General features: G+C 44.8%; 1 protein-coding gene across 1 annotated transcript; it reads left to right on the top strand.

Annotated features, from left to right (window-relative positions):
- Positions 1 to 35,531: 35,531 nt before the first annotated feature.
- Positions 35,532 to 109,556, top strand: LOC311239511 (7SK snRNA methylphosphate capping enzyme-like). The gene is made up of 8 exons (XM_084327821.1): positions 35,532 to 35,665; positions 41,287 to 41,714; positions 63,855 to 64,048; positions 66,297 to 66,624; positions 67,192 to 67,807; positions 89,949 to 90,161; positions 107,486 to 107,594; positions 109,297 to 109,556. The coding sequence occupies exons 2-8, from the start codon at positions 41,335 to 41,337 to the stop codon at positions 109,347 to 109,349; spliced, it is 1,893 nt and encodes a 630-aa protein (XP_084183947.1). The 5' UTR covers positions 35,532 to 35,665; positions 41,287 to 41,334; the 3' UTR covers positions 109,350 to 109,556.
- Positions 109,557 to 144,179: the final 34,623 nt, after the last annotated feature.

The raw sequence follows: 144,179 nt of genomic DNA, 5'->3' as shown, positions 1-144,179 counted from the left end.
AGGAGAACAGACAGGAGAACAGACAGACAGGAGAGCAGACAGGAGAGCAGACAGACAGGAGAGCAGACAGACAGGAGAGCAGACAGGAGAGCAGACAGGAGAGCAGACATGAGAGCAGACAGACAGGAGAACAGACAGGAGAGCAGACAGGAGAGCAGACAGACAGGAGAGCAGACAGGAGAGCAGACATGAGAGCAGACAGACAGGAGAGCAGACAGGAGAGCAGACATGAGAGCAGACAGACAGGAGAGCAGACAGGAGAGCAGACAGGTGAGCAGACAGGAGAGCAGACAGACAGGAGAGCAGACAGGAGAGCAGACAGGAGAGCAGACATGAGAGCAGACAGACAGGAGAGCAGACAGGAGAGCAGACAGGAGAGCAGACAGACAGGAGAGCAGACAGGAGAGCAGACATGAGAGCAGACAGACAGGAGAGCAGACAGGAGAGCAGACATGAGAGCAGACAGACAGGAGAGCAGACAGGAGAGCAGACAGGTGAGCAGACAGGAGAGCAGACAGACAGGAGAGGAGACAGGAGAGCAGACAGGAGAGCAGACATGAGAGCAGACAGACAGGAGAGCAGACAGGAGAGCAGACATGAGAGCAGACAGACAGGAGAACAGACAGGAGAGCAGACAGGAGAGCAGACAGGAGAACAGACAGGAGAGCAGACAGGAGAGCAGACAGGAGAACAGACAGGAGAGCAGACAGGAGAGCAGACAGGTGAGCAGACAGGAGAGCAGACAGACAGGAGAGCAGACAGACAGGAGAGCAGACAGGAGAGCAGACAGGTGAGCAGACATGAGAGCAGACAGGTGAGCAGACAGGAGAGCAGACAGACAGGAGAGCAGACAGGAGAGCAGACATGAGAGCAGACAGACAGGAGAACAGACAGGAGAGCAGACAGGAGAGCAGACAGGAGAGCAGACAGGAGAGCAGACAGACAGGAGAGCAGACAGGAGAGCAGACAGGAGAGCAGACAGGAGAGCAGACAGGAGAACAGACAGGAGAGCAGACAGGAGAGCAGACAGGAGAGCAGACAGGAGAGCAGACAGGAGAGCAGACAGACAGGAGAGCAGACAGACAGGAGAGCAGACAGACAGGAGAGCAGACATGAGAGCAGACAGGAGAGCAGACAGACAGGAGAGCAGACAGGAGAGCAGACAGGAGAACAGACAGGAGAGCAGACATGAGAGCAGACAGGAGAGCAGACAGACAGGTGAGCAGACAGGAGAGCAGACAGGAGAGCAGACAGGAGAGCAGACAGACAGGAGAGCAGACATGAGAGCAGACAGACAGGAGAACAGACAGACAGGAGAGCAGACAGGAGAGCAGACAGACAGGAGAGCAGACAGGAGAGCAGACAGGAGAGCAGACAGGAGAGCAGACAGACAGGAGAGCAGACAGGAGAGCAGACAGGGGAGCAGACAGGAGAGCAGACAGGAGAGCAGACAGGAGAGCAGACAGGAGAGCAGACAGACAGGAGAGCAGACAGGAGAGCAGACAGGAGAGCAGACAGGAGAGCAGACAGGAGAGCAGACAGACAGGAGAACAGACAGGAGAGCAGACATGAGAGCAGACAGGAGAGCAGACAGGAGAGCAGACAGGTGAGCAGACAGACAGGAGAACAGACAGGAGAGCAGACAGGAGAGCAGACAGACAGGAGAGCAGACATGAGAGCAGACAGGAGAGCAGACAGGAGAGCAGACAGGAGAGCAGACAGGAGAGCAGACAGGAGAGCAGACAGGAGAGCAGACAGACAGGTGAACAGACAGGAGAGCAGACAGGAGAGCAGACAGGTGAGCAGACAGACAGGAGAGCAGACAGGTGAGCAGACAGGAGAGCAGACAGGAGAGCAGACAGGAGAGCAGACAGGAGAGCAGACAGGAGAGCAGACAGGAGAGCAGACAGGAGAGCAGACAGGAGAGCAGACAGGTGAGCAGACAGGAGAGCAGACAGGAGAGCAGACAGGAGAGCAGACAGGAGAGCAGACAGGAGAGCAGACAGGAGAGCAGACAGGAGAACAGACAGGAGAACAGACAGGAGAACAGACAGACAGGAGAGCAGACAGGAGAGCAGACAGGAGAGCAGACAGACAGGAGAGCAGACAGGAGAGCAGACAGGAGAGCAGACATGAGAGCAGACAGACAGGAGAACAGACAGGAGAGCAGACAGGAGAGCAACAGACAGGAGAGCAGACAGGAGAGCAGACATGAGAGCAGACAGACAGGAGAGCAGACATGAGAGCAGACAGACAGGATAGCAGACAGGAGAGCAGACAGGTGAGCAGACAGGAGAGCAGACAGACAGGAGAGCAGACAGGAGAGCAGACAGGAGAGCAGACATGAGAGCAGACAGACAGGAGAGCAGACAGGAGAGCAGACATGAGAGCAGACAGACAGGAGAACAGACAGGAGAGCAGACAGGAGAGCAGACAGGAGAGCAGACAGGAGAGCAGACAGGAGAGCAGACAGACAGGAGAGCAGACAGACAGTTGATCAGACAGACAGGAGAGCAGACAGGAGAGCAGACAGGTGAGCAGACAGGAGAGCAGACAGGTGAGCAGACAGGAGAGCAGACAGACAGGAGAGCAGACAGGAGAGCAGACAGGAGAGCAGACATGAGAGCAGACAGACAGGAGAACAGACAGGAGAGCAGACAGGAGAGCAGACAGGAGAGCAGACAGGAGAGCAGACAGGAGAGCAGACAGACAGGAGAGCAGACAGGAGAGCAGACAGGAGAGCAGACAGGAGAGCAGACAGGAGAGCAGACAGGAGAGCAGACAGACAGGAGAGCAGACAGGAGAGCAGACAGGAGAACAGACAGGAGAGCAGACAGGAGAGCAGACAGGAGAGCAGACAGGAGAGCAGACAGGAGAGCAGACAGACAGGAGAGCAGACAGGAGAGCAGACAGACAGGAGAGCAGACAGACAAGAGAGCAGACATGAGAGCAGACAGGAGAGCAGACAGACAGGAAGGCAGACAGGAGAGCAGACAGGAGAACAGACAGGAGAGCAGACAGGAGAGCAGACAGGAGAGCAGACAGGAGAGCAGACAGACAGGTGAGCAGACAGGAGAGCAGACAGGAGAGCAGACAGGAGAGCAGACAGACAGGAGAACAGACAGGAGAACAGACAGGAGAGCAGAAAGGAGAGCAGACAGGAGAGCAGACAGGAGAGCAGACAGACAGGAGAGCAGACAGGAGAGCAGACAGGAGAGCAGACAGACAGGAGAGCAGACAGGTGAGCAGACAGGAGAGCAGACAGGAGAGCAGACAGGAGAACAGACAGGTGAGCAGACAGGAGAGCAGACAGACAGGAGAGCAGACAGGAGAGCAGACAGACAGGTGAACAGACAGGAGAGCAGACAGGAGAGCAGACAGGAGAGCAGACAGGAGAGCAGACAGACAGGTGAACAGACAGGAGAGCAGACAGGAGAGCAGACAGGAGAGCAGACAGGAGAGCAGACAGGTGAGCAGACAGGAGAGCAGACAGGAGAGCAGACAGGAGAGCAGACAGGAGAGCAGACAGACAGGTGAGCAGACAGACAGGAGAACAGACAGGTGAGCAGACAGACAGGTGAGCAGACAGGAGAGCAGACAGGAGAGCAGACAGGAGAGCAGACAGGAGAGCAGACAGGTGAGCAGACAGCCAGGAGAACAGACAGGAGAGCAGACAGGAGAGCAGACAGGAGAGCAGACAGGAGAGCAGACAGACAGGTGAACAGACAGGAGAGCAGACAGGAGAGCAGACAGGAGAGCAGACAGGTGAGCAGACAGACAGGAGAGCAGACAGGAGAGCAGACAGGAGAGCAGACAGACAGGATAACAGACAGGATAGCAGACATACAGGAGAGCAGACAGGAGAGCAGACGGGAGAGCAGACAGGAGAGCAGACAGGAGAGAAGACAGGAGAGCAGACAGGAGAGCAGACAGGAGAGCAGACAGGAGAGCAGACGGGTGAGCAGACAGACAGGAGAACAGACAGGAGAGCAGACAGGAGAGCAGACAGGAGAGCAGACAGGAGAGCAGACAGGAGAGCAGACAGGAGAGCAGACAGGTGAGCAGACAGACAGGAGAACAGACAGGAGAGCAGACAGGAGAGCAGACAGGAGAGAAGACAGGAGAGCAGACAGGAGAGCAGACAGGAGAGCAGACAGGAGAGCAGACAGGTGAGCAGACAGACAGGAGAACAGACAGGAGAGCAGACAGGAGAGCAGACAGGAGAGCAGACAGGAGAGCAGACAGGAGAGCAGACAGGAGAGCAGACAGGAGAGCAGACAGAAGAGCAGACAGACAGGAGAGCAGACAGGAGAGCAGACAGGAGAGCAGACAGGAGAGCAGACAGGTGAGCGCGGGACAGGTGAGGACGCTTATACTAACCTCTTACTTCCCCCTAAACAGCAATAAAACGTCTGCTAAACTTGCTTCTACCTTGTGCCGTGTCGGTGTATTAATTCCAATGTGGGGACAGCTCACACACCCCAGAGTCGGTCACACTACCTACTGCTTTCACTGCCCTACACTGTAATCATAGTCATCATAATAATCATAACTACCTACCTCATAGTCTACCCACATAACTCTGTATGATAGCATGTACAATAGTGCTGTATATACCATATATACTGTATACATTTTACATGATATTTTACTGCATACATATAAATATCCGTATCATTCTGAATATACCTGCATATAATTGTTCTGTATACCTACTTATACACCTGCATATAACTCTGTATGATAGCATGTACAATAATGCTGTATATATCATATATAGATATTTATTCTTATACCATGTATACAACCTTACCGTATAAAACTGGTAAAGTGGTAATTACCAGCTGTAAACTCAGGCAAGCTCCATCATACCACAAGTTGTGAATATCAGTGCCCTTTCACCTTTTGTGGTGCAAACATATATGTATATATATATATATATATATATATTCATATCTATCTATCTATCTATCTATCTATCTATCTATCTATCTATCTATCTATCTATCTATCTATCTATCTATCTATCTATCTATCTATCTATCTATCTATCTATCTATCTATCTATCTATCTATCTATCTATCTATCTATCTATCTATCTATCTATCCCTCCCTCCACCATCCATCATCCATCCATCCTTCCCTCCATCCATCCATTATTTATATTTATGTTATTCCAAATAACACATGGACACACTAAGATTTATGTAATGAACCTCCTCTTTTAGTGTCATCATCAGTGATGCCATAACGCGCTACTCTAATCTCTAATTACTTTTTTCAGTAAATAGTAATCTAACGCGTGCATTTTTACAAGCCAGTAATCTGATTACAGTTACTTTTCCAAGTGCCTGTGCGTTACTATTTTATCTCATAATGCGATAAGAGTACCAGGGGTACAGTCAGCTACCTCTCCAGAACCCACCCGCCCGAACCCAGAGGCCAATCCTACTAGCTAGAGATTAGCGTCACATAGCAGGCCTTTTTCTGAAAACCCAAATAAGCTAGCTAAGTAGCCAAGCACATAGACTGTTCCATAGCATACGCCTTCAGTTGACAAATCCTCTCTTACCTTGACGTTGTGTTGTTTGAGACTCGAGGTCTTCAGTCGTTGTGTTGTTTGAGACTCGAGGTCTTCAGTCGTTGTGTTGTTTGAGACTCGAGGTCTTCAGTCATTGTGTTGTTTGAGACTCGAGGTCTTCAGTCGTTGTGTTGTTTGAGACTCGAGGTCTTCAGTCGTTGTGTTGTTTGAGACTCGAGGTCTTCAGTCGTTGTGTTGTTTGAGACGTGAGGTCTTCAGTGTTGTTTGAGACTCGAGGTCTTCAGTCATTGTGTTGTTTGAGACGTGAGGTCTTCAGTCATTGTGTTGTTTGAGACTCGAGGTCTTCAGTCATTGTGTTGTTTGAGACACAAGGTCTTCAGTCATTGTGTTGTTTGAGACTCGAGGTCTTCAGTCGTTGTGTTGTTTGAGACTCGAGGTCTTCAGTCGTTGTGTTGTTTGAGACTCGAGGTCTTCAGTCGTTGTGTTGTTTGAGACTCGAGGTCTTCAGTCATTGTGTTGTTTGAGACTTGAGGTCTTCAGTCATTGTGTTGTTTGAGTCTTCAGTCGTTGTGTTGTTTGAGACGTGAGGTCTTCAGTCATTGTGTTGTTTGAGTCTTCAGTCATTGTGTTGTTTGAGTCTTCAGTCATTGTGTTGTTTGAGTCTTCAGTCGTTGTGTTGTTTGAGACTCGAGGTCTTCAGTCATTGTGTTGTTTGAGACTCGAGGTCTTCAGTCATTGTGTTGTTTGAGACTCGAGGTCTTCAGTCGTTGTGTTGTTTGAGACTCGAGGTCTTCAGTCGTTGTGTTGTTTGAGACACGAGGTCTTCAGTCGTTGTGTTGTTTGAGACTCGAGGTCTTCAGTCGTTGTGTTGTTTGAGACTCGAGGTCTTCAGTCGTTGTGTTGTTTGAGACTCGAGGTCTTCAGTCGTTGTGTTGTTTGAGACTCGAGGTCTTCAGTCATTGTGTTGTTTGAGACTCGAGGTCTTCAGTCATTGTGTTGTTTGAGTCTTCAGTCGTTGTGTTGTTTGAGACTCGAGGTCTTCAGTCATTGTGTTGTTTGAGACGCGAGGTCTTCAGTCATTGTGTTGTTTGAGACTCGAGGTCTTCAGTCGTTGTGTTGTTTGAGACTCGAGGTCTTCAGTCGTTGTGTTGTTTGAGACTCGAGGTCTTCAGTCGTTGTGTTGTTTGAGACTCGAGGTCTTCAGTCGTTGTGTTGTTTGAGACTCGAGGTCTTCAGTCGTTGTGTTGTTTGAGACTCAAGGTCTTCAGTCATTGTGTTGTTTGAGACTCGAGGTCTTCAGTCGTTGTGTTGTTTGAGACTCAAGGTCTTCAGTCGTTGTGTTGTTTGAGACTCGAGGTCTTCAGTCGTTGTGTTGTTTGAGACTCAAGGTCTTCAGTCGTTGTGTTGTTTGAGACTCGAGGTCTTCAGTCATTGTGTTGTTTGAGACTCGAGGTCTTCAGTCGTTGTGTTGTTTGAGACTCGAGGTCTTCAGTCGTTGTGTTGTTTGAGACGCGAGGTCTTCAGTCATTGTGTTGTTTGAGTCTTCAGTCGTTGTGTTGTTTGAGACTCAAGGTCTTCAGTCATTGTGTTGTTTGAGACTCGAGGTCTTCAGTCGTTGTGTTGTTTGAGACTCGAGGTCTTCAGTCGTTGTGTTGTTTGAGACGTGAGGTCTTCAGTCATTGTGTTGTTTGAGTCTTCAGTCATTGTGTTGTTTGAGTCTTCAGTCGTTGTGTTGTTTGAGACTCGAGGTCTTCAGTCATTGTGTTGTTTGAGACTCGAGGTCTTCAGTCGTTGTGTTGTTTGAGTCTTCAGTCGTTGTGTTGTTTGAGACTCGAGGTCTTCAGTCGTTGTGTTGTTTAAGACGCAAGGTCTTCAGTCATTGTGTTGTTTGAGTCTTCAGTCGTTGTGTTGTTTGAGACTCGAGGTCTTCAGTCGTTGTGTTGTTTGAGACTCGAGGTCTTCAGTCGTTGTGTTGTTTGAGACTCGAGGTCTTCAGTCGTTGTGTTGTTTGAGACTCGAGGTCTTCAGTCATTGTGTTGTTTGAGTCTTCAGTCGTTGTGTTGTTTGAGACTCGAGGTCTTCAGTCATTGTGTTGTTTGAGTCTTCAGTCGTTGTGTTGTTTGAGACTCGAGGTCTTCAGTCGTTGTGTTGTTTGAGACGCGAGGTCTTCAGTCATTGTGTTGTTTGAGTCTTCAGTCGTTGTGTTGTTTGAGACTCGAGGTCTTCAGTCGTTGTGTTGTTTGAGACTCGAGGTCTTCAGTCGTTGTGTTGTTTGAGACTCGAGGTCTTCAGTCGTTGTGTTGTTTGAGACTCAAGGTCTTCAGTCGTTGTGTTGTTTGAGACTCGAGGTCTTCAGTCATTGTGTTGTTTGAGTCTTCAGTCGTTGTGTTGTTTGAGACTCGAGGTCTTCAGTCGTTGTGTTGTTTGAGACTCGAGGTCTTCAGTCGTTGTGTTGTTTGAGACGCGAGGTCTTCAGTCATTGTGTTGTTTGAGTCTTCAGTCATTGTGTTGTTTGAGTCTTCAGTCATTGTGTTGTTTGAGTCTTCAGTCATTGTGTTGTTTGAGTCTTCAGTCGTTGTGTTGTTTGAGACGTGAGGTCTTCAGTCATTGTGTTGTTTGAGTCTTCAGTCGTTGTGTTGTTTGAGACTTGAGGTCTTCAGTCGTTGTGTTGTTTGAGACTCGAGGTCTTCAGTCATTGTGTTGTTTGAGTCTTCAGTCATTGTGTTGTTTGAGACTCGAGGTCTTCAGTCGTTGTGTTGTTTGAGACGCGAGGTCTTCAGTCATTGTGTTGTTTGAGTCTTCAGTCGTTGTGTTGTTTGAGTCTTCAGTCGTTGTGTTGTTTGAGACGTGAGGTCTTCAGTCATTGTGTTGTTTGAGTCTTCAGTCATTGTGTTGTTTGAGACGTGAGGTCTTCAGTCATTGTGTTGTTTGAGACTCGAGGTCTTCAGTCGTTGTGTTGTTTGAGACTCGAGGTCTTCAGTCGTTGTGTTGTTTGAGACGTGAGGTCTTCAGTCGTTGTGTTGTTTGAGACTCGAGGTCTTCAGTCCAGAGGGAATGTTGTGTATCTGCTGCTGGAATGTCTTCCTCTGTCATTTCCTCTACTGTGACTCCTTTTCCTCTTTACTGATAGAGTCCTCTCTCTCTCTCTCTCTCTCTGCTGCCGCCCCTTCATTCCTCTCTCTCCCTTTCTCCCTCCCTCCTCTCTCTTTCTCCCTCTTCTCTCCCTCTCCTCTCTCTCGCTCTCTCTCCTCTCTCTCTCTCTCTCTCTCCCTCCTATATCTCCCTCCCTCTCTCCCTCCTCTCTCTCCCTCCTCTCCCTCCCTCTCTCATCTTCTCTCTCTCCCTCTTTTTTTTGTTTAATTTCAGATTTTTAGTTAGTACTTTACCTTTAATGAGATATTTTATGTATGTGTGTGTGTTTGGTGTGTGTTTTGTGTGTCATTGTTTGTGTGTGTGTCTGTGTGTGTGCGCACACATGTGTGTGTAAGAAGTTAGAACCATTGTTCAGCCTTTCCTGTTTTTAACCAACTGCAAAACCCAGTGTATGTATGTGTGTGTGTGTGTGTGTGTGTGTGTGTGTGTGTGTGTGTGTGTGTGTGTGTGTGTGTGTGTGTGTGTGTGTGTGTGTGTGTGTGTGTGTGTGTGTGTGTGTGTGTGTTAGCAGGTGTGTCAGTGTGTGTTTGCACACATGTGCGTGTGTGTGTGTGTGTATGTGTTAGCATGTGTGTGTGTGTGTATGTGTTAGCATGTGTGTGTGTGCGTGTGTGTGTGTGTGTGTATGTTAGCAGGTGTGTCAGTGTGTGTTCGCACGCATGTGTGTGTGTGTGTGTATGTGTTAGCATGTGTGTGTGTATGTGTTAGCATGTGTGTGTGTGTGTGTGTGTGTCTGTATGTGTTAGCATGTGTGTGTGTCTGTATGTGTTAGCATGTGTGTGTCAAGTCAAGTCAAGTCAAGAGTTTTATTTGTTACGGCATACAACTATACAGTGTGTGTGTGTGTGTGTGTGTGTGTGTGTGTGTGTGTGTGTGTGTGTGTGTGTGTGTGTGTGTGTGTGTGTGTGTGTGTGTGTGTGTGTGTGTGTGTGTGTGTGTGTGTGTGTGTGTGTGTATCATATAGCAGGAAACAAACTAGTCCGATCAACTCCAAAACATTATTTTGCACACGTCCTGCAGACACCAGGGTCCTGAACAGGTTCTCCATGTGGTCTGGGTCAGACGGGCCTCTGGACTCAATCTGATCAGACGGGTCTCTGACTAAATCTGATCAGACGGGTCTCTGGACTCAATCTGATCAGACGGGCCTCTGGACTCAATCTTATCAGACGGGCCTCTGGACTCAATCTGATCAGACGGGCCTCTGGACTCAATCTGATCAGACGGGCCTCTGGACTCAATCTGATCAGACGGGTCTCTGGACTCAATCTGATCAGACGGGCCTCTGGACTCAATCTTATCAGACGGGCCTCTGGACTCAATCTGATCAGACGGGCCTCTGGACTCAATCTTATCAGACGGGTCTCTGGACTCAATCTGATCAGACGGGCCTCTGGACTCAATCTGATCAGACGGGCCTCTGGACTCAATCTGATCAGACGGGTCTCTGGACTCAATCTTATCAGACGGGCCTCTGGACTCAATCTGATCAGACGGGCCTCTGGACTCAATCTGGTCAGACGGGCCTCTGGACTCAATCTTATCAGACGGGCCTCTGGACTCAATCTTATCAGACGGGCCTCTGGACTCAATCTTATCAGACGGGTCTCTGGACTCAATCTTATCAGACGGGTCTCTGGACTCAATCTTATCAGACGGGTCTCTGGACTCAATCTTATCAGACGGGTCTCTGGACTCAATCTGATCAGACGGGCCTCTGGACTCAATCTGATCAGACGGGCCTCTGGACTCAATCTGATCAGACGGGTCTCTGGACTCAATCTTATCAGACGGGTCTCTGGTCTAAATCTTATCAGACGGGTCTCTGGACTCAATCTTATCAGACGGGTCTCTGGACTCAATCTGATCAGACGGGTCTCTGGACTCAATCTTATCAGACGGGTCTCTGGACTAAATCTTATCAGACGGGTGTCTCTATCGTCTGAACTGAAGTCTTGTGCAGCTCATGAAACTGATGTCCTCTCTGTCTGTGAGTCTCCGGCTCCATCTGCTGGGATTAAAGAGCAACTACACTCTGACACAGGAAGAAACGTCGCACATTACTGCTGACTTGGGCCATAGAGATGTAAAGAGTGATGTCATAGAGATGTAAATAATGTATAGATGTCATAGAGATGTAAATAATGTATAGATGTCATAGAGATGTAAAGAATGTATAGATGTCGGGGGCGTTCAGGTGGCGTAGCGGAGATTAGGAGCTGGTGGTGGACTTCCGGAGGGGCAAGAAGAGGCCCCCCCCGATTCCCATCTCCATCCGAGGGGTGGATGTGGAGATGGTGGACTCATACAAGTTCCTTGGGGTACACCTGAACAATAAACTGGACTGGTCGGACAACACAGAGGCCCTCTACAGGAAGGGACAGAGCAGGCTGTTCTTCCTGAGGAGACTCAGGTCCTTCAATGTGTGCAACAAACTGCTGCAGTCCTTTTACCAGTCTGTTGTGGCCAGCATCCTCTTCTATGCTGTGGCATGCTGGGGAGGCTACATCAACTCAAGGGACACCAACAAGCTCAACAAGCTGGTGAGGAAGGCTAGCTCCGTGGTGGGAGTCGAGCTACCTAGACTTGAGGTGATGGTAGAGAGGGGGATGATAAGGAAGCTGGATGCCATCATGGAGAACCCCTACCACCCCCTCTACGACGAGCTAGTCAAGATGAGAAGCTCGTTCAGCCACAGACTCATCCCCCCCCGACACTCAACTAACCGCCTCGGACAGTCCTTCATACCAGCGGCCATCAGGCTCCACAACAGTGGGCAGCGACTAGCAGCCTCCAGGCCCCACAACAGGGGGCAGCGACAGCGACTGCTACCAGACATTGACCTGGGACTTATAGGAACCCAAGGGGGACAAAGTAGACTACCCTGGTACTTTGATTAATGTATACTCAGTAGATAGTAAATTATAACACTACCTCTTGCATACTGCACCTCATGTGACACTGTGAATAATGTGAATATTCCTCAGCTAGTCAGATAGTAAATTATATTGACCATATTGATCAAATTGTTTACACTGCCTGTGTTGTCTTTTACTACCTGTATACTGTGTTGTTTTACTACCTGTACCCCTCCCCCCTCCCCCCCATGCTGCTATGATGCCTGAATTTCCCCAAGGGGATCAATAAAGGAATATCTTATCTTATCTTATCTTATTACGTTCGTCACCAAACGCCGGAGACGCTGGATTCGCGAATCCAGCTCACAGCTCCGGCGTTGTCACCAACTTGGCTGGCCGTTCACACTAATACAATTGGCAGTATTAGAGGGTGGGAAAGCTGGCGGGGTGGGTCCGGGTCGTTGTAAACAGCGACTCCTACAGTTCGGTCGGGGCGCCTGCTCAGCGAGGATAGGATCTAAGGGGGGTAGTGTGATCCTTCCACACGCTACGCCCTCTCGGAGAATATCCGCGCTGCCAGGTGAAAAGAAGCGGTTGATTGGCTAGACGTATGTCGGAGGAAGCACGTGATAGCCTCCACTCTCCCAGACCGACTGTGGGGGGTAAGTGTGCAGCGACCAGGAAGGGGATTGGGAATTGGCATAACGACTAACATTGGGATGGGAGAAAATCTGAGGAAAAAAGGAGGGGGAAAAAGATCAAAAAATAAATAAAAAATATGTATAGATGTCATAGAGATGTAAAGAATGTATAGATGTCATAGAGATGTAAAGAGTGATGTCATAGAGATGTAAAGAGTGATGTCATAGAGATGTAAAGAGTGATGTCATAGAGATGTAAAGAGTGATGTCATAGAGATGTATATCTTTCCACTCGTTATAGTTAACAGGTACGTTAAATTAGACTAATACGTCATTCGTTTGCATTGCCAAGCTGGTTGATAGGCTACTCCATTTGAAATTCCATAGCAAAAATACATCTTTAGGAACTATTTTTCGACGCCAAGTTCACCGAAATCGACATAAAAGACCCTAGAATTGTGTGTATTCATCCTATATTTTTCCCGACGGTGCAACTTGCTGTATAAAAGCAATAATACACTCGAACCAGTGGAATATCAGGAATATCGCCACTCTGTGATCATGATGCCTGCAGCACAGACAGACGTGTGATCATGATGCCTGCAGCACAGACAGACGTGTGATCATGATGCCTGCAGCACAGACAGACATGTGATCATGATGCCTGCAGCACAGACAGACGTGTGATCATGATGCCTGCAGCACAGACAGACAGATGTGTGATCATGATGCCTGCAGCACAGACAGACATGTGATCATGATGCCTGCAGCACAGACAGACGTGTGATCATGATGCCTGCAGCACAGACAGACGTGTGATCATGATGCCTGCGGGCAGACAGACGTGTGATCATGATGCCTGCAGCACAGACAGACGTGTGATCATGATGCCTGCAGCACAGACAGACGTGTGATCATGATGCCTGCAGCACAGACAGACGTGTGATCATGATGCCTGCAGCACAGACAGACGTGTGATCATGATGCCTGCAGCACAGACAGACGTGTGATCATGATGCCTGCAGCACAGACATACGTGTGATCATGATGCCTGCAGCACAGACAGACGTGTGATCATGATGCCTGCAGCACAGACAGACGTGTGATCATGATGCCTGCAGCACAGACAGACATGTGATCATGATGCCTGCGGGCAGACAGACGTGTGATCATGATGCCTGCAGCACAGACAGACGTGTGATCATGATGCCTGCAGCACAGACAGACGTGTGATCATGATGCCTGCAGCACAGACAGATGTGTGATCATGATGCCTGCGGGCAGACAGACGTGTGATCATGATGCCTGCAGCACAGACAGACGTGTGATCATGATGCCTGCAGCACAGACAGACGTGTGATCATGATGCCTGCAGCACAGACAGACGTGTGATCATGATGCCTGCAGCACAGACAGACGTGTGATCATGCCTGTGGGCAGACAGACAGACGTGTGATCATGATGCCTGCAGCACAGACAGACAGACGTGTGATCATGATGCCTGCAGCACAGACAGACGTGTGATCATGATGCCTGGAGCACAGACAGACGTGTGATCATGATGCCTGCAGCACAGACAGACGTGTGATCATGATGCCTGCAGCACAGACAGACGTGTGATCATGATGCCTGCAGCACAGACAGACATGATCATGATGCCTGCAGCACAGACATACGTGTGATCATGATGCCTGCGGGCAGACAGACAGACGTGTGATCATGATGCCTGCAGCACAGACAGACGTGTGATCATGATGCCTGCGGGCAGACAGACAGACGTGTGATCATGATGACTGCGGGCAGACAGACGTGTGATCATGATGCCTGCAGCACAGACAGACGTGTGATCATGATGCCTGCAGCACAGACAGACGTGTGATCATGATGCCTGCAGCACAGACAGACGTGTGATCATGATGCCTGCGGGCAGACAGACAGACGTGTGATCATGATGCCTGCAGCACAGACAGACGTGTGATCATGATGCCTGCGGGCAGACAGACGTGTGATCATGATGCCTGCGGGCAGACAGACGTGTGATCATGATGCCTGCGGGCGCAGCACAGACAGACGTGGTAATATTCCTGATGTTCCACCGGTTCTCGTGTTAGGGATAGGGTTAATGATTAATTATTGTACATGCTAGTTATATGGGTAGCCTACAGTTTGAGGTAGGTAGTTCTGATTATAGTGTGTGGCAGGTGTAGACAGTGAAGGCAGTAGGGCAGTAGGCAGATATAAATTGAGTATAGATTGAGTATAGGCAACAGAGTTCAGAGTTCATACGGTGTGGGTAACAGTATGGGTAACAGAGTTCAGAGTTCATACGGTGTGGGTAACAGTATGGGTAACAGAGTTCAGAGTTCATACGGTGTGGGTAACAGTATAGGTAACAGAGTTCAGAGTTCATACGGTGTGGGTAACAGTATAGGCAACAGAGTTCAGAGTTCATACGGTGTGGGTAACAGTATAGGTAACAGAGTTCAGAGTTCAGAGTTCATACGGCGTGTGGGTAACAGTATGGGTAACAGAGTTCAGAGTTCATACGGTGTGGGTAACAGTATGGGTAACAGAGTTCAGAGTTCATACGGTGTGGGTAACAGTATGGGCAACAGAGTTCAGAGTTCATACGGCGTGTGGGTAACAGTATGGGTAACAGAGTTCATACGGTGTGGGTAACAGTATAGGTAACAGAGTTCAGAGTTCATACGGTGTGGGTAACAGTATAGGTAACAGAGTTCAGAGTTCATACGGTGTGGGTAACTGTATGGGTAACAGAGTTCAGAGTTCATACGGTGTGGGTAACAGTATGGGCAACAGAGTTCAGAGTTCATACGGCGTGTGGGTAACAGTATGGGTAACAGAGTTCAGAGTTCATACGGTGTGGTAACAGTATAGGCAACAGAGTTCAGAGTTCACACGGTGTGGGTAACAGTATGGGTAACAGAGTTCAGAGTTCATACCGTGTGGTAACAGTATAGGCAACAGAGTTCAGAGTTCACACGGTGTGGGTAACAGTATGGGTAACAGAGTTCAGAGTTCATACGGTGTGGTAACAGTATGGGTAACAGAGTTCAGAGTTCATACGGTGTGGTAACAGTATGGGCAACAGCCTAGAGTATAGGCAACAGATACGGTGCGCATTAGCTTGCTGGCAGGCATGAGCCACTCGTAGCACATTGTAGTAAGCTAGAGCAATATTGAAATATCATATCAATAAATGAGGTCTCTACTGGATTACTGTGCTGCAAAATAGCATGTAATTAATGAAAAGATTATGCTGTGTGGCAGAAAGACTGCTGTTTTACTATTAGTGAGTATAATTATGTGACATTGTATGATTTACACCTATCCTAGGCCACTCAATTTCCTCTGTACCCACATTAACAATAACCTAAAATGGGACACCAACATCACCTCCATCACGAAAAAGGCCCAGCAGCGACTGTACTTCCTCAGGCTACTGGGGAAGTACAGGGTCAAACAAACGCCACCTGCTGGTCCAATTATATACTGCCATCATACAAAGCATACTCACCTCATCAATCACAGTCTGGTACGGTTCTGCACAAAAACTCTCTATTCACAAACTTCAGCGCATCATCAATAAGGCCTCTAAAATCATAGGATGTGACCTTCCCTCCCTGGACTCCATCTTCACCTCCTGCACAACCACCCGGGACCCCTCCCACCCAGCACACCCCTGTTTCAGCCCCTCCCACCCAGCACACCCCCTGTTTCAGCCCCTCACACCCAGCACACCCCCTGTTTCAGCCCCTCCCCCTCCCACCCAGCACACCCCCTGTTTCAGCCCCTCACACCCAGCTGAAACAGGGGGTGTGCTGGGTGTGAGGGGCTGAAACAGGGGGTGTGTCATGTCAAGAGTCAAGAGTTTTAATTGTCACGGCATACAGGTATACAATGAAATGCGGGTGGTCTTGCCCGCAACGATGTGCAATACAGTGGTACAACATATAATAGAATCAAAAAATGAAAAAACAACATTGTGCAGTAAACAGGTAACAGGTAACATGGAGTGACATCTCGGTATCTGTACATAGTTATTTACAGAGCATATGGGACATGCTAGTTAGCTTTGTTAGTGCAATACACTGTTCCTGTTATTCTAATTTAAAGTGTCCTTTCCTTTTGGCCATAAGTGTGCGTGTGTGCGACATGAGTGTGTGCCCGTGCTTGTGTTAAGTGGCTGCTAGTGTGTGAGCGTGCACAGCGTGCGTGTCGTGTGTGTGTTCATGTGTGCTTGTGTGTGTATAGTTCAATGTTCTGAGCACTCAATGTTCATTGTTCAGGGCTCTGATGCCCTGGGGGAAGAAGCTGAGCCGAAGCCTCTCTGTCCTAGTAGCTGGGGTTCGCAGGCGTCTGCCTGACCTCAGTAGCTGAAACAGGCTGTTATTGGGGTGGTGAGGGTCTTTCATTATCCTGCAGGCTCTGGATTTGCACCTCTTGTTGTATAGAACCTGCAGGGGGGGTAGTGCAATACCCGTGGTACGCTCGGCTGAGCGCACCACTCTCTGTAGGGCCTTCTTGTCCTGTGCCGTGCTGTTTCCATACCAGGCAGTGATGTTTCCGGTCAGGATGCTCTCTACAGCTCCTGAGTAGAAGGACTGGAGTATCTTCCCCGATACTCTGAACTTCCTTAACTGTCTCAGGTGGTAGAGGCGCTGTTTCGCCTTTTTTTTTTTTTTTTTTAACTTTGGCCATTCCGCTGGCTCTTTTTTGCGTTTATCGCATTTTCTCTGGTCAAGACTCCGCCAGGGATTGATTAAATATGGCGGTGAACACTGGGGCCAGCTGGTTGGCACAGGACTTGAGTATGCGTCCTGTTATGCCATCTGGGCCAGCAGCCTTCCTGGTGTTCACCTGCATAAATGCTCTTCTCACACTGTGTTCCGACAACGAGAGAGCGTCCCCGCCCCCCCGCGGTTGCCCCCCCCCCCTCCACAACAGCCGGCGCGCCAGTGACGTCACTAGCCGGAGAGCCAGCAGCGCCACTGTCTACACCAAACCGAGTGTAGAAGATGTTGAGCTTGTCCGCGAGGGAGGCGTCGTCACTCCCCATTGAGGGGGCGCTGACTTTATAGTCAGTTATTGTCTTCAGTCCCTGCCATAATCCTCTTGTGTCGTTTTGTGCCATTTGTGTCTCCAGTTTGTCAGCATATGTCCTCTTAGCAAGTTTAACAGCCTTGCGTAGAGTATAGACTGAAGCCTTATACTCCTCCATGTTTCCTGACTCTCTACCCAGGTTGTAGGCGGTAGGTACGAGAGTTCAGAGCTGCTCTAATAGTGCTGTCCACCCACGGTTTCTGGTTTGGGAAAACCTGCACCGTTTTTCTGGGGACAATACCATCAGCTATTGTTGTAATGTAGCTCACCACTGTGTCTGCGAGCTCGCTGACGTCACTGGCGCTTCCTTTGAACATATCCCAATCCGTATCTGTAAACACGTCCTGATTCGTCGGTCCACTTCTTTGTCTCACGTGACACGACGGCGTCACGTGATCTCTGTTGATATGCCGGAAATAGCAAGATGGAGTCGTGGTCGCTCGAGCTTGAGGACCCCGTTAATGGCGGAGCGGCTACTGCCTTGTAGCCGGCTCTGAACGGGGAATAACAGTGGTCGAGTGTGTTCTTCCCTCTGGTGGAGCAAGCGATGTGCTGAAAAAAGGACGGCATCACTTTCTTCAGGTTTGCCTGGTTGAAATCGCCGGCCACTACCATCGCTGCGTCTGGATGTTTGATCTGGTGTCTGTTGAGGTAATCGTGTAGTTCTCCCAGCGTTTTGCCCGTATTCGCGCGTGGGGGAATATATACGGCGGTCATGATGACCGCGGTGAACTCCCTCGGGAGGTGAAACGGACGACACAGGATAGAAAGGTGTTCCACGTCCGGGGAACACGAGTTCGAGAGAACATGCACCCCTTCGGCATTAACCCAGGAATTGTTCGTGAGGAGGCAGACCCCGCCGCCGATGCTCTTTCCTGAGGCAGCGGTACGATCTGCACGTAATACTGTGAAGGCATCCGAGGGAGATACGCTTTTGTCCGGAGTCGCCGACGTGAGCCATGTCTCCGTGAGACACATGATGTTGATGTCTCTCATCTCCCGTTGGAACCGGACCCTCGCCCTTAGGTCATCCATCCTACCCTCCAACGAACGGGCATTCGCCAGAAAGATGGATGGAATTGCTGGGCGGTAAGCAGCTCTTTTTAGTCTCAGTCTAATGCCTCCACGTCTCCCTCTGTGTCTCCTCCTGCCGTAGCCTTTGTTCTTTTCCTTGCCGCCATTCTCCCGTCTGATTTCTGCTGGCCATTCTAGGTCAAAAGTGTCTCCAAACTCCTCTTTGAGCCCGGGGTTCAGGTCCATAAGTGTCTGACGATCGTATGACGTACCCGCCAGTGTTGCTTTAAATAAAAAAGTAGAAAAAACAAACGTAATAGCTAAAAGTGTGTACATCGTTGCGGAGCTAAAACCAGAGGCGTCTGACCGGGGTCGCGTCCTCTCCTGTCTTTGTGTGCTGGGTGGGAGGGGCTGAAACAGGGGGTGTGCTGGGTGTGAGGGGCTGAAACAGGGGGTGTGCTGGGTGGGAGGGGCTGAAACAGGGGGTGTGCTGGGTGGGAGGGGCTGAAACAGGGGGTGTGCTGGATGTGAGGGGCTGAAACAGGGGGTGTGCTGGGTGTGAGCGGCTGAAACAGGGGGTGTGCTGGGTGGGAGGGGGAGGGGCTGAAACAGGGCGTGTGCTGGGTGTGAGTGGCTGAAACAGGGGGTGTGCTGGGTGGGAGGGGCTGAAACAGGGGGTGTGCTGGGTGTGAGTGGCTGAAACAGGGGGTGTGCTGGGTGTGAGGGGCTGAAACAGGGGGTGTGCTGGGTGTGAGTGGCTGTACTATTTAAAAGCACAGTGCAGGACACACTCAAAGGTTATCGCACCTCAGAGATGGCAGTGGACATGTACGACAGGACAAAGGCCATATGTAATGGCCTTGGGATTGAGGAACATACTACCAGCCAAAGGAGGAAGCAGAAAAGGATGGACGAGTATGTAGTTGTTGAGTCATCTTGTGGCACAAGCTCAGACCTCAGATCAGCTGAGACAGACTATTCTATCCAGTCCAAGACAGAATGCTGCAAGAGCTTGAGAGCAGGTTCTCATGAGTTGGAGAACAACTTATGAGAGGCATACAGGCATGTTATCCAGCCTCAGACCAGTTTCTCTCAGTGGAATTGCTGCAACCCCTCGCCACACATTACAATATCCAACTACTGCCAGAGGAGATCACAGTTGCAAAGTGTTTCCTGACCGCGTCAATACTTTTACCAACTAACTTGCATTTTTCCGCGATCTGATTGGCCACTGACATTTCTGGTCATGTAACATCTGCGCCAATCGTGTGACGCCTGTTTCTATCACTGGTTAAGCTTAGGCGCTCTTTCGAAGTTGGTTAAAGTTAGAGTTTGTCTTAGAGCAGGGCAATAGAACACCAGCCCTGATTCCAAACTCTAACCTTAACCAACTTCGAAAGAGTCGCCTAAGCTTAACCAGTGATATAACTAGGCGTTAGGTAGTTTGCAGGCTGTTAGAGGCGGAAATAGGCGCAGAAACAGGCGTCACGCGATTGGCGCACATGTCACATTACCAGAAACGTCAGTGGCCAATCAGATCGCAGAACGCGAACGCGGAACTGGAAGTTTGTTGGTAAAAGTATAGACACTTCCTGACCAGGACAGGCAGAGATGCAGTCCCTACTATCCAAAGTGTATTTTCCCTCCTGGATGATGATAATAATAATAATAATAATAATAATAATAATAATAATAATAATAATAATAATAATAATAATAATAATAATAATAATAATAATAATAATAATAATAATAATAATAATAATAATAATAATAATAATAATAATAATAATAATAATAATAATAATGCATTTTATTTATAAGGCGCCTTTCAGGACACAAAAGAAAAATCCACAAATCGGTGAATGAAAAAATGATAGGATCAAATGAAAACTACTACTAAAAATGGATGTTTAAAAGTACTAAAAACCAACAAAAAATATCAAACACTAACAAATATTCAGCACAGACAATGGGGATGCTTCCATCTTAAATATATATTTTTTAAATTATCTTTTTTTTTCTTTTTTGCTCCGGGGCTCTAGGGGGCCGGGCCAAATGTGGAGGCGGGCCGTAGTCGGCCCATGGGCCGTAGTTTGGGGACCACTGGACTAGACTCTTCCCGGTCTTCCGTGTGTTATGTTGTGCTGTTCTGTATTTATTGTGTTATGTTGTGCTGTATTTATTGTGTCGTGTTGTGCTGTATTATGTATATATTGCTGGGGAGGGAGGGGGGGGGGGGTACATGTATCCATGTTCCTGGTGAAGGATTTGGGGTGCTTTTTCAATGTATGTGATGTATAGATTGGGGGGAGATGACCACAGCTAAAACGGTGAGATCGAAATGTGCATGGAAGCAGGAGACGGTGGTTCAGTAGAGCAGGGTGATTGTTGTGAGGCACACTGCCAGCGAGAGAATGTTTTGAATTCCTTGTAAGAACAAATTGATAAGAGCGAGGGGGAGGGGTGACATCTTTGATGAAACAGTAGAGAAACGTTTTGAAATGTGTGAAAGGTTATTAGCAGTTGTCATGAGCGTCGCATGACAACCAGGAGAGGGGCGGGGGGCCGTCGTTGCTACAGCGAGGATCTATAAGTCGAATGGTGTTTCCGGGTGTAAGGCAGACTAGAAATCTGGGAGACCAAAGAAACGAATCCCACAGGAGGGAAGAGACCAAGATACTCTCTCCTCTCATCACAGAGAGGAGGGGGGGGGGAAGAATGCCACATCATCATTAGCTTCGGCTACCACGAGGATGGTCTTGGCTGACGACCGGGCCTGACCACTTTTGGACTGAATAGCAGAGGGACAATCTGAACACACCGAAAGATCATTAGAATAGACTCTTCAAGGACAATACAATCTGTTTAACATCTGAGCTGAGGTTTTTGTTTATCAAATAAAACCACGCTTTTCCTTGTAAGGTATTTCACGTTGTCGGAGTGTCAAATTCTTACGGAGGTGGAGAATTATTATGGTTTGCGGATTGTACTAACGGGAGAGATAAGGATCTTATCAGCCAGTATAGGAGACGTCAGGACCATTAAAATGACACAACGCAGAGGAATTGGATGGAGAGCCAAACAGACGAAGACGTGATACTGGCCAGTTTGATCAGGATCTAACACTGGTGTATGTATATCCAGAGCTTCAATACACTCTGTACTGAACACAAATACCACCAACCTGGTTGTGTGGCAATAAAGGTATTTTGTATCTTGTTGTGTAACGATTTATTTGTTACTTGTCATGTTGTAACTTATGTTTTATATTTTAACTTTTATTTTGTGTGTAAATCACAATTTAGTAAAAAGAATTCCGACTCTTAACTTCCCCTGAAAGGCCACTCACTGAGGAGGAGTCATCTCTCCAACAAGGCCCCATAAGATTTTATCAAGTGGGGGTTGTTGGTCAATTACATATCAATTATGTATCAATTACATATCAATTATGTATCAATTACATATCAATTATGTATCAATTACATATCAATTTGGGGGTTCTTGACATGAGAACCACTGGCCTCATTGGAAGTGAGGAGGTGGAGAGGGTTTCAAATTGTACGTTTCTGGGCGTGACTTTGACTGATGACCTGTCCTGGGGGATCAACATTACCTCTGCTGTGGGGAAAGCACAGCAGCGCCTTTTCTACCCTACCGAAACTTAAATGGGCTGGACTCCCACAGGGACTGATGGCCAACTTCTACCACTGCGCAGTAGAGAGTGTGCTCACCTACGGACTACTGGTGTGGTTCTCCAGCTGCACCAGGGCAGAGAAGGAGGCCCTCCACAGAGTGGTCAAGGCTGCGAGGAGGATCACTGGAGCTAGCCTCCCAGATATCTCCACAGTCTTCACCTCCCGCTGCCTACGTCGTGTGAATACCATCCTACAGGACCAGTACCACCCAGCACACCATCTTTTTCAACTGCTGCCCTCTGGTCGAAGGTACAGATCCATCCAGTCCGGTACTAGCAGACTGACCAACAGCCTCTATCCACGGGCTGCACCCCCCATCCCCAACCCCCGGTGACATAACTCCCACTTCTACATTACAACAATAACTGTGAACCGGACTTGCATTTGCTGCACTATATTCCATCCATTGCAAGCCAACGCCCCCCCCCCCCCCCCCCCCCCCCCCCATCCATTAACTCACTGGACTGTCACAAGTCACAGGTACTATTTATCTACACTAGCACTTGGGACGTTGATATTATTATTATGTATATTATGCTATGTTCAGTATGTTTGTATGCCAGGGGTGATGCTCTAAACTCAATTTCGTTGTACCAACGATGACAATAAAGATTCTATTCTATTCTACACCACCATACATTGTAGTTGATGGTTCCACCACTCTGTCACTGGCTGTTGATTGAGGTTGTGTAGTTGTCCTAATTTACATAACGTTACCTTTTTGTTGTCGTTTGGTGATTGACGTCAGCTACTCTAGCTGTTAACCTCTTCACCAGTGGCGGACTGGGACACAAATTCAGCCCGGGACATTCAGACGCACCAGCCCACACACCAGCCCACACACCGGCCCACGCACCGGCCCCGAAACCGGCCCACACAACGGCCGTTATGAAACACTTGTCCAGTATTTAACAACCCAAGGCTGTGGCTAAGGAGTCAACATCAGGGAGACCAAATCTACACCCCGCCCCTAGATGTGCACTCGTGCACAGTGCACACACACACACACACACACATATACCGTTACTTTGGCTTTTTACTTTTTACTAACATCTTAGTGCCTCATTAGCCTAGGGATTAAGGATACATGAAGTATTAACTACACCATAATAATATTGAGGTTTTGATCCATAGAAAGGTCTGTGCTACACAATTTCAGTTAGATTGGATTTATTGTCCTTTAATTTGGCACTCATGACATTAGTTGCTTGCCGTTTAATCAACATCGAAAGACCCCCCACTTCCTCCCAGACACCCATTCCAAGAGTCTCAGTCTCTCTCAGTCTCTCTCAGTCTCTCTCTCTCTCTCTCTCTCTCTCTCTCTCTCTCTCTCTCTCTCTCTCTCTCTCTCTCTCTCTCTCTCTCTCTCAATAGTGACTCAGTATTAGCAGAGTTGATAGGAAAAGGGAAGTTTTGTCTGGGCTCTGCTGAGAAGTCATGGGTCAAATAGAAGGTGTGGGGGTGACTAGAGAAGATGGGGAAGTTGGTGAGTGGTGACTACTCCCATTTTCAGAATTTGAGGGTTCATTGGAATCTGATTATTCAGAATTCAATGAGGCAGAGAATGCTCTGATTCAGACTGACATCACATCTATATTCTGTATGCTGTTCCAACTCTTTGTTGAGGCTTTATTGAATAAAATGTTTGAATACAATGTTTTTATCACTGCACCATTTCATCCAATAGAGAAAAACATGTTATCTTCACTAGAATTGAAAATAAAGTTGAAATCTGTGCTAGTAGTGATGGACCCAGTAGTGGGGGCAGTAAGGAAGAAGATACAAATATACTAGGGATGTTCGATATTGGCTTTTTTACCGATATCCGATATAGTCCAACACTTAAATTTCCGATACCGATATCAACCGATACCAATATGTGCAGGGTTTCCCCCCCAAAAAACGAATAATTTCAGGTAATTAACATTACATATCTCTTGTTGTGGAATTAACACAACATTATGCATACTTTTGACAATAAATAAAATCAGAATTTGTTCTTACTTGCTTGCCTGGGTAAATAAAGGTTAAATAAATATAAAAAATAAAAATATTGAATTTTTCTTTTTTTGAAAACAGATACAGATAATTTCCGATATCACATTTTAATGCCAATATCGGTAGGCCGATAATATCGGACATCACTAAAATATACACATTATAATACACAATTTGAAAAGTAATGTCATGATCTAGGTGTCTTTTATAAACTTTTTCATTCTACTGGATGAAGCTCAACTTCATCATGGCTGCTTGCCATCTCTCTCTCTCTCTCTCTCTCTCTCTCTCTCTCTCTCTCTCTCTCTCTGCATTCACACTCACACACGCTACTGGTGGTCATGAGCAGCATCAGCAAACACAGCTGCCCTGTGGCAGACTGACGGAATCATGTCTGCTATTCAGCGCCAACCACCATCAACAACCTTCATAAATACATTCAACATTAATGGAATAGGCTAACTACCAACTTAGCTGTAGCAGTTAGCTGTTATATGCAATCACATTTGTTTAACTACGGGGTAGTAGTTGACCGAGTTGTTAGCTTAAGCTAGTTAGCTGTGGTTATTTACAAACATGTAGATGAGACTAATCATATCGAGAACATGGCTAACAGTTGGGAATTCTAAGGTACATCTTATTTAAGCATGTAAAATGGCAACTAATCAATTCAATCAATTAGATTACCAATATTATATCAACATGAAAATTTGGAAGGGAACATAATAGTATTTTATTTTAGTATTTACTATTATAATATTAGTAGCCGATTAATTTGCAGCCCGTCCTAGGTTCTGATTGGCTCTCTAGGTTAGCACTTTAGCTTCTGATGCTGTGGTGGGCACTAGTCCTAACATTGCTAACTAAACTTTTAGTCAGAGAAAAAACTTCACGAGTCACGACTATTTATGTCCACGTGCTGTAAGGAATCAGGAATACGGAAAGCACATTGTCTTGTAATAGAATGACTGAAATCACTGCAAGAGCTAGTATAGGCTAGCTAGCCCTCATGAACCGGCAGACACCAACAGTAGAATATGCACTAGGCAACTGCACGCACCTGTCATGTTACTGTTGGTTCCTTCCACTTGAACTTCATCATTATTAGCAGCAGCAGCTACTCTAACGAGAGCCCTTCCTCTACTAAACATGTCTGTAATTTTAGAACATTGTTCTGCGTCTTTTACTAGCAATTTTTGTTTTTTTATTCTAGCTTTTTCAGCTCCACCCTTTTTTTTTTGCATTCTCCATTTCTGCGCTTCTAGGCCTACTCGCGGTTGGGAGGAAACGTGAATCTCATTCACTGATGTCTCATGTCTCATTCAAGACAAAAACAAAAGCATGTCTTTCACCAAGAAAACAGTGTCTATGATGTTCACAAAGTCGCCAGTAGAGGTCACTCACTCTAATGTGTTTCTGGGAGAGGCGGAGCTGGACATTGTACATTAATTCGGGAGCATGTCTATGTTCCCCGGGTTCTATGTTCCCCGCTTTGATTGATTGACATTTTTAGACCACCAGCCCTGATTCCAAACTCTAACCGTAACCAGTTCGAAAGAGGGCAGACATTCATAATTAATAAAATAATACAAATTTATAAAAATTTCAATCTATTAATCAATCAAGCGGGGAACATAGGACCCGGGGAACATAGGACCCGGGGAACATAAGAATGATCCCATTAATTCAAGTATCTTGGGGTCACATTGGACTCTACATTGACCTTCAAAAAGTCATGTGAAGAAAGTGACAAACAGTCAAGTTTAACATCGAAAACTTCAGGCAGATCAGGCCCTGCCTGCCAGTTAATGCTGCAAGGATGTTTCTGCATTCAATGATTTTATCACACATCGAGTACTGTTTTATCAACTGGTCTCTTTCATATGTCACTACTCTTACACCAATAGAATTACTCTACAAAAAAGCCATAAAAGTATTTGATAGGAAACCAATTTCATTTCATCACTGTAATGTTTTAGAAAAACATAACATGCTAAGTTTCGAGAATTTCCAAGTTTTCAAATATACTTGCTTCATGTACAAGGTTCTGCATGGACTTGCCCCGCCCCCATTGAATGAGTTCATCCAACAGAAAGCAGACACTGGCATTACCACCAGGGCCATCAGTAGAGGGGACTGTAAGGTGCCTTTTCGGTATACTACCTTTGCAAAAACTGTGTTCTCTGTTAAAGGTGGTAACTACTGGAATAGCCTAGTTGTGATTAGAGAGTGCCCTACATACTCCATGTTCAAGACCCATCTTAAACTGCATCTTAAGACAAACCAGAACTGTGATCATTTTTTATCTGATTTAGTTTATGCAACTTGTTTATTGTTTTATTGCCGGCCCACACAATGGCCCACATACTGGCCCACACACCGGCCCACACACCGGCCCACATACTGGCCCACACACCGGCCCACACACTGGCCCACATTAGTGGCCCACACACCGACTCACACACTGGCCCACACACCGGCCCACACACTGGCCCACACACCGGCCCACACACCGGCCCACACACCGGCCCACATACTGGCCCTTCACACTGGCCCACACACTGGCCCACACACTGGCCCACATTAGTGGCCCACACACCGACTCACACACCGGCCCACACACTGGCCCACATTAGTGGCCCACACACTGGCCCACACACTGGCCCACACACCGGCCCACATTAGTGGCCCACACACCGGCCCACATTAGTGGCCCACACACTGCCCCCCCAAAAAAATATATATATATAATTATATATATATATTTTTTTTGGACCAGCCCACTTTGGTTCCGGCCCATCGGGATTCGTCCCGAACGTCCCGATGGCCAGTCCGCCACTGCTCTTCACCATTGAAGAGCAAAGTGTCCAAAGAACAGGTGGGCACGAGAGGCTTGTTTTTGCACCCGTGTGACACGTTTGCATGACAGGTTCTACAAAATAATGTTACATTAAAAACAACAAGAAACACAGCGATTGACAACATACTTTATTTTCTGAGATCACAATGTGGTGGTGATGAAGAGGGCTCATCACAGATCTAACCAAAAAGGCACATAGCTTGGCCTATAATGACATCTTCAGATCATCATTGTCATCACGACTGTTTTCATTTGACAACACAGTACTAAACACTGCTGAATAGTGCTTTTCGTTGATGGCGCGTAAACATCATTTTCTGCAACAATATTTTGCTTAGTGTGGACTTACACCAGACAGAGTAGCTCAATTATTCGTAAATTCTTACTACACTGTGATTACTAAAATAAAAGCAGTTGCACCACTGAGATAAGTTACAACATATCTCTAAGTAACAACAAAATAGTTACACGTGTCCTAGGGTAGGTGTTGATCATAACATTTCAACGAATTACTCACTAATAGTAAAACAGCAGTTTTTCCTGGCACACAGCATCATCTTTTCATTAATTACATGCTATTTTGCAGCACAGTAATCCAGTAGAGACCTAATTTAATGATATATTTCGATATTGCTCTAGCTTCATAACATGCCAGCCAGGATGGTTACCATGGAGATGGAACTCTGTATCTTTGATCGTTGATTGATTGACCACTTGCCAGATTTATTTATTACCTTTGAAAAATGAAAGCAGTCAGTTTGCTGTAGGTTTGAGTGTGTTGTGTATCTTGATGGAGGAAAGATTCTAAACATTCTGTGAGAAATTAATAGTTGATCAAACTACACCTTAGTGAAAAGGAATTCCTATACTCTGCAACATTAGCCCCAAAAACAAGTACCTTTTGACACATACAAATATATTACACAGAATAACATGGCTATATTGTTTGTGTATACTTCAGAAGTGTGATATTTAGACTTGGTCCTCAAAATGAACGGCACCTGGGAGGAATGGTTGACCGCAGTGGTTGCTAACTTACTAGTAGATGACTTTACATACTGTGTAGGTAAGACTGCGAGCTTCCTAGTAGACGACTTTAGATAGAAGTAACTTAAAGTAAGACTGCGAGCTTAGTAGACGACTTTAGATAGAAGTAACTTAAAGTAAGACTGCAAGCTTCCTAGTAGACGACATTAGATAGAAGTAACTTAAAGTAAGACTGCGAGCTTAGTAGACGACTTTAGATAGAAGTAACTTAAAGTAAGACTGCGAGCTTAGTAGACGACTTTAGATAGAAGTAACTTAAAGTAAGACTGCAAGCTTCCTAGTAGACGACATTAGATAGAAGTAACTTAAAGTAAGACTGCGAGCTTAGTAGACGACTTTAGATAGAAGTAACTTAAAGTAAGACTGCGAGCTTAGTAGACGACTTTAGATAGAAGTAACTTAAAGTAAGACTGCTAGCTTCCTAGTAGATGACTTTAGATAGAAGTAACTTAAAGTAAGACTGCGAGCTTAGTAGACGACTTTAGATAGAAGTAACTTAAAGTAAGACTGCGAGCTTCCTAGTAGACGACATTAGATAGAAGTAACTTAAAGTAAGACTGCGAGCTTCCTAGTAGACGACATTAGATAGAAGTAACTTAAAGTAAGACTGCGAGCTTAGTAGACGACTTTAGATAGAAGTAACTTAAAGTAAGACTGCGAGCTTAGTAGACGACTTTAGATAGAAGTAACTTAAAGTAAGACTGCTAGCTTCCTAGTAGACGACTTTAGATAGAAGTAACTTAAAGTAAGACTGCGAGCTTAGTAGACGACTTTAGATAGAAGTAACTTAAAGTAAGACTGCGAGCTTCCTAGTAGACGACTTTAGATAGAAGTAACTTAAAGTAAGACTGCGAGCTTAGTAGACGACTTTAGATAGAAGTAACTTAAAGTAAGACTGCGAGCTTCCTAGTAGACGACTTTAGATAGAAGTAACTTAAAGTAAGACTGCGAGCTTCCTAGTAGACGACTTTAGATAGAAGTAACTTAAAGTAAGACTGCAAGCTTCCTAGTAGACGACTTTAGATAGAAGTAACTTAAAGTAAGACTGCTAGCTTACTAATAGATGACTTTAGATAAGAGGCAAGACTGACGATCTTTGACAAGTTCTATTAAAGTGAAATATACCTTGGATATATTATGGAGTTATTATAGGAGTTATGTTGTAATTTATCTGCGGTGCGACCTCTTTTATTTTAGTCACGCGTAAATCACAATTTAGTGAGAGTTTGAGTTATAACATAGGCTAAGTTTGAATTTACACAGTTAGCTCCTCATAAGCTTTCTGACCCTTAGATGAGATAGTAACACGTAACGTTACAAAACACGATACGGCTACAATTCAGATCAGCAATGGGGTGTCACCATTAACCCTTTCACTGCCACACGACAGAAGGTTAGACCTTTACTATCACACAACCGACGGCGATGCTCCATCATTAGCATCATTAGCTCCGCTAATGCTAATGCAGAGCTAATGATGCTAATGATGGAGCATCGCCGTCGGTTGTGTGATAGTAAAGGGCTAACCTTCTGTATCGTCACAGCGAAAGGGTTAACCGGCTGTCGTGTGGCAGTGAAAGGGTTAATTTACTGGATCGAATAAAGACGACTGCATTTTTTTAGTTACGCATATAGACTGCCCTTCCAACTGAAAATGTCAGGATAGAATCAAAATATTAGGTAAAGAGAGAGAGATGCCCCATATTCCATTGCAGTTTGCACGGCCTCCTCAGCGTGCCTCTCCACGGACCTATATATTTTATTTTATCTGCAGCCTTCGCAGGAATGGGAGTGGCTGGCTCTGCGCTGACATGGCTGTCAAGCTACCAAGTGTCATGGAGAGGGACCCTGTCGGCCACCCGCCCCCTGCGGACGGGTGTCCCCCAGGGCTCGGTTTTAGGACCCCTTCTCTTCTCCCTCTACATTAAATCACTGGGTAACATTATCACGTCTCATGGCTTCTCCTACCATTGTTATGCCGACGATACTCAACTCTTCCTCTCCTTCCCTCCCTCAGATATCCACGTCTCTGAGCGGATCTCGGCCTGTCTGTCCGACATCTCCGCCTGGATGACGACCAACCACCTCAAACTGAACCTAAGCTAAACAGAATTGCTCCACCTGCCGGCCAAATCCTCCGCCCTGACCGACCTTTCCATCACAGTCGAGAATGCAGCTGTGACCGCGTCCCCGACCGCCAAGAACCTTGGTGTTGTCCTCGACGACCAGTTGAACTTCTCTGCTCACATCGCAGCGACAACCAGAACCTGCCGATTCCTCCTGAGCAACGTCAGAAGGATACGCCCCTTCCTGACAAAAGAAGCCACCCAACTCCTCGTCCAATCAACAGTCATCTCCCGCCTCGACTACTGCAACGCACTGCTCGCTGGCCTCCCGGCCACTGCTACTAAGCCTCTTCAACTCATTCAGAACGCAGCGGCCCGCCTGATCTCAAACCTACCGAAGTCGGCCCATGTCACCCCACTTCTTAGGGACCTGCACTGGCTCCCCATTGCTGCACGAATCTGCTTCAAGGCCCTCGACCTAGCATACCGTGCGGCAAAGGGAACCGCTCCCGCCTACCTCCGGTCAATGGTCTCTAACTACACACCCTCAAGACCCCTACGCTCTGCATCTTCTGGCCGCCTCAGACCTACTCCTATCCAAGCTCCGGGAGGGTCATCAAAGAGAAGTTGCCTATTCTCAGTCCTTGCCCCACAATGGTGGAATGAACTATCCACCCCAGTTAGGACAGCCGAAACACGTCCAATCTTTCGCCGTCGACTAAAGACGCACTTCTTCAACCATTATCTGAATTAAAGAAAAAAAGAAAAAAGAAAAAATCTAACCCTAACTAACCGTACTGTCATGCACTTGTCCTAATAAACTAACCTACACTGTAGCACTCAACACTTTGATGAACATTGTTGCTCAGCTGATAGAGTTGTGCCCTTCCTGATGGCTTGTCGTACAGAACATGTAAGTCGCTTTGGATAAAAGCGTTAGCTAAATGACTAAATGTAAATGTAAATGTTATGCATAGCGTGGGTATTGATGATGATGATGATGATGATAGAAACCGTTGTGGCGCATACAGTTGAATGCTGGTATTATACTCACTGAGGGACACGAAGAAGTCAAGTCCGATGGGATCTGGGAATCTCAAATACAAATCGGGATTGGAATAAAAAATGCATTTATATTAAACAATACAGAATATACAGCACTTCTTGGGGTCTGTAGGGTAAGCACTTATTCCCTCCCCCCTGAACATTTATGGAGATGTATGGGCCTTTTAAGTCAGTGATAAAAGTGTCTTTCAAGGATAAGTGAGGTCCTGCACTAATTATTATAGTTCAATATTCAATATTTGATCACAAAAACCCCCCCAAAAAGCATAAAAAGGGGGGCCCCCCGCCCAAAAAGGGCCCTTAAAAATCGGGCTTGTGTGCTACGCTCGCTCGGTTAAAACACACACAGGTATAGTGCCCTTTCCAGCCTTTGAGCACCTGCCCCTCTAAAGTCATGTGCACGTCCCTGGCTGCCAAAGAGGCACAGGCGGGGCGCGTGTGGTTTACTGTTAAAGCAAACCCAGTTGAGCGGAGTCATGTATTTATCTACCAGCGTAATTAAACACCATGAGACTAACCCCGACCAACTGGGCTACTCTGGGATGTAAACCGTTGCTACCGATCGCTAATGAAGACTCTAACAGGAGCACTCATTCAAGGGTACTACGACTATGCTTGCACCTCATGGTACCAAAGCACCTCAAAGGCGCTAAAAACAAGATTACAAACATCTCAAAACAAACTGGTCAGACTTCTACTTGACCTTACCCCTAGAACCCACCTCACCCCTGCCCACTTTGACAACCTAGGATGGCTAGAGTAGACGACATAGTACAGCAACTTGCAATGGGCCTGGTCTACAAGATACACTACACGACCAAGGTACCCATGTACATATCAAAATACTTCCCAAAGGTCAGTGAATACTACGATCACAATACCAGAGGGAGCTCCACAAATCATGTTAAACCCAGATTCGGCTCAAACAAGGGACTAAACACGTTTCGCAATTATGCCACATCAATGTGGAACGCCCTACCCAAATCTGTAAAGGAATGTGAATCACTACCCACTTTCAAAACCACTCTCAAAGAACACCTACGGGAGACTGCAATTCGAAACTGGCCCCTGTAAATGTCCTAAACCAACCCCCTCCAATGTACAGTAAATGACCAAGTATGGTTGTCAATATTCCAATGTACAGTTTTGCTTGTACAGTTGTACAGTGTCCCCCACCCACCCACCCCTCCTACCCCCCCCCCCCCCTCCCCACACCCACCCAACCACCTCCAATGTACAGTCCCCCCCCACCCAACCTCCTCCAATGTACAGTTTCTACGTCAAATGTATATACTCTCTTTTCTGGACTCTTTTTGTATCACAAACAGTACTGTATTTGCAAATCTGGTATGTCATAAATGTATAGATGTAGCAGTACTGTCTAGCTGTATGTTGTGTATGTCATATATGTTATGATGAATTGAAAATGGGGGACCCTGATGTAAACAAGACGAAAGTCTTTCTCTGGTGTTCCACAAGGAAGCATACTAGGACCGCTACTGTTCCTAATTTATGCAAATGACATGTCGTCAGCTTGTGACTGCAACTTGTTCCTGTTTGCGGACGACTCAGCCCTGCTGGTCTCTGACAAGAACAAGTTACAGGTTGAAAAAACCCTCAGCTCGGAACTAGGCAGAATCTGCATATGGCTCGCTGATAACAAACTATCATTACACATGGGCAAAACAGAGTCCATTCTCTTCGGTTCAAATAACAAACTCAGCAAGACCGACGGCTTCTCAGTTACAGTGGGTGACAATATTGTCACAAGGAAAGATGAAATTACCTACCTGGGTTCCATCCTAGAGGCTAATCTCTCCTGTGACAAAATGGCATCCAATGTAATAAAAAAAGTCAACCAACGAACTCGATTCTTGTACCGGATCTCCTCTCTGGTAAACAAGAATACCCTGAAGACTCTGGCAGGAGCACTCATTCAGGGGTACTACGACTATGCTTGCACCTCATGGTACCAAAGCACCTCAAAGGCGCTAAAAACAAAATTACAAACATCTCAAAACAAACTGGTCAGACTACTGCTTGACCTTACTCCTAGAACCCACCTCACCCCTGCCCACTTTGACAACCTAGGATGGCTTAGAGTAGATGACAGAGTACAGCAACTTGCAATGGGCCTGGTCTACAAGATACACTACACGACCAAGGTACCCATGTACATGGCAAAATACTTCCCAAAGGTCAGTGAATACCACGATCACAACACCAGAGGGAGCTCCACAAATCATGTTAAACCCAGATTCGGCTCAAATAAGGGACTAAACACGTTTCGCAATTATGCCACATCAATGTGGAACGCCCTACCCAAAGCTGTAAAGGAATGTGGATCACTACCCACTTTCAAAACCTCTCTCAAGAGACACCTACGGGAGACTGCAATTCAACACTGGCCCCTGTAAATATCCTAACCCAACCCCCTCCAATGTACAGTAATTTACCTAGTATGGTTTTGTCAATAGTCCAATGTACAATTTTGTTTGTTTGTACAGAGTCTCCCCCCCCTCAATGTACAGTTTTGCTTGCTTATACAGTGTGCCCCCCCCCCCCCCCCCCCAACCACCTCCAATGTAAATTACCCAGTATGGTTGTCAATATCCCAGTGTACCCAACCCCCCCCACCCAACCTCCTCCAATGTACAGTTTCTACGTCAAATGTATATACTCCCTTTTCTTGACTCCTTCTGTATCACAAACAGTACTGTATTTGCAAATCTGGTATGTCATAAATGTATAGATGTAGCAGTACTGACTATCTGTATGTCATGTATGTCATATATGTCCTGATGAATTGAAAATGGGGGACCCTGGTGGAAACAAGACGAAAGTCTTTCTCTGGTCTGCATCCCCTTAACAATTGTGTGTATTGAGCTGTACTGTATTGTACCCATTCTGCAATCTGTTAATAAAGTTTTCAATCAATCAATCAATGGTCTGCATCCCCTTAACAATTGTATGTATTGAGCTGTACTGTACTGTACCCATTCTGCAATCTGTTAATAAAGTTTTCCAATCAATCAATCAATGGAAGATCCTAGGATTTGAAGTTTACTTTCTGGACATATCGATTATTGTAGTAAGTCGTCTATGTTTCTACATAAGAATGATTATGAATAAAGTCTCTAGTGAGGTTTAAGTTGTGGTTAACAGGACACTAGACGTCACGCAACTAACTAACTAACTAACTAACTAACTAACTAACTAACTAACTAACCTGTAGTGTTGCCCAGACGTGTTCGCAAAGTTGTTTGAAAAACGTCATTTCCCACAATTCGCCACGGCCCTCTCAGGCGAGGGCGGGTGGGGGAGGGGAGGACTATTTAATAACTCGTACATGTGTTATGTTTGCCATGGCGAAACAAGTAAACTACACCCAGTAAATATACAGGCCACACTATTGCACTGCTGTCACAGCGTTACATCGGCGAGGTTATTATAAATAGACGTCGTCTGGTGAAAATAACCCACATTACTGTTGATGCGGGCGAGGGCGAGGGGGAGGGGGGGGGGGCGGACCACTGCTCTCTGATGGGTTAATAAACTCAAACGCCACGGCTACATCTTTACTGTGTGCAATGTGCGCATTTACATCTGATCGACCTGTCGACGCAAACAGTTTGTAAAGAGAGGATGAAAGCGTATAATCGACGATACGGCATGATTTTCAGTCAGGCGCCGACAAGGACACCACCACCAGCAACCCGCCCGGGAGGCGGGACGTAGTGCGGTGGAGGAGGAGGAGGGCATCCGATTGGCCGGCGCGAGGAGGTATGACTTCAGAGCGGCGTGCTGATTGGCGGGTTCGGACGCCCGTCGCGCGCCGTGTGCGCCTGCAGGAGCATATAAAGCGCGCGGCTGGCGCTCAGCCCCAGTGAGAAGCAGCTCGCGCCGTGGGCACACCTCACTCTCTGCTTTAATAACCCGTTTATTAATAACCTACACACACACACTCACACACAGACAGACAGACAGACACAGCTTAGCAGGACGACATCTCTCATGACCACTCGTTTTCTTTGGAGGGTGTTTGTAGTTTTGGTATGCTATTGTTGGTTCCTTTCCAATGCTCACTTCCCACCACAGAGGAAGTGGTGTGTTGCTGCTAGCCTGAAGCTGCTAACTGTTTACTTTCTACATTTCTGTTTTTCTCTTCTAGAATCTAGAGGGAGAGGAGGAGTGTCCAGAGAGAGAGAGAAAGGAGGCGTGTCCAGAGAGAGAGAGAGAGAGAGAAAGGAGGAGTGTCCAAAGAGAGGGAGGAGAGCAGTTGGCCTGTTGAATTATTCATGAGGGGCGTGGTTACCATTTAAAAGGGGGCGGGGATTATGCAAATATAATCTACTACCATCTGAGGAGGGGGGGGGGGGGGTCTCTCACACACACACACGTCTATTTCTGTATGTTGTTCTGCGTACCCACACACACACACACACACTGTTAGTAAGAGGTGGTGTGTCAGTAGCCTCAAGCACACGCACGCACCCACACACACACACACTGCAACAGCTGCCCCCAGTGGACACTTGGAGGTTGGATCCGGACGAGCTGAGAGAGAAGTGGGATCACCTCCTGTTCTACTACACAGAGTAAGTAATACACAATAGTACTACTTAGTGCTTCATAGTATTCACATAATGATGACTAAACGCGGTACTTCAGGATACTACATTACTATATTACATAGTAATAATATTAAACAGTACTTCATTGTACTAACTATGATAATATATAATAACCACCACAGAGTCTATATATAATGAGGAGACAGAGCACTGTGGCACTTTTGAACGGCAAAACACTAAAGATGGCGGCAACAAGGAAACTACACTTATCAAATAAATATAAATTATTCATATTTAATTCTATTTTTAAATAAAGGTGGTGTCATTTTTGTGTTGAGTAAAACTATAATATGCTTAATCTTGAGGTTAAATGTGACTGGAAACGTGTTTAACCCTTTCACTGCCACGCGACAGAAGGTTAATCCTATCACACAACCGACGGCGATCTGTATTGTCACAGTGAAAGGGTTAACCGGCTGTCGTGTGGCAGTGAAAGGGTTCAAACGTAGCACGGTCTCAGGCTGGGAATGGTGCGGTGAGTGGTTGCCATGGTGACTAAGGGACTCTGACAGGTGGCACTTGCATAGAAGCTGGTCTGAGTGGCAACACTCTTTGTATCACAAAGTGTTCCTTTTTGACCAAATGAACCATTCTGTGTCACCGGCAGTTTACCAGTGACTTCAAATATGAAAGAAAAACAACGATGTGTATGACAGATTTGTAGATATGGTTGACTCCTGTGGAATTTCCTTTCAAGGCCTTTTATTCACACCTCACCCCCCCGTATCCTCCTTCCCTCCCCCCTGTATCCTCCTTTCCTCTCACCTGGTCACCCCCCCCCCCTGTATTCTCCTTTCCTCTCTCCTCACCTGGTCATCCCTCCCCCTGTATTCTCCTTTCCTCGCTCCTCTCCTGGTCACCCCCCCCCCCCTGTATCCTCCTCTCCTCTCTCCTCACCTGGTCATTCCTCCCCCTGTATCCTCCTCTCCTCTCTCCTCACCTGGTCATCCCTCCCCCCTGTATCCTCCTCTCCCCTCACCTGGTCATCCCTCCCCCTGTATCCTCCTCTCCTCTAGCCCTAGCCCGAGTGAAAGCCCAAAAAAAATATTAGACTTATATGAACTTAATAAATAAACAAACGAAAATGTCCAATATGTCTACCTAAATAACAGATAGGCGCATATTGCGCTGAAAACTAATGAAGCATTATATTATATAGCCAAATATTAAATAATTTTTTTGTTTTAAATATTTGAAACACTGTTTATATATTAACTTAATAAATAAACAAAAACGAAAATGTCCAATATGTCTACCTAAATAACAGATAGGCGCATATTGCGCTGAAAACTAATGAAGCATTATATTATATAGCCAAATATTAAATAATTTTTTTGTTTTAAATATTCGAAACACTGTTTATATATTAACTTAATAAATAAACAAACGAAAATGTCCAATAGGTCTACCTAAATAACACATATCACGCTGAAAACTAACAAGCATATATAGCCTGTTTCGCGTCTTTCTTATTAGAATGCCGTCTATTTCCATTTCCCAGCATGCGCGTTAGACTGACTCACACGGTGCCTCGTCACAATCGGTCCAAAAACTGATATCGCGAGTATACAGAGGTACTGGCAGACACAGACTAAAACATTAATGTCATCATGACACAAAAGTATACAGAAAAAACTCGACCAGCAGCCAATTATATATAAAATAAATCAGGACTCACCACGCTGTTGTCGTCAGCAACAAAAACGTCTTGCGTTGAATAACGTTAACAAAACTTCGCCGGCTGCTACATCTAAGAACAAATTAAAACGTTCGCCAACTGGCTATATTCCAACTTCAAACAACAATTGAAGTTATTGAACTTGATCGGATGAACGGTTCTCAAGATGTGCAAAAAGACAGACACGTGCTACAGCTGATCAAATGGCATGATATTCAACACTGTGCTCCTCTGGGTTCTCAGCAAGACGCCCGCCGAGTGGGAAGTCGATCAGATGAACCATTCTTGAGATAGGCGAAGGACAGACACACACTATAGCGCCACCATCTGGCCAAATGACACCACGTTCAACACCAGACCGCCTGGGTCCTCAGCTATACACCTGCAGAGTGTGACAGTTAGATGGAGGCAGAGTGAACAGACTTTTCTCCATTACTATGGAGTATTACATAATACTAAACAGTACTTCATACTACTATTACTATGGAGTATTACATAATACTAAACAGTACTTCATACTACTATTACTATGGAGTATTACATAATACTAAACAGTACTTCATACTACTATTACTATGGAGTATTACATAATACTAAACAGTACTTCATACTACTATTACTATGGAGTATTACATAATACTAAACAGTACTTCATACTACTATTACTATGGAGTATTACATAATACTAAACAGTACTTCATACTATTACTATGGAGTATTACATAATACTAAACAGTACTTCATACTACTATTACTATGGAGTATTACATAATACTAAACAGTACTTCAAGTACTTCATACTACTATTACTATGGAGTATTACATAATACTAAACAGTACTTCATACTATTACTATGGAGTATTACATAATACTAAACAGTACTTCATACTACTATTACTATGGAGTATTACATAATACTAAACAGTACTTCAAGTACTTCATACTAATATTACTATGGAGTATTACATACTACTAAACTTACAGTACTTAAAGTACTTCATACTACTATTACTATGGAGTATTACATAATACTAAACTTACAGTACTTAAAGTACTATACTATACTGTAAAAGGATTTCACTCTATACTGTAAAAGGACTTCACTCTATACTGTAAAAGGACTTCACTCTATACTGTAAAAGGATTTCACTCTATACTGTAAAAGGACTTCACTCTATACTGTAAAATGTGTAAATAATTATTTTTTCACACCTCTATACTGTAAAATGACATAACGGTTCAACTTGAAACTTGAAGGTAGAATCTGTAATCTGTAATGCTATCAGGCAGTGACTTCTAGGCAGGTATTGTACTTTGTTTACATTTTCTGTTTTGGTCTGCTGTGGGTTGGGACTTGGGGGCGTCGCTCGGTATGTTTTAGTCTGCTGTGGGTTGGGACTTGGGGGCGGGGCTTGGTATGTTTTAGTCTGCTGTGGCTTGGGGCTAGGGGGCGTGGCTTGGTATGTCTGGCCACACCTCATGTTCTGTCGAGAGGTGTTTAGAAATAAGTTACTTCATAGTTATTATATAATATGTAAAGATATACAGTAACTTATTATACAGTGAATTTCTCCAGGTAGAGCCTGAGGTGTGGCCAGCAGTAGCAGCCCCCCAGCCCCCATATCATATTATATTATTATCAAACCTTTATTTAAAAACAATCTAAAACATCTACAGACTGATAAACAGTGGTTACTAGTGATCATGGTTTTGAACTGTGCATAGGTAGAATGAGTATTGATCTTTAAAGTGCGTTGAAGGATGTATTGAGTCAGGAGTAATAATGGAAAAAGCTTCCAAGCTGGAGGAACCTTAGATTTGTTCAAATATTAGTGAACATAAACAACTCTCTCCCACAACTCACATTTGTGATGTCATCAAGTATAAAGTCTGAAGCTACTCCACATACACAATACATTGGGAGATATGTTAAAGATGACACAGAGACACCCAGGAGAATGTTCTGAGTACATGATGGTATAGATGACACTGAGGGCGCGTTCACACCTACCCTGTTTGGTCCACTTTAAGTGGACCATGGTCCCTTTAAGTGGACCATGGTCCCTTTAGATCGATAGTCCGTTTGGTTTGTACAGGTATGAACGCAAACCGAACTATAATGAGGACCAAACAACCAAACCATGGTCCTCTTGAAAAGTTGGGACTCGGTTCGTTTCAATCGCACTATAGTACCTAATCCAGGAAGCAAAGTAGCCTACTCCTCTCTAGACTGGCGCCGCACGCGGACAGTCTCTCTCTTCCTCCCTCTCTCTCTCTCCTCTCTAGACGCAGTCTCTCTCTTCCTCTCTCTCTCTACTCTAGACTCGCGCCGCGCGCGGACCCCCCAACTTTCTCCTGCGTGAGGACGACATTCGCGGACATTCTCTCAGATAAAAAAAAAAAAGCTTACATACTTTTTGGGTAATTTCATAATAGCAGCGTGGATCAGCTCTGTAACAACAACGCATCTCGAGCTGCGCCTGCTTCTATGCAGAGCTGTCTAGTAGTTGGCAGCTTACGCAGGAAGGAAAGGTCTCTCTCTCTCTCTCTCTCTCTCTCTCTCTCTCTGCCTCTCTCTCTCTCTGCCTCTCTCTCTCTCTCTGCCTCTCTCTCTCTCTCTCTCTCTCTCTCTCTCTGCCTCTCTCTCTCTCTCTCTCTGCCTCTCTCTCTGCCTCTCTCTCTCTCTCTCTCTCTCTCTTCCTCTCTCTGTCTCTCTAGACTGGCGCCGCGCGCGGACAGTATCTCTCGTCCTCTCTCTCTCTCTCTGCCTCTCTCTCTCTCTTCCTCTCTCTGTCTCTCTAGACTGGCGCCGCGCGCGGACAGTCTCTCTCGTCCTCTCTCTCTCGCTCTCTCTCTATATCTCTACTCTTTAGTCGACTTGCACCACGCTCGTAATGACAGTATCTCTCTGCTTTATCACAAGAGACGCTGTCGGCAACTGTTTACGTTTGTGAGTGCTATAGTCCAATAGATGAACGACTTGGCGACAGCATGTCCTTTGTTTACAAATTAGATCCGCACCAAACAGGGTAGTGTGAACGCAGACCAAATCAAACAATGTATCATTTTCACATTTGGTCCACCAGAAAGTCCGGACTATCCACGGAAAGTCCGGACTTTCAGATGTGAACACACCCTGAGAGACACCCAGGAGAATGTTCTGAGTATATGATGGTATAGAATCGATGACACTGAGAGACACCCAGGAGAATGTTCTGAGTATATGATGTTATAGATGACACTGAGAGACACCCAGGAGAATGTTCTGAGTACATGATGGTATAGATGACACTGAGAGACACCCAGGAGAATGTTCTGAGTATATGATGGTATAGATGACACTGAGAGACACCCAGGAGAATGTTCTGAGTATATGATGGTATAGATGACACTGAGAGACACCCAGGAGAATGTTCTGAGTATATGATGGTATAGATGACACTGAGAGACACACAGGAGAATGTTCTGAGTATATGATGGTATAGATGACACTGAGAGACACTCAGGAGAATGTTCTGAGTTTACAGGTACATCTTCTGTTTCAGACCTGAGATATTACTATTCAATTATATTCAAGTCTCCCATTCATTATCCAAGTAGCAGCTCCATCCTTTATACCTGATGACATCACAAGTTTCACTTTCCTAGACCATGGAGTAACATGTTGTGAATAATCACCCGTTTCTGTCCCAGTATCTTATTGGTTTGGTTCCAGTAACGATCCAGTTACCAACCCACATCTCTGCTGGACGCTACTATTGAACTTCTATATTCGCAAATCTCTCATGTTTGAAACTCACAGTATTGGTTATATTAATATCAGATTAATATAAATTAGCACACTGTTCTTTGTGATTTGTTCCCTTGTTTGACCATCAAACAAACCCCTCCTCCCGGTCTGTGTAGATCGATGCCATTGGCTACTGACCCAGAGCCCCGCCCCCCTGGAAGAAGATGATTAAGATGTCATTGGACAAAGAAACCGTCCGGCCTCGGGATAGGACGTTGCCTGAGGCACACAACAAAGTTAGCCCCGCCTTCCCTGCCAGCGTCTCCCTATCCGAGCAGTCCAAGCTGGCCAAGACGAACCCCCTACGCCCCAAAAATGGCATTCAGTCCACCCACAACAATCAAGCCCCTCCCACTGCTCCCCCTCAGCGAATCGGGAAGCGACGCTTCTCACTTGGCCTTGGCTTTAAGGGGTTGGCCAAGCGGCGTCGCCGTGCCAACAGCGAGAGCCAAGCGGAGCCCGTCCTGCCCAGTCACTTCCTGTTGGGCGGAAACATCTTCGACCCGCTCAATCTCAACTCCCTATTGGACGAGGAGGTTAACAGGTGAGGCGACCACACCCACACACACACACACACACACACACTCACTCACTCACTCACTCACTCACTCACTCACTCACTCACTCACTCACTCACTCACTCACATGGTTCTCAAAAGTAACGGTTCTGGGTTCGGTACGGTTCAGTGGGGAGGAAAAATGATATTGCTAATTAACCCTTTCACTACCACACTACCAAAGGGTTAACCCGTTCACTGCAACAATACAGAAGGTTAACCCTTTCACTACCACACAACAAAGGTTTAACCCTTTCACTGCGACAATACAGAAGGTTAACCCTTTCATTACCACACTACCAAAGGGTTAACCCGTTCACTGCGACAATACAGAAGGTTAACCCTTTCAGGGCTGTACGCTAAGCTTTTTCACTAGGGGCACACTTGCCCCTAAATGAGAAATTTAGGGGCACAGAATATTTTTTAGGGGCACATTTTTAAATAACAATTTTACCATTATAGTGCAAAAAAATATGTTCCTCCTGCCTCATTACTGTGGTCCTTTTATTTAACATTTAAGTGCGTTTGTTTTCAGGTTTGTATCTTTTATAATGAACCAACTGAGAAAGTGTGTAAATCACTAATAGAACAAAAACAACAAACTGTGTGTGTGCGCGCTTGTAGTGCTCCTTGAATGAGATCATCACAACACACACACCATTGCATTAATCAGGAGGACAAGAAACTCTGCATACCTTTGTTTCACAATGAAAAGTGCTTTATAAATAAAATGAATTATTATTATTGTAAATAACCCCATGAAAGGTTTATTATTTGTATGGGTAATTACCTGCTTCATATTTGTGATGTTACTGGTTTCAGGGTGTGCCTAAAGTGATCAATGTGTTGGGCTGTTTATAGAGATCTATGCCAATTAATGTTTATGTATATCCGGGACTTTTTTTTATAAGAATTGAGAGGTATTTGTATATGTGACCTTTATTTTGAAAACCGTGTTGCGACGCAACCTTGTTCAAGTTTGCGCTTTTGACAGTGAAATGTTCAGTTCAACTTAGCTCGAAGGAAAGACTCTAATCAAAAAGGTTTAATTGACCCGTATGAGGCTCTTACGGTAGGACTTTGATTGTTTATAGAACTAACTATAAACAACTAGATGTTCAGACTGTACTAACTATAAACAACTAGATGTTCAGACTGTACACTAACTATAAACAATTAGATGTTCAGACTGTACTAACTATAAACAACTAGATGTTCAGACTGTACTATAAACAACTAGATGTTCAGACTGTACTAACTATAAACAACTAGATGTTCAGACTGTACTAACTATAAACAACTAGATGTTCAGACTGTACTAACTATAAACAACTAGATGTTCAGACTGTACTAACTATAAACAACTAGATGTTCAGAGACTGCACTAACTATAAACAACTAGATGTTCAGACTGTACTAACTATAAACAACTAGATGTTCAGACTGTACTAACTATAAACAACTAGATGTTCAGACTGTACTAACTATAAACAACTAGACGTTCAAGGGCGGCTAGGTGGTGTAGTGGGCAAGGCACTCGCCACCAGTGTGGAGACGCTAGGATTCGCGTGTTCGAATCCAGCTCTCCACATTGTTTTTCAGTTTGGCTGGTCGTCCGCAGTAATACACATTGGCCGTATTACGGGGAGGGAAAACTGAAGGGTGGGGATCGAACGTTGTGAACAAGCGACTCCTACAAGTCGGTTGGTGCGCCTGCGCAGTAGAATCAGGAAGTGTCGGGGGCAGCGTGAGCCTCCCACGCGTTACTCCTCGACACTGAGAGATCGAGCTGCGCAGGTGAAAAGATGCGACTGCTGTTACCTCAAGTACCGGAGGGGACTTGTGCTATGTATGACTTAGTCCACATTGCAGCCGGCTTGTGGGAGGCAAGAAACAGCGTTCGTGACAGGGGAGGGTTGAATTGGATGATACGAAATTGGGATGGGAGAAAATATGGAAAAATGGGAGAAAAAGTGGATAAAAAAAAAAAAAAACTAGACGTTCAGACTGTACACTAACTGTAACTGAGGGGTACAATTCCCTGACTGTATTAATCAAGTACTGATATCATTGAATCACTACCGACTTGTACATTGCTGGCCAACACCGTACAAAGGTATTCTAGATGACGACACTTCACAATAACAGGTTTTCCACTCAAAATACTCGTTTACAATATTTATTACACAAAGGGGATATTAGGTTACATCACTTGGTCACTTTAGATGCGCTTATAAGGCAAATAGAATGTGCAGGTAAACCAACAATGGATATTAAGGCTTATCTAGGGATCTTCTGGGAAAGGGTGTACTACCGGTTGTAAGCCGGCAGAGGGGGCCAAAGCTCTATGCAAGTCCAGGGTTCAAGGGGGTGATGTCACCCTGTGGCAGCGGGGAGAGGCAGCCTGATCCCAGGGTGCGCTCCGCGCAGATGAGAGCCGTCGAGCCTCTGTTACGACAGAGACAGGCTTGAGTGATGGTCTCACGGGCAGTTGTAAATCCCACAGTAGCAGTGAGGTAGGCGGTTCTCTGTTCCAGCAGCTTGGTCAAAGCAATGAAGAAGAATAATCCTTGCTCGGAGAGTGGCACTGCCGGTGGGGTGTAAGTCCTCCGTGGTGCTGCTGCTGCTCCGGTGTAGATATCCTCTCCGGTGCGGTAGTGCACGGCTGAACTTGACGTTAATATACTATTAGCACGCGGCAATAAGTGCTCTATTATAGACACACAATTACCCACTCCACGTGGTCTTTGACTCGTAATGAAGGTTTACTAATATATAGAGAACGATACGACAAACAGACGTATTTAGGATAACACGATTCTATCTTGGGCGATACGAGCCCTGCTATACCTCACGTTACGTAGTGGGTAAGGCTTTACTTGGTAACTGAACCAGACTGAACTGAAGGCGAACTGAAGAGGAACTGCAAGGAAGGGGTTCTACATTTCTTGCGCCATATATATATATACCGTGAACAAATAGTACCTATCTCATTTCTGTCGCCTCCCGGTCTCGTAGCCGTGGGCGAAAGCGGGCATGTTCAGACATATCTCGTCGGTACCTTTCAAGTCAGCTCGAGTGGGCAAGGCTTTACTCGGTACTTGGCGCCATGGGATCGCTTCCAATAGAGGAATGAATATTATGGTCTGTCCTGCTAGATCAAAGGGATACTCCGTGCATATTGTACAAGGAATATACAAGGGATATCAAACGATATACAAATAGCATACACGGGATAAACAACTAGATGTTCAGACTGTACACTAACTATAAACAACTAGATGTTCAGACTGTACTAACTATAAACAGCTAGATGTTCAGACTGTACACTAACTATAAACAACTAGATGTTCAGACTGCACTAACTATAAACAACTAGATGTTCAGACTGTACTAACTATAAACAGCTAGATGTTCAGACTGTACTAACTATAAACAACTAGATGTTCAGACTGTACTAACTATAAACAACTAGATGTTCAGACTGTACTAACTATAAACAACTAGATGTTCAGACTGTGTACTAACTATAAACAACTAGATGTTCAGAGACTGCACTAACTATAAACAACTAGATGTTCAGACTGTACTAACTATAAACAACTAGATGTTCAGACTGTACTAACTATAAACAACTAGATGTTCAGACTGTACTAACTATAAACAACTAGATGTTCAGACTGTACACTAACTATAAACAATTAGATGTTCAGACTGTACTAACTATAAACAACTAGATGTTCAGACTGTACTATAAACAACTAGATGTTCAGACTGTACTAACTATAAACAACTAGATGTTCAGACTGTACTAACTATAAACAACTAGATGTTCAGACTGTACTAACTATAAACAACTAGATGTTCAGACTGTACTAACTATAAACAACTAGATGTTCAGAGACTGCACTAACTATAAACAACTATAAATCATCCCATTTCTGCTTTGCACTAGATAGTACTGTACATTAGTACACTGCATAGTATTGTGTATTGTATATTATATGGTAACTCAGAACATTGTACATATGTCTATACCGAACACTGTGACCTCATTTTTCTTCTTCTAAATTCATGCTATATTATGTTATTATGTTATTTGATACTATCTTGTCTAGCACAGTCTCTGGAGCGTAACAGTAAGAAGCATTTTGTATGAAAGTATTCTGTACTTCTGTATGACAACTATTAAATAACTTGAACTTGAACTTGATGTTCAGACTGTACTAACTATAAACAACTAGATGTTCAGACTGTACTAACTATAAACAACTAGATGTTCAGACTGTACTAACTATAAACAACTAGACGTTCAGACTGTACACTAACTATAAACAACTAGATGTTCAGACTGTACTAACTATAAACAACTAGATGTTCAGACTGTACTAACTATAAACAACTAACGGAACGTAGGCCAAATCCGTCCACATTTTTATAGGATTCTATCACATTTTCATAACAATAGCACCCTGCGCCGTTTTCATTGAAGTTTCTTACAAATTAACGATGCTTTATCTTGTCCTTTATATGCCGATTATCATTAGAATCTCAAATTGTACCATAGTCCCCCTTTAGACAACATATGTAACGCTACCAGCGCACTTTTGTTAAGATAATTAGTTGGCCATTCTCGGTAGGGATGGGTACCGAATGCGGTACTTTTGAGGCACCGAACCAAAACACGTCGGTACTACCGAGTATCGAATCAAGTGAGAAACAAAAAAAAAAGAAAATTATTATTTTTACTTTTTTTTTTTTTTTTTTTAACTTTTTTCTTTTCATGTCAACGTTCACACGCACAATATATGCTTACCTAGGATTTGACTTGATTCAACAACAAAGCAGTCGGAGCAATGACAAGCCGAAAACTGTCAAAATTGTAGTTATTTGAAGTTTGGATTTTTTTTTTACGACTGAGGTAGGTAAATAAAATGTCTTGAGACTAAAGTACAGAAAAAAGGTACCGTTGGGTACCGGTATCGACTCACAGGTACCGGTATCGGTTCAAATGTGAAAGGTACCCATCCCTAATTCTCGGTCGCTATACCGAGGTCGCAGTAATAGTTTAACGCTGTTCAGATCACGTCGGAGAATATAGACACATCCGAGTGACCTGTGACCTGTGCTAACGCTCTTGGGAAATGCAGTGTTGTAGTTCTCAACATTTTCAGCCTTTAATTTTAAACCAATGCTGCCATCTACTGACAACAAAAAAGTGTTGTCTAATCGTCACCTTGAGAGCCACTTCCGTATACAGCGCCGCACCAAACCCATTCTAGAGATTCCCACTTTTTGCTGGGAGTGGGGCGTGGCCGTATTTGGTCCCAGACAATAAGAGTGGCCGCATTTGGGCACCGTGACGTTAGATGTTCAGACTGTGTACTAACTATAAACAACTAGATGTTCAGACTGTACTAACTATAAACAACTAGATGTTCAGACTGTACTAACTATAAACAACTAGATGTTCAGACTGTACTAACTATAAACAACTAGATGTTCAGACTGTACACTAACTATAAACAACTAGATGTTCAGACTGTACACTAACTATAAACAACTAGATGTTCAGACTGTACTAACTATAAACAGCTAGATGTTCAGACTGTACACTAACTATAAATAACTAGATGTTCAGACTGCACTAACTATAAACAACTAGATGTTCAGACTGTACTAACTATAAACAGCTAGATGTTCAGACTGTACTAACTATAAACAACTAGATGTTCAGACTGTACTAACTATAAACAACTAGATGTTCAGACTGTACTAACCATAAACAACTAGATGTTCAGACTGTGTACTAACTATAAACAACTAGATGTTCAGAGACTGCACTAACTATAAACAACTAGATGTTCAGACTGTACTAACTATAAACAACTAGATGTTCAGACTGTACTAACTATAAACAACTAGATGTTCAGACTGTACTAACTATAAACAACTAGATGTTCAGACTGTACACTAACTATAAACAATTAGATGTTCAGACTGTACTAACTATAAACAACTAGATGTTCAGACTGTACTATAAACAACTAGATGTTCAGACTGTACTAACTATAAACAACTAGATGTTCAGACTGTACTAACTATAAACAACTAGATGTTCAGACTGTACTAACTATAAACAACTAGATGTTCAGACTGTACTAACTATAAACAACTAGATGTTCAGAGACTGCACTAACTATAAACAACTAGATGTTCAGACTGTACTAACTATAAACAACTAGATGTTCAGACTGTACTAACTATAAACAACTAGATGTTCAGACTGTACTAACTATAAACAACTAGACGTTCAGACTGTACACTAACTATAAACAACTAGATGTTCAGACTGTACTAACTATAAACAACTAGATGTTCAGACTGTACTAACTATAAACAACTAGATGTTCAGACTGTACTAACTAGGGGTGGACGGTATGGTCTAAAATTTATATCACGGTATAATTTGAAGCATAGACGGTAACGGTATATATCACGGTATCATCGTTTTTGATAATATTTTTTTTTTTTATTTTATATAATTTTCTATTTTTTTTTATAAAATATATATATTATATAATTAGACTTGTACTTGTATTATCTGCGAGACATCGCCACCACACAACAAGCTCCACTGTCTGTGTGTACTCTAGTAGCCTCCAGCTACGGCCAGGATTCTCTGGAGCTGCACCTGGACCTATACTCGAGTAGCCTCGAGCAGCGCTACAGCCAGGATTCTCCGGCGCTGCACCTGGACCCTATTGGCATAACGTTACTTAACTGTGCTCAGCAAACCCTCAGCTCGAATACGCATCGAATCAGTGTTATAAGACATTGATATCAGGAGCTATCTGTAGCTACTGCTAGCCGGATATATAACGTTAATACAACGCCTCAGTGAATTATTTAGTTCAATGGGACATTTCGTTTTGAACGGTGAACTAACTTGCGCTAACGTGAGCTAACAGGTAGCATACACGTCTCTCTACTAGACTTTGTGGAGCGTTTGTTGATGTCAGGAGCTATCGGTAGCTGGCCGACTAGATACCGTTCGGTTAGACAATGCCTCATCATGTATTAAACTAAAAGTGAATAGTTGACTGGGTCATTTTGTAACGGTAGCTAAGCTAACGTTAGCTCAGGGAGACGCGGCCGTCCTCCCGTGTCTATACGTTACTATATGAATTGAAAATGGGGGACCCTGATGGAAACAAGACAAACGTCTTTCTCAGGTCTGCATCCCCTTAACAATTGTATGTATTGAGCCGTACTGTATTGTACCCATTCTGCAATCTGTTAAATAAAGTTTTCATTCATTCATTCATTCATTCATTCCCGTCCCACTAGACTACTAGACCCGTGTTTACATGCGTGCGGTAGGGGCTGGCACGCCCACTGCGCGAAGCCTCCTAAATAACTTTTTCCAGTTCGCACATATCTATTATCTATGACTAATTCTATCTATTTTTAGGGGCAAATGCGAGTGAAATAGTTGCGCTGTGGTTACATGACGTCATTGCTATTTTAGAGCTGCCCTACCGGTTACACGGTATAGTCAAAATCCATACCGTAGAGCAAATTCATACCGTTTATACCGTATACCGTTTATACCGTCCACCCCTAGTACTAACTATAAACAACTAGATGTTCAGACTGTACTAACTATAAACAACTAGATGTTCAGACTGCACTAACTATAAACAACTAGATGTTCAGACTGCACTAACTATAAACAACTAGATGATCAGACTGTACTATAAACAACTAGATGTTCAGACTGTACTAACTATAAACAACTAGATGTTCAGACTGTGTACTAACTATAAACAACTAGATGATCAGACTGTACTATAAACAACTAGATGTTCAGACTGTACACTAACTATAAACAACTAGATGTTCAGACTGTACACTAACTATAAACAACTAGATGTTCAGACTGTACACTAACTATAAACAACTAGATGTTCAGACTGTACTAACTATAAACAACTAGATGTTCAGACTGTACTATAAACAACTAGATGTTCAGACTGTACACTAACTATAAACAACTAGATGTTCAGACTGTACTAACTATAAACAACTAGATGTTCAGACTGTACTAACTATAAACAACTAGATGTTCAGACTGTACTAACTATAAACAACTAGATGTTCAGACTGTACACTAACTATAAACAACTAGATGTTCAGACTGTACTAACTATAAACAAGGTGCATCCAGCTCACTGATAGACTATCAAAACCAATTGCTTTTAGCTTGTCAATCAGAATGGAGTGATTGACCGTGTCAAAGGCCTTTTGTAGGTCCAGCATGACCATGCCGCAGTATTTGCCTGCGTCCACCTCTTGTTTGATGTGGTCATTCAAATAGAGAAGGCATGTGTCAGTGGAGTGGGATGTTCTGAAGCCAGATTGGAATTCGTAGATTAGATTTTTTTCCGCTAGGTACTTTTCGACCTGTTCGTAGACTATTTTTTCCATGACTTTCGAGATGGAGGTGAGAATAGAAACAGGGCGGTAGTTGCCTGGGTCTAATTTGCTGCCCTTTTTGTGCAGAGGGGTCACCCTCGCAATTTTGAAGTCCTTGGGGACGTGTCCCTGTTTTATGGAGAGGTTTATTATGTGTGTGATGATTGGGGTGATGGCGGCTGCTGAGTCTCTGAGGAATTTGGAAGGGATGTTGTCGTGGCCAGTGGCCTTGTTAGGTTGGAGGGCGCTCAGTTTATTGAGTACCTCATCTGTTGTTACCATTTCCAGCTTGAAGTCGTCCTTGCGGACCCCTAGGTTTTTGTAGTAAGCTACTATGTGTTCTACCCCATAAAGCCCTGAGTGGGAGGGTAGTTTGTTTACCAGTGTTGTGGCTATGTTTGTGAAGAAAATGTTTAAGTAATTGGCTACATCCAGCTTGTCTGTGATGAGCGTGTTGTCCGTTTTTATGTTTATGTTTGAGAATCTGGTTTTAAGTTTTTTACTGCATCCTAGTTGATTATTGAGTAATTTCCAAAGTTCACGTGGTTTGTTTTTGTTTTCCTCAGTTTTGTCATTGATGAAATTCTTTTTTGCAGTTTTTATCATGGAGTTTACGTCGTTTCTTAGTCTGTTTCTTTCTAGTTTGAGTTCAGTCACGTGGGCTTGGAGTTCACTGCTCGTGCTTTTAGTAAGCTTTGACTGACTTTTACGAAACTCAGAGCATTTTTTGTCTCTGGTTTTCATAGCGGCCAGTATTTCGGAGTGCATCCACGGCTCAGCGCGATTTTTTTACCCTGGTGGTTCTTAGGGGGGCCATGTCGTTTAGTATTGTTGAGAATTTGGTTTTGAAACCAAGCCATGTTTCTTCAACCAGTGTACCATTGAGTTCATCTGACCAGTCCAGACTCTCCAGTTCAAGGTTGAAGGCCTTGCTAGAGTAGGTTTTGAGGTCTCTAGATGTGACTGTTTTGTGGCAGCCAGCCTTTTGTTTTAGTTTTTTGCGGGTACAGAATATCATATAATGATCACTTAACCCGCATGCTATAACCCCTTTATTGGAGATCTTGGACTTGTCGGAGGTCAGAATGAGGTCAATGGTCAATTCTGATTGACAAGCTAAAAGCAATTGGTTTTGATAGTCTATCAGTGAGCTGGATGCAATCCTACCTTGAGGGGAGGGAACAGATGGTGGAGGTAAACGGTACCCTATCCCCCCCCTCACAGTGAGCTGTGGTGTTCCACAAGGAAGCATACTAGGACCGCTACTGTTCCTAATTTATGCAAATGACATGTCGTCAGCTTGTGACTGCAACTTGTTCCTGTTTGCGGACGACTCAGCCCTGCTGGTCTCTGACAAGAACAAGTTACAGGTTGAAAAAACCCTCAGCTCGGAACTAGGCAGAATCTGCATATGGCTCGCTGATAACAAACTATCATTACACATGGGCAAAACAGAGTCCATTCTCTTCGGTTCAAATAACAAACTCAGCAAGACCGACGGCTTCTCAGTTACAGTGGGTGACAATATTGTCACAAGGAAAGATGAAATTACCTACCTGGGTTCCATCCTAGAGGCTAATCTCTCCTGTGACAAAATGGCATCCAATGTAATAAAAAAAGTCAACCAACGAACTCGATTCTTGTACCGGATCTCCTCTCTGGTAAACAAGAATACCCTGAAGACTCTGGCAGGAGCACTCATTCAGGGGTACTACGACTATGCTTGCACCTCATGGTACCAAAGCACCTCAAAGGCGCTAAAAACAAAATTACAAACATCTCAAAACAAACTGGTCAGACTACTGCTTGACCTTACTCCTAGAACCCACCTCACCCCTGCCCACTTTGACAACCTAGGATGGCTTAGAGTAGACGACAGAGTACAGCAACTTGCAATGGGCCTGGTCTACAAGATACACTACACGACCAAGGTACCCATGTACATGTCAAAATACTTCCCAAAGGTCAGTGAATACCACGATCACAACACCAGAGGGAGCTCCACAAATCATGTTAAACCCAGATTCGGCTCAAATAAGGGACTAAACACGTTTCGCAATTATGCCACATCAATGTGGAACGCCCTACCCAAAGCTGTAAAGGAATGTGGATCACTACCCACTTTCAAAACCTCTCTCAAGGGACACCTACGGGAGACTGCAATTCAACACTGGCCCCTGTAAATATCCTAACCCAACCCCCTCCAATGTACAGTCATTTACCTAGTATGGTTTTGTCAATAGTCCAATGTACAATTTTGTTTGTTTGTACAGTGTCCCCCCCCCCCTCAATGTACAGTTTTGCTTGTATATACAGTGTGCCCCCCCAACCACCTCCAATGTAGATTACCCAGTATGGTTGTCAATATCCCAGTGTACCCAACCCCCCCCCACCCAACCTCCTCCAATGTACAGTTTCTACGTCAAATGTATATACTCCCTTTTCCTGACTCCTTCTGTATCACAAACAGTACTGTATTTGCAAATCTGGTATGTCATAAATGTATAGATGTAGCAGTACTGACTATCTGTATGTCATGTATGTCATATATGTCCTGATGAATTGAAAATGGGGGACCCTGATGTAAACAAGACGAAAGTCTTTCTCTGGTCTGCATCCCCTTAACAATTGTGTGTATTGAGCTGTACTGTATTGTACCCATTCTGCAATCTGTTAATAAAGTTTTCAATCAATCAATCAATCAATCAATCAATCACAACTAGATGTTCAGACTGTACTAACTATAAACAACTAGATGATCAGACTGTACTAACTATAAACAACTAGATGTTCAGACTGCACTAACTATAAACAACTAGATGTTCAGACTGTACACTAACTATAAACAACTAGATGTTCAGACTGTACTAACTATAAACAACTAGATGTTCAGACTGTACTAACTATAAACAACTAGATGATCAGACTGTACTATAAACAACTAGATGTTCAGACTGTACACTAACTATAAACAACTAGATGTTCAGACTGTACTAACTATAAACAACTAGATGTTCAGACTGTACACTAACTATAAACAACTAGATGTTCAGACTGTACTAACTATAAACAACTAGATGTTCAGACTGTACTAACTATAAACAACTAGATGATCAGACTGTACTATAAACAACTAGATGTTCAGACTGTACACTAACTATAAACAACTAGATGTTCAGACTGTACTAACTATAAACAACTAGATGTTCAGACTGTACTAACTATAAACAACTAGATGTTCAGACTGTACTAACTATAAACAACTAGATGTTCAGATTGTACTAACTATAAACAACTAGATGTTCAGACTGTACTAACTATAAACAACTAGATGTTCAGACTGTACACTAACTATAAACAACTAGATGTTCAGACTGTACTAACTATAAACAACTAGATGTTCAGACTGTACTAACTATAAACAACTAGATGTTCAGACTGTACTAACTATAAACAACTAGATGTTCAGACTGTACTAACTATAAACAACTAGATGTTCAGACTGTACTAACTATAAACAACTAGATGTTCAGATTATAAACAACTAGATGTTCAGACTGTACTAACTATAAACAACTAGATGTTCAGACTGTACACTAACTATAAACAACTAGATGTTCAGACTGTACTCACTATAAACAACTAGATGTTCAGACTGTACACTAACTATAAATAATTAGATGTTCAGACTGTACTAACTATAAACAACTAGATGTTCAGACTAGGGCTGGGCGATATAGAAAAGAATCATATCGCGATAACGATATGATAATTTTATTTTATTTCTCGATATCGATAATTATCGAATTGTTATAAGTATAAAAAAAAAATCTTTTTTTTAACAACAGATGTATGTTTATTTTGCAGCAATTCTTTGTCATTGCCGCCATCTTTAGTGTTACATCCCCTCACACTCCAGTTCTCAGGCTGCAGCTGGTTTAAAAGCTAAAGTAAACCGGCTTCTCTGCTGGCTGTGGCTCCAGAGGAGTTGAACAGTTCTGGCTCTGCTAGTTTATTTTCGATCTTTTGGCGCTTTTTTGGTGGACAAACCACCGCACATGTGCACCGTGACTCGTGACTGGAGTCTAGCTCTGCTAGCACACATAGCCTACTGTGTACAGACTGTTTCAAACTGTATTTTAAATTAGAAAGCAAACAAAATAAATGGACAAGAGAAAAAGAAATCTGAATTTGGTCAGTATTGTCATTTGGACAAGCAAAGCCATTACTTTAAGTCGCAGGCAAGAAAGACAAGTCTGTCCACTGTCTCTGGTTTTAAAACTGCCCTGTTGCAGGTAAAAAAAAAAACGATTTTTTCGATTTTTTTTTAAATTTCGATATTCGATATCGATTATTAAAATATATCGCGATATTTATCGTTATCGTTATATCGCCCAGCCCTAGTTCAGACTGTACTATAAACAACTAGATGTTCAGACTGTACTAACTATAAACAACTAGATGTTCAGACTGTACTAACTATACACAACTAGATGTTCAGACTGTACTAACTATAAACAACTAGATGTTCAGACTGTACTAACTATAAACAACTAGATGTTCAGATTGTACTAACTATAAACAACTAGATGTTCAGACTGTACACTAACTATAAACAACTAGATGTTCAGACTGTACTAACTATAAACAACTAGATGTTCAGACTGTACTAACTATAAACAACTAGATGTTCAGACTGTACTAACTATAAACAACTAGATGTTCAGACTGTACACTAACTATAAACAACTAGATGTTCAGACTGTACTCACTATAAACAACTAGATGTTCAGACTGTACACTAACTATATAGAGCTGCCGCGATTACCGCATTACCGCGGTATCGCTGTTACATCACGGCCACCGCAGAGTAGGCTGAATACCGCGTCACCGCTGTTTTTTATAATAATAATAATAAATTACCCTCCTCTCGTTGGGCTTGCGGCTCTGCAGATATACCCTACTCATCTATCGCGGTTCCAAGCGACCCTATTGGGTACCAGAAAAGTCACGTGAAACATTGCAGACCACTGATTGGTCAGAAGAGAGACGCGTCACACGTTGTAGCGTCATGCAGTGTGTTACCACCAATCGGCAAGCGCGTATTAGGTTTTTACTTCCTGAATGTCAGATCATCACAACACGGCTAATAACGTTAGCTTTAACTCTCCGCCGGAGTGGACTACATCGCTCCTAAGGAGTACTAAACGAGACATAATGATTTTACTGTCTGCAACGAATGTTATAATAAAAGCCCTTCGTTCTATACACTTGTCTGATTGAAAACTTTATTAACAGACCGCAGAATGGGACAACTCAGCACGCTCTGAGCAAAGAAAGGAACTGAGATATGAATAGAGTATTGCTTGCCTTGCTATTGTCCGGTAAATACGCTGATGTTATTGAACGTATAACTATATAATGTTAATGCCACAAAACGAATGCCTTTATTATAAAGTAGTAACTTTATAGTAATAATAATAAGAAAGGGTCGGGGGGGTTAGGGGTAACCACCCCTGCCCGCGACACCGAGTGAACGGCGCACGACCAGAGTGGAAACTTCGAATCGGTGTTTCACTTTCAATAACTAATGCGTGCTTGCCGAATCCCAAACAATATTCATGCTGCAAAGTCATCCTCTAAAAATAGACATTTAGACTAGAGGCAGGCTATATGCTATAAAGAGTAGACTACTACTAAAAAAAAAATGCATTCAAACTTTTTTTTTAAATTTTTTGTGTGCATGCGGTAATAACCGCGGCGGTAGGAAATATTTTGCAAATTTGTGCGGTAAGGAAATAATCAATACCGCGGCAGCTCTATAACTATAAACAATTAGATGTTCAGACTGTACTAACTATAAACAACTAGATGTTCAGACTGTACTATAAACAACTAGATGTTCAGACTGTACTAACTATAAACAACTAGATGTTCAGACTGTACTAACTATAAACAACTAGATGTTCAGACTGTACTAACTATAAACAACTAGATGTTCAGAGACTGCACTAACTATAAACAACTAGATGTTCAGACTGTACTAACTATAAACAACTAGATGTTCAGACTGTACTAACTATAAACAACTAGATGTTCAGACTGTACTAACTATAAACAACTAGACGTTCAGACTGTACACTAACTATAAACAACTAGATGTTCAGACTGTACTAACTATAAACAACTAGATGTTCAGACTGTGTACTAACTTGGGGTGGACGGTATGGTCTAAAATTTATATCACGGTATAATTTGAAGCATAGACGGTAACGGTATATATCACGGTATCATCGTTTTTGATAATTTTTTTTTTTATTTTATATAATTTTCAACTTTTTTTTTAATAAAATATATATATTATATAATTAGACTTGTACTTGTATTATCTGCGAGACATCGCCACCACACAACAAGCTCCACTGTCTGTGTGTACTCTAGTAGCCTCCAGCTACGGCCAGGATTATCTGGAGCTGCACCTGTACCTATACTCGAGTAGCCTCGAGCAGCGCTACGGCCAGGATTCTCCGGCGCTGCACCTGGACCCTATTGGCATAACGTTACTTAACTGTGCTCAGCAAGCCCTCAGCTCGAATACGCATCGAATCAGTGTTATAAGACATTGATATCAGGAGCTATCTGTAGCTACTGCTAGCCGGATATATAACGTTAATACAACGCCTCAGTGAATTATTTAGTTCAATGGGACATTTCGTTTTGAACGGTGAACTAACTTGCGCTAACGTGAGCTAACAGGTAGCATACACGTCTCTCTACTAGACTTTGTGGAGCGTTTGTTGATGTCAGGAGCTATCGGTAGCTGGCCGACTAGATACCGTTCGGTTAGACAATGCCTCATCATGTATTAAACTAAAAGTGAATAGTTGACTGGGTCATTTTGTAACGGTAGCTAAGCTAACGTTAGCTCAGGGAGACGCCGCCGTCCTCCCGTGTCTATACGTTACTATATGAATTGAAAATGGGGGACCCTGATGGAAACAAGACAAACGTCTTTCTCATGTCTGCATCCCCTTAACAATTGTATGTATTGAGCCGTACTGTATTGTACCCATTCTGCAATCTGTTAAATAAAGTTTTCATTCATTCATTCATTCATTCCCGTCCCACTAGACTACTAGACCCGTGTTTACATGCATGCGGTAGGGGCTGGCACGCCCACTGCGCGAAGCCTCCTAAATAACTTTTTCCAGTTCGCACATATCTATTATCTATGACTAATTCTATCTATTTTTAGGGGCAAATGCGAGTGAAATAGTCGCGCTGTGGTTACATGACGTCATTGCTATTTTAGAGCTGCCCTACCGGTTACACGGTATAGTCAAAATCCATACCGTAGAGCAAATTCATACCGTTTATACCGTATACCGTTTATACCGTCCACCCCTAGTACTAACTATAAACAACTAGATGTTCAGACTGTACTAACTATAAACAACTAGATGTTCAGACTGCACTAACTATAAACAACTAGATGTTCAGACTGCACTAACTATAAACAACTAGATGATCAGACTGTACTATAAACAACTAGATGTTCAGACTGTACTAACTATAAACAACTAGATGTTCAGACTGTGTACTAACTATAAACAACTAGATGATCAGACTGTACTATAAACAACTAGATGTTCAGACTGTACACTAACTATAAACAACTAGATGTTCAGACTGTACACTAACTATAAACAACTAGATGTTCAGACTGTACACTAACTATAAACAACTAGATGTTCAGACTGTACTAACTATAAACAACTAGATGTTCAGACTGTACTATAAACAACTAGATGTTCAGACTGTACACTAACTATAAACAACTAGATGTTCAGACTGTACTAACTATAAACAACTAGATGTTCAGACTGTACTAACTATAAACAACTAGATATTCAGACTGTACTAACTATAAACAACTAGATGTTCAGACTGTACACTAACTATAAACAACTAGATGTTCAGACTGTACTAACTATAAACAACTAGATGTTCAGACTGTACTAACTATAAACAACTAGATGATCAGACTGTACTATAAACAACTAGATGTTCAGACTGTACACTAACTATAAACAACTAGATGTTCAGACTGTACTAACTATAAACAACTAGATGTTCAGACTGTACACTAACTATAAACAACTAGATGTTCAGACTGTACTAACTATAAACAACTAGATGTTCAGACTACTAACTATAAACAACTAGATGATCAGACTGTACTATAAACAACTAGATGTTCAGACTGTACACTAACTATAAACAACTAGATGTTCAGACTGTACTAACTATAAACAACTAGATGTTCAGACTGTACTAACTATAAACAACTAGATGTTCAGACTGTACTAACTATAAACAACTAGATGTTCAGATTGTACTAACTATAAACAACTAGATGTTCAGACTGTACTAACTATAAACAACTAGATGTTCAGACTGTACACTAACTATAAACAACTAGATGTTCAGACTGTACTAACTATAAACAACTAGATGTTCAGACTGTACTAACTATAAACAACTAGATGTTCAGACTGTACTAACTATAAACAACTAGATGTTCAGACTGTACTAACTATAAACAACTAGATGTTCAGATTGTACTAACTATAAACAACTAGATGTTCAGACTGTACACTAACTATAAACAACTAGATGTTCAGACTGTACTAACTATAAACAACTAGATGTTCAGACTGTACTAACTATAAACAACTAGATGTTCAGACTGTACTAACTATAAACAACTAGATGTTCAGACTGTACTAACTATAAACAACTAGATGTTCAGACTGTACACTAACTATAAACAACTAGATGTTCAGACTGTACTCACTATAAATAACTAGATGTTCAGACTGTACACTAACTATAAACAACTAGATGTTCAGACTGTACTAACTATAAACAACTAGATGTTCAGACTGTACTATAAACAACTAGATGTTCAGACTGCACTAACTATAAACAACTAGATGTTGACTGTACACTAACTATAAACAACTAGATGTTCAGACTGTACACTAACTATAAACAACTAGATGTTCAGATTGTACTAACTATAAACAACTAGATGTTCAGACTGTACACTAACTATAAACAACTAGATGTTCAGACTGTACTAACTATAAACAACTAGATGTTCAGACTGTACTAACTATAAACAACTAGATGTTCAGACTGTACTAACTATAAACAACTAGATGTTCAGACTGTACTAACTATAAACAACTAGATGTTCAGACTGTACACTAACTATAAACAACTAGATGTTCAGACTGTACTAACTATAAACAACTAGATGTTCAGACTGTACACTAACTATAAACAACTAGATGTTCAGACTGTACTAACTATAAACAACTAGATGTTCAGACTGTACTATAAACAACTAGATGTTCAGACTGTACTAACTATAAACAACTAGATGTTCAGACTGCACTAACTATAAACAACTAGATGTTCAGACTGCACTAACTATAAACAACTAGATGTTCAGACTGTACTAACTATAAACAACTAGATGTTCAGACTGTACTAACTATAAACAACTAGATGTTCAGACTGTGTACTAACTATAAACAACTAGATGTTCAGACTGTACTAACTATAAACAACTAGATGTTCAGACTGTACACTAACTATAAACAACTAGATGTTCAGACTGTACACTAACTATAAACAACTAGATGTTCAGATTGTACTAACTATAAACAACTAGATGTTCAGACTGTACACTAACTATAAACAACTAGATGTTCAGACTGTACACTAACTATAAACAATTAGATGTTCAGATTGTACTAACTATAAACAACTAGATGTTCAGACTGTACACTAACTATAAACAACTAGATGTTCAGACTGTACTAACTATAAACAACTAGATGTTCAGACTGTACACTAACTATAAACAACTAGATGTTCAGACTGTACTAACTATAAACAACTAGATGTTCAGACTGTACTAACTATAAACAACTAGATGTTCAGACTGTACTAACTATAAACTAGATGTTCAGACTGTACTAACTGTAAACAACTAGATGTTCAGACTGTACTAACTATAAACAACTAGATGTTCAGACTGCACTAACTATAAACAACTAGATGTTCAGACTGTACTAACTATAAACAACTAGATGTTCAGACTGTACACTAACTATAAACAACTAGATGTTCAGATTGTACTAACTATAAACAACTAGATGTTCAGACTGTACTAACTATAAACAACTAGATGTTCAGACTGTACTAACTATAAACAACTAGATGTTCACACTGTACTAACTATAAACAACTAGATGTTCAGACTGTACTAACTATAAACAACTAGATTATCAGACTGTACACTAACTATAAACAACTAGATGTTCACACTGTACTAACTATAAACAACTAGATGTTCAGACTGTACTAACTATAAACAACTAGATGTTCAGACTGTACACTAACTATAAACAACTAGATGTTCACACTGTACTAACTATAAACAACTAGATGTTCAGACTGTACTAACTATAAACAACTAGATGTTCAGACTGTACACTAACTATAAACAACTAGATGTTCAGACTGTACTAACTATAAACAACTAGATGTTCAGACTGTGCTAACTAAACAACTAGATGTTCAGACTGTACTAACTATAAACAACTAGATGTTCAGACTGTACTAACTATAAACAACTAGATGTTCAGACTGTACTAACTATAAACAACTAGATGTCCAGACTGTACTAACTATAAACAACTAGATGTTCAGACTGTACTAACTATAAACAACTAGATGTTCAGACTGTACTAACCATAAACAACTAGATGTTCAGACTGTACTAACTATAAACAACTAGATGTTCAGACTGTGCTAACTATAAACAACTAGATGTTCAGACTGTACTAACTATAAACAACTAGATGTTCAGACTGTACTAACTATAAACAACTAGATGTTCAGACTGCACTAACTATAAACAACTAGATGTTCAGACTGTACTAACTATAAACAACTAGATGTTCAGACTGTACTAACTATAAACAACTAGATGTTCAGATTGTACTAACTAAACAACTAGATGTTCAGACTGTACTAACTATAAACAACTAGATGTTCAGATTGTACTAACTATAAACAACTAGATGTTCAGACTGTACTAACTATAAACAACTAGATGTTCAGACTGTACTAACTATAAACAACTAGATGTTCAGACTGTACACTAACTATAAACAACTAGATGTTCAGACTGTACTAACTATAAACAACTAGATGTTCAGACTGTACTATAAACAACTAGATGTTCAGACTGTACTAACTATAAACAACTAGATGTTCAGACTGTACTAACTATAAACAACTAGATGTTCAGACTGTACACTAACTATAAACAACTAGATGTTCAGACTGTACTAACTATAAACAACTAGATGTTCAGACTGCACTAACTATAAACAACTAGATGTTGACTGTACACTAACTATAAACAACTAGATGTTCAGACTGTACTAACTATAAACAACTAGATGTTCAGACTGCACTAACTATTAACAACTAGATGTTCAGACTGCACTAACTATAAACAACTAGATGTTCAGACTGTACTAACTATAAACAACTAGATGTTCAGACTGTACTAACTATAAACAACTAGATGTTCAGACTGTACTAACTATAAACAACTAGATGTTCAGACTGCACTAGCTATAAACAACTAGATGTTCAGACTGTACTAACTATAAACAACTAGATGTTCGGACTGCACTAACTATAAACAACTAGATGTTCAGACTGCACTAACTATAAACAACTAGATGTTCAGACTGTACACTAACTATAAACAACTAGATGTTCAGACTGTACTAACTATAAACAACTAGATGTTCAGACTGTACTAACTATAAACAACTAGATGTTCAGACTGTACACTAACTATAAACAACTAGATGTTCAGACTGTACACTAACTATAAACAACTAGATGTTCAGACTGTGCACTAACTATAAACAACTAGATGTTCAGACTGTACTAACTATAAACAACTAGATGTTCAGACTGTGCACTAACTATAAACAACTAGATGTTCAGACTGTACTAACTATAAACAACTAGATGTTCAGACTGTACTAACTATAAACAACTAGATGTTCAGACTGTACTAACTATAAACAACTAGATGTTCAGACTGCACTAACTATAAACAACTAGATGTTCAGACTGCACTAACTATAAACAACTAGATGTTCAGACTGTACTAACTATAAACAACTAGATGTTCAGACTGTACTAACTATAAACAACTAAATGTTCAGACTGTACACTAACTATAAACAACTAGATATTCAGACTGTACACTAACTATAAACAACTAGATGTTCAGACTGTACACTAACTATAAACAACTAGATGTTTAGACTGTACTAACTATAAACAACTAGATGTTCAGACTGTACTAACTATAAACAACTAGATGTTCAGACTGTACTATAAACAACTAGATGTTCAGACTGTACAAACTATAAACAACTAGATGTTCAGACTGCACTAACTATAAACAACTAGATGTTGACTGTACACTAACTATAAACAACTAGATGTTCAGACTGCACTAACTATAAACAACTAGATGTTCAGACTGCACTAACTATAAACAACTAGATGTTCAGACTGTACTAACTATAAACAACTAGATGTTCAGACTGTACTAACTATAAACAACTAGATGTTCAGACTGTACACTAACTATAAACAACTAGATGTTCAGACTGTACACTTAACTATAAACAACTAGATGTTCAGACTGTACTAACTATAAACAACTAGATGTTCAGACTGTACTAACTATAAACAACTAGATGCCCAGACTGTACTAACTATAAACAACTAGATGTTCAGACTGTACTAACTATAAACAACTAGATGTTCAGACTGTACTAACTATAAACAACTAGATGTTCAGACTGTACTAACTATAAACAACTAGATGTTCAGACTGTACTAACTATAAACAACTAGATGTTCAGACTGTACTAACTATAAACAACTCCCCTCTCCTCCTCTCTCCTCCTCACCTCTCCCCCTTACCTCTCTCCTACTCTCCTCTCCTCACCTCTCTCCTACTCTCCTCTCCTCACCTCTCCTCTCCTCATCACCTCTCCTCTCCTCACCTCTCCTCTCCTCTCCTCACCTCTCCTCTCCTCCTCACCTCTCTCCTACTCTCCTCTCCCCACCTCTCCTCTCCTCCTCACCTCTCTCCTACTCTCCTCACCTCTCCTCTCCTCTCCTCATCACCTCCTCTCCTCACCTCTCCTTTCCTCTCCTCATCACCTCTCTCCTCCTCTCCTCTCCTCTCCTCATCACCTCTCCTCTCCTCCTCACCTCTCCTCTCCTCTCCTCTCCTCTCCTCTCCTCTCCTCTCCTCTCCTCTCTCCTCTCCTCTCCTCTCCTCTCCTCTCCTCTCCTCACCTCTCCTCTCCTCTCCTCATCACCTCTCACCTCCTCTCCTCTCCTCCTCACCTCTCCGCTCTGCTCCTCTCCTCCTCACCTCTCCTCTCTGCTCCTCTCCTACTCTCCTCTCCTCACCCCTCCTCTCCTCTCCTCATCACCTCTCTCCTCACCTCTCCTCTCCTCAGGAAGACCAATCAGGAGACTCCTAAGTGTTCGCCCCTGCCGGTGCGGGGGGGAGACCCCGTGGAGATCCTGGTTCCACGTGACATCACGGACCCTCTGAACCTGAAGGGAGGAGGGGCGGGAGGGGGAGGCGTGCTCCTCTCTCCTCTGAAGAACAGGAGGAGGCACAGGAACCGGCACCATGGGGGAGGAGGAGGTGCGGGGGAGCCTGGAGAGAGGGCGAAGGTGGGGGGAGGAGCAGCAGGAGCCGAGGGGGGAGGAGTGAGAGAGCAGACCCCCCCCAGAGCCAGAGTCACAGGTACTGACCCCCCAGAGCCAGAGGTACTGACCCCCCAGAGTCACAGGTACTGACTCCCCAGAGCCAGAGTCACAGGTACTGACCCCCCAGAGTCACAGGTACTGACTCCCCAGAGCCAGAGTCACAGGTACTGACCCCCCAGAGTCACAGGTACTGACCCCCCAGAGCCAGTGGTACTGACCCCCCAGAGTCACAGGTACTGACTCCCCAGAGCCACAGGTACTGACCCCCCAGAGCCACAGGTACTGACCCCCCAGAGCCAGAGTCACAGGTACTGACCCCCCAGAGTCACAGGTACTGACCCCCCAGAGCCAGTGGTACTGACCCCCCAGAGTCACAGGTACTGACTCCCCAGAGCCACAGGTACTGACCCCCCAGAGCCACAGGTACTGACCCCCCAGAGCCAGAGGTACTGACCCCCCAGAGTCACAGGTACTGACCCCCCAGAGTCACAGGTACTGACCCCCCAGAGCCAGAGGTACTGACCCCCCAGAGCCAGAGTCACAGGTACTGACTCCCCAGAGCCCCAGGTACTGACCCCCCAGAGTCACAGGTACTGACCCCCCAGAGCCACAGGTACTGACCCCCCAGAGCCAGAGGTACTGACCCCCCAGAGCCAGAGGTACTGACCCCCCAGAGCCAGAGTCACAGGTACTGACCCCCCAGAGCCAGAGTCACAGGTACTGACCCCCCAGAGCCACAGGTACTGACCCCCCAGAGCCAGAGTCACAGGTACTGACCCCCCAGAGCCACAGGTACTGACCCCCCAGAGTCACAGGTACTGACCCCCCAGAGCCACAGGTACTGACCCCCCAGAGCCACAGGTACTGACCCCCCAGAGCCACAGGTACTGACCCCCCAGAGTCACAGGTACTGACCCCCCAGAGTCACAGGTACTGACCCCCCAGAGCCACAGGTACTGACCCCCCAGAGCCAGAGGTACTGACCCCCCAGAGCCAGAGGTACTGACCCCCCAGAGCCACAGGTACTGACCCCCCAGAGCCACAGGTACTGACCCCCCAGAGCCAGAGGTACTGACCCCCCAGAGCCAGAGGTACTGACCCCCCAGAGCCACAGGTACTGACCCCCCAGAGCCAGAGGTACTGACCCCCCAGAGTCACAGGTACTGACCCCCCAGAGTCACAGGTACTGACCCCCCAGAGCCAGAGTCACAGGTACTGACCCCCCAGAGCCACAGGTACTGACCCCCCAGAGTCACAGGTACTGACCCCCCAGAGTCACAGGTACTGACCCCCCAGAGCCACAGGTACTGACCCCCCAGAGCCAGAGGTACTGACCCCCAGAGTCACAGGTACTGACCCCCCAGAGCCACAGGTACTGACCCCCCAGAGCCACAGGTACTGACCCCCCAGAGTCACAGGTACTGACCCCCCAGAGCCACAGGTACTGACCCCTCCCTAGACTGACCAGTGGGGGGCACATGCGAGCAACGACCAGGAAGGGGAGGGGGGAATTGACATGACGACAAAAAATTGGGACGGGAGAAAAACACAGAAAAACAGGAGGAGAAAAAGTGGATACAAAAAAAAGTTTACGTCAAGCACTTTGATATGTTATGTTGTCTGTTTAATAAAGAGTGCAATAAATTATTTTATTGAAAAAATAAGAATCGTGTGAGAGAATCGTGATCTCAGTTCTTAGAGAGAGAAATCGTGATTCACATTTGAGCAACAGTCGCCCAGCCCTACAGTATATACTAGAAACTGACGTCCCGGGGCCAGAGTCGCAGGTGCAACGCAACACATACTAGAAGATTAGTAGTACAGCAAATGTCCACCAGGCGGCAACATAGAGCTGATATCTCTGCATGAAGCAGAGTAAACAGAAAGTGACATTATTGTATTTTGAAAAGCCTGTAGCCACTAGGTGGGTAAACGGTTAATAGGAAGTGAGTGAAATGTCACTTATCTGTACTTTCACTTATAGTGACAGGAGGGTGATTATTTATATGATCTGTTTATTGTATTGTAATATATTATATAATAATAATAATATTATTATTGTGTTCCAGCCTATGGAGCGTCACGGTTTATATGGTGTCTTTATTGTATTGTAATATTATATTATATTATTATTCTGGGTGGTGATTTAGCTGTTTGAACCTCTGGACTAAATAATTTTCCAGGCCCTGCAGTACCGTTGGTGTCCAGAGAGGCCAGTGTTCCTCCCTCCCCACTGCCCTGTGAGTTGAACACCAGCATCAACTGTCGAGACGACGTGGTTCCCCCGCCCATCTTACCCCGAAGACACACCCACCCTCCAGCCGGCCACGCCCACCCCCCAGCCGGCCACGCCCACAAGCTCCACAGCCAGGGAGACTGTCGCCAGCGCAGACGGCGCCGCACCACCTCCATGAGGTCATCAGAAAGCGCCACAGCGTCAGACGTAGCACCTGCTGCGCCTCAGCCAACCAGGTTCCAGACTCCACTAGCAGGAGGGGCTAAACCCAGCAGGTGATTCTGATTGGAGTTCATCTCAGTGGTGTTTTGGGGCAGGACTAGTAGAACACTGGGTGTGAGGGGGGGGGGGGGGCAGAACTACACTGGCGGAGGATAACCTCGTTCCCAGTTTTCTCTCCTCCGTGAGATAAAGACTGGTAAAGCACTACGGCCCAAAGTGTGTATGGGGTATAATGTCCGGTGTATGTACTTCCCCTGGAAGCTGCCTCCCAACGGACCAAACTTTTCCCGAATCCTGTCGGCAAACAAGCTAGAACGTCCCAGTCATGTAGTAAATTATTCAGGCAAAGCCGTTGCAGTGGCTTAAACGAGGAAATGTTGTGCACTTCACACATTTCTATAATTGTTTTGTCGAAACCGGAAAGCCTGTAGCCGGTACTTCCTGTACTTCCGTTTTCACACTTTAGGAGGCGTAGCTTTACCAGCCTAGGCGGAGGAAGGGGGCGGTGCTAACAGAACACTGGTAGGGGCGGGGCTAGTAGAACACTGGGAGGGGCGGGGCTAGTAGAACACTGGGAGGGGCGGGGCTAGTGGTCAGTTTAACAGTGTTTTGTCTCTCAGGTCTGGAGGAGCCCAACCAGCTGTTCCACCAACGAAGAAGAAGAAAGACCGCTACCAGTACGGCAACCACAGCCGTTACTATGGTTACTGCGGTCTGTACGGCGGGGGCTGCGAGGGCCGTGTGGGGCGGCAGGACGACCCGCGCCTCACGCTGCTGCGGGACGGCTGGTTCAGAGGCAAGCAGGTGCTGGACATTGGCTGCGGAGCGGGTCACGTGACTCTGGCTGTGGCGCGACGCTTTGGCCCCGCCCATATTCTAGGACTGGACCGAGACTCGGGGTTGGTCCACGCCGCCAGGCAGAACATACGTCACTTCCTGTCACATGACCTGGTGGTGCAGGAGAGGGGGAGGGGGGCAGAGGGAGAGAGGAGAGAGAGACAGACTCCTCTGAACAAGACGGAACCAACAGAGAAGAAGAGAGAGAGAGAGGGAACAGACCTGAAAGAGGAGAGGGATGGAGGGGTGGAGGCACTACTGTCGCTCCTCTCCTCTCCTCCTCTCCTCTCCTCCTTCCCTGTCTCCTTCAGGGTCTGTCGAGGACCCCTCTCTGCCCCCCCCCTCCTCTCCGTGCCCCTCCCCGCCGCTGGTTTCCCCGGCAACATAACCTTCATCACGGTAAGACGAAACACTTTGAACTGTGACTTGAACTCAATCTAAACTGCAAAAGCTGTGATTTTCCAAACATTTTTATCTTGCATTTATAGTTGAGTAGCTGATGATGATGATGATGATGATGATGATGATGATGATGATGATGCCCTTTATTAACCCCTTGGGGAAAGTCGTCCTCTGCATTTGACCTTCTAACTTTTCAGGAGCAGTGGGCAGCAACACAGTGCAGGTCAAAGGTCAGGAGTCTACTAGTGATATGATGAGTCTACTAGTGATATGATGAGTCTACTAGTGATATGATGAGTCTACTAGTGATATGATGAGTCTGAGTCTACTAGTGATATGATGAGTCTACTAGTGATATGATGATTCGACTAGTGATATGATGAGTCTACTAGTGATATGATGAGTCTACTAGTGATATGATGATTCTACTAGTGATATGATGATTCTACTAGTGATATGATGAGTCTACTAGTGATATGATGATTCTACTAGTGATATGATGATTCTACTAGTGATATGATGAGTCTACTAGTGATATGATGAGTCTACTAGTGATATGATGAGTCTACTAGTGATATGATGAGTACTAGTGATGAGTCTACTAGTGATAGGATGAGTCTACTAGTGATATGATGAGTCTACTAGTGATATGATGAGTACTAGTGATATGATGAGTCTACTAGTGATATGATGAGTCTCTACTAGTGATATGATGAGTCTACTAGTGATATGATGAGTCTACTAGAGCAGTGGTTCCCAACCTTTTTCCCCCCAGGGACCCCCAAACATCTCTGATGAAATTCGCGGACCCCCTCCTAATAAGATACCATAAAATACTTTTTTTTTTTTTCATTTTAATAACAAACTGCTTATACACAGGCATATGCATCACAATTAGACCCACTATGCTTGTTCTGAAGGATCAGATTAAACCGAATATATATATTTATTTATATATATTTAATTGTATTTGTATATCCCCTGATATCCCTTGTATATTCCTTGTACAATATGCATTGAATATCCCTTCTAGTCTACTGAACATCCCATAATAGTCTCCATTCTACCATTGGACGAGACCTTGGTGCCAGGTCGCCATACCCCTCAGACCAGGTTCAATCGTACCGCTCAACATGTATGGACAAGTCCTAGTTCCGCGTAGGAATATGTCTACCGCACCACTAATGGTACTATTTGTTCATAGTGCGTATATATACTGCGCTATTAAAGTAGAGCTTTCCTTTTAGTCCAGTTCCTTACCCTCCAACAGAGTGACAGACGCAAAAGCCTCCCCGCGAACCACGTGTGGGCAGTAAGGCCAATTCGGCCCAGTATCGGCATTGAGACATCGTGTATATTAATATTTGAATAGTCATATTTGGCACTATATCGTCGAGTTGGACGTATTCTATTAAGCTAATAATAGTCTATTCATATGTAGTGCCTCGTGCGGTAAGAGTTCTATAGTAATCAGCACCCCCATCGTTTCGGGCATCAGCTGGACGCTTATCCAGGGTGGTTGACCCCACGTGAAGCTGCACCCGAGGAGCTCCAGGCCAAAGAGCGAGTGGACCTGTATATTGGATTATTCTACCGACGACGGCTAGCCTTCCCCGGCTTGGATTATGCTTTGAGTACTTTGATTATTCTATGGATAAAGGCCAACACTGCGGTGTGTTGGAAATACCCCCCCCGGAGAGGACGACAGGTGAGAAGACGCTCTACACGACGAGGTCGCCTCACGTCTCTCCATCGTGGACCGGAGGACGCCGGCCACAGAGAGTCCAACTGCTTTCATCTGTGCATCGAGGATCGCTGGGCACCGGGTCGCACGACTGTGGGCTCTCCCAGGATACCCTCGGCCAGACGGGATACAGCCAGACTCTACACCCCCCCCTCCAGCTGTCCTACAAGCAGTCGGAACCTTCCCCTAGTGTATCCAGCTATATAATCATTCAAGTATCATTGCTATTGTTCCCTAAATATTCCAGGTTGTATATTTGCTTCCTGCGCAATCAGAGATTGGACATTCGATATTGATCTACCTACGAATACTCATTTGCCATAAAAGTGCATACTATTTCAAATCATAAATGTAATTAAGTGATCGTTGTACATACCTTTTGCTATGTATTATTATTAAACGCAGACTTTCGACTTGGTACATTTGTGTTGGATCCGTTTCATCAGGTGGGAGTGTTTATCATAATTATTTATACCTAGTACTGGGTGGCCAGAGTCTAAAGTACAAGAGGTAGTGGTAGTAAGTATCATATCTAACAATACAGTCAGGGAATTGTACCCCTCAGTTACAATTGGTCCTTCGAGCCGGATGGTAATCAGTGTAATATTAATATAGTGTTATTAATATTAAAATGGCCTATGATGAACACTCCACGAAACGATCCTCCTAACCAACAACGCCCGCGGCGCAAACGACAGCTCCCTCAGTACCTAGAGGCTTACGCTGTCAGTCAACAACCTAGTATTCTACCAACAGTAAACGCGGTAAAACTAGAAAGTAAAATTATGTCTAACCCTAACAACCAGGCTACCCCGACCATAGAGGCCCCTATGGGTTCTAACGTAACTGACCCAGCTCACGGTGGGGACCAGGGGGAACCAGACATGACTTTACACCCCGCCAATACCGAAGAAGTAGTCCCCGACGAGTCCCGGGAGGAAGACAACACTACCGAGAGAGAACTCGGCACGGAAGAAGATGAGGAGAGCACCGTGGAGATAGAGCTCCAAGACTCCGCACGGAGTACCCCAAGGGACGGCTCCCCTATACAACCGTCTTCTCCCAGCGAGGCAGAGAGGACACTACAGCAGGCATTCCTCGTCAGCCTGAAAGCCTCTACTGAACGCGATAGACTCCAGGGTGAACGCGATCGATTGCAGATACAGCAACGGAGCGAAGAAGAGCACATACGCCTGGAAATAAGACGCATTCAGATGGAAGAGAATATGGCAAGAGACCGGGCCGACGCCCAGCGCGCCGCCACCGGTGCCCAGAGAGAATCGGATCTCACCAAGCGCGAAGCCGAGCGCGACAGAGCACAAGCGCAACTAATAGAACAGCTGATCAGAAGGACAACACCCCCTCCCTCCACCAGAGGCTCCAGGAACTCGTCTAGACATCACTCCAGGGCGGCATCCCCTAGCCGAGTAAGCGACCCTGAACTTGACCAACAGACGAGGTTTATACCCCCCGCAGACCCCCTTCCCCAACCGGTCCAAGCGAGACCCAGCCACCGGGAAGGAGCAGCATACACTGCGGAGAGGCTAAATCAGAGACTACAAGCCCTGGATGACCTAACGGAAGACGAAGAGGAAGAGGAGGAGAACCACGCCCGACGACAGCACAGTACTCTACCGGACCAGGAGGTCCAGTACAGCCCAGGCTATACCCCCGCGGAGCTGCGCTACAGACCCCCGACGCTATTCACGGGTGAGCACGACGCACGACCCGCACCGAGGAACAGCACCTGGACCAGCGGGCCATGGTACACAGCCGGTACCAGCCCACGCCAAGGAGCAGGAGGAGACTCGCCTAGGAGGCCTCTCCCCCAACGCTCGCCGATGTACCAACAATCCGCGTCATACATTGGCACACCTATGGTACCAGACTTCACCCAGGAGAACCGGGCCCAGTATACGGAGCTCCGCATGTGTCTGGAGACAATGTTGGTGGATGTCATTGATGAACGCCATAAATACGCGATACTACTGAAGCATTTAAAGGTACCCCGCGCGCACAACATAGCGCTCGCCTACGCCACTTCCACGACCCCATACACCGCAGCGCTGGTAGCGTTGGACCAGAGATATGGACGTATATGGGATTACGTGATCCAGGAGATCAGGCACATCGACCGCCTACCCCCAGCAACAGACAATCGAGCACTGGACGACCTGTCCATCAGAGTGCAGTCCCTGGTAGGGATGCTGGGAGCGCAGAGGGAAAAGGGTAGGCATGAACTATACGCCAACTCAAATGTAGAGAGGATCTTGGAGAAGCTACCGCCCGCCCGACAGGAGTGCTTTAGGCGGCAGAGAGACCACCGAGACCCTAATGGCCCCGAACCGAACCTCCTCGATCTAGCCGACTTCCTGGCGAGAGAAGTCAGCAGCTTACGGCTAGATACATTCGGACGGAGCACCCCTGGCTCCAGAGAAGGAACCAGGAGACTAAATGATGGAAGAAGATCGGTGACTGTCATGCACCAATCGGAGTCAGTGCCAAGCAGTAGGAGCCACAGTACCCCCTCAAGAAAGGAGAAGTGGAAGATAGTGTGCCCCTACTGTGAGAAAGAACACTGGCTGTCACAATGTGACTCATTCCCCAAGATGAATGCGGAGGAAGCGAGTCAATGGATAAAGTCCAACAGACGCTGTTTTCGCTGTGCGCAATCACACATGGCAGCCGAATGCCGCTTAAAGAAAAAGTGCAGTCGGTGCGATGGAGCCCATCTGGACATACTACACGACAGTAACAGACGGCGGCCTCCACCCGCACCATCAAGCAGCAAAGCAAGCGTCATGTACATCGACCCCGCCAGCAGCAGCGGAGCCAGAGTGCTCTTAAAGGTAGTCCGTGTGACATTGAGCTACCAGAATAAAGTCATGGACACTTACGCCGTCCTTGATGACGGGTCAGAGAAGACCCTTCTGCTCGCGTCCGCTGCGGCCCAGCTAGGGCTGCGGGGGAGCGAAAACCAAATGACAATTCGGACAATAAGAAGAGATTTGAAAACGATAAAGGGCGAGAATGTCTCATTCTCTATCGCAGCAAGCGGCCAGCCCGAGCGACGGTACAGGATTACAGACGCTTTCACCAGCCAAGAAATAGGACTCTCGCGGTACACATACCCCGTAGCCAAGCTGATGGAGAAATATGTACATCTACGCAAGCTACCGATCCCACTCATAGACGGTGCTACCCCGACACTGTTGATAGGCTCCGACCATGCAGACCTCATTGTCCCGATAGACCGGGTTCATACCGGACCCAGAGGCTGTCCTGCAGCAGTCGAGACCCGCCTAGGATGGACTCTCCAAGGCCCACTCGCCAAATCTCTCAACCGAACCACAGCCACTAGCTGTCTCCACTCCCGAGTCACAGAGGGAGACACCGCACTCCTGCAGCATGTAGAGAGGCTATGGACCTTAGAACAAATGCCCTTTAAGAACGAAAAGAAAGACATTCGCTCTAAAGACGACATCTACGCCATTAACCTCCTCGAGACGGGAACAAAGAGAGTCCCAGTCAGCGGCGTGTTGAGATACGCCACGCCACTCCTGCGGCGGGAAGGGATGCCTACCTTTCACGCAAAGAAAGACGCCACAGAGCGGTACCTACTAAACACAGAGCGGCGCTTAGCCAAGGACCCCGCCCAAGAAAGTGTATACCGTGCTGAGATTGAGAAGCTCATCACAGCGGGACACGTCACAAAGATTGACATTAAAGAGGCCGACCAGACGACTGAATCGTGGTACGTGCCCCACCACAAGGTTCATCACAACGGCAAAGACCGCATTGTGTTTAACTGCAGCTACCAGATCGGATCCCAAAATCTGAATAAAGAGCTATTGCCCGGTCCTACACTCGGCCCCTCCCTACTAGGCGTACTACTCCGCTTCCGCCAGGACAAGGTGGCTATCAGCGGGGATATCAAAGGGATGTTCCTGCAGGTGAGATTAGTAGAGGAGGACAAGCCCCTGTTGCGGTTCCTATGGAGAGAGAGGCCAGGAGATGAGCACCCAGCCATCTACCAATGGGAAGTCCTCCCTTTCGGAACTACATGCAGCCCATGCTGTGCTACATTTGCACTACAGAGACATGTCGCAGAGGACCCAGCAGCGGACGAAGAGGTCCGACACAGTGTGAAGAACAGCTTCTACGTAGATAACTGTCTACAAAGCGTTTCGACCCAGGAAGAAGCCGAGGCTCTCCTACTTAAACTCCGCGCCTCTCTGATCAAAGGCGGCTTTGATCTCAGGCAGTGGGCCAGCAGCGATCCGCACGTACTGCGCAGCCTCTCCTCCGAGGACAAGGCAGCGAGCAGCGAGTCCTGGATGGCCACAATCCCAGGAGAAGCCCAAGAGATGACACTAGGACTAGTGTGGCGCTTCAAAACAGATTCGCTCCACTATAGACACAAACCCCTGACCACGGAGCAGGGAAGGTCGACGGCAATACCGACCACCAGACGGAGTGTGTACAGAACACTCGCCCGACAATATGACCCGTTAGGATGTATACTACCGTACACCACCAGGGCAAAGATGATTGTACGAGCATTGTGGGACAAGGACCAGGGCTGGGACGACCCCAGAGATGGAACTCCACTCACTCCCAGGCGTTAATATACGCCGAAGCTACTTCCCACCCACGGTGAGGCCAGAGACATGTAAAATGGATCTACACGTCTTCAGTGACGCCTCCGAGGTCGCCTACGGATCAGTAGCCTACTTGCGGGCCCCAGAAGAGGGGGGAGAGATCTACACAGCATTCATCCTCGCCCGCTCGAGAATAGCCCCACGCAAGCAACAGTCTATCCCACGTCTAGAGCTCTGCGCAGCCCTCGCAGGAGCGCATCTAGCCACGCTCATCCAACGTGAGCTCACCATTCCGGTGCATAGAACAATCCTGTGGTCAGATTCCACGACAGTACTCGCCTGGATCAAATCGGATTCATGCAAATACAAAGTCTTCGTGGGAGTCAGAGTCACTGAGATTCAAGAGTTAACCGGAGAGTTAACCGGAGAAGCAAACTGGCGCTATGTTGATACAAAACACAACCCAGCGGACGTCATCACCCGGGGAATGTCCCTAGATGACTTAACCCGTCATAACATCTACAGTGACGGACCAGCATTCCTCAAGCTCCCGGAAGGAGATTGGCCCACGCCCACCCCGAGGGAAGCAAGTGACGAGGAGGCTGAGAATAAGAAACCCATGTTCTGTGGATTGAGCACTGTTGTCTCCGCAGACCCCAACATAGACGATTGCATTACCATAGAGAGTGCGCAGCAACGGACATTCCTGCGGCACCACCCAGAGATTAAGTCCCCCGCTGATATGTCAGCAACTGACTACGAGGAAGCAGAACTGCTTCTACTGCAACGAGCCCAGAGAGACTCGTTCCCCGATGAACTAGACTGTCTACAGGGAGGAAAGCCCGTCCCATCAGACAGCAGATTGATTCATCTGGCCCCCGAGAGTGACACACATACCCTCATCAGAGTGGGTGGTCGCCTGCGGAGAGCCCCCAATTTACCGGATGACATTAAGTACCCGATCGTATTGAACAGCCGACACAAGGTCACAGAGCTGATTATAAAGAAATACGACGAGGATGTACACCACGCAGGAGCAGAGAGAGTCTTCGCGGAAATCAGACGTCGTTACTGGATACTTCAAGGAAGAGAGGCGGTGCGACGCTTCCAGCGAACCTGTCTAGACTGCCGAAAGTGGCGCGCGCAGCCCAGCATACCACGGATGGCTGACCTACCTCCATGTCGCCTCCGACTCGGCGACAAGCCATTCCACTCAACAGGCATGGACTGTTTTGGCCCGCTGCACATAAAGAAAGGAAGAGGCACCGAGAAGCGGTGGGGTATTGTATTCAAATGCATGACCACCAGAGCGATACATATCGAGCTCCTTCCGACCATGAGCGCAGACTCATTCCTTATGGCCTTCCGAAGATTCACATCACGGAAAGGAAAACCGTCTACATTATTGTCCGATCACGGGACAAACTTCAAAGGCGGAGAAAGAGAGCTGAGGGAGAGCTTCCAAGCTATGGGCCCAGAACTTAAGACCCACCTCGCTCCAGCCCAGATTGACTTCCAATTCAACCCCCCAAACGCACCCCACTTCGGTGGAACTTGGGAACGAGAAGTACGTTCTATAAAGACAGCCCTGTACGCAGTACTTGGGGCCCAGACTGTGGCGGAAGAAGTCCTAATGACAGTCCTCACGGAGATTGAGGGAGTATTGAACTCAAAGCCCCTCGGTTACGTCTCCAGTGATGTAGCAGATGTCGACCCAGTCACCCCCAACACCCTCCTGATGGGGCGGCTAGATCCCGTGTTACCCCAGACAATGTACCGGCCTGAAGAAGCGAACGGCCGACGAATGTGGAGGTACAGCCAAGTATTAGCCGACAAGTTTTGGAGCAGTTTCCTACTGCACTACCTACCGTCTCTACAGACCCGCCAGAAGTGGGTAAAAGAGAGAGACAATTTGACGGAAGGAACAGTCGTCATGATTATTGACCAGTCACTACCCAGAGCTATGTGGCCGGCTGGCCGCGTAAGCAAAGTGATCACCGGTGCCGATGGCAAGGTCCGAGCAGCTGAAGTACTCGTCCAGGGGCGCATTTACACCCGTCCTGTGGCGAGGCTCATAGAACTGCCCCGACTCCCAGACACAATCGATGATGACCATGACCCTATGACTTTGTGAGTTGACTGACCCTTACAGCGAACCCTTGAGTGGTAGACAGTGCGGTTAATCTGTCTCTGCTTAACTAATTGGGTTGGGACCAATTAGGGGGCGGCTGTTCTGAAGGATCAGATTAAACCGAATATATATATTTATTTATATATATATATTTAATTGTATTTGTATATCCCCTGATATCCCTTGTATATTCCTTGTACAATATGCATTGAATATCCCTTCTAGTCTACTGAACATCCCATAATAGTCTCCATTCTACCATTGGACGAGACCTTGGTGCCAGGTCGCCATACCCCTCAGACCAGGTTCAATCGTACCGCTCAACATGTATGGACAAGTCCTAGTTCCGCGTAGGAATATGTCTACCGCACCACTAATGGTACTATTTGTTCATAGTGCGTATATATACTGCGCTATTAAAGTAGAGCTTTCCTTTTAGTCCAGTTCCTTACCCTCCAACAGAGTGACAGACGCAAAAGCCTCCCCGCGAACCACGTGTGGGCAGTAAGGCCAATTCGGCCCAGTATCGGCATTGAGACATCGTGTATATTAATATTTGAATAGTCATATTTGGCACTATATCGTCGAGTTGGACGTATTCTATTAAGCTAATAATAGTCTATTCATATGTAGTGCCTCGTGCGGTAAGAGTTCTATAGTAATCAGCACCCCCATCGTTTCGGGCATCAGCTGGACGCTTATCCAGGGTGGTTGACCCCACGTGAAGCTGCACCCGAGGAGCTCCAGGCCAAAGAGCGAGTGGACCTGTATATTGGATTATTCTACCGACGACGGCTAGCCTTCCCCGGCTTGGATTATGCTTTGAGTACTTTGATTATTCTATGGATAAAGGCCAACACTGCGGTGTGTTGGAAATACCCCCCCCGGAGAGGACGACAGGTGAGAAGACGCTCTACACGACGAGGTCGCCTCACGTCTCTCCATCGTGGACCGGAGGACGCCGGCCACAGAGAGTCCAACTGCTTTCATCTGTGCATCGAGGATCGCTGGGCACCGGGTCGCACGACTGTGGGCTCTCCCAGGATACCCTCGGCCAGACGGGATACAGCCAGACTCTACACCCCCCCCCTCCAGCTGTCCTACAAGCAGTCGGAACCTTCCCCTAGTGTATCCAGCTATATAATCATTCAAGTATCATTGCTATTGTTCCCTAAATATTCCAGGTTGTATATTTGCTTCCTGCGCAATCAGAGATTGGACATTCGATATTGATCTACCTACGAATACTCATTTGCCATAAAAGTGCATACTATTTCAAATCATAAATGTAATTAAGTGATCGTTGTACATACCTTTTGCTATGTATTATTATTAAACGCAGACTTTCGACTTGGTACATTTGTGTTGGATCCGTTTCATCAGGTGGGAGTGTTTATCATAATTATTTATACCTAGTACTGGGTGGCCAGAGTCTAAAGTACAAGAGGTAGTGGTAGTAAGTATCATATCTAACAATACAGTCAGGGAATTGTACCCCTCAGTTACAATGCTTCTTTGACTTGTGCCTTCAATCAACAAATCTCATCTTGCACCATATGCATTTCAAAATGTTTGGCCAATATTCAAATGCTGTATTCATCCTCTCAAATCAGGCCCTAATGGTGAACGGTTTGCATTTATGGAACAAATCAATGCAACAAATTAAACTAAATATGAGACAGGAAATTCCAATCAGTAGCAGAGAGAATCTGTCCTAGCTGGGTTTAATACCTTTTTTTTGTCATTTTAATAACAAACTGCTTATACACAGGCATATGCATCACAATTAGACCCACTATGCTTCTTTAACTTGTGCCTTCAATCAACAAATCTCATCTTGCACCATATGCATTTCAAAATGTTTGGCCAATATTCAAATCCTGTATTCATCCTCTCAAATCAGTCCCTAATGGTGAACGGTTTGCATTTATGGAACAAATCAATGCAACAAATTAAACTAAATATGAGACAGGAAATTCCAATCAGTAGCAGAGAGAATCTGTCCTAGCTGGGTTTAATACCTTTTTTTGTCATTTTAATAACAAACTGCTTATACACAGGCATATGCATCATAATTAGACCCACTATGCTTCTTTGACTTGTGCCTTCAATCAACAAATCTAATCTTGCACCATATGTATTTCAAAATTTTGGCCAATATTCAAATCCTGTATTCATCCTCTCAAATCAGGCCCTAATGGTGAACGGTTTGCATTTATGTTGAATGAAGTAAGAATCCACTGCAGTAAAAATATCCTCACCTCGAGTGGTGGTAGTAAGGTTGACTGACATGAGAATGTCCTGCTTCAGATCCTCATTTTCGATATATTGCACATAAACGATGAGCACAGCCTCGTCTGCGACAGTTGTAGTTTCATCAAGTTGTATGGCAAATGGACCCTTTCTAAGCTTTTCTGACAGCTGCTGCTCGCAATCACTTGACATCTTATCAATTCGGTCTTTCACTACATTGTTCGAGAGTGGTACTGATTTTAGTTTATCCGCCACCTGTGGGCCGCACAGTTTCTAAACCATTTTGATGCAGGCTGGTTTGATGAGCTGCTCGCCAATATTGTGCGGTTTCTTTGCTTTTGCAATTAAAAGCGAACACTCAAAGGAGGCTTCGGTAGCCTTCTGTAAATCACTGCCACCCCTGCTCCACGCTACTCTAACATCAACAGGCTTGTTCGCCTTGAGAGACTGTTCGTTCCTCCGAAAAAAGTCTGGATCCTTCCCAACGGTTTCTGGGTGCTTAGATGCCTGATGTCTCTTCAGCTTGCTGGGCTTCAGGCTCGAGTTTGCCAACTTTTCTCCACAAATCACACACTCAGGTCGTTTGTCTGGTCCCTCAGTGAAGCCCATGGTGATGTAATTTTCGCGATTGCTGTAGGTCCTAACTTTTTTTGCAGATGAGCTGCCGTCATCTCCTTTTCGTTTGTCACACATTTTCGCCTCTGGCGGCTGACTGCAGATGAGCCGAGAAAGTTAACTAGCGTGCTAGGCTAGCTACAGAAAGTGATACAGTCAACTGATTCGCGTTTTAGCGGCTACCCGGTAGCCTACTGTTAACGTTCAAAAATCATGTCTAGATGTTTATTTATTTATCTTTATTTTTTATTGTAGTGGAGAGACTATTCATGCTTCTGATGATAAAAATATAAAAAAAAATTAAAATAAAAAAATAAAATAAAAAAAAAAGACCTCAAATCATCTGTAGTCTGGCGGACCCCCTCGCCCCCTGGCGGACCCCCAGGGGGTCCGCGGACCCCAGGTTGGGAATCACTGTACTAGAGCCATATGAAATCCGTTTTATTATTTTCCAAATTCCATTTTATTTTTTCCCAAATTCTGTTTTTTCCGTTTTAATATTTCAGAATTCTGTATTTTGCTTTTTATGCTCATTTTACCACCAGAAATAATGTCTAATAAGTGGGAATGAATAAATGTCCACAATTGAATAAGATATAACAGTCCATTTAATGTGTTTAAGTGCTGCAACTACAGTTCAGAAATACAGTTAAATTTTACACAATATTTTTCAATTAATATTGTGACAAAATAAAAATACACATTTCAAGTGTAAACAATAGATACAGCTAGCTACTACTGACATTATCACAATGACAATGTTAGCCTAGCTATATCTATTATATTGTGATGAAATATAGTAATGCATAATTTAGGCACCTTTAGTTTAGTTTATTTCGTTTATAAAGGACAGTGTATAATGACAATCGTTTGCATTAAACAAATGGATGGGTGCACTAGATTTAGCAAGAAGCTATCATTTCCATCTATAGTCCTATGTACTGTAACGTTTCATAGCTATTTAAGTTTATTTAGATTATAAAGGGCAGTGTATAATGACAATCGTTTGCATTAAACAAATGGATGAGTGCACCAGATTTAGCAAGAAGCTATCATTTCCATCTATAGTCCTATGTACTGTAACGTTTCATAGCTATTTAAGTTTATTTAGATTATAAAGGGCAGTGTATAATGACAATCGTTTGCATTAAACAAATGGATGGGTGCACTAGATTTAGCTAGAAGCTATCATGTCCTAACGTTATACTTATAGCTATTTAATCACAATAGTGTCGCAAGTGTTTTTGCGGACCAGTCCAGGGAACGTTGACAGAATTAGCAAAACACCTTATCACCGGAGGCATAAAAGTCATTAGGATACTGTTCTGCTCTGAATTGAGGGCTTATTGCAGAATTTCTTAGCTTCTTGACGATGTTAACACTGAAGCAGCCAGACGCTTGAGCACCGCTGTGTTGTGTGTAACACGCTATAGCGTCCCCGCCTCCCCGGTCGCGTGTGCACCAAACGTTCCACCCAAAAACGTAATTTCAGTCCAGATTAGGCCAAATTCTGCAATATTCCACGTTTTGCAGTTGATTCCATTTTTATTGGTTAATTCCGCGATTCCGTCCGCGATTCCGTGAACGCGGATTTCATATGGCTCTAGAGTCTACTAGTGATATGATGAGTCTACTAGTGATATGATGAGTCTCTACTAGTGATATGATGAGTCTCTACTAGTGATATGATGAGTCTCTACTAGTGATATGATGAGTCTACTAGTGATATGATGAGTCCACTAGTGATATGATGAGTCTCTACTAGTGATATGATGAGTCTCTACTAGTGATATGATGAGTACTAGTGATATGATGAGTCTACTAGTGATATGATGAGTCTCTACTAGTGATATGATGAGTCTACTAGTGATATGATGAGTCTCTACTAGTGATATGATGAGTCTCTACTAGTGATATGATGAGTCTACTAGTGATATGATGAGTCCACTAGTGATATGATGAGTCTCTACTAGTGATATGATGAGTCTCTACTAGTGATATGATGAGTACTAGTGATATGATGAGTCTACTAGTGATATGATGAGTGATATGATGAGTCTCTACTAGTGATATGATGAGTCTCTACTAGTGATATGATGAGTCTCTACTAGTGATATGATGAGTCTACTAGTGATATGATGAGTCTACTAGTGATATGATGAGTCTACTAGTGATATGATGAGTCTACTAGTGATATGATGAGTCTCTACTAGTGATATGATGAGTCTACTAGTGATATGATGAGTCTACTAGTGATATGATGAGTCTACTAGTGATATGATGAGTCTACTAGTGATATGATGAGTCTCTAGTGATATGATGAGTCTGTACTAGTGATATGATGAGTCTACTAGTGATATGATGAGTCTACTAGTGATATGATGAGTCTCTACTAGTGATATGATGAGTCTCTACTAGTGATATGATGAGTCTACTAGTGATATGATGAGTCTACTAGTGATATGATGAGTCTCTACTAGTGATATGATGAGTCTCTACTAGTGATATGATGAGTCTCTACTAGTGATATGATGAGTCTACTAGTGATATGATGAGTCTCTACTAGTGATATGATGAGTCTCTACTAGTGATATGATGAGTCTCTACTAGTGATATGATGAGTCTCTACTAGTGATATGATGAGTCTCTACTAGTGATATGATGAGTCTACTAGTGATATGATGAGTCTACTAGTGATATGATGAGTCTCTACTAGTGATATGATGAGTCTACTAGTGATATGACGAGTCTCTACTAGTGATATGATGAGTCTCTACTAGTGATATGATGAGTCTCTACTAGTGATATGATGAGTCTCTACTAGTGATATGATGAGTCTACTAGTGATATGAGTCTACTAGTGATATGATGAGTCTCTACTAGTGATATGATGAGTCTACTAGTGATATGATGAGTCTACTAGTGATATGATGAGTCTGTACTATTGATATGATGAGTCTACTAGTGATATGATGAGTCTACTAGTGATATGATGAGTCTACTAGTGATATGAGTCTACTAGTGATATGATGAGTCTCTACTAGTGATATGATGAGTCTACTAGTGATATGATGAGTCTACTAGTGATATGATGAGTCTCTACTAGTGATATGATGAGTCTCTACTAGTGATATGATGAGTCTACTAGTGATATGATTAGTCTACTAGTGATATGATGAGTCTCTACTAGTGATATGATGAGTCTACTAGTGATATGATGAGTCTACTAGTGTGATATGATGAGTCTACTAGTGATATGATGAGTCTCTACTAGTGATATGATGAGTCTACTAGTGATATGATGAGTCTACTAGTGATATGATGAGTCTCTACTAGTGATATGATGAGTCTACTAGTGATATGATGAGTCTACTAGTGATATGATGAGTCTCTACTAGTGATATGATGAGTCTACTAGTGATATGATGAGTCTACTACTGATATGATGAGTCTCTACTAGTGATATGATGAGTCTCTACTAGTGATATGTTTGATGAGATGAATTTTTTCTCTTTTTTGCATGTTCGATGGAAGAAAGTGACTGTCAAATGACCATAGTATTGTCTCCATAGCTATAATATAGAATATAGATATAGCTCTCCAAACATAGTGACGCACAGTGAAAGTAGGCTATGGAAACCTGGTGCGTTAGCTACAAGGATGAGGGTAATGGCCGGCGCCCAATGTGTTAAAATGTTTGGTAACTGTTAGGCATGCCCCGATCACGTTTTTTGCCACCGATACCGATCACCGATCGTCGTGAGCCATATCGGCCGATACCGATCCGATACCGATAGTTTTTGATTAACACTTTAACTGCCGGAAGACGCTTTTAGGCGTCCTTCCCCGCCATGCTCAAGTTGCATCGTCTTTGATATCAATATTTCAAAAATCTGTGATCTAAATCATATTTTCTTTCCGGAGCCCTGAGATGTACTGGTGAGCTCCCATCAACTGTTTAACGGTTCGAGAGCGCCATCTGGTGGCCGATCGGCAGATCGGCCAAGAGGGAGGGGCTCGCCAAACAGGAAGTGCTCATCCTATGTGCTCCGGGCACTCGCGATCGGTAGCCGGACTCCATCTCAACACACTGGATGATCAATCGCTCGCCTTAACTCAATAAACAACGTTATTTGGACGTATATAGTAGTATACAACCTGGAAATGGTTCTTCAGGATAAACATCCCATAATCGAAAACGGTCTACACCACGCTGATCGTCCAACGGCGCGAGGAAGATACGGTAAGATTCAGCGTTATTTTTGAATGTGTTCGATATAAACTGCTCTGATGAACATATGACCCACACTAGATGAATGATATAACGCTGCCCACGGAATTATAAACGATCCCCCGCCCATCCGGTCAATATCAGATGATACGTAGAAACTTCTAGAAGTACGTCCAATTGAAATTTTTTATATCGCGCCGATTGCCATCAAACTGTATTTCATCATCAATATAATGCATTTGGGGCTATAGATCACGTTCTGGAGAAAGCTGCAGAAAGAGATGAAAACATACTTATACATTAGACCATATTTTACTATGAATATGTGAATGAAAAAGTTTAACGTTGCTACACAATGAACAATACATATAGGACTTTGAATGGGCCATAATTATGGCAATTTAGCAATAGAATTTAAAAAGTTATAGCCCTGCAAAGAAGGGGTACTTATCCATAGACAAATAGAGCTGGCAACCTATGGTATATCATGAATTTAGCCTTAGGCAATCAAAGTGTTAAAAGAAATTAAAATTTATTTTATATAATTTTTTTTTTTTTTTTTATAAAATATATATATTATATAATTAGACTTGTACTTGTATTATCTGCGAGACATCGCCACCACGCAACAAGCTCCACTGTCTGTGTGTACTCTAGTAGCCTCCAGCTACGGCCAGGATTCTCCGGAGCTGCACCTGGACCCTATACTCGAGTAGCCTCGAGCTACGGCAAGGATTCTCCGGTGCTGCAGCTGGACCCTAGTATTGGTATAACGTTAAATCACATTCACAAGCCCTCAGCTCGAATACGCATCGAATCAGTGTTATAAGACATTGATATCAGGAGCTATCTGTAGCTACTGCTAGCCGGATATATAACGTTAATACAACGCCTCAGTGAATTATTTAGTTCAATGGGACATTTCGTTTAGAACAGTGAACTAGCTTGCGCTAACGTGAGCTAACAGCTAACAGGTATCATACACTCTACTAGACTTTGTGGAGCGTTCGTTTATGTCAGGAGCTATCGGTAGCTGGCCGGCTAGATACCGTTCGGTTAGACAATGCCTCATCATGTATTAAACTAAAAGTGAATAGTTGACTGGGTCATTTTGTAACGGTAGCTAAGCTAACGTTAGCTCAGGGAGACGCCGACGCCGTCCTCCCGTATCCCGTCTCACTAGACTAGACCCGGGTTTACATGTGTGCGGGAGGGAGGAGCAGACCCCGCACCACCCGGTGTCTGAGACAGAACTCAGCGAATGAGATCGGCTTTGACGATCGGCGAAAATAAAGCATTATCACCGATCACCGATCGCATATTTATACTGGTTATCGGCCGATAACGATCGGTGGCCGATCGATCGGGGCATCCCTAGTAACTGTTCATCTCAATGTGTTGATGTTGGTTGATGTTAGTTAACCCTTTCACTACCACACTACAGACGGTTAACTGTCTGTAGTGTGGTAGTGAAAGGGTTAACCGTCTGTAGTGTGGTAGTGAAAGGGTTAACCTTCTGTAGTGTGGTTGTGAAAGGGTTAACCGTATGTAGTGTAGTAGTGAAAGGGATAACCTTCTGTGGTGTGGTTGTGAAAGGGTTAACCTTATGTAGTGTGGTTGTGAAAGGGTTAACTTTATGTAGTGTAGTAGTGAAAGGGATAACCTTCTGTGGTGTGGTTGTGAAAGGGTTAACCGTATGTAGTGCTGTTGTGAAAGGGTTAACCTTCTGTAGTGTGGTAGTGAAAGGGTTAACCTTCTGTGGTTTGGTTGTGAAAGGGTTAACCTTATGTAGTGTGGTTGTGAAAGGGTTAACCTTATGTAGTGTAGTAGTGAAAGGGATAACCTTCTGTGGTGTGGTTGTGAAAGGGTTAACCTTATGTAGTGTGGTTGTGAAAGGGTTAACCTTATGTAGTGTAGTAGTGAAAGGGATAACCTTCTGTGGTGTGGTTGTGAAAGGGTTAACCTTATGTAGTGTGGTTGTGAAAGGGTTAACCTTCTGTAGTGTGGTAGTGAAAGGGTTAACCTTCTGTGGTTTGGTTGTGAAAGGGTTAACCTTATGTAGTGTGGTTGTGAAAGGGTTAACCTTATGTAGTGTAGTAGTGAAAGGGATAACCTTATGTGGTGTGGTTGTGAAAGGGTTAACCTTATGTAGTGTGGTTGTGAAAGGGTTAACCTTATGTAGTGTAGTAGTGAAAGGGATAACCTTCTGTGGTGTGGTTGTGAAAGGGTTAACCTTATGTAGTGTGGTTGTGAAAGGGTTAACCTTATGTAGTGTAGTAATGAAAGGGATGACCTTCTGTGGTGTGGTTGTGAAAGGGTTAACCTTATGTAGTGTAGTAGTGAAAGGGATAACCTTCTGTGGTGTGGTTGTGAAAGGGTTAACCCTTTGTCGTGTGGTTGTGAAAGGGTTAACCTTATGTAGTGTAGTAGTGAAAGGGATAACCTTCTGTGGTGTGGTTGTGAAAGGGTTAACCTTATGTAGTGTAGTAGTGAAAGGGATAACCTTCTGTGGTGTGGTTGTGAAAGGGTTAACCCTTTGTCGTGTGGTAGTGAATGTGGTAGCCTATATATGCGTATAAGCATTATATTTGCACACATAACATAGCAAACATGTCACCAGCCACCCAGGAGTAACCTATAGTCAAAGTTAACTATGGGAGGCTGATGGGGTCAAATAGGGTAAATTATTATTATTATTATTATTATTATTATTATTATTATTATTATTAAGATTTTAACATTTAATCGAAAAAATCACCGTGTTAATATTGACAACCACGTATAGAGAGAGAGACAGAGAGAGAGACAGATAGACAGAGAGAGAGACAGATAGAGAGAGAGAGAGAGAGAGAGAGAGACAGAGAGAGAGAGAGAGACAGATAGAGAGAGAGAGAGAGAAGGATGGAGAGACGGAGAGAGAGGGAGGCAGAGACATAGAGAGAGAGAGAGGGAGGCAGAGAGAGACAGAGAGAGACAGAGAGAGAGGGAGGGAGAGAGAGATACATAGAGAGAGAGACACAGAGAGAGAGAGAGAGAACAAACAACGTTTTCTTCCAATCAGAGCGTGGATGAGCACACCCCCGCCCACACTGAAAGCTCAGCTACCAGGACTTTATGATGTCATGTTTTGCGTGACAACGACAACATGCTGACTGGGAGCTCACTGGCACAGCCTGTTCTGACGGCCTGAGCTGCGGAACGTGAAGAAGACTGCTGTGCGGAACCTCACCCTGTCCACAGAGAGAACCTCACCCTGTCCACAGAGAGAACCTCACCCTGTCCACAGAGAGAACCTCACCCTGTCCACAGAGAGAACCCCACCCTCACCCTGTCCACAGAGAGAACCTCACCCTGTCCACAGAGAGAACCTCACCCTGTCCACAGAGAGAACCTCACCCTGTCCACAGAGAGAACCTCACCCTGTCCACAGAGAGAACCCCACCCTCACCCTGTCCACAGAGAGAACCTCACCCTGTCCACAGAGAGAACCTCACCCTGTCCACAGAGAGAACCTCACCCTGTCCACAGAGAGAACCTCACCCTGTCCACAGAGAGAACCTCACCCTGTCCACAGAGAGAACCCAACCCTGTCCACAGAGAGAACCTCACCCTGTCCACAGAGAGAACCTCACCCTGTCCACAGAGAGAACCCAACCCTCACCCTGTCCACAGAGAGAACCTCACCCTGTCCACAGAGAGAACCTCACCCTGTCCACAGAGAGAACCTCACCCTGTCCACAGAGAGAACCTCACCCTGTCCACAGAGAGAACCTCACCCTGTCCACAGAGAGAACCTCACCCTGTCCACAGAGAGAACCTCACCCTGTCCACAGAGAGAACCTCACCCTAATTTTTCTTACTGGCCAAAAGTAGCACGTTAGAATCACGACCAGAGAAGTTATTTATATTTTGAACGTGATTCATTCACTCGTTGCTAATGAGTTAGATGACATGTTATCACTTTCCACTGCAACATTTTTATTTTTATTTGAAGAGCCCTGTCAGGCCATTTCAATAGAATATACCTAAAAAAGGGTGTGTGTGTGTGTGTGTGTGGGGGGGGGGTTCATGAAATAGGGGGGTTGGCACCTTGCATGATCGCCTCTGCCGTCGGTGTGTGGATGTGAGGAACACATTTGTAAAGTGCTTTGGATAAAAGCTGCTATATAAATGCACTATTATTATTATTATTATTATTATTATTATTATTATTATTATTATTATTATTATTATTATTATTATTATTATTATTATTATTATTATTATTATTCATTATTGACTCTCCTCTCAGACCTCCAGGTGTATTTCTGACGCTTGACTCTCCTCTCAGACCTGGTCCAGGTGTATTTCTGATGCTTGACTCTCCTCCCAGACCTGGTCCAGGTGTATTTCTGATGCTTGACTCTCCTCCCAGACCTGGTCCAGGTGTATTTCTGATGCTTGACTCTCCTCTCAGACCTGGTCCAGGTGTATTTCTGATGCTTGACTCTCCTCCCAGACCTGGTCCAGGTGTATTTCTGACGCTTGACTCTCCTCTCAGACCTGGTCCAAGTGTATTTCTGATGCTTGACTCTCTCAGACCTGGTCCAGGTGTATTTCTGATGCTCGACTCTCAGACCTGGTCCAGGTGTATTTCTGACGCTTGACTCTCCTCTCAGACCTGGTCCAGGTGTATTTCTGATGCTTGACTCTCCTCCCAGACCTGGTCCAGGTGTATTTCTGATGCTTGACTCTCCTCTCAGACCTGGTCCAGGTGTATTTCTGATGCTTGACTCTCCTCTCAGACCTGGTCCAGGTGTATTTCTGATGCTTGACTCTCCTCTCAGACCTGGTCCAGGTGTATTTCTGACGCTTGACTCTCCTCTCAGACCTGGTCCAGGTGTATTTCTGACGCTTGACTCTCCTCTCAGACCTGGTCCAGGTGTATTTCTGACGCTTGACTCTCCTCTCAGACCTGGTCCAGGTGTATTTCTGATGCTCGACTCTCAGACCTGGTCCAGGTGTATTTCTGATGCTTGACTCTCCTCTCAGACCTGGTCCAGGTGTATTTCTGATGCTTGAGGGGTGGACGGTATGGTCTAAAATTTATATCACGGTATAATTTGAAGCATAGACGGTAACGGTATATATCACGGTATCATCGTTTTTGATAAAAAATTTATTTTTATTTTATATAATTTTTATTTTATAAAATATATATATTATATAATTAGACTTGTACTTGTATTATCTGCGAGACATCGCCACCACGCAACAAGCTCCACTGTCTGTGTGTACTCTAGTAGCCTCCAGCTACGGCCAGGATTCTCCGGAGCTGCACCTGGACCTATACTCGAGTAGCCTCGAGCAGAGCTACGGCCAGGATTCTCCGGCGCTGCACCTGGACCCTATTGTATTGGTATAACGTTAGCAAGCCCTCAGCTCGAATACGCATCGAATCAGTGTTATAAGACATTGATATCAGGAGCTATCTGTAGCTACTGCATATATAACGTTAATACAACGCCTCCGTGAATTATTTAGTTCAATGGGACATTTTGTTTTGAACGGTGAACTAACTTGCGTTAACGTGAGCTAACAGGTAGCATACACGTCTCTAGTACTAGACTTTGTGGAGCGTTTGTTGATGTCAGGAGCTATCGGTAGCTGGCCGACTAGATACCGTTCGGTTAGACAATGCCCCATCATGTATTAAAATAAAAGTGAATAGTTGACTGGGTCATTTTGTAACGGTAGCTAAGCTAACGTTAGCTCAGGGAGACGCCGCCGTCCTCCCGACAGCTCCCGTGTCCCGTCCCACTAGACTACTAGACCCGTGTTTACATGCGTGCGGTAGGGGCTGGCACGCCCACTGCGCGAAGCCTCCTAAATAACTTTTTCCAGTTCGCACATATCTATTATCTATGACTAATTCTATCTATTTTTAGGGGCAAATGCGAGTGAAATAGTCGTGCTGTGGTTACATGACGTCATTGCTATTTTAGAGCTGCACTACCGGTTACACGGTATAGTCAAAATCCATACCGTAGAGCAAATTCATACCGTTTATACCGTATACCGTTTATACCGTCCACCCCTATGCTTGACTCTCCTCTCAGACCTGGTCCAGGTGTATTTCTGATGCTCGACTCTCTCAGACCTGGTCCAGGTGTATTTCTGATGCTTGACTCTCCTCCCAGACCTGGTCCAGGTGTATTTCTGATGCTTGACTCTCCTCTCAGACCTGGTCCAGGTGTATTTCTGATGCTCGACTCTCTCAGACCTGGTCCAGGTGTATTTCTGATGCTTGACTCTCCTCCCAGACCTGGTCCAGGTGTATTTCTGATGCTTGACTCTCCTCTCAGACCTGGTCCAGGTGTATTTCTGATGCTTGACTCTCCTCCCAGACCTCCAGGTGTATTTCTGATGCTTGACTCTCCTCTCAGACCCATGTGATATCTTGGACCTAGCTAGCTATGTGGCCCCAGTGTCAACTAATGCACTGGCTTCTTTAAGAAGAAACTAAATAGTCCTGAGACATGGCCTCATTTATACCTAACCCCTCTGCTCTTCTCTGTTGCCAGGGCGACTACGTCTCAGACCAGGAGGCGTGGCCAGGCCAGGGCCAGTATGATGTCGTCATGTGTCTGGGCGTGACCAAGTGGGTTCACCTCCAGTCAGGTGATGGGGGCGTGGTCAGGCTGTTTAAACGGGCCTATCAGAGCTTGTCGACGGGCGGCATGTTCATCCTGGAAGCACAGCCCTGGAGCGCTTACAGCCACAGCAAGAGGAGCACGGTGAGACACTAGCCCAGGGCTCTACGCTAACCGTTTCCCCAAGGAGCACATGTGCTCCTAAATTAAAAGGTTTAGGAGCACACAAAGATATTTAGGAGCACAGTGAAAATATTTCAAGTAACATTTTTTTTTTTTTTTATAAATGTATATTTGTACTGTGCGTGCATGTGCAAACGGGACACACATCTGTGCAATAGCACATACCACCAAAGTCACTGGCCCACTGTGTGCGTGTGTGTGTGTATCTGCATGTGCAAACGGGAATGGGACACAGACATTTGAACTAATAAGTGATTAATGCCTACTGTGGCAAAGTTGTAGCCAACAACTAGGCCTAATAAAAAAGGCAGTGAATGAATGAAAACTTTATTTAACAGATTGCAGAATGGGTACAATACAGTACGGCTCAATACATACAATTGTTAAGGTGATGCAGACCAGAGAAAGACGTTTGTCTTGTTTACATCAGGGTCCCCCATTTTCAATTCATAGTGACATTTATGACATACACAACATACATGACATCATGACATTTATGGCATAGGGACATACATGACATACAGGTATATAGTACTGTTACATTTGTGACATATATGATATGCAAATATATAGTACTGTTACCCATAGATCCTGACACAGAGTATATACATATGATGGGGAGGAGACTGTACATTGTACTACTGTGACATTGAACTACTGCTACAAAAGTAACAGTCACTTAACTTTAGCTTTTGCCCCTTTTATGCATACAATGCCTTGTTTTGGCATTGTATGCCATGCTTGTTGTTGCTCTTCTAGAAAAATAATCCTTTCAGGGTTGCCTATTGAAATACTGTACACCTCCAGTACAGAAACATTGTTTATGAGTTTGCGTGTCAGGTAGACCATTGATTGACAGTTGATTCTGCCAATTACGTCACACCCACCTCTGCTGTTGATAACGCTAGCCAAGTTAGCACACACACATACACACACGCACAGTGGGCCAGTGACTTTGGTGTAGGGGTGTAACAATGCATCGATCCTAAGGAGAAAATTCAACTGCATCGATTTGAAAATGTTAGAATCGATTATCGCAATTTTAATGTGTACACAGTGTTATGTTATTCTCATGTCCGTTACAGCCAACACAACGACATACGCTACTGCATCAACGTTATGATTAACAAAGCAAGGAATTTGTTTTGTTGCATTAACGTTATATTGCTATCGATAAATCTAGGTGTTCTAAAATCTATTGCTATTGGTAAGACTAGAATAAGTTAACTTAATGTTACTGTCTTGGGAAAGTCTCGCATAGAGCAATGGCGGACTTTCCGGAAGTGAAAAAGCAAATGAAAGCTTCCGATTGGTCATTTCCTTTCTTTCCCTTGAAACCAGTCACGTCACTCTACTGTGATTGGACCGTTGGCTTGAGTGCAATGTGGGACTTGTAGTTTTTGAACGATTAACAGCGGAGAGAAAAAAGCACGACTGAGGTTGTAATCTTCACTCGCGCACTGTGCGAGTAATTGATTTATCACTAAAGTGCTATCTGTTGCAGCTGCACTGTTTTCCATGAAAATACCATATTTGGGCTTCCGGTATGAGAACGGAAGAGTAGCACCCATGCGGTGAGGCTCCTGGTCAAAAGAGCGAAAAACGGAGAAATAAGGACCCGAAAAGTGATTAAAAATGAAGATGCAAACGAGAAGGAAGGAGGAGAAAACAAATATGAAGGAAAGAGAAATGGAGAACTCACAGGAAGAGGAGAGTTCGATGGAGCAGAACCCCAGAGGCGAGACCGAGAAGGAGCAGGCGGAGGAAGGGGGAGTCTCGGCTGAGACAGACAAGGAAATGCCAGGATGGGCCGTGCTCATGCAGGCCGGGATATTGGCGACCATGAAATTGAACTCGGACACGATGCAGGCGAACATGAAACTGAACTCGGACACGATAAGAAATGATATTGGGAAGTTACGGGAGGAATTGAGGAAGGAACAGGAGGACTTCAGAGGTGAAATGAATACAGAACTCAAAAGGGTGGATGAGAAGATGGCGGAACAGGACAGTAACGTAACGGAGGTACAGACTAGAACGGCGCAGATGGAGGAATGGAGCACAGAGATACACGAGGTGTTAACGTGTGCGATTCAAAAGCAGAACAGATGGAGACAAAGATATCGGACATGGAGGGGAGGTCACAGAGAAATAACATCAGAATATGGGGATTGAAAGAAGGAGTCGAAGGGGAATCGGTGATCCGTGTGGACCAAAAAGATAGAAATCGAGGGGAAAAGACTATCGTTTGATCACGATTACTCGACAGCGGTAGCAATAACACGCAGGTCCTACGCGGGACTGAAGATAATTCTGAAAGAAAACGGAATGAAATTCCAGTCACCCATGACCTCGCTAAGGATCCACTGGAAGGAAGGGACGGTGACATACGCGACGGCACGGGAGGCGGCGGAGGAGATGAGGCGACGGGGGATGCAGATGGCGGAGGACGGAGAGGGAAGGAGACAGGAGGGCCAGACGCGGAGCCTGCAGCAGAGATTGGAGGGGGCACGCAGATGGACCAGAGTGGGAGATCGAGGCCCGGGAGAGGAGGGAGGAGAGAGGAGAAGGCCGAGGTGAGACGTGACAGACCGAAGGCGGAGACGGACGAGGAGGCCAGAGACGGAGAAGGAGGGGAGAGGAGGCGGGAGGATACGAACGGATGAGTACACGCACAAGAGATTGAAAAACTATCCAAATAGAGACAAAATATAGAAACTGAAATAACATATACATAAACACACATTCCCAGGTAGAGGCAGGATATAGGAACGAACATAACGTATACATGAACACATAATACACAGGCAGACGGAGGAAATAAATGGAAATATAATTAGGTATGATAGACGGAACACAGAACATATTGAAACAAGTACATAGACACACGCTGAGAGTAACACAGTTGGAAGGGATTAAGGGGATAAATGGACATCACATAGAAAATAGAGAGGAGGAAAATAAAATAAAAAGGGGTACACAGAAGACACCACACACGGGTTTGGGAGGAAAGAGGGACATTGGAACATACGAGCCGCATTGAGGGGGACCTAGGAAATGGGGGTCTTTCAGAATGAAGGACAGAACGCTTTTGACCAGGAGCACGACAGCAGTAAAAACAGTAAGAATGCTGGACAAATATGACGAGCGGTTGGGGGCAAAGGTTTCAAACCCCCAAGCCGTCAGGAGGAGGCCTCTCACTAGGAGAGCAATTACTCCTCACCCACCAGCAGGGGACAGGGGGGGACACAGGGAACCCCCGAACGCCTTGGGAGCACTTTATGTAAAGTTTATGTTTTTTATTTATGTTAATCATTATATGTATTTGGTGAAGAGAGCGGAGGCTACAACCGGAGGGGGGAATGAATGTGACATGGGGGGGACTGACAGACGAAAGAAGAAGAAAGATGACAATGGTTAAAGGTATAAAAATGATGTCGTTAAACGTTAATGGAATGAATAATGCGATAAAGAGGGGCAAAGTGATGTTGAAATGTAAAAAAAGTGAGATGGAAGTGATTTTTCTGCAGGAGACACATTTGGTAGCACAGGATCATGAGAAACTGAAGAGATTTGGATATGAAAATGCATACTATAGTTCCTTTAAACGGAACCTGAGGAGAGGAGTAATCACGTTAATCAAAAACAGTCAAATTTGAATTGATCAAGGAAGTAAGAGACAAGGAGGGACGGTTTGTTCTGGTGAAGGGGAAAATGGAGGGCCAAATGGTTACGTTAGTGAATGTTTATGCACCCCCAGAGAGTGAGAGGGATTTATATGAGACCATTTTTTATATGATAGTGATGGAACTAGAAGGGCTATTGATATGCGCGGGAGATTTTAATGTAGTACTGAATCACGACCTAGACACCACGAGTACTAGAAAAGGACGGGCACCAATCAGTAGATATATGAATATTCAGATGACGGAAATGGGAATTACAGATGTTTGGAGGGGGATGCACGCCATGGACAGGGAATACACACATTACTCACACCCGCACGTGACATATGCGAGAATAGACTACTTTTTGATGACGACGGGGGACAGTTACAGGGTACGGGAGAGCAGAATAGGAGTAGCGGACATATCGGATCACAGTGCCATATATCTGACAGTAGATCTAGAAGGGAGACGGAGGAACACGATCTGGAGACTAAATGTAGGAATATTAAATAACAAGGGGGTGGTGAGTCAGATCAAGGAGGAGATAGCCAGATATAAGGAAGAAAATGACAACGGGGCGGTAGATCCGAACATTCTATGGGACACACTGAAGGTGGTGATAAGGGGGAAATTGATGGAGAAGACAGCAATGCTGAAGAAGGCCAGAACGGAGACATATCACAATCTGATAGGGAAGCTGAAGAAGCTAGAGGGGAGACACCAGATATCAAAAGAACAGGAAACGCTCGGAGAAATCAAAGAAGTAAAGGCCAGGATAAATAGGGAATTATTGACGGAAATAGAAAAGAAAGCGAGGTTCATGAAACAAACGTACTATGAAGGGGGACCAAAAGCGACCAGACTGTTGGCTAGGAGAATTAGGACGCAACAGAAGTTGAACACGATACACACAATAAGGGATACAAAGACTAATGAAATATTGAGAGACCCAGCTGAAATAGAGAGGACATTTAGAGAATACTATGAGAAACTATACACACAGCCAAAAGCAGCGGGAGAAGAGGAAATAGAAGCATATCTGGAGAAGCTAGAGTTACCATCGATAGGGAAAGAACAGAATGAAGAATTAAATAAAATAATTACGGAACAAGAACTGGAAGAGGCAATTAGTAGAGCTAAAAACAACAAGTCTCCGGGGAGCGACGGATTCCCATCGGAATTCTACAAGACAGGCGTTCAGACACACGATGGAAGAGGGAAAAATGCCCCCCTCGTGGAAGGAAGCCATAATCACCACGATACCGAAGGAAGGGAAGGATAGGGAATTATGTAGTAGTTTCAGACCTGTGTCCATACTCAACGTGGATTACAAGATGTATACATCGATAATATCAAAGAGATTTGAGACGTTTATGCCAGACATTATAGATGAAGATCAAACTGGATTTATTAAAGGGAGACAGACACAGGACAACGTGAGAAAGACATTACACATAGTAGAGGAGATACAAAAACAAGGGGGTAGCGCGGTACTGATTAGCCTAGATGCAGAAAAAGCATTCGACAGTGTGAGCTGGACATTTTTATATAAAACATTGATGAGGTTCGGACTGAACGGGAGGGCGATGAAGATGATCAAGGCGCTATATCAAGAACCGACAGCGAGGGTTAAGGTGAATGGCAGCTTGACGGATAGAATCAGATTAGAGAGGGCTACCAGACAGGGATGTTGTCTCTCACCGACGCTCTTCGCCGTTTTCATAGAACCACTGGCACAACTGATCAGACAGACCGAGGACATTAAGGGAGTAAGGATAAAGGGAACGGAATATAAACTAGGCCTATTTGCGGACGACGTGATAGTATACATGAGGCAACCAGGCAAGAGCTTCCCGGCACTGATGGATCTACTGAAGGAATATGGCCACTACTCAGGATACAAACTAAACGTGACAAAGACACAGACCTTAGCATGGAACTATACCCCAACGACGGAAATTAGAGAACAGTACGGGATAAGATGGGACATGGACAAGATTAAATACTTAGGGGTGAACATCACAAGAGGGGTGGATAAACTGTTTGAGGCGAACTATACACCGATAAATCAGAACATCAAGAGAGACTTAGAGAGATGGACAGTAATGCCCTTGGACTTCAATTCAAGAATAGAGGTCATTAAAATGAACATACTATCAAGGTTACTGTACCTATTCCAGTCACTACCGATACAAATACCACAGAATCAATTCAGGGAGTGGGACAGACTGATATCGAGGTTCATATGGGCGGGGAGAAGACCACGGGTCAGATATAAAACACTACAACTACCAAAGGAAGAGGGAGGGATGGCAGTACCCAGCCTACAAGATTATTACTATGCAGCACAACTGAGAGCAGTGACGTGCTGGTGTAACGACAGATATGAGGCAAGATGGAAAGACATTGAAAAAGAAGGGGAGGGATACAAGGTACAAGCTCTGGTGGGAGATAGGGAACTGTTCAAAGAAAAAGAGGGACTGTTAGATCCTATCACCAAATGCACCTTGACCATATGGAACAGAGTAGTAAAAACACACAAATTGGAGAAGCAGTCAGGGGTCCTGAGATGGGTAACACATGACAAGAGATTCAAACCAGGGAGGTTAGACCATGGATTCAGAAGGTGGGAGAGGGGGGGGGGGGGGGGCAACAGCGATATGCAAAATGATAGAGAAGGGGGAAATGCAGACACTACAAAAATTAAAGGAGAAATTTGGACTAGAAAACAGGGACCACTTCAGATATCTACAGGTTAGAGACTACTACAACAAAGAAATAAGGGGGGCAAAAGACGAAGAACAGAATGGAATAATAAAGATGATAGTATGGGCATACGAAGGGGGGCAAGGAAGAGTAATATCAGCAATATACCGGGCTATAATGAACAGCAAGGGCCACACGACCGATTACATAAGGGAGAAATGGGAGAGAGAGCTAGAGATAGAATTAACAGGGAAGGAATGGGGGAACATATGTGAGGTGCAACATTCAACAACAGGATCGAGGATATGGAAAGAGTTTGGATGGAAAAACATAATCAGATTCTTTATAACCCCAGAACTGAAGGGAAAATATGCACCAACACAAAGAGCTTGCTGGAGGATGTGTGGGAAGGAGAGGGCAAATCACACGCACATATTCTGGGGATGTCAGAAGCTGAAGGGGTATTGGGAGGAGATAGGGGAGGCAATGATCAGAATATTAGGATACGGATTACCACAAATAGGACTGGTGCTTTACTTAGGAGACCTGACACACGAGGGAATACAAGGGGGGGACAAATATTTAATAAAGATAATGTTGATAGCATCCAGAAAAGCAATAACGAGACTGTGGTACAAGGAAGACCCACCGACAATAGCACAATGGGTAGGAATAGTGGAAGAGATACAGGATATGGAGAGGATAACACACATGCTGAGGTTACAGGAAGAGAAATTTGGGGAAAGATGGGGAAAGTGGGAGGACTATAAGGGGAACGAAAACGACATCACAGAGGAAGAAACAAATGCAACACAAGAGGGAGAAGGGTAAAGGAGGAAAGGTTCAAGGAGGGTCTCTGAACCCATGTCGCACATTTTTGCTTTAGTTAGTATTTTCTATCTATCATTGGGGTAGAACAATTGTTTTATGTTTTTTCAATTTATTATTTATGTCTGTGGAACTTTTGCTTAAGTCGGTATTTTTTATTTCTGTTTTTGGGGATTAAAATCTTTTCTTTATTGTTTATGTCTGTTTAACGGTGTTGTACATTATGTCTATGTATTATGTACCTGGAAGACCGACTGAGATGATAATAATATTCAAAGATGATGTTGTTTGTATGCTTGTAATCCAAAAATGCAAATAAAAATTGAGTTTAAAAAAAAAAAAAAATACCATATTTGGATAAGTTTGACCATTTCTCAAAATCTGAAAATCATAATTTAATAAAACACAGAAAAGGGGACTTCCGGTTTGACTCACGAGCTCCCCGACAGCAAAATGATATAGCCCCGGAAAACATTTATTAACAACACCAGGGTATATATTTAATAGGGATGAAAGAAGGGGCTATCACAAGACGTAGGGCGAACACGATTACAACTGGAAAAGCCGACGGAATGGCAGAGAATGGCGATACAACGGGAGGAAAAGATGGCGACGATGAATCTGAACAAGAAGCCACGCTGTTGAACATCTACAGGGAGCTTAAAGAGTTCAGAAGAGATAATGAGCGTCAATTTCGGGAAATAAAAAATGAGATGAACAAAATGAACGACAGACTTGGTGAGGCGGAGGGGAGAATCGGAGAAAATGAAGATGTGCTTGATGCGGCGACGGTTTTGATCAAGAAGCTAATACAAAGACAGGCCGACACGGAGGCTAAACTGCTCGACCAGGAGGGCAGAGCGAGGAGGGAGAACCTACGAGTATATGGTATCCCAGAGGATAAAGAGGGAAAGGACATACATGGATTTCTAGACGGCCTGTTTAAGGACGCACTCGGCCTGCCTCGTGACATGGACCTTGAATGAATGAATGAATGAAAACTTTATTTAACAGATTGCAGAATGGGTACAATACAGTACGGCTCAATACATACAATTGTTAAGGGGATGCAGACCTGAGAAAGACGTTTGTCTTGTTTCCATCAGGGTCCCCCATTTTCAATTCATATAGACATATATGACATACATGACATACAGATAGTCAGTACTGCTACATCTATACATTTATGACATACCAGATTTGCAAATACAGTACTGTTTGTGATACAGAAGGAGTCAAGAAAAGGGAGTATATACATTTGACGTAGAAACTGTACATTGGAGGTTGGGTGGGGGGGTTGGGTACATTGGGATATTGACAACCATACTGGGTAATTTACATTGGAGGTGGTTGGGGGGGGGGGGGGGGGGCGGGGGGCATACTGTATAAACAAGTAACACTGTACATTGAGGGGGGGGGGGAGGAGACACTGTACAAACAAACACAATTGTACATTGAACTATTGACAAAACCATACTAGGTAAATGACTGTACATTGGAGGGGGTTGGAATGATTGGGTTAGGATATTTACAGGGGCCAGTGTTGAATTGCAGTCTCCCGTAGGTGTCCCTTGAGAGAGGTTTTGAAAGTGGGTAGTGATCCACATTCCTTTACAGCTTTGGGTAGGGCGTTCCACATTGATGTGGCATAATTGCGAAACGTGTTTAGTCCCTTATTTGAGCCGAATCTGGGTTTGACATGATTTGTGGAGCTCCCTCTGGTGTTGTGATCGTGGTATTCACTGACCTTTGGGAAGTATTTTGACATGTACATGGGTACCTTGGTCGTGTAGTGTATCTTGTAGACCAGGCCCATTGCAAGTTGTTGTACTCTGTCGTCTACTCTAAGCCATCCTAGGTTGTCGAAGTGGGCAGGGGTGAGGTGGGTTCTAGGAGTAAGGTCAAGCAGTAGTCTGACCAGTTTGTTTTGAGATGTTTGTAATTTTGTTTTTAGCGCCTTTGAGGTGCTTTGGTACCATGAGGTGCAAGCATAGTCGTAGTACCCCTGAATGAGTGCTCCTGCCAGAGTCTTCAGGGTGTTCTTGTTTACCAGAGAGGAGATCCGGTACAAGAATCGAGTTCGTTGGTTGACTTTTTTTATTACATTGGATGCCATTTTGTCACAGGAGAGATTAGCCTCTAGGATGGACCCCAGGTAGGTAATTTCATCTTTCCTTGTGACAATATTGTCACCCACTGTAACTGAGAAGCCGTCGGTCTTGCTGAGTTTGTTATTTGAACCGAAGAGAATGGACTCTGTTTTGCCCATGTGTAATGATAGTTTGTTATCAGCGAGCCATATGCAGATTCTGCCTAGTTCCGAGCTGAGGGTTTTTTCAACCTGTAACTTGTTCTTGTCAGAGACCAGCAGGGCTGAGTCGTCCGCAAACAGGAACAAGTTGCAGTCACAAGCTGACGACATGTCATTTGCATAAATTAGGAACAGTAGCCCCAAGGCCTACCAGCCCGCAGCTGAAACCACGGTCAATCGTGGTTAAGTTTGGGAGCTACAAAATGAAGGAAGAGATAATACGCCGGACGTGGCAGAAGAAAAACGTCTCATGTGACAATGAACGATCATGATTTCCCCACTGAAATACTGAAGAAACGAGGAGAATATGCCGAGGCCAAGAGAGTGATGAAGGTTTGATTTGATTTGATTTGATATTTTTTATTTTCGTGTCTTACATACAGATGTATGCCCAGCCCATATGGGCTTACAAGACACATAACAATAAGTATATAATAATATACTTTACCAATTTCTTAACAAATGACATAGACCAAGATGGCCATACAAAAAAATACAAGAAAATACAATAAAACGTAATATAACACAAGCTGTACTCAATGTAAATAAACAGAAAAGCAAGGTGAATTCAAATACAATTATATAGGATACAGTGTGTTTTGTCTCAGATGAAGGAGAGGAATCTCAAGTTCCAGACACCGTATCCTGCGAAAATGAGGGTATTTTACGAAAATGGCACCCGCCTGTACCAGAACGCGGCGGAGGCGACGGCGGATATGGCAAGACGTGGCTTCAAGATCACCGTGGTGAACCCTACTGCCGACCCAGATCGAGAGGAGATACTGCGGCTGTCTACCTGGCAGACAGTGGGAAGAAAACGGGGACCGGGAGGCGGCATACAGGCGACGGAGAATGAAGGCCCCGCACAGCAGGGCAATGAACAGCACGGGTACCGGGAGAAACTCCAGGGATTCAGACGGAGGCGGTCAATTAAGATATCGATCAAGAAGCACATGGATACAGATAAGTCGCAGGGGCATCGTCATAGAGTAACAAACATCGCAAAGTGCCAATTTGTATAAAGAAAAAAAATATATCCTGGATAGATAAAAAAGGGATGACGAAATGAACCACAGTCCAATATGGATATGACATAGAAGTTACAATGTACCAATATGTATCTAGGGGATATACAAATGTTAATTGTTGGAAGAGAAAAAACGTCACCATTTTGACAAGTTCAGTTGAATTGATCACACTGTATATAGACTACAGTGTGAGCCATACGTTACATTAGGGTATACAAAATAGTAGGGGCACAGTTTTGGGCAACCTGCCTTGTGCCAAATGCACTCCTCTGTTAGACGAGGGGGACCAAAGTGCACGGGTGAGTATCGATCTCACCCTCGGTACAATTGTTCTATCTGGGGTCATATCGAACGTAGCTTGGGTAAATGTGGGGGGGGGAAATGTATTTATGTTTTTATGTGTTCCTTTTTATTTCATCATATACTATGCTGTTGTATGTATATCATCACAGTCTCAGGTCCTAGATATGGAAATATGGGATATAGCGCCCCAGACATAGAAGCACTACGTGCAGGAGTGCACAGGGGAGATACATTACAAGGGATATGGGGCTGATTAAAATAGTATCGTGGAATATAGACGGATGTCATCATCCCATTAAGAGAAAAAAAATACTGACGTTCTGACTTGAAACAAAAAAAGACGGATATTGCACTAATTCAAGAATCACACCTGAATGAGGAAGAGTCGGCCAAGCTTAAGAGGGATTGGGTGGGACAAATATTCTATAGTACGTTCTCTTCTAGGAAGAGGGGGGTGGCAATATTAGTGAGAAAAAACATAGACATTAAGGTGCACAACAGTTTCTCATGATGAGGGGAGATGGGTTATATTGGATGCTGATTTGGAGGGACAGAGAACTACATTAGCTAATATATATGCGCCCAACGTGTCGTCCTCAGACTTTTTTCATGAAGTATGTGAGGTGATTAGGAAGATAGGGAATAGCAACGTAATCATAGGGGGGGACTTCAACCTGGTTGGAAACACCTTGCTGGACAAGTCATCTCAACCCAGGACCGCTGACAACGCAGGGAGACTTGCGGTCGGTGTACTGGTAGAGGAATTGGGTCTAGTGGATATCTGGAGGGTTCTGAACCCACAGGAAAGAGACTACACGTTTTACTCTCACCCACATGCCTCATACTCTAGAATTGACTATTTCCTGATCTCTAGCGCACTGGTAGAACAAATAGCAGATAGGATAGGGAACATTGTAATATCTGATCATGCTCCGGTTGATTTGGTAATCACATCCATAGAGGAGGGGCAACGGTCTCGGAGATGGCGATTCAATAACCTAATGTTGAATGATGAAGTGTCATGTGCATACATTAGAACTATATTTAAGGAATTCTGGGAACTTAATGAAGGGTCAATAGATGATAGTGGCATAATGTGGGACACATGTAAAGCATACATGAGAGGACGACTCATACAATACAGTGCAATACTAAAAAGGGCAGAGAAACAAAAAATTTCAGCATTGGACGAGGAAATTAAAGCACTCTCGAAACAGCACAGTCAGAGACCAGACCCAGAAACGTCGAGAAATTTGAACAAATCCAAATATGAATTGAACAACATATACCAAAAAAAGGCTGAATATGCTTTATTTAGGACCAACCAAAGATATTATGAACAAGGGGAGAGAGCGGGTAAAATACTAGCAAATCGGGTTAAACAAATGCAAAATCAAAGTATTATATCCTCAATTCGTAATAAGAATGACAAAATTATTACGGACAAAAAGGAAATTAATAATGTTTTCAGGTGCTTTTACCAGGATTTATATACCCCACAGGCGGCGGTGGATCAGGTAAAAATGGACGCGTTCTTCAACAAGATTGAATTACCGTCGTTATCGAAACAACAAGTAAAGTCAATGGAGGGGGAGGTCTCGATAGAGGAAATACATGCGGCAATCAACAGCCTTAAATTAGGTAAAGCACCAGGAGACGATGGGTTTACTCCCGATTTCTACAAACAATTCAGTGATATAATCTCTCCAAGACTATTGAAAGTATATCAAGATTCTGTGAGGATTCGCCTGTCCCTGGACCTTTTTCCTGTGTTTTCCCTGTCTACTCTCCTCTACTCTTCACCAGCCCCCACCCTTGCGATGATTTACTCTCCTCTACTCTTCACCAGCCCCCACCCTTGGACATCCTTGATCCTCTACCTTCACGCACCTGTTGGGAGTTTGCAATCACCTCGGGAGAGTACATAGGTTGCAGACTCCCCTCCAGTCCTTGTCGGGTCGTTCTGTGTTCTGGATTCTGTGTTCTGGATTCTGTATCTGTGTCTGTGTTCTGGACTCTGTATCTGTGTTCATGGAGTTCTGTACGTTACCATCCTGTACGTTACCGTCACCTGCTGCGTCTCCGGCGTGAGACGACGTGCCAGCCATCACCACCTGTCGCTGTTTGCCTGGAGTGGGACACCGTCTTCGCTCTCTAATTCTCTACGGGAGGTTTTCCAGTGTTCCCACTCCAGACGTCAAGCCGGCTCGTCATCGCTCCCGATTCCACGGGAGGAAGGCGTCTCTTCGTGATCCTCGTTCCTGGGGGTGAGGCTCGTCGTCGCTCCCTAGTATTCCACGGGAGGACGGCGTGTGCCCATCCCGTTCCCCTTGGACCCAGGCTCGTCGTCGCTCCCTAGTATTCCACGGGAGGACGGCGTGTTCCCATCCCGGTCCCCTGGGACCCCCTTTGTTCTGCACTGCCCGTCTGCAGCATCCGAAGAGGAGGAGGATCTCCGTGCCAGGCCCCGCTGTCGGGCCCCTGTTCCCGTGCCAGGCCCCCGCCGTCGGGCCCCTGTCCCCGTGCCAGGCCTCCGCCGTCGGGCCCCTGTTCCCGTGCCAGGCCTCCGCCGTCGGGCCCCTGTCCCCGTGCCAGGCCTTTACCGTCTGAACCCTGTCCTCATCCCTGTAAGCAGCTCTGGCCCTCGCCCTGTCCAAGGCCTTAACCCTGTTCTCTGTCCCTGTCTCCAGCCCGCCTCTCCGGGCCTCTGTCCCTGTCCCCCTCTCCAGTGCCCCTGGTCCTGGCCCTGACACTTAGCCCTGGTCCTTAGCCCTGGCCCTTAGCCATAGTCCCTTAGCCTGTTCGCCTCTTAAAGGCACAGTGCCGCATTTTCCATATTTCCTTTACTCTAGTGTTTTTGTGTTCTCCCTTAAAGGGACTGTGCCGCTTTTTGTTATGTAAGAAATAAATGCCCTGTTTTGGCTTACTCTCATACCTGTCTTGTGTTGTGCGATTGGGGTCGGTTACAAACCATAACAGATTCACTGTTAAAAGGGAGCTTGCCCACTAGCCTGAGATCGGCCACTATTACGTTACTACAGAAAAAGGGCAAAGACCCTCAATACTGTGGGAACTATAGGCCTATATCACTGAGCAATTTGGAAGAAAAAGTATTGGCAAAAATACTAGCGAATAGAATAGAAGATGTACTACCAAGTTTGGTACACTCAGACCAAGTGGGTTTTGTGAAGGGGAGAAACTCAGCTGATAATATTCGCAGACTCCTACACATAATGTGGAAGGTTAGGAATGATGTAGAGCCTACAGTGGCCTTCTCATTGGACGCCGAAAAGGCCTTTGATAAGGTGGAATTTGCATTCTTATTTCACACGCTAGAGCGCTTCGGATTTGGACCATCGTTTACTGGATGGGTAAAGCTGTTGTACACAAATCCGATGGCCTCTGTCTTGACTAACAGGATCGTATCCTCGCCCTTTAATCTAGGATGGGGGACGAGGCAAGGCTCTCCGCTTTCTCCCCAAATGTTTGCGCTTTTCCTTGAACCACTTGCTATCGCACTAAGGACTAATCAAGACATCAAAGGGGTAGTAGCGGGACAGGTGGAACATAAACTATTTTTATATGCGGATGATATCTTATTGGTGTCCAGCAATCCCCAAACAGCAGCTGGGGTCATTGGAACTGTTATCGAGTCCTTCTCCGAAATTTCTGGATACACAATCAACTGGAGCAAATCAGAAGCAATGCCTCTCTCTAAGTGCTGTCCCCCTGCTATTAGGAGGGGATGGCAGTACAGGTGGATGCCGTCAGGGTTGATATACCTAGGAATAAAGTTGATCCCAGGTCTGAAAGAGATAGTACAAGCCAATATTGCCTCTATAATCGAACACGTTAGTGCTCTGACCCAGAATTGGGCCAAGATGAATATGTCCCTCCTTGGGAAGATAAACTTAGTAAAAATGATATTGGCTCCCAAATTAAATTATATCCTATATGCTGCCGCTGACTCTCCCGACTCAGTTACTCAAACAGTATGACAAAGTCATTAATGTATATTTGTGGCAAAAGGCCACTATTTGGTCGGGCCAAAATGTATGCAGCAAAGGAAAATGGCGGCTTATCCCTGCCTAAGCTAGACTGGTATCACTATGCGTTCTCGCTCTCCCAGCTCTCCAAATTGAATCACTCGACTGAGGAGGCACCTGCTTGGGTCAAGATAGAGGAGGAGATGGTGTATCCCTCGTCTCTGGAATCCTTCCTGACACAATCAGACAGACCTATACCTCTTAAGAACCCTCTAATGGCGTTTGCCAGGGAAACTTGGAATCAGTCGCACAGGCTGACTGGTGATAGCCCATATCTGACTACAAGAGCCTCTATATGGTATAATAAAAAACTAAAGATTGGTAAGAAATATGGGACGACTGGATTAAAAGGGGGATACATGTACTAGGTGATATAGCCGGGGAAGATGGGGTTTTACCTTTTGAGGATATTAAAGAGGATTTTGGTATAGATAATAAAAACGTCTATAAATTCCTACAGATTAGACATTGTATATAGTCATCAATGGGAGGGCCAAAGTGTGGCCCGATTACTGCAATTCAAGAAATATTTTATAAAGGATGGCGTAGGAAAGGCGGTGCGTCAAGATTCTATGATGTTATAAGAGAATACAATGCACCCAAGTTGGCGGGTCTGAGGCTGAGCTGGGAGAACGATGTACGTGAGGATATTACTGAGGAAATGTGGGAGAAGCTGGTGTCCAAATGGGGTAAATTCTCTCGGGAGGCGCAATCACAACTTATTTTTTACAAAGTGTTGAACAGAAGCTATTGGACGCCTAGTAAACTGGCCAGACTGAAATTAAGGGACAGTGACATCTGCTGGAGATGTGAGAAGGAGACAGGCACTTTACTACACATGCTATGCATGAGAAGGTCCGGAAAATGTGGGATCAAATTGTGATATTCCTAAGTAAGGTTCTGAATGTGAAGATAAATAACGCCCCAATGGCATGTGTTTTGGGTATAGTACCGAAATGGATTAAACTGCCTAAATACCGGGAATGTGGTATAGAATGGCCATGATATCAGGATGTAGAATTCCATTACGACATTGGAAATCACCTGTTGATATTACTTTTAAAGAATGGATGGAACTAATGTTCCGGACAGCATCATATGAAAGGGTGACATATAGAGTCGCAGGAAGAGAGGATATCTTCGCTGAGGTATGGGACAGTTTTCTACACCTGACTGAACGGTCTGGGGACGAATGATTAAGGTGGGGTTTCAGTATTATCAATGATGAAGGTGAAAAATGGGATCTGACCTGATGGTACCTATACTTTATATTGTATTATGTATGTATATGCATTAACGTATATGCATCTTGGTTATATATGCACATATAGTAATGTTTTTTTTTGTAAGTATTTTTTATAATTTCCATGTGTTTTTGGTATGTCTATGTATGGTAAGTCTTTTGTATGTTTTATGTCTATACGAAAAAGAAAAAAAAATCTTGGAATTTGCATATTATGCTGTTGAAAGATATCTTTGAATATTTGTAAGATTTGTGCAAAAATATAAAAAAAAAAAAAAAAAACAGAAAACGATCACCAAGTTACTCTGACACATCTCCATCCAAACTCTTGGAAGAACTCATTGAAATCTCATCTGATACCACCTGGAGAGCTAGTTTCAGAGTGTGGTGCTGAGTACCAAGTATCTCATGATGCAGCAGTTAAGGTGTTGATACCATTCAGCACCACATATCTGTGTGAAGCTGGCTTTTCATCCATGACAGCTCTGAAAACAAAATATAGGGCCAAGTTGAGCCTTGAGGATGACATGCGTGTTGCCTTGTCAAAGATCTCCCCACGTATTGACCGTATTATTAGCCAGCAGCAGCAGACCTCGCATTGAGCTAGAAATGTCCACTGAGTGAACGAGTGCTTATTTTCTGTATTTATTTATATTTTTTCAGAAATGGTAACTTGGTGATCCTTTTCTGTATTTAAAAAAAATACATGATTTTCTGTTTTTGAGAAATGGTCAAATTTATCCAAATATGCTATTTTTATGGAAAAGTGTGCAGCTGCAACAGATAGCACTTTAGTGATCCTTTTCTGTAATTTTATTTAAAGAAATATGCTATTTGATTTACTACTACAAGCAGTGTAATGTCAACAGTACTAAGCCATTTAGACCTGAAACACCTGTTAATAATGCATTATATAGCCTGTATATACACACAAATGTGTTTCCCGGTTTCTTAAATAAACATTATTTTGAAAGCAAGCACTTTTGTCATCATTGTAGCAAAAAAGACAGGACCGGAAAAGTCTTTATCGTATGTAGGGGTGCCCTGGAATATTTTATTGAACACAGGGGTGCCTTGGCAGCAGAAAGGTTGAGAACCCCTGTCCTAGGAGACAGTGTGTTGATGTTAATGATGGGATGTCTGGTTTCCTAGGAGACGGTGTTCAGGTGTTACAGCAGCCTCAGGTTGAGACCAGACAGGTTTACATCCTACCTGACCAGTAACATCGGATTCAGCTGCTACAGACTGCTGACACACACAGGTAACACACACACACACACACACACACGGGTCCCCACACACACACACACACACAGGTAACACACACACAGAGGTAACACACACACACAGGTAACACACACAGGTAACACACACACACAGGTAACACAAGCACACACAATATCTATAATGTGTGTATCTAACAGTTTAATATCTATACTGTGTATCTAACAGTTCTATATCTATACTGTGTATCTAAGGCCATGGTTACACTGGGGTAAAACAGCAACGTAGTATTTTCGAATGATTACGTTTGCATGTCCAAGTTAAAAAGAAACGCCGTTTTGGCAGGAACACGCGTTTTCCTAGTGGCAACGCTGAAAGGGTGTTTTCGTTTTGGAAACTCGCCGAAACTCGCCGACAATGGTGACATGTAATTTGCGCGAGCCGGATACAGAGCCGTTTCTTGCCCAACGCCCATGCGCAGTAGTAAACACCGACGCCAAATTCTCCCCTGGCTGGACCTATACAGGATATCAGCCGCATCCTCCTCAGATTGCCTGTAGCTGCGGCTAAACTAAGATCATGTGTTGTCAAGTTATTGTTATAAGGAACCCAGTCCAAAACTACAACAGTCTGCATTCCCTTAACAATTGTTTGTATTGAGCCGTATTGTATTGTACCCATTCTGCAATCTGTTAAATAACGTTTACATCCATTCATTCTGCTAGCATTAACGTTACTACGCTGCTAGCCACAATGCTATACTGTTATAATGGCATATCCCAATCACGTTAGCACGTAAGCTAACAAAATCGGCGATATTTTTGTGAGATTAAACTCCGCTCTTGGTGGTCAATTGTGTTGATGTTAGTTTTGTTTCATCAACAAATCATCAACAAATGAGGCAGAACACACAGTGAATGTATCCGTTTTGTTTATTGCACACTGAAAAATAAATGCTAAGTTGCTAAATGGCTCATGCGAGGTATTTAAAGATGGTGACTTTGTTGTTTTTTAGCAGGAAGTGTAGTGACGTGTTCAACCTTTTCTGATTGGTTGAAAATGGCCTTCATGTTTGAACTACATCGCCACCTACTGCTTTGGCATTGTACTACATATATATAGTAGACGAGACAAAACGACATCTAACTTAACTCTAACTTGCCTGCCAATATGCAGCGTTCTGAAAAGCGAAATTAAATGAAATGGCCCTAATGTAACCGCAGCCTAACAGTTCTATATCTATACTGTGTATCTAACAGTTCTATATCTATACTGTGTATCTTAACAGTTCTATATCTATACTGTGTATCTAACAGTTCTATATCTATACTGTGTATCTAACAGTTCTATATCTATACTGTGTATCTAACAGTTCTATATCTATACTGTTTATCTAACAGTTCTATATCTATACTGTGTATCTAACAGTTCTATATCTATACTGTGTATCTAACAGTTCTATATCTATACTGTGTATCTAACAGTTCTATATCTATACTGTGTATCTTAACAGTTCTATATCTATACTGTGTATCTAACAGTTCTATATCTATACTGTGTATCTAACAGTTCTATATCTATATATCTATACTGTGTATCTAACAGTTCTATATCTATACTGTGTATCTAACAGTTCTATATCTATACTGTGTATCTAACAGTTCTATATCTATACTGTGTATCTAACAGTTCTATATCTATACTGTGTATCTAACAGTTCTATATCTATGTGTCTCCAGGCAACCAGAGACCCGTCTACATGTTCCACAAAGGCCCCGCTCCCAGGAAGTGACATCATGACCATCAGGACTTCACAGGCCGTGGGGCCTGGCCTCCTTTTCCATGGGAATCACAGTGAACTCTGACCTCAGAGTCGAGGATGCTGATTGGTGGAAACAAACGAGGTGGAGCCACGGGATTGGACGAGGGACCTTGTTCTCTCTCTCTCTCTCTCTCTCTCTCTCTCTCTCTCTCTCTCTCTCTCTCTCTCTCTCTCTCTCTCTCTCTCTCTCTCTCTCTCTCTCTCTCTCTCTCTCTCTCTCTCTCTCTCTCTCTCTCTCTCTCTATGTTTCTATGACAGCAGAGTCCTGATTAGGAGCCAACATGGAGCATATGGAGTCAATATGACCTTTCTGGGACCTTTGAGTCGGGTCAGAAAAGAGACGGCACCCCCCGCCCCCCCCTCCCCAGTCAACCAATAGGGAGATCACCAGTATAAAGGTCCCGTCCACTTGGGAGACCAGAACTGTTCCATTTTCACCTGACTGGCATTGCTTTGAATACCTTTTCTTTTCTTATCTACTATCTTTGGTCAGACGTATAGGAAGGAGACATTCCTCTGAACATCTAAACCCGAGCCGAGACCAACAGCACTGCACTTGAGGAGAGGAGGAGAAGTTACTGTAATTGGCTTCACTGGTTGACGGGAAACAACATGGCGACATGTAAACGACAGATAGGAGCCTAGAATCCACTTCACCAGCACAGACATCACGTCACGCTCAGCACACGGGTGATCACATGTCAACCGTGAGCAGTCTGCTGTAGCATCGTACCATGTCGCTCTACATGAAACAACAACACAATACTATGACGTGATGTCTCCTCTAGTCTCCACAACAGACTTTTTGTTATTTGTCGCTTGCTTTGTTTTGGAGGGTTCTGCTTTGGGTCTCAACTTGTTTTTGCCACAACGCCGCCAGAATGGTTCCAGTTGATGCTGTGTTGTCTTTTGCTCCTCGACTATCAGCTCCAGACGTTCTGGATTCGGACGGCCATGGAATCAAGTAGCCAAGATGGCTGCCTGGGACTTTAGGAGCCAAGATGGCTGCCTGGGACTTTAGGAGCCATGGTGGCGATTCATGTAACCATGACGGATGTAACTAGGAGCCAAAATGGCCTCCAGTCTCCTGTATTTGACTGGAGTCAAAGCAGAGGACAGTGAGAGGAGGAGAGGACAGTGAGAGGAGGAGAGGACAGTGAGAGGAGGAGAGGACAGTGAGCTGAGGAGAGGACAATGAGAGGAGGAGAGGACAGTGAGAGGAGGAGAGGACAGTGAGCTGAGGAGAGGACAATGAGAGGAGGAGAGGACAGTGAGAGGAGGAGAGGACAGTGAGAGGAGGAGAGGACAGTGAGCTGAGGAGAGGACAATGAGAGGAGGAGAGGACAGTGAGAGGAGGAGAGGACAGTGAGAGGAGGAGAGGACAATGAGAGGAGGAGAGGACAATGAGAGGAGGAGAGGACAGTGAGAGGAGGAGAGGACAGTGAGAGGAGGAGAGGACAATGAGAGGAGGAGAGGACAGTGAGAGGAGGAGAGGACAGTGAGAGGAGGAGAGGACAGTGAGAGGAGGAGAGGACAGTGAGAGGAGGAGAGGACAGTGAGAGGCTGAGCTGGTGTAATGGTGCGTTCACACGGTCCTCGACCACTCTACCAAAAATTCTTTCCAAAAATTATTGACACTTTTGGCTTTGATTGTGACTGAAGAGACTCATGAAGCTGCTTCCACCAGAGATGCAGGCCCCATGAACACAGCATCAGACAGACCAGGGCCCTATTCCTCGTACCTGGTTCAACTAAGTCGATCAAAAGTCCCATTATCCAGATTCAATTAACCCGACGTTTGAATCCAGGCTTTCCCTGTTCCTCGAATGCTGATTCAGTCTGGTTAATTCGAACCAGACTTGATGCTCAGGATAATTGCGCGCGGCCGCCTCACCTGAAAAGACAGCAGGTGTCGATCGCAGAAATCCTGATTTTCTAACGGCATTGATTGATTGATTGAAAACTTTATTAACAGATTGCAGAATGGGTACAATACAGTACGGCTCAATAGCCTTGCCAACAAGTTAAATGCATAATCTATAGGCTAATTTTAAGTCCCTCATTACCCCAATCAATCAGATTATATTTCTTTAAATGTGCCTGCTGGCAGTAGGCTTAATGGAATGAATAATCGAATGACATCTGGCTAGCGAAAATAATTAGTTCAACTCTTTCAGAATAAGTAGACAAAAACAAGCCCAAAGAGTATCTAATTGATACAAATTAATAGATACTTATGAGGATATCTGTACTGTATGTGCGGTATCATGTACTATATAAATACATGGTTCCCAAAGTTTTCAAGGCGCGACCCCTGAAATAACGTGTCAGAGAGGCTTGGAGGGAGGCTATACAGTTTCACTATTAATCAGGTTTTAATCTGTTTCGGACATCATCCATACATGCATTGAATTGATTAACTTTTGGTTTATACCAGTGACACCAGTCATGTTAATCACCTTCTTGTTCATCATCAGATAACACTAACAGTGCTTGAACAGATAAATGCATTTTCTCAAATTCATTCATCAAAACGTCAAAGGCTTGCAATTGCTCATTCATTTTCTCAAGTCACGTCCACGTCATCAAATCAAACAGCGCATGTCCTCAAACATTTTAATCCCATTTACCATATCACAATAACATGTGAGTGAATTCAACAATCCACATATTCAGATTCGTTGTAATTCATATCCACAATCCACGCATGAAGACGCTTCAATTTATGAATCCGGGCGCAAATACATCCACAGCCGAGAATATGAAACTAATCAGAGCCAAACGCCCGATAAGTTTCATTCATTAAAAACATCCCCGCGGGATTCACATTTGCAATGCTCCGACGCTATTAAAATAACCACATAGTGTGTATATCACACCTCGCGAGAGCCGTAAAAATGACGTGCATTATTTAGGACAAAGTACATTTATTATCAGAATTTTAGGTATATTATTTTACATTTCAAAAGCCCCCTCTAGAAAAACGAAGCACAAAAACATAATTCAGAATGGTATAATGGGATCTAGACTGAGAATTATTTCAGGAAGCGAGCTGCATGGCAAGGGTGTGGCCATGCAGGATATCGAACTAACTGAACTAAACCCTGCCCTCGACCAGGTTCAAACTTTTTGATCTGTTGCCATAGTGATTTAAAAAATCGCACGTCGGGGAACCGAAAGGTCTAGTTTAAGTCAAGTTATCCTGAAAATTATCTGGCTAACTCAGTTAGCCAGGTACGAGGAACAGGGCCCAGGACACATGAACAGTGGGAAGCAATGTAGCAGACGTTAGGCTTGGGCGGTATGACGGTATTACGGTATACCAGGGTATTTAGAAATCCCGACGGTATTGAAAACCAATACCGTCAAAATCACAGATCCGTTTCAGTTTATATTACAGTGAAACGGAGTTTTAACAGTGGTTGGTTGTAGTGCACTGCACACACGTGCCAGCAGAGGGCGAGACCAGTCCTCACTAGTGGAGCGAGCCGCAGAGCTGGTTGTCTACACACAGGAGGAGATGGGGAAACCCCGCTTCACTGGAAATTAAATGAGAGTCGAGACACGCTTACCGTTGCTGCCTGGTGCTGCGGGCTAACTGGCTGTTCTGAGAGCTAACTGTTGTGTATGTGTATCACAACGGTGGTCACGCTTTACGGTAATGTTGCGACAGTGCTGTGAAAATACCGTAAAGTGTTGTGGTAACGAGAGTGTGTGTTGTTGTGGACTGGTGGAGCAAGCAAATAAACGGTAAAACGTTACGTCGCAGTCCGGTGTGTTTTTGAATACACAATACTAACGTTACTAGTACTAGGGTGCTGCGGGGCTCCTGGCTACCATTCTGAAAGTTAACGTTAGTATTACTAGGATGCTGCGGGCTTCTGGCTAGTGGCTACCATTCTGAGAGCTAATGATAGTAGCACTCGGATGCTGCGGGCTAACTGGCCATCTCCGCGATTTGTTTATTTGGTAACACGGGTTGCCCCCCCCCCCCCCCCCCCCCCGCGCTGATGAAAATGAAAGTCATACCGTCATATACCGTACACCGGGGTATTAGGTTATCAAGGTATAACGGTGTGAAAAAATTATGCCGCCCAGGCCTAGCAGACGTAGTGATGTCACTGCCCTCTCCTCTACCCAGCTAGCATAAACACGTCGACCTTCTGTCTCCTGATTGGTTGATTCCCTCAGCCAGAGGCGGGACTTCCTTTATTAGTCGCAACATTTCCTTCCAGGGTCATCTTACTGACAAAATGTTTTCAATCAATAAAACTACTGATAATCAATGAACTGTGTGTGTGTGTGTGTGTGTGTGTGTGTGTGTGTGTTTACCGTTATAACAATAATCAGGTAGGTATGTATTTATGATTTGTGAACTTGGAACAAGCCCCAGTGGTTCAGTTACTACACGACAGGAAATGCTGTTTTCATCGTGGATGGTTAGAACGTCTGTCCGCACGTTGTGGATGGTTAGACCGTCTGTCTGCACGTTGTGGATGGTTAGAACCAGGGATGTCCCGATCCAATCTCGGGATCAAGGCCGATCACGTGATTTTCCGAAGTTCGGGATCAAAAAAAAAAAAAAGGCAATTTAAAAAAAAATAAAAAAGTAGTAGTACTTTTTACTTACTATTTTTACTTTTTATTCAACAAACATGACCATGTTTACATCTTAAACTCATACTGAGGCCTTAGTTTTGGTTTTAAATAGCATATCATTCATTTATTTATTGTCACACAGAGCAGAAGAATTTTGCCAAAACAAACCAATTAGTATCCAGCTGCAGAACGGCAGTCAAGCCACACTCTCAGACCCAAATTAAAAATGTATTTTTTTTTTTTAATCCCAATTTCTCACATTACATTCACCCTGAATGTTGACGTTATCCAGGTGAAAAGTTAACTTCATAAATCATTTGATGTATAATTAAATCAAAGGAAATGCGTTTGGGTCTGAGAGTGTGGCTGGCCTGCCGTTCTGCAGCTGGATACTATTCGTTTGTTTTGGCAAAATTCTTCTGCTGTGTGACAATAAATAAATGAATGATGATATGCAATTTAAAACCAAAACTAAGGCCTCAGTATGAGTTTAAGACGTGAACATGGTCATGTTTGTTGAATAAGTAAAAAAAAATTGATCGGATCGGGAAATATCGGTATCGGTAGATACTCAAAATAACATGATCGGGATCGGATCGGGAGCAAAAAAACGTGATCGGGACATTCCTAGTTAGAACGTCTGTCCGCACGTTGTGGATGGTTAGAACGTCTGTCTGCACGTTGTGGAAGGTTAGAACGTCTGTCCGCACGTTGTGGATGGTTAGACCGTCTGTCCGCACGTTGTGGATGGTTAGACTGTCTGTCTGCACGTTGTGGAAGGTTAGAACGTCTGTCTGCACGTTGTGGATGAAAACTTTATTTCATTTTTTAAGGAGGTCTTGAAGGTAAACCTGGAAGCAAGTGGCTTTTTTTTTTTAGCTTTTTTTTTTTGCGTTTATCGCTTTTCTGGTCAAGCATGACCGACAGATACAGGGTGAAACGGGATATAGAGCAGGGGAAGACATTCTGGCAAATGACGGCGGGTCCGGGAATCGAACTCGGAGTCCACCAGATCCGTGACGCAGCACGGTTTTCCCCGACGCAGAAATAGCGCCGAGATATGCGGTGAGCTACTCGAGCTCCCGGAAGCAAGTGGCTTTATATTTTCAGGTAGTCTGTTCCATAAAATTGCTGCAGAATATAAAAAGGTACATTTGCCCAACCTCTGGGGCCCTCTTGAGGACGATTTGCCCACCGGCACTTTGGCGACCACTAGTGGCTCGGGTGAGCATATTTTGTAATACAATATATATATAGAATTAAAGCCACATTTGTTGCCTGTCGATAGCCCTTTCAGGTGACAGAATCCGTTCAGCGGTTCTCGAGTTACATGCCGATATTTGAGGCTTGCGCAAAGTACACAGTATTGCGCAAATACTACTGAAGTCTATGAGTAATTGAAATCTATGAGAAAACAGCTTTTCTTTTGTACACAGTTTACCAAAATCACTCCTAATCACTCATTTCCGAACTGATCTTTATGCAATTTGTACATGTACTACATAAGACTTCAGGCTATGGATCTCAGGAATTTTTTTAAGCCATACAAATTTCTGGGGAAATACTACTTCTGGACTACTAACTAACTACTACATAAAAACTTGAGTAACAAGTTTTTCTCCAACTTTTTTTTATTGAATTTTTTTTAAATGTCTGTTATTTGCACTTAGAAACATACATTCTGGAATAAAATAAGTAAAAGAAGAACAGTTCAAATGTGCAGGAAAGGTCAAAAAGCCCAAGGTCTTATAAGCGACCTCCCCTTTTAAACCTATAGGATAACTACACAACCCCCCCCCCCCACATTATGCACAAACACATGCGCATATCCCTCTCTCATACACACAGATACATACAATACACATTATACAACTATTATAATGTTGGGGAAAAAAGACTGCACACAAATACACATGGATACTATAGACAGGATCTGTAGTTCTTTTTTAAGCTTACCTTTAAATATATTTAAAGTGGAACATGTTTCTGTTAGATTTTGTATATCATTCCACATCACTGCACCTTGATAAACAAATGAGAATTTGGCAACAGAGGTCCTACAGAAAGGAATGCGTAAGTCTTTATTTCTTGTGAGATGTGCATGATAATGAGAATTAAACTCAAAATAACTTTGAAAAAATTAGGCAAAGATAAAGGACGACCAATCACCAAAAACTCAAGTTCAGACCTATTGTTCTGAAGGGCCAGATTAACACTGAGAATCTACGTTTATTATTTTATATAACTTGTATATTATTTATATATATAAGCTATATACCTTTAAGCCTCCGTTTGAATCATAGCATTATTCGCTCGCCTCATTGGACACCGCCCTTGACACTGGCGGTGCCAGTGGTCGCGCCCCCCAGACAAGTTCAAAGACGTGTCTGGGCAAGTTGAGACATGCCCTTGGCCAGCGCATTGATTCCGGACAAGGAATTCGGTTGCGCTCTAGAAATCACTCCGAGTATATATAGTGTGAACAGTGCGCGCGTGAACGTCGGTGAAAAAGGTGAAGTGAGGTGAAGTGAAGTGCGAACCTAACCTAGCAAGCAGCTGTAGTGTGAACTTAACGTAACGAGTATCAGAACACGAGGTGAAGTGTGAAGTAACCTAACAGCCGAAAGAGTGGACATGTGAGCAGTGGAAGCCTACCCGCGGTGTATCGTTACGGATAGCTAGTAGCTCCTTAGATGCAACCCTGATATTGTAGAACCATTGTTGGTGTATTATAGTGAATTGTGTAAGCAAAGTACCGTGGAGAAGAGCATAGTTAATACCATTGGCGTTTGGATTTAACTACACCTGAAGACCTGCATCAGGCTAGCTTCGAGGACGAAGCTAGCTAGCTATCATCACTGCCGTCGGGCGTTGGATTAAGAGCTATTACCCTGCTATCGAGCACTTGGATTACAAAGACTGGATCCGTACGAGACCCCTTTTTCTTCAGTGACCAGCAGGAGTATCCGACTATTCTTCAATTCCTCTGGAGCTTACCACTCCGTGGGGGAAATCACCAGTCTCCAGCTATACCCCTCGCTTGCCCTGTATCGCCATCTCACTCCATGCAGCGTTCCGGTCGAGTATTATTAACATAGGAATTATTCATTCCCACTGACTTTGATACTCTGACATTCTACTATCATTCGCCATAAAAGAGCAACGTACTAATTTCAGTTGTATATTGATATTGCTATTAACATACTGTAAACGTTATCTCTTTGTCCCCGTGCCGTCTATTGAGTGTCTGCCATATTTAACTAACTGTACTGTCTGGCAAGTAATAATATTTAGTAGTGGTTTAATCTAAACAATCTTTAATACAGTCAGGGTTTTGTAACCCCTCAGTTACAATTGGTCCTTCGAGCCGGAGGGTATCAGTAATAATAATCATATTAATAATAATATGGCCAGCGGCGGACACTCTCCAAACAGCTCTCCCACACTAGAGCGCCCTAGGTGCCAGCGTCAGCCCCCTCCACACTTGGAGAACTACGCTGTAGATCTACCTCCTAGCTTATCTAAAAGGACGTTAAGCACGGATAAAATTAGTAGCTTAAGTATGCCCAACCTTATCGACCTGTCACCCCCACTAGTAGAGACCCAAGCTGGTTTAAGCGGAACTGACTTAGCTCACGGGGGGGGGACAAGCGGGACATGACTTGACTATGCCCATAGACCACCGCGCCCCCGAGATGGACCTCGGAGCGCCAGAAGATAAAGACCGCGCCTCCGAGATGGACCTCGGAGCGCAAGAAGGTACAGAACGCGCCCCCGAGATGGACCTCGGAGCGCAAGAGGATAAAGAACACGCCCCCGAGATGGACCTCGGCACGCACCAGGGAAAAGAGTACCGCGCCCCCGAGATGGACCTCGGAGCGCGGGAGAAGATAAAACACAGCGCCCCCGAGATGGACCTCGGAGCGCATAAAGAGACCAGGTCACCGCCAAGCCCTGTCAACTCCAGATCACCATCATCAGCGTCATCCCCAAGCGAGGCCGACCAGAGGTTAGCACAAGTCCTGATCGCCACGCTGACCGCTTCAACGGAAAGAGAACGTCTCCAAGCGCAACAACAGAGTGAGCGTGAACATTCTAGACTGGAAAGAGAACGTCTCCAGGCGCAACGAGAGAGTGAACGTGAACATCTCAGACTGGAAGAGAGTCGCCTCCAGGCTGACGCCACGATGACCATCAGACTGGAAGAGAGGCGCCTCCAGGCTGAAGAAAACATGGAGCGAGACCGCGCCAATGCACAGCGTGACGCAGCTAATGCGCAGCGCGAGGCAAAGCGCGACGCAGCCAATGCACAGCGCGAGGCGGAGCGAGACCGTCTACAAGCACAAATGATGGAGCTAGCGCTCCAGAGGGTGACTCCCCACTCTTCCACCCGGAGCTCCCGGAGATCATCACGACAAGGGTCGAGGGCACCTTCCCCTCCCCGACCAATCTACACAGGACCCAGCCTACGGGAAGAACCTGCTTACGTTGCAGAGAAGCTAACCAAACGACTACAAAGCCTAGCGGAGGACGAGGGAGGACAGAAAGCCCACACGCACGAACCCATCTCAGACCAGGAGGAACAGTGCATCCCCGATCTCAGCCCCGACACGCTGCGTTACGAACCCCCAACCCGTCCCAGGGGGGAGTTTGAGCAACAGACAGCACCGAGGAACAGTACCTGGGGGCCCGGCCTCTGGTTCCCACCCAGCACGAACCCACGACCCCACGTACGGGGAGACTCGCCAAGGAGGCCTCTCCCCCTACGCGCATCAGTGTCACAGCCATCCATGGCATCCTACATTGGGACACCTACATTCCCGGACAGAGCGCGAGAAGACAGAGCGCAGTATACCGAACTGCGCATGTGCCTAGAGACAATTATGTCCGGAGTACAGGACGAGTCCTACAAGTATGCCATCCTCCTTAAGCACCTCAAGGTAACCAGAGCGCACAACATAGCGCTGGCATACTCCAACTCACAGACTCCCTATTCTGATGCCCTGGTGGCCCTCGACGCACGTTATGGACGTACATGGGACTATGTCATTCAGGAGATACGTGAGATTGAACGTCTCCCCCCGGCTAGAGACAACCGAGCCTTGGACGACCTATCCGTCAAAGTACAATCCCTGGTAGGGATGCTCGGATCCCAACGGGAGAAGGGGATGTACGAGTTGTACGCCAACTCCAACGTGGAGCGTATATTGGAGAAGCTCCCCCCATTCCGCCAAGAACGTTTCCGGCGGCAACGGAACTATCATGACCCGAATGGCCCAGAACAGACACTCCTGGACCTTGCTGACTTCCTAGCCAGGGAGGTTAGCAGCCTAAGAATAGACACCTTCGCATGGGGTGGCTCGAACATTAAAGAGGGGCCGAGAAGGTTTAAAGACCAAAGCAGGCCCATCACCGTGATGCACCAGGCCAAGGCGGTGTCACGGCAGACGAGTCACAACCCCCACGCCAAGGAGAAATGGAAGGCTGCCTGTCAATACTGCGACAGTGAACACTGGCTGTCACAGTGCGACGCCTTCAAGAGACTGACCACAGCCGAAGTAAGTCAGTGGCTTAAAGATAACCGCCGCTGCTTCCGCTGCGCGCGCGGCCACATGGCAGCAGAATGCCGCCTTAAGAAGAAGTGTGGCAAGTGTGACGGCGCCCACCTCGAAGTACTGCATGAGAGCAATAAACGCCCACCAGGAGACCAAAGTAGGCCCATCACAGTGATGTACCAGGCCGAGTCGGTGTCACCACAGACCAGTCTTGACCCCCCCCCTGGTGTACTGACTGCCGCAGCGGACACTGGGAGTCACGGTGCTATGCGTACCAGGCCGAGTCGGTGTCACCACAGACGAGTCAACTCCCCCGCCACAGAGGAATGGAATATTTATCTGACACAGAAGAGTCACAACCCCCCCGCCAAAGAGGAATGGAAGATCGCATGTTATTACTGCAACAGAGGACACTGGCTGGCACAGTGCGACGCATTCAAGAGACTGACCATCGCCGAAATGGATCAGTGGATTGAGGCTGACCCCCCAGACGCCACTTACCGTGAATCACTGTGCGAGGCCCCCAAGCAAAGATTAGCCCTACAAGGCAACTCACCAACAGAAGTGCTCCACATCGACCCTGCGTATAGTGGGAGCCCCAGAGTGCTCATCAAGGTAGTACGAGTACTCCTCAGCCACGGAGACAAGGTACTCGACACCTACGCCGTCCTCGACGACGGGTCGGAGAATCAAATCAAATCAAATCAAATTTATTTATAGGGCCCGACAACACACGTTAATGTCCCCATGGGCCGTACAGGTCTTCTTTAAACAAGTCAAGAAGACAACATAACAATAAGTCAAGAACAGAACAAGAACACCATAGGGTCCAAAAATTTTTTAGATGAATGCAAATAAATGAAAGAATGCAAGCACTCCCAGACATACCCCACGCGAAGGTAAGGAAAAACTCACTAAAACCTAACAATAGGGAAAAAAAGCTCCACAGGCAATGTGGAGGAGAGAAACCTTAGAAGGGCCGTTCAAGGGGGGATCTCCCTTCTTAGATGTCGGTGATAGTAGTGTTGCAGACGGACAGTTGGTAAGCATGCACTCATGTGTGTGGTGAAACACAGATGAGTGCATGCAATAGCAACTGTACATTTTGAAAAATTAAAGATAGAGCTAATAGCGATAGCAATTGAACATTTTGAAAGATTAAAGATAGAGTTGATAGCGGATCTATTTGAAGCACAGGGGCGGCGCAAGAGGGTCACGTCCTCCCCGTCTTAGTCACGGGACATTCAACACTCCGGTCGTTGCTCAGGGACAGCCGGAGACAGGGGGAAGGGGGGTGGCGCAGAGAGGGTCGCGAACTCCCCGACATCATCGCGGGACATCCGGCACTCCGGTCACCACTACGAGACCTCCGAAGACAGGGGGGCACGCAGAGGGGGTCGCAATCTCCCGGCCTTCGTCACGGGACGTCCAACACTCCGGTCAACACTCCAGGACAGCAAGTCATAGGAAGACAGGGAGACGGGACAGGCGTTAGACAGCTCATGAGATTGTAGTAGGCGGACATAGCAATAGATACAAGTGGTAGGCATATATGTGAATGGAGTAGATATATGAAGTAAGCGTATTATGTGAATAGAATAGAAGTACTTAACCCAGCAATGAAACCGCGTTGACTGTTAATCTGTTAACAGTCTGTTAATCAGTTGACAGGACCACGGACAGACGGCGGTGAATAACTGATCCAATGCCTCGGAGGTGCATGTAGAGCAGTCACTACAAGCTTGGCCAAGACCCCGAGGCATCCATCACCTTGGTCAGCGCCAGGAGACGGGTACTCAGAGAGAAGGGGGAGGGAGGGGGGGGGGGGGGGGGAGAGGGGGGGGGAAGAGTTAGAGAGTTCCCATGTTTGTGGTGCTGCAAAGGAGCAGACATGTAGTACCCTGTAGTGCCATGTAGTACCCCGTAGTGGCATGTAGTACCCTATAGTACCCCATAGTGCCATGTAGTACCCCGTAGTATCCTGTAGTACCCTGTAGTGCCATGTAGTACCCTGTGGTGCCTTGTAGTTCCATGTAGTGCCATGTAGAGCTGTGTAAGCCATGTAGTACCCTGTAATGCCATGCAGTACTAAGTAGTACTCTGTGGTACCATGTAGTACCCTGTACCCTAACTAAACTACCCTATAGTAAACTACCCAGTGGTACCATGTAGTACCCTGTACCATAACTAAACTACACAGATTAATCTAAAGGTCAGTCCCCGACCAGGTGAGATCAAGGTAGGTTGAAGGAGAGAGAGAAAAGATGAGTCTTAAGCAGGGATTTAAAAGCTTCGACAGAGCAGGCGCCCCTGATGACGGCAGGTAATTTGTTCCACAGGTAGGGAGCGCGGTAGACAAAGGCTCTGTGGCCGGCGGATTTCTTTTTAACCCTAGGGGTCGATAGAAGCCCCGCATTTTGTGAGCGCAGAGCACGAGCGGGCGAGTATCGGGAGATGAGATCAGATAGATAGAGCGGTGCAAGCCCATTTAAAATTTTGTAGGTGAGGAGTAGCACTTTAAAGTCAGAGCGGGCTTGGATAGGAAGCCAATGTAGGGCGGACAAAACTGGTGAGAAGACACTCCTCCTCGCCTCCGCCGCGACCCAGTTGGACCTGCGGGGCCCAGAGGAGACGATGACCCTCCGTACCATTAGTCGAGACTTAAAGACAATAAAAGGTGAAAACGTCTCGTTCACCATAGCAGCGATCGACCACCCTGAGAAGCGGTACAGCATCAGCAAGGCGCTCATGAGCGACGGCATAGGTTTGTCACGCTACGACTACCCCATCCCACAGCTGATGGAGAAGTACGACCACCTACGCCTACTGCCCATACCGCTCATCAGCGGAGCTACGCCGACCCTACTCATTGGCTCCGACCACGCGGACCTCATTGTCCCAACCAAGGCGGCCCACATCGGACCAAAAGGATGCCCAGCCGTGGTTAAGACCCGACTGGGGTGGACGCTTCAGGGCCCCCTCTACGGACCTGCCAGCCAACCAACGACCACACGCTGCCTTTACACCAAGGTGAGCGACACAGACAACACTCTCTTACAGCCCGTTGAGAGGCTATGGACACTAGACGCGATGCCATTCAAGACCGAACGCAAGATGGTTCGGCCCAAAGAGGACAAGTACGCCATCGCTCTACTAGATCAGAAGACTACGAGAGTCAAGGTCGACGGAGTGTTCAGATACGCAACCCCACTCTTGAAGCGGGCGAAGATGCCGGTGAGAGAACAGTGGGCCAAGGAGCAGGGCTGGGAAGACCCCATACCCGAGTACCTAGCTACCCCATGGAGAGAGTGGGAGGGTGAACTTATCTCACTCCGCGAGGTGGCCATCCCGCGGAGTCACTTCCCCCCTACCGTGCGACTGGAGAAGGGTCAGACAGACCTGCACTTCTTCAGCGACGCCTCAGAGGTGGCGTACGGAACAGTGGCCTACCTGAGGGCTCAAGAAGAGGGAGTTCCGAACTCCACCCCCCTCAGCTACGCTCCAAGCGACGTAGCTGACCTCGAACCCATCACCCCAAACTACCTCTTGATGGGGCGGCCGGACCCGGCCCTTCCTCAGACCGTGTACAGACAGGACGAGAGGAACGGACGGAGGATGTGGAGACACAACCAAGTACAGATCGACCAGTCTTGGGCCCGCTCCCTCCTACGCTACCTACCATCCCTTCAAGCCCGTCAGAAGTGGGTAAAAGACAGGGACAACCTGAAAGTGGATACCGTCGTAATGATAATAGACCAGTCACTACCCCGAGCTACGTGGCCGGCCGGCCGTGTGAGCAGAGTGATTACTGGTTCCGATGGGAAGGTCAGAGCGGCAGAAGTCATCGTCCAAGGGCGGACCTACACCAGACCTGTAGCTAAGTTGATAGAGCTGCCGGAGATCCCTGACTCCCCCGACGACGACCATGACCCACTGACTTTGTAGATTGTTTCCAACTCCCCATAACACAGTATGGAGAAGTTGACTTGACATTAATATTAATCTGTGCCCATTTATTTACTAATTAGGTGCGGACTAATTAGGAGGCGGCTGTTCTGAAGGGCCAGATTAACACTGAGAATCTACGTTTATTATTTTATATAACTTGTATATTATTTATATATATAAGCTATATACCTTTAAGCCTCCGTTTGAATCATAGCATTATTCGCTCGCCTCATTGGACACCGCCCTTGACACTGGCGGCGCCAGCGGTCGCGCCCCCCAGACAAGTTCAAAGACGTGTCTGGGCAAGTTGAGACATGCCCTTGGCCAGCGCATTGATTCCGGACAAGGAATTCGGTTGCGCTCTAGAAATCACTCCGAGTATATATAGTGTGAACAGTGCGCGCGTGAACGTCGGTGAAAAAGGTGAAGTGAGGTGAAGTGAAGTGCGAACCTAACCTAGCAAGCAGCTGTAGTGTGAACTTAACGTAACGAGTATCAGAACACGAGGTGAAGTGTGAAGTAACCTAACAGCCGAAAGAGTGGACATGTGAGCAGTGGAAGCCTACCCGCGGTGTATCGTTACGGATAGCTAGTAGCTCCTTAGATGCGACCCTGATATTGTAGAACCATTGTTGGTGTATTATAGTGAATTGTGTAAGCGAAGTACCGTGGAGAAGAGCATAGTTAATACCATTGGCGTTTGGATTTAACTACACCTGAAGACCTGCATCGGGCTAGCTTCGAGGACGAAGCTAGCTAGCTATCATCACTGCTGTCGGGTGTTGGATTAAGAGCTATTACCCTGCTATCGAGCACTTGGATTACAAAGACTGGATCCGTACGAGACCCCTTTTTCTTCAGTGACCAGCAGGAGTATCCGACTATTCTTCAATTCCTCTGGAGCTTACCACTCCGTGGGGGAAATCACCAGTCTCCAGCTATACCCCTCGCTTGCCCTGTATCGCCATCTCACTCCATGCAGCGTTCCGGTCGAGTATTATTAACATAGGAATTATTCATTCCCACTGACTTTGATACTCTGACATTCTACTATAATTCGCCATAAAAGAGCAACGTACTAATTTCAGTTGTATATTGATATTGCTATTAAAAGAGTCCTGAGGCTGAGGAGGTGAGAGGGGGGGGGTCCTGAGGCTGAGGAGGTGAGAGGGGGGGGGGGTCCTGAGGCTGAGGAGGTGAGAGGGGGGGGGTCCTGAGGCTGAGGAGGTGAGAGGGGGGGGGGGTCCTGAGGCTGAGGAGGTGAGAGGGGGGGGGGTCCTGAGGCTGAGGAGGTGAGAGGGGGGGGGGGTCCTGAGGCTGAGGAGGTGAGGGGGGGGGTCCTGAGGAGGGGGGTTCCTGAGGAGGTGAGAGGGGGGGGGGGTCCTGAGGCTGAGGAGGTGAGAGGGGGGGGGGGTCCTGAGGCTGAGGAGGTGAGAGGGGGGGGGGGTCCTGAGGCTGAGGAGGTGAGAGGGGGGGGGGGGTCCTGAGGCTGAGGAGGTGAGAGGGGGGGGGTCCTGAGGAGGTGGGAGGGTCCTGAGGCTGAGGAGGTGAGGGGGGGGGTCCTGAGGAGGTGAGAGGGGGGGGGGTCCTGAGGCTGAGGAGGTGAGAGGGGGGGGGGTCCTGAGGCTGAGGAGGTGAGAGGGGGGGGGTCCTGAGGCTGAGGAGGTGAGAGGGGGGGGGTCCTGAGGAGGTGAGAGGGGGGAGGGTCCTGAGGCTGAGGAGGTGAGAGGGGGGGGGGTCCTGGAGAGGGGGGAGGGTCCTGAGGCTGAGGAGGTGAGAGGGGGGGGGTCCTGAGGCTGGGGAGGGGGGAGGGGTCCTGAGGCTGAGGAGGTGAGAGGGGGGGGGTCCTGAGGCTGAGGAGGTGAGAGGGGAGGGGTCCTGAGGCTGAGGAGGTGAGAGGGGGGGGTCCTGAGGAGGTGAGAGGGGGGGGGGTCCTGAGGAGGTTAGAGGGGGGGGTCCTGAGGCTGAGGGAGGGGGGGTCCTGAGGAGGTGAGAGGGGGGGGGGGTCCTGAGGAGGTGAGAGGGGGGGGTCCTGAAGAGGTGAGAGGGGGGGGTCCTGAGGAGGTGAGAGGGGGGGGGTCCTGAGGAGGTGAGAGGGGGGGGTCCTGAGGGGGGGGGGGGTCCTGAGGAGGTGAGAGGGGGGGGAGTCCTGAGGCTGAGGAGGTGAGAGGGGGGGTCCTGAGGAGGTGAGAGGGGGGGGTCCTGAGGAGGTGAGAGGGGGGTCCTGAGGAGGTGAGAGGGGGGGGGGGGTCCTGAGGCTGAGGAGGTGAGAGGGGGGGTCCTGAGGAGGTGAGAGGGGGGGGGTCCTGAGGAGGTGAGAGGGGGGGGTCCTGAGGAGGTGAGAGGGGGGGGGTCCTGAGGCTGAGGAGGTGAGAGGGGGGGGAGGGTCCTGAGGCTGGGGAGGGGGGGGGGTCCTGAGGCTGAGGAGGTGAGAGGGGGGGGGGTCCTGAGGCTGAGGAGGTGAGAGGGGGGGGGGTCCTGAGGCTGAGGAGGTGAGAGGGGGGGGAGGGTCCTGAGGCTGAGGAGGTGAGAGGGGGGGGGTCCTGAGGCTGAGGAGGTGAGAGGGGGGGGGGGTCCTGAGGCTGAGGAGGTGAGAGGGGGGGGGGTCCTGAGGCTGAGGAGGTGAGAGGGGGGGGGCTCTGGGGTGTAGGCTCAGTGAGAGGGGGGGGTGGGCTCTGGGGTGTAGGCTCAGTGAGAGGGGGGGGTGGGTTCTGGGGTGTAGGCTCAGTGAGGGGGGGGGGGGGGTAGGCCTTATGGTGAAGGCTGTATCGTTTCATCCCGTTCCCACCTCCCCGAATTACACAATTTTCACTCTGGGTGAAAGATATATTGGTGTAGATTTAGGAACAAAAAGTTCTCCATTGACAAACTAGCCCATTTTGCGCAATCATAATTTAAAAGTCGGGACTATATCTTTCCTGGTGAACGGATATTTGGTCACCTGTTGTAGGACTCCGCTCAACTCTGTAACGCTTCAATACCGCCACCTGGTGGCCGATCGGCGAGTTGCCAAAACCGGAAGTGGCCGGACGTGCTTAGTCCGTCCCCTATTCTGTCCGGCCACTCGCTATCGCTCGCGGGACTCTATCCAGACACGTGCATATCGATCCGTTGCCATAACTCAATAAACAACATGATTGGACGTATATTAGTATTATACAAACCGGAACTGGATCACCTAGATCAACATCCCATAATAGCGATCTTTTTGCTCCACGCTCATCACCCAACGGTAAGAGGAGACTGGGGTGAGTTTCAGCGTTTTTCTTTACCATTTTCGATACAAACTGCTCTGATCTATATATCACCCATACTACATTACATAAATCATTTACCGTCGGTCATTGAATTATAAACTATTTTTAATCTGGCGTCGATCGGTATCAAACTGCATTTGATGATCTAATATATGCATTTATGGCTATATCTCACGTTCTATGAAATACTGCAGAAAACGATAAAAACATATAATAATAATAATAATAATAATAATGACTAATAATGATGATAATATTTATACTCTAGACCGTATTATTGTATGAATGTGTGAATGAAAAAGTAAAACGTTCCTACATCCTAAACGATAGATACTTAACGTTGAATGGGCCATAGTAATGTCAATTTAGCAATACAATTTAAAAAGTTATAGCCCTGCAAAGAAGGTGAACATCTCCATAGACAAATAGAGCCGGCAGAGAGGCTACAAGGATGGATATAAGCTCCGGCAATGAATGGGTTAACGTTACGGACTAAAATGGACAGAAAACACCTTCTAAAGTTCGCAAAAAGTTTTCTAAACAATGTTATATGCATCTCACGTCCGTTCAGAGAGAACGTGTACAAGATTTTACACAGACACGGTGGGATAGATATAGAAACTGCGTCGAGCGGTGGCTAGAGATGGCTGTGTACCAGGAGGAGCAGCATCATCAAAATGACATTGAATCAGTGCATTTGCCAAAGTTACCAAAAGTCCCTTTTGTCTATTAAGGAGGAAAGTAAATGTAGTTTTTTGATTAATTTTATAAACGACCTTTAGGGCCATGCTCTCTCCAGAGTTTGTTGTGCAGTATGCAACCAAGGTATGTAATCTCCTCCTTCGAGGAAACGGCTACATCTCCAACCATCATTTTAAAACCAGGGGATTCTTTTAGATTAAAATGAGATGCAAATAAAATGGACTCTGTTTTACCCTGATAGTTTATTATCTAAGACTCAGAGCCATAATTATATTGACACTGTAGCTCACTGCTCAACGAACAGGAGGGCCGAGTCATTCGCAAAAAGGAACAGGTTGCAGACAGGCAGATTGCATATCATTGATATAAATTTAAAAGAACAGGCCGCGGCATTAAAATACTTCCCTGTGGGACCCCACACATAAGGGGGAGGGGACGGGACAGCGTACCATTAATGTCCACAACCTGTTTCCTACCCTCCAGGTAGGACATAAGCCAGCTGAGGGATTTGCTGTTGAAGCCCAGGGCCCTGAGTTTACACAGTAGAACGTCCTGGTTAACGCTGTCGAATGCTTCTTGGAGGTCCAACATGACCATTCCGCAGAGTCTACCAGAGTCTACTTCCTCCCTGATAGATAGATAGATAGATAGATAGATAGATAGATAGATAGATAGATAGATAGATAGATAGATAGATAGATAGATAGATAGATAGATAGATAGATACTTTATTAATCCCCTTGGGAAAATTCAGGGTATCTCGCAGCTCACACAGTATACAGACATTGACAGTTCTCATTCAGCTATTACACGTTATGTCTGCATCATGAATAAAAAATAAGCACATGATAAAATTCAATTAAATCATATCCATCAATATTATTAGGAGCGTGATTAGATAAAAGCAGGTGTATAAAACAGTGTGTAAAAACAGGTGTGTGGGTCAGAGGTCAGGTCCCCCGCACTATATTGCGCTGTTGTACAGTCTGATGGCTGTGGGGACAAAGGACCTCCTGTGCCGCTCAGTCCGTGAGTGCAGGGAGATGAGCCGTCCGCTGCGACTGCTGCTCTGCCCCACCAGGGTGTGGTGGAGAGGGTGGTTGGTATTGCCCATGATGGCCAGCAGCTTGCTCTGCGTGCGGCTCTCCACCACGCTCCCCAGTGGGTCCAGTCTCCTCCCCACCACTGAGCCAGCCTTTTTCACCAGCTTATCCAGCCGCCTGGCATCCCTGGCCGTGGTATTACCACCCCAGCAGACAGCGGCGTAGAGGAGCACACTTGACACCACTGCCTGATAGAACATGAACAACATTTCCCCACACACGTTAAAAGACCTGAGCATCCTAAGGAAGAACAGCCGGCTGATATGATCTGTTAGGAAAAGCAGGCAGCTGTCAGTTGAATGTGATTTCCTAAAACCAGACTGAAATTTGAACAGGAGCTCATGGGATGCGAGATAACTGTCAATTTGTTTGAAAATTACTTTCCATTATCTTAGATATGGAAGAGAGAATTGAGACCGGGTGATACTTTCCAGGTTCCAGTTTACTTCCTTTTTTGTGTAGGGGGATTACCCTGGCTTGTTTTAAATCACGGGGAACGTGAGCTTCTTTGATAGATAGGTTGATTATATGGGTAAGGTGAAATCAATTCAGCTGCATCTCGTATGAACCTGCAGGGATGTTATCAATACTGCAGCACCTCCTCCGACACTTCATTACAATCATCCGTCCGGACTCCTAATCTTTTGTAAAAACTCTTAACATGATCTGCACCATACCGTCCAGAGTGCACAGGTAGTTTGTTTACCAAGGTGCTTGCAATGGTTGTAAAAAAAATTAAATACCTGCAACCAGGGATTTATCAGAGATAAGGGTACCTTCTGAGCTCAAGTTCATGTTGAGAGTTCTTGTTTTGAGTTTATTACTGTACCCCAATTGTTTCAAAGATTTCCAGAATACCACCTTATGAACCTTAAGAAAATCGGACCTAATAGGGAGGTGTAGTTGTTTAACGTTATTGCTGTTTCCGGCCTGTCCGCCATCTTGAAAAGGCAATGTAATTCCCCATTGCCCATTTCTAAATTGTGTCGTTTAAAACAAATAAAGCATGAACATTTGCATGGTGTACCTTTCTGTGTGTATTCATCCACAATCTATAGCTCAACATGGAAATATTCGCAATTAATCGTAAAATAAAATCGCCAAATTTTATTTCAACCAAAAATGCTTAAACAATAATGTTAGTGATAGAAGGGAACCCATTTTGTGCAAAAATGGAAAGCTCTCCAATGTTCATGAGGCAGAATTGTTTCGATAATCCATTTTCCCAATGATAAATCCCTAAACGGGTGGACCTCACGGGCGGTCCAAAGTGACGTCAGACTACACCTCCCTATACCTGTGTCTAGTTACAGCCTACTGGTCATCTGTTGTAACTGCTGCTTCCAGTTACAGCCTACTGGTCATCTGTTGTAACTGCTGCTTCCAGTTACAGCCTACTGGTCATCTGTTGTAACTGCTGCTTCTAGTTACAGTCTACTGGTCATCTGTTGTAACTGCTGCTTCCAGTTACAGCCTACTGGTCATCTGTTGTAACTGCTGCTTCCAGTTACAGCCTACTGGTCATCTGTTGTAACTGCTGCTTCTAGTTACAGCCTACTGGTCATCTGTTGTAACTGCTGCTTCCAGTTACAGCCTACTGGTCATCTGTTGTAACTGCTGCTTCTAGTTACAGCCTACTGGTCATCTGTTGTAACTGCTGCTTCCAGTTACAGCCTACTGGTCATCTGTTGTAACTGCTGCTTCCAGTTACAGCCTACTGGTCATCTGTTGTAACTGCTGCTTCTAGTTATAGCCTACTGGTCATCTGTTGTAACTGCTGCTTCCAGTTACAGCCTACTGGTCATCTGTTGTAACTGCTGCTTCCAGTTACAGCCTACTGATCATCTGTTGTAACTGCTGCTTCCAGTTACAGCCTACTGGTCATCTGTTGTAACTGCTGCTTCTAGTTACAGCCTACTGGTCATCTGTTGTAACTGCTGGTCATCGCATAAGAAGCCACATGGATTACTGGCGGACAATCCTGTTGTATAGGCGGTAATGAACACACACACCGCAGACATAACTTATATACACAAACACACCGCAGACATAACTTATATACACACACACACCACAGACATAACTTATATACACACAAACACACCACATACATAACTTATATACACACAAACACACCACAGACATAACTTATATACACACAAACACACCACATACATAACTTATATACACACAAACACACCGCAGACATAACTTATATACACACAAACACACCACATACATAACTTATATACACACACACACACCACAGACATAACTTATATACACACAAACACACCGCAGACATAACTTATATACACACAAACACACCACATACATAACTTATATACACACACACACACCACAGACATAACTTATATACACACAAACACACCACAGACATAACTTATATACACACAAACACACTGCATACATAACTTATATACACACAAACACACCACATACATAACTTATATACACACAAACACACAGCATACATAACTTATATACACACAAACACACCACAGACATAACTTATATACACACAAACACACTGCAGACATAACTTATATACACACAAACACACTGCATACATAACTTATATACACACAAACAACAAACACACCACATACATAACTTATATACACACAAACACACCACAGACATAACTTATATACACACAAACACACCGCATACATAACTTATATACACACAAACACACCACATACATAACTTATATACACACAAACACACCACATACATAACTTATATACACACAAACACACCGCATACATAACTTATATACACACAAACACACCACATACATAACTTATATACACACAAACACACCGCATACATAACTTATATACACACAAACACACCACAGACATAACTTATATACACACAAACACACCGCATACATAACTTATATACACACAAACACACCACATACATAACTTATATACACACAAACACACCGCATACATAACTTATATACACACAAACACACCACATACATAACTTATATACACACAAACACACACCGCAGACATAACTTATATACACACAAACACACACTGCAGACATAACGTTAGGTTATGACTATAACCAAGTTCTGTTAACACTTAGTGAACGCTCAGCGTTTCATTGCATATATCTCGCTTCAGCATATATACACTGAATAATTTCACAAATGTACCTTTAATGCCAGCATTCATCTGGCCACACCCCCATCCGCTTACCTATATAAGCAGGGATGGTGCCACACACTCATCTCCTTCCCAACAAATTTCACCACAATGAAAAATCAAGGGCCGCAGCGGCGTCTAGACGCTGAGCGTTCACTAAGTGTTAACAGAACTTGGTTATAGTCATAACCTAACGTTCTGTATCACACTAGCTCACGCTCAGCGTTTCATTGCATAATAGGAGCTGAGCGGGAGCTAGAAGCTCGACAAATGTACCCCGCTGAGGCCCCCCACAACCATCAGATCAGGGAGGACCGAGCCCCCCCGACCCCCCCTAATGGAGGGCACCCCCCCTATTAGAGGTTTACCGGGAGGGCGACGGACCCGACCGTGCGAAGAGGCACTCAAGCAACTCAACGCACAGGGTGAGCAGACCGTGGCTTGACCCCACGACTACACACACGCACAACCCGCATGCCACCCGGGAACGAACGGAGGGAAACAACCTCGTTACTGCCCCCAGAATCACGGGGTCAAGGGCAAACCCAACCCCGTGGCAAGGCCGTAGCAGCGGAGCGCGAAGGAAGACCCAGACCCACCAAGGGACTGGACCCCCTGGAACGGGGGCCCGGAGAAGTCCATGATGCCAGCATCAAGACCCCACCAGGTGGGCACGTAGTGCCCCGCCCCCCACATCGCCAGCGTATTCGGACAAAGGCCCCTCAGCCGAGCGGGCCCTGTCCCCCCAATAGTACACCGCCTGGCACACTGACCCTGCAACAGGCAGTCAGCATGGCCGTAAGCACACAAAAAAGGTTAACCAACGGAAGCAGGCAGCGCACCGGGGAAAAAACCAGGCAACAGGCTATTAACCCTAGCCTGGAGACTGCGGACGAGACAGGCGCCAGAGGGGACAGCTGAACACAGCCGCCCCGGCGGAAGGAGCGTAAGCTGGCGGTGTTACATGACCAAGCCTCCATTTAAAAAAAACCCACCCAGAGGGGTTGAGGCAGAGAAGGCTGACACGATTGGCAGACGTCATGAACGTGCAGGGGCACCCTCAAACGGTGAACCCGGGAGTTGACACTGCTCCAACACACCAGGGAATCAACCACCTTGGCGTTACCCAATGCGGTGGTTGTTCCTATAACCCCTCAAGAAAAAACTCAAACACACCTGCGGGTATACACCGGCTATACCGCAATACAAGTGTTTCAGTTTTCAAAAAAGGGTTAACCCAGGCCTACGGGTCGACGAAACATTACTTCGGACCGGGCCTGGCGATACGGGAAGCACAGGGTCACCAGAGGAGGTCAAAGACCACCCCAACAGGCCCCTCTTCGCCATGTGTGAGAGAGGAGCGAAAAAGAATGGAGAACCAGCCCCTAAGCACACCGTACTTGGTATTCCCAGGCGGTCTCCCAACCAAGTACTAACCAGGACCAACCTGTGTAGCGGCCGAGATCCGACGAGATCGAGCGTGTACAGGTTGGTATGGCCGTAAGCCATTACGACAGTGCTGACTAAAAACGTACCCAACCAGGGTCTCCATAGCGCTTAACCCTGTGACACCCGGACCGACCTGGCATTTTTCCCCCTGAAAAAAGCCCAAGTCCCTCAGGGTACCAGAACAGCAGATCTGCATCCCCGGCGGACAACGGGTTCAACTGATCCGGACCAGCGTGACCAGAACCAGTCCCGTGCCCTAACCACGCCTACTCCAGGAGAAAGGGCAGATATGCGTGTCGATCTTAACATGAAAAGAAGGCGCCACCCAGACGTTCGGGCGAACCGCGCCTGGTGGCCCACCCCCAGGGCGTGAGACCCCTCTACATATGTTCAGATCCATTCCGTCATCATCCCCCAGACATGAACGAAAATCCGTCGATAACCAACCCAGGTCGTGGGATGTGGTCATCGGAAGAGGAAAAACCCCCATCCCAGTTGCTTTATAAAAACGCCGTTTTAACCCCAAGCAACCAAGGCGTGCCAGTCAGTCGCCTGTTTACAGCGAGCTAGCACTATACGTTCGTCGGGACACACCCACATCAATGAACAGGCTATTTAGACCTGTCATTGAATCCCCAAGGCGCCCAGGGGAACGACAAGAGGGGTGTGACACTTCCTAACTCCAACACTTTTTGAATAGAAAAGAAGGAAGCACCAACAGTATGTATCCCAGTCTACACAGCCGGGGGTAAAAATGTTTCACATTTTTACATCCCACCACCCTCCCATAGGAAGGAGACGGGGATCCCCAGAGAGACTTCCCACGCGAGCTGTACAGATTGAAAAGAATATATTGCACCTTGAGCCATGTAAAAAATTGGTTTTAGGGCTCTCCGGGGAAGAGGCACTGAACCCATACACACTCAATAATCGAATTGAATCGAATACATACACAATAGAATAGGACACCTTCTAGAGGGTCCACTCACTTTGACAATCTGAGGAGGAAGGCTCTGTACTCTGATGGAGGCTCCCTCACATGGAAGGAGGAGTCCGAACTCACAGAAGGCCCGAATAGGCGCTTGGTGAGGAGGAGCCCTGACCACCCCCCCGAAACAGATCCATCACATGGACCTGAACAGCACACGGAAGTCCTACCAACAGAGACGCGCACGGTGACGTACTCTATGGCGGGGGAATCTCTTCGGTGCACACGCCCAATATTCCAGGCCGTGGGACCAGGAAACTCCCTCCCTCCACCCCCCCCCCCCCCTCACCCCGTAACGTGCCGAACCGCAACGTGACAGGAAGCTTGAAGGACAGGGGGTGTACCCCTGACCAACAGAAACAAGGGGGAGAGGAAAGGTTACCAGTTCACCCCTTTACGACCCCACACCCATGATACGATGTAATGACAAAAAGAGAATATGACACAGTCATAGTCAGCTCTATGAAGCGTTTGACAGCTTCACACAGCGCATGAGCTAACCTGCTATCTGATTTTTACTAAGGAAAAAACACAGAATAGAGAGGGCTCTCTAAGAGCCCCGGTCCAACATACACATGTGCTTCTGTGGCCAGTCCAACCCAGTTGTAGGTCACATGACACACACAACCCATCATCACCTAAAAAAAATTGCAAAAACACTCTACAGAGGAACGCCGTTTTTCATAATGAGAGAATACATAATTCTCGATTAGTATCGGCCACAGGCCTTGCTAAGCACACACGACAGCGACCAAACAATCCTTTCTTTTAGGAAAATAAAGTTTCTCCAGCAGACATAGCACAACCTCAGCAATCAAGCTAAGGGTTACATCGCATCCCTACCACACAAAGACACAATGTAGTGCAACAACATGTCTGATAGGAGGATGAAAAAGTCCCAGGGAACCGGGGGGAACACAATCCTCCTACTTTACCCTTAATACGGCCAGTTAAAACAGGAAAACCTGTTAATATGTGAACACACTGTTCATTGTCATCACAGGCTGAGAAAAGAAAATTCTTTACTCATTTGTCACTAAGCATAGCTTCATAGGTTAGTTACCCCTTAGTTGTGAGTACACGGTACATAACAACACACATGATGTTTCTCACACAACAACCAGATCATTTTCACATCTGTAACAACAACCCGATTTGCCCGGAGAAGCTATTTACCAGTGACAAGACAGTTCACACAAAACTCGCGTCGTATCCCAAATGTATTGCAGCAACACACGTTTTTGGAAAACAGCGTTATTTACAAAACATGCAGAAGGTAAAGCCAGAAGACGCGTATAAGGTCTGGCCAAACCTTGTCCTACCCGGAACGTAGATCAGCGAAGTGCAGTCTTAAGACACCGTAGAAAACACAGCCATCCTGTGTTGTTCGATCTGGGCAGCGTCGCCGCTCCACCCGTCGATACGGTTCCCTTTGTTGACGCAATCCTTGCCGTCCTGGCTCAGGGCAGGGTCGACGAACATCCCCTGTCAAAGATGACGTCGTAGTCAAGAGTGTAAAACATGTTATAATCAAAGCACGTTCAACAGAGTAGCATTAAGCTAACGACCGCTCCAACCGTCGGTCGCTACTGCCCCTGCTCGCGAGACGCCGAGCGAACGGCACACGCGACCAGAGGGGAGCTCGCGGAGGCGCGCGAGTAGCCGGAGCTACCTCGCGCTGGCCTTGTCCGATAGCAGCAAGCTAACGTTTCCTAGTGATCACAACAGGCTAGCGCCGCAGCTAACAGCTGACTGGCTAACAGTAGGCCCAACCTCTGTAGGCCACGCAGTGATCCCAGCAGGCTAACGCCGCAGCTAACAGCTGACTGGCTAACTGTAAGCTAAGCAGCTATCACCTGAACTTGTACACAATGATATAACACTCACCCAGACAGGCCGCCGTTCTGAAACCCTCCTCACTTTTTAAGAGAAAAGAGAAACAAGATGTCAACACAGCTTTACAACGGTGATTTTACCAACACCCGACGGAATCAGCACAATACCAAACTGGCCTGTGTAGCTGACTTGAACATAGATCTTCCGCTATCGAACATCTTATGCACATATCTCCTCGTGAAGGAATACTCTCATTTGGATATGAAAGAAGGGGCTACACGGTGACAGAGAGATACCCACTCGTCCAGAAAACACAGGGATCACCAGTGTTAATGGTCACGGCCCACTAGTTAAAACTACAATGGTCTTCAGACCAAGGTCTTCTGTCGCCTAGGAGGCTGAACAAAGGACCCTAGCCTGGGGCCGGTTTTCATAAACATTGTCAATTAGCCCCCATAGCACTAACAGACAAGTGAAGCCTGCCAGCAACAGTACTCACCCAACCTGAAACCCACCGCTCCTCACAACAGCGGCGCGTCCTACAGTTCAGCTGTGGCCTGAAAGGTTTCACCCCAACCAACAGAGCAAGGAACTGCAGTTGAGAAGCATGCAGCGGCGTGCTCCCAATACGAAAACCGGTGGAGGGTTTTAGAATGATCACCATCTTCCAGACACTCCAGTGACGAAGACAACATCGCCGTATTTTCTCGAAATAGTGAGAGAGAAAATAAAGATATGATGTCAACGTATCTCCTTGTTCTTCCTCTCCTCATAAACATTGCTTTTCCAGCCAATATTTTTCTCCACGTCAAGTGGGCATATGAGCAACACGTTGCTTGTGATGAAATTTGAGAAGGAGATGAGTGTGTGGCACCATCCCTGCTTATATAGGTAAGCGGATGGGGGTGTGGCCAGATGAATGCTGGCATTAAAGGTACATTTGTGAAATTATTCAGTGTATATATGCTGAAGCGAGATATATGCAATGAAACGCTGAGCGTGAGCTAGTGTGATACAGAACTTATATACACACAAACACACTGCAGACATAACTTATATACACACACACACACCACAGACATAACTTATATACACACAAACACACTGCAGACATAACTTATATACACACACACACACCACAGACATAACTTATATACACACAAACACACCACGGCGCGTCCTACAGTTCAGCTGTGGCCTGAAAGGTTTCACCCCAACCAACAGAGCAAGGAACTGCAGTTGAGAAGCATGCAGCGGCGTGCTCCCAATACGAAAACCGGTGGAGGGTTTTAGAATGATCACCATCTTCCAGACACTCCAGTGACGAAGACAACATCGCCGTATTTTCTCGAAATAGTGAGAGAGAAAATAAAGATATGATGTCAACGTATCTCCTTGTTCTTCCTCTCCTCATAAACATTGCTTTTCCAGACAATATTTTTCTCCACGTCAAGTGGGCATATGAGCAACACGTTGCTTGTGATGAAATTTGAGAAGGAGATGAGTGTGTGGCACCATCCCTGCTTATATAGGTAAGCGGATGGGGGTGTGGCCAGATGAATGCTGGCATTAAAGGTACATTTGTGAAATTATTCAGTGTATATATGCTGAAGCGAGATATATGCAATGAAACGCTGAGCGTGAGCTAGTGTGATACAGAACTTATATACACACAAACACACTGCAGACATAACTTATATACACACACACACACCACAGACATAACTTATATACACACAAACACACTGCAGACATAACTTATATACACACACACACACCACAGACATAACTTATATACACACAAACACACCACAGACATAACTTATATACACAAACACACTGCAGACATAACTTATATACACACTAACACACTGCAGACATAACTTATATACACACAAACACACTGCAGACATAACTTATATACACACACACACACCACAGACATAACTTATATACACACACACACTGCATACATAACTTATATACACACACACACACTGCAGACATAACTTATATACACAAACACACCAAAGACATAACTTATATACACACACACACCGCAGACATAACTTATATACACACAAACACACTGCAGACATAACTTATATACACACAAACACACCACAGGCATAATTTATATACACACACACACACTGCAGACATAACTTATATACACACACACACACTGCAGACATAACTTATATACACACACACACTGCAGACATAACTTATATACACACACACACCACAGACATAACTTATATACACACACACACACTGCAGACATAACTTATATACACACACACTGCAGACATAACTTATATACACACACATACTGCAGACATAACTTATATACACACACACACTGCATACATAACTTATATACACACACACACACACTGCAGACATAACTTATATACACACACACTGCAGACATAACTTATATACACAAACACACTGCAGACATAACTTATATACACAAACACACACCACATACATAACTTATATACACACACACACACACACCACATACATAACTTATATACACACACACACACTGCAGACATAACTTATATACACAAACACACTGCAGACATAACTTATATACACACACACACTGCATACATAACTTATATACACACAAACACACCACAGACATAACTTATATACACACAAACACACACCAGACATAACTTATATACACACACACACCACATACATAACTTATATACACAAACACACCACATACATAACTTATATACACACAAACACACTGCATACATAACTTATATACACACAAACACACCACAGACATAACTTATATACACACAAACACACACCAGACATAACTTATATAATAATAATAATAATAATAATAATAATAATAATAATAATAATAATAATAATAATAATAATAATAATAATAATAATAATAATAATAATAATAATGGATTGGATTTATATAGCGCTCTTCTCTGACTGACTGTTGCTCTGACTCAGAGCGCTTCACAGAGTCCATTATTCGTTCATACACAGTCATACCGGTGGTGGTAAGCTACAATTGCAGCCAGAGCTGCCCTGAGGCAGACTCACGGAAGCGTGGCGAATAATCAACGCCTACGGCCCCTCCGACCACCACCAACATTCATTCACATGCATACACATTCATACGAGGCAAGTAGGTTAAGTGTCTTGCCCAAGGACACAACGGCAATGGGATGGACTTATATACACACACACACCGCAGACATAACTTATATACACACAAACACACTGCAGACATAACTTATATACACACAAACACACCACAGGCATAATTTATATACACACACACACACTGCAGACATAACTTATATACACACACACACTGCAGACATAACTTATATACACAAACACACCACATACATAACTTATATACACAAACACACCACATACATAACTTATATACACAAACACACACCACAGACATAACTTATATACACACACACCACAGACATAACTTATATACACACACACACACACCACATACATAACTTATATACACACACACACACCACACACATAACTTATATACACACACACACACTGCAGACATAACTTATACACACACACACTGCAGACATAACTTATATACACACAAACACACCGCAGACATAACTTATATACACAAACACACCACATACATAACTTATATACACAAACACACCACATACATAACTTATATACACAAACACACACCACAGACATAACTTATATACACACACACCACAGACATAACTTATATACACACACACACACCACATACATAACTTATATACACACACACACCACATACATAACTTATATACACACACACACCACATACATAACTGATATACACACAAACACACCACATACATAACTTATATACACACAAACACACCACATACATAACTTATATACACACAAACACACCACATACATAACTTATATACACACAAACACACCACAGACATAACTTATATACACACACACACTGCAGACATAACTTATATACACACAAACACACCACATACATAACTTATATACACACACACACACACTGCAGACATAACTTATATACACAAACACACACTGCAGACATAACTTATATACACAAACACACACTGCAGACATAACTTATATACACACAAACACACTGCAGACATAACTTATATACACACACACACCACATACATAACTTATATACACACACACACACCACAGACATAACTTATATACACACACACACACTGCATACATAACTTATATACACACAAACACACACCAGACATAACTTATATACACACACACACACACACACCACATACATAACTTATATACACACAAACACAATGCAGACATAACTTATATACACACAAACACACACCACAGACATAACTTATATACACACAAACACACTGCATACATAACTTATATACACACAAACACACACCAGACATAACTTATATACACACACACACCACATACATAACTTATATACACACAAACAGACATAACTTATATACACACAAACACACACAGACATAACTTATATACACACACACACACACACACACTGCAGACATAACTTATATACACACACACACACCAGACATAACTTATATACACAAACACACACCACATACATAACTTATATACACACAAACACACCGCAGACATAACTTATATACACACACACACTGCAGACATAACTTATATACACACACACACCACATACATAACTTATATACACACAAACACACTGCAGACATAACTTATATTCACACAAACACACACAGACATAACTTATATACACACACCAGACATAACTTATATACACACACACACCACATACATAACTTATATACACACACACACACACCAGACATAACTTATATACACAAACACACACCACATACATAACTTATATACACACAAACACACCACATACATAACTTATATACACACACACACCACAGACATAACTTATATACACACACACACCACAGACATAACTTATATACACACACACACTGCAGACATAACTTATATACACACACAAACACACTGCAGACATAACTTATATACACAAACACACACCACATACATAACTTATATACACACAAACACACCACAGACATAACTTATATACACACAAACACACCACATACATAACTTATATACACACACACACTGCAGACATAACTTATATACACACACACACCACAGACATAACTTATATACACAAACACACTGCAGACATAACTTATATACACACACACACACCACAGACATAACTTATATACACACAAACACACCACATACATAACTTATATACACAAATACACACCACATACATAACTTATATACACACAAACACACCACATACATAACTTATATACACACACACACCACAGACATAACTTATATACACACACACACCACAGACATAACTTATATACACACACACACACACTGCAGACATAACTTATATACACACACAAACACACTGCAGACATAACTTATATACACAAACACACACCACATACATAACTTATATACACACAAACACACCACAGACATAACTTATATACACACAAACACACCACATACATAACTTATATACACACACACACTGCAGACATAACTTATATACACACACACACCACAGACATAACTTATATACACAAACACACTGCAGACATAACTTATATACACACACACACACACCACAGACATAACTTATATACACACAAACACACCACATACATAACTTATATACACAAACACACTGCAGACATAACTTATATACACACACACACACACCACAGACATAACTTATATACACACAAACACACCACAGACATAACTTATATACACACAAACACACCACATACATAACTTATATACACACACACACTGCAGACATAACTTATATACACACACACACCACATACATAACTTATATACACACACACACACCACAGACATAACTTATATACACACAAACACCACAGACATAACTTATATACACACACACCACAGACATAACTTATATACACACACACACACACTGCAGACATAACTTATATACACACACAAACACACTGCAGACATAACTTATATACACAAACACACACCACATACATAACTTATATACACACAAACACACCACAGACATAACTTATATACACACAAACACACCACATACATAACTTATATACACACACACACTGCAGACATAACTTATATACACACACACCACAGACATAACTTATATACACAAACACACTGCAGACATAACTTATATACACACACACACCACAGACATAACTTATATACACACAAACACACCACATACATAACTTATATACACAAACACACTGCAGACATAACTTATATACACACACACACACCACAGACATAACTTATATACACACAAACACACCACAGACATAACTTATATACACACAAACACACCACATACATAACTTATATACACACACACACTGCAGACATAACTTATATACACACACACACACCACATACATAACTTATATACACACACACACACCACAGACATAACTTATATACACACAAACACACCACAGACATAACTTATATACACACACACACCACAGACATAACTTATATACACACACACACCACATACATAACTTATATACACACAAACACACTGCAGACATAACTTATATACACACAAACACCACATACATAACTTATATACACACACACACTGCAGACATAACTTATATACACACACACACACCACATACATAACTTATATACACACACACACACCACAGACATAACTTATATACACACAAACACACCACAGACATAACTTATATACACACACACACCACAGACATAACTTATATACACACACACACCACATACATAACTTATATACACACAAACACACTGCAGACATAACTTATATACACACAAACACCACATACATAACTTATATACACAAACACACACCACAGACATAACTTATATACACACAAACACACTGCAGACATAACTTATATACACACACACACACCACAGACATAACTTATATACACACAAACACACCACGGCGCGTCCTACAGTTCAGCTGTGGCCTGAAAGGTTTCACCCCAACCAACAGAGCAAGGAACTGCAGTTGAGAAGCATGCAGCGGCGTGCTCCCAATACGAAAACCGGTGGAGGGTTTTAGAATGATCACCATCTTCCAGACACTCCAGTGACGAAGACAACATCGCCGTATTTTCTCGAAATAGTGAGAGAGAAAATAAAGATATGATGTCAACGTATCTCCTTGTTCTTCCTCTCCTCATAAACATTGCTTTTCCAGACAATATTTTTCTCCACGTCAAGTGGGCATATGAGCAACACGTTGCTTGTGATGAAATTTGAGAAGGAGATGAGTGTGTGGCACCATCCCTGCTTATATAGGTAAGCGGATGGGGGTGTGGCCAGATGAATGCTGGCATTAAAGGTACATTTGTGAAATTATTCAGTGTATATATGCTGAAGCGAGATATATGCAATGAAACGCTGAGCGTGAGCTAGTGTGATACAGAACTTATATACACACAAACACACTGCAGACATAACTTATATACACACACACACACCACAGACATAACTTATATACACACAAACACACTGCAGACATAACTTATATACACACACACACACCACAGACATAACTTATATACACACAAACACACCACAGACATAACTTATATACACAAACACACTGCAGACATAACTTATATACACACTAACACACTGCAGACATAACTTATATACACACAAACACACTGCAGACATAACTTATATACACACACACACACCACAGACATAACTTATATACACACACACACTGCATACATAACTTATATACACACACACACACTGCAGACATAACTTATATACACAAACACACCAAAGACATAACTTATATACACACACACACCGCAGACATAACTTATATACACACAAACACACTGCAGACATAACTTATATACACACAAACACACCACAGGCATAATTTATATACACACACACACACTGCAGACATAACTTATATACACACACACACACTGCAGACATAACTTATATACACACACACACTGCAGA

Source organism: Notolepis coatsorum, assembly GCF_963971535.1.
Source record: "Notolepis coatsorum genome assembly, chromosome: 13".
In the NCBI taxonomy this organism is placed as follows: domain Eukaryota; kingdom Metazoa; phylum Chordata; class Actinopteri; order Aulopiformes; family Paralepididae; genus Notolepis; species Notolepis coatsorum.
Note: the sequence above shows the minus strand (reverse complement) of the source record. Positions and strands in the feature narration are given on the sequence as shown.

Coding starts and splice junctions, on each gene's coding strand:
- LOC311239511 (XM_084327821.1), top strand. CDS start 41,335: ATGATTAAGATGTCATTGGACAAAGAAACCGTCCGGCCTCGGGATAGG. Junction 64,049..66,296: donor GCACCATGGGGGAGGAGGAG/GTGCGGGGGAGC, acceptor ATAATTTTCCAG/GCCCTGCAGTACCGTTGGTG. Junction 90,162..107,485: donor GCCACAGCAAGAGGAGCACG/GTGAGACACTAG, acceptor CTGGTTTCCTAG/GAGACGGTGTTCAGGTGTTA.